This window comes from Metopolophium dirhodum, chromosome 1 (genome assembly GCF_019925205.1).
Source record: "Metopolophium dirhodum isolate CAU chromosome 1, ASM1992520v1, whole genome shotgun sequence".
In the NCBI taxonomy this organism is placed as follows: Eukaryota; Metazoa; Arthropoda; class Insecta; order Hemiptera; family Aphididae; genus Metopolophium; species Metopolophium dirhodum.
This window is the reverse complement of record NC_083560.1, coordinates 146,632,945-146,761,041: the sequence shown is the minus strand read 5'-3', so window position 1 is coordinate 146,761,041 and position 128,097 is coordinate 146,632,945. Positions and strand designations below refer to the sequence as shown.

Genomic DNA, 128,097 nt, shown 5'->3' with positions numbered 1-128,097 from the left:
GTTACTTATAAATAGGGGGGTTCATTAGATAAATAATAATAATACTCAACAAGCTGGTAAGCAAGAACGTCGCATGCAGCGAGCAGAATATTTCATTGTAAGTTAATTAATTATAAAATTTTAATTTTTAAAATATAATCATTTTATTAATTTTTAGCAGAGATGATACCTGACGACAACCTCAATAATGTAAATAGTCATATACCGCCGATCACAATACAACATATTGCAAAATATCCATTTACTCACAGTGAACGTGAAGTTTATGAATATTTTCGGCAGTTGCAATCAGCTTTTGTCGTGAGGGAAGTTCGATATTCATTTGATAATAATATTATCGATATATTTTGCTCATTTGAATGTGCCAATTATATAAATCAGGCGTATTTTGAGTCAAATCTTAGAAATTTAAGTTTCAAAGCGTACCATGTTATGTTCAAGGATATAAATGTGCTACAAATGTATTGCCAAAGACGAAGGTGTTTGGCATGTCGAAAATACACCACTGTCTGTGATAACCGTAATTTATATGCTGAACCCGAAGAGGATTATGTAATTCAAGTGTTTCCAATAATCAATTACACCGACAATCTACTTCAATCAACAGTTCATGCATAAGTGATATTTTATTATATTTTATTTTAATACGGATTTTAATTCATTGTTAAGAATGCCAAAATTTAACCGCATTAAAAAAATTACCCGATCAAACACCACTGGGCAAAATTTAGTAGAAATTGAGAAATTTAAAAATAATCGGTCAAACACTTTTTATTATAAAAACAACGAAAACCTTATTGACTTATTGACATTTTTAAATTCTACTTCTTCTTCATTAAAATCAAAACTAAAAGAATTATGTTCCTCATCCACATATAAATTTAATTTATTTGTAGACTTAGTATATGAAAATTTAATTACGGGGGAAGTTCGGGATGTTGCATTTAAAACAACAAATGTTTTATGTTATTTTACTTCAAATTTTTCTACCCTTTTTAAAAACATGTTCGATAAATTATTAAATGAACAAGAGTCATTTCTGTTGAAGGGTTCTTCTTGGAGGCAAATAAGTTTAGATGGTCTCCAATTAAGAACAAATAAAGTAAATTTACTAGGGGGTTCCTCATTTATAAAATTACCCCCATCAATTTATAGTAAAAAAGCAATAATAAACGTAATGAATTATGACAACAGATGTTTTAAATATGCAATTTTATCAAAATTTAATGAAAAAAAAAATAAAAATAATTTTAGTATAAAATATTTTAATTTTTTGGAAAAAAAAAGTGGGCTTAATTTTAATTGTATTGATTACCCTACACCAATTAATCAAATAAAAAAATTTGAAAAAATTAATAACCTATCCGTTAATGTTTATAGTTGTGATGATAAAAATCAAATTTACCCACTTCACATAAATAATATCGAAAAATCCGATCATTATGATTTGTTTTTTTTCTCAAATGCACCAACAACACATTATTGTTACATAAGTCATTTCTCACGACTGATTAGATCACAAAGAACAAAACACGAAAGTAAAATAATTATTTGCAAGCGATGTTTTACGACTTTTAATGTTAAACCAAATAAAAACAAGCCATGGGGGCAGCATGGTCTTGATGGGCATAAAGTAATCTGTCAAAAACATAAACTTTGTAAGCCTGTAATGCTTGATCCACATGATGACAAATTTATATATTTTAATAAATATAATCGGGCCGACCGAATTCCTATTGTAATTTATGCCGATTTTGAATGCTTTTTAAAACCAGCTAATAATAACATAACGGACAATACTAAAAACACCCATTATCATAAGCCCATGAGTTATGGGCTATATGTTAAAATTGATTACAGCATCGTTCCAAAAAAATTAGTAAAACAATTTCAAATTCCTAAAAATCCAATAATTTATAGAGGCAAAAATGCATCAAAGCATTTTATGTTAACTATAATTGATATTTCTACCAAAATTTATTATCTATATAATACTAATAAATCAATGCATAAATTAACAAAAAAGGAAGAAGGTCAATATATTAATTCGAAAAAATGTGAACTATGTTTGAGATCATTTAATAATGAAACCGTATTTAAAGTTAGAGACCACTCACATCTTACAGGGAAATATTTGAGAGCTTTATGCTTAAATTGTAATTTTTCGGCACAAAACCCCTCATTTGTACCAGTATATTTCCATAATTTATCGTATGACGGTCATTTTATTGTACGCACCTTAGGCTGTAATGATAATGACATACGCATTATTCCAAACTCGGGTGAAAAATATTTGACATTTAGTAAGCAAATTTTTGATAAATTTTATGTGAAATTTGTAGACACTTTTATGTTCATGTCAGAATCACTCTCTAATTTAGCCACTAATTTGGCCGAAGATAAAACAAGATTCCGTGAAATTATTCATCATTTTCCTTTAGAAAACATTGATTTAGTTATAAGGAAAGGCGTATTTCCGTATGAGTATGTAGACTGCAACTCAAAACTTAAAGATACCTCATTACCGCCTAGAATTAAATTTTATAATTCGTTAACAGATGATCATATTTCAAAAAAAGATTACATGCATGCATGCAATGTTTGGGAGAAATTTAATATAAAAACATTAGGTGAGTATAGTGATTTATATTTATTAACGGACATATTGATTCTGGCTGATGTATTTGAAAATTTTAGAGATATTTGTTTGAAAACTTTTAATTTAGACGCCTCTTATTATTTGACAGCACCTGGTTTTGCGTTTGACGCAATGTTAAGTTTTACTGAAGTTAAACTTGAGAGATTAACAGATTATTTGATGTTACTCATGATGGAAAATGGAATAAGAGGGGGGGTATGCCAATCTGTAAGACGCTATGCCAGAGCTAATCTACCAGATGTTAATGGAATTAATTATAACAAAAAAAAACCACACATTTATTTGGCGTATTTTGATTGTGTAAATTTATACGGCAAATCAATGCTTGCAAGTTTACCATACAAAAATTTTGAATGGTATAATGATTTGACATTAGACGTTACTACCATAGATGACGATGCACCTATTGGTTATATACTGGAAGTGGATGTGGATTTATTCGTGATATTCATAGCGATTTACCCTTTTTGCCACACAATAGCTGTCCACCTAATTCTAAGATTACTAAACTGCTAACAACTTTAAATAATAAATCAAATTATGTCGTTCATTATAGATTGTTAAAGCAGGCGATTCACAACGGATTAAAAGTTGTAAAAGTTCATAAAATAATTAAGTTTGATCAATCAAAATGGTTAGCCCCCTATGTCGATAAATGTACTAGTATGAGGGTCTTGGCAAAAAACAAGTTTGAATATGAATTTTGGAAATTACTCGTGAATAGTGTCTATGGGAAATGTATGGAGAATCCGCGTAAAAGATTGGATATAAAGTTGGTATCAGATGATCGAAAAGCTCATAGGCTAATGAGAAAACCTAATTTCATAGATAGAACCATATATAGCAATGAGTTAATGTCTTTACATTTTCAAAAAGAAAAGATTAAATTTGATAAACCAATCTACGTTGGATTTTCTATTTTAGATATATCAAAAACCTATATTTATAATTTCCATTATGACGTAATGAAAAATAAATATGGGAAAAAAATATCCCTATTATACACTGATACCGATTCATTAATATATCGTATTAAAACAAATAATTATTTCAATGATTTAAAATTTGATTTATTGTGTCACTTTGATACTTCTAATTTTCCAATTAGCCACTTTTGTTACAGCGATAAACATAAGAACACCCCAGGGTATTTTAAAGATGAATTGAAGAGTGAAATTATGACACAATTTGTAACGCTAAGACCCAAATTATATGCTTATACAGTAAGTGGTATTGAATATAAAAAGGCAAAAGGTGTAAAAAAGTATGTTAGAGACAAGTATATGACGGTCAATCATTATTTAGATATTTTATCAAAGTTCAGTATACAAAATTCCCAACATTTGGATGCACAAAATGGGGAATCTAGTCAAATTAGTGCATACTGTGATATTAACTCAATACAGGCAACAAAACATAATGTTTATTCTAAAACAACCAGAAAAATAGTATTGAGTGCAAATGATGATAAACGTGTCATATTAAAAGATGGTATTTGCACTCTACCATACGGACATTATAAATTATACTAATTAAATTAATAAAAATATTAAAAATTTAATATTACTAAATATGACATAATATTGTTTATTATTTTGTTTGAAGTTATGGGGGGGGGGGGGGGGGTATTCATTGAACATTTTATAAATTGTAAAAATGAAAAATGTATGTAAAACTATGTATATATTTTAATATTCCAACATTGGTCATTAACTTTTATGTATGATTCATTTCTATTTTTTTATTATTAAATAATAATATACATAATTGTATTGTGATTGACTTTAGTCGAGATTCATTATGTTAAATTGTAAATATTATGATTTATGATACTGTAATTATTATTTAATAATAAATTTTAAAATTGAAATATGGCGGTTCTATGAAGATGATGAAGCAAAATGTATATAATTTTACTTTTTATTTATCCTATTATATTAAATATATAAGACTATTTATGTTTATATACTATACTTATATTGAATTATTTAAAAAATGTAATAATTGGTAAATATTATTATACTTTTGTTAATATCGTTATTCTATATTGTAAATTGAACATTGACCTTGTAAATATTAAATAAAATTAAATAAATAATATATAGAATAATGATACATTTTATACTTTATCATTCAATTTTGAAATTTAGTGTTATAACTTATAAAATTATGTTTTAATTTTTTGTATAACTAAATCATTTAAAACAATATTGTACTTAACCAATTGTGTAACAAGTTTATCATTTTTATATAAACCTGATCGCTTATTACCCTGTGCTAGTAGTATACATCTGTATGTTTACAGTTCATTGACGTGTTATAACATAATGGTTAAGACTGGATACACATATTACTGAGATTACACACATGTTGTAAACCTATTTATTCATTACACAAAATTATTTAGTGTATATACATAAAATTTTTACACTATGGTCAAAATTATTTTTTATCAAACCTTACTTTAAAACTAAAATAATATTTAATAAAAATATTACAAATTAATAAATACATTTTTTTATTGTAATAAATTAATTCTTAATTATATTTACACAAGTTTTCTTACTTCTCTAGTAAAAGGTACATATTCTACAATTCTATCATGAATTAATAAGCAGTAAGCAGTCACACCTGCGAGCAATTCTGAAGCTTCAATTTCCAATTGAACATCTACTGCTGAAGCAGTGACTGAGTCGTTCTGTTTCGAAGTATCGATGACTATAATTGGCGCGTTTGTCAGAAAAGTAGAAGGACTCAATATAGGGTTACGAATACTTTTTTCATAGTAGGATTCTTGAAACGATGTATACATATTATATAATAAGGTGAAATTATTTTTAGTAAAATCTAAATTCAAATTATTGTACGGATAAGCTATCGAGTTCAGAAATACTTTAACGTTTGTTAAATTACAATGGTCAAATATACTACAATCTTTTGTTATCAAATTTTTGCGTCCTTTTTGTAATCCAATTATGATAAATCGGGGTTTTTCTAATTTTGAAGCAGTTTTCAAATTCCATACAACTTTTTTAGTGGTTCCGAGTTCAGGATATTCAAAAGTTTCAAAAGATCTAAAAGGGATAAATAGACTTTTTTCTTTTTCTATAAGTTTCAATAATTTTAACCTTTCTTCAACGTCAACAGTGATATGTGGTACCATCCAGACTATTTTATTTAAAACGACTTTACCTTCAGTAGCAGTTGCACCAGTTTTAACTTGTAAAGCATTTAAATCACTATGACTTCGGGTTAATATTAATTCCAATCTAGAATTCACTAATATTCTTTTATAGTCTTCAAACAAACCTAACCAATATTTCAATGGAATGCAAGCACTAAATTCCCCTTTGTCATTTTCCGATTGCGTTGCGTTTTTAAAATTCCAGCCAGCATTTTCATAGCAATTGTAGTTGTCTGGCGTACCAGATAGGTAACCTTTCAACGAGCTAGTGATTCCAAGAACACGTGTGCTATCTACTTCTATCCCATTGATTTCCAATCGTATTTGTTCGAAGAGGTAAGAGTAACCGTTATTAGATAGTTTCACTTTGGTAGCATCGGTAATTGTTCCTTCAAAAAAAATAAAGCTTTCGTGTAGATATGGATAAACATCTGTTTGCTGGATTGATATACGTATCTCATCATTATTATTAAATGATGTTGTATACGGTGCATATGAATGGTATTCAATTTTCGTAATCTTAGAATCCGTTTCGTACTGTGAAGTTATATCCAAAATATCACTTTCAGGCATTCTGCTTTAATTGGTAACCCAGATTTTGTAAAATTTTTTTATTCTTCACCGTCAATTTTTTTATTTTATTTGATGTTACTGGTTGCACTTTAGTCTTATGACTAGTTGTACTGACCCGAAGTTGTGGGTTTATATTGAATTTTAATCCCATCTCAAGACCCGTAACGTTTAATGTGTAACATAATTGTCAATGTCTCACCAAAATTATCAATCAGATTATGATCTTGATCAACTAACTGAACGGTTATCGTATCAATATTTGTTTTATTCAATTTGTAATATATTAAATTTGATGGTGACTGTACTACTTTCGATCCTGTCGTTTCACTAGGGAAAAACTCATAAATCGAATGACTTTGAAGATGGTTGTTGAATGATCCTTGAGCTATATTGCACATTACTTTTATAGAATTAATTGTGTTTAAATTCACAGCTTTTTCTGATCTATGAGTTTCATATTCTGGCTTATATTCTCGTTTTTCAAAACCCAATACAGGTGCTATGCTATGTAAAATCTCAAAGTGTAGTATTCCATTACATTTTATATTTGCTCTAAAATCGTTAGGATCAACCGAAATGTCAAATGTTAACTGGGTTTTGAATTTTTCATTATAAATATTTATTTGTTCCTTAGCTCGATGCTTAATATCTTTAATTTCATAACATCCCTCTTCCAGTTTAATATAACACCACATACGAGCAGTATCATTATTATTGTGGTCGTCTACTTGTATAGCAAATTTATTATTGTCATTGTTGATATTCGGGAATGAATTAAATGTCTGCAAACATAACAAAGCAATTTCTGAGTCTTCGCAAAGGTTTATAGGTGGAAAATAATTTGCAGATAATATGGTTTTGTCCCCGGTTAAACTTAAAGTAACTGACTCGTACATCCTGCTATCTGAGATATAAATTTAATAATGAGACTCGTGACGTTTTATATGTAGAACAACTGTCAATGACTCATTCAAGTTATCGATCGGATTATTGTTTTGATCAACTAACTGCACAGTTATTGAATTAATGGCTGTTTTGTTTAATCTGTAATATATCAAATTTGGTTTTGACTGAACTACTTTCGAGCCAGTTCTCCCACTAGGGAAAAACTCATATATTGAATGACTTTGAAGTCGGTTGTCGAATGACCCATGAGCAATATTACACATTACTTTTATAGAGTTAATTGTGTTTAAATTAGCAGCTTTTCCCGACCGAAGAGCTTCGTGTATTGGATCATAGGTTTTCTTTGCAAATCCAAAAACAGATGCTATACTGTTTGGAATATTTAACTTTAGTTTTCCATTGCATTTAATGTATGTTCTAAAATCTACGGGATCAATAGATACGTTGATGTTAGCTGTGTTCTGGATTCATTATTGAAGTGAAATAATTCTTTCTTAATTTTGTTGTTAATATCTTCAATTTCATAACATCCTTCTTCCAAAACAAATATAAACGTTTTTAGTTTATGTGCATGATTTAATGAGGGAATTACATCTATCGCCAGGCGGTTAATAGTTGAATTTATGTTTGGAAATAAATTTCGCGTTTTTAAACATAACAAAGCTATTTCCGAATCCTCGTAAACGTTAAGACACGTAAAATAATTTGTGGATAGTAAAGTTGTGTTTCCAGTCAAACTTAATGTAACGGATTCACCCATTGTAAAAATTCAAGGCATAAATGACCACAGTTAAATGTATTGAAATCTTGATAGTTAGAATAGTTGTATACTATTTTGAACTGCCTGAAATAATGTTGTAATTCAATTGGTGGAGGTAAATCACCAAAGCTATCAAAATATATAACTTTGTCCTTAATTTTATAAAACGCTACCCAATGACTTCCGTCGCCTGAAGATATGTCCAAGTTTAATATACCACATTCAATCGCATGAGGTTTTTTAGGTAAGTTATCACGTGAAAAGACACCACGGAAATGATTGATATTCAACTTTCTTACATATTTTATAATATCTTGAGATGAAAGCGGTCTGTCAGGTAGCGTGATCATCAGTCGTTTTTTTTTTTTTTTTTTTTTTCTTAACTTATTATTGTTTGAATTCAAACCACCACCTTTTTTTCTTTTTGAATTTTGAACCGCATTATACACACTGGCACCCCCGGACATTAAACTACCAAGTGCTGACAATCCCGCAAATATAGGTATTAAGGGGATTACGCCTCCTCTCTGTCCTGGTGTTAAAATCAATCTTTTACCACTATTCTTTTTCTTTGAGGATCTTTTTTTCTTCACAGCTAGCATACCATTGTTTTTTCTAACACGTTTCCGTTTACCTTTACAACCCATACCTAATTTTCTTTTAGCTTTCATCACGTTTGTTATTGCGTACGCAACAAATTTCTCTTTTCTAGGTGTATCTTTTGCTTTAAATCTTTCCCAAGCTCGATTTTCTAACACTTTATCAGCTTTATGTCTATCGTCTAAATTTTTACTCGCTGCGTACACAATATCGTGATCACGACAAGCAGCATCCAATGGGTTTATTCCTTTATCACCGTGATCTAATCTCTTTTTTAATTTTGTACCAGAACCACAATACTGATAGCCTGGAACATGGGCTTCAACTGGGAGACTATTTATAAGGAAGTTTGCAAATCCTTTCCCAGTCTTACCTGATTGGCACTTTCGAGATGAACACCTAATCTATAACTGATTATCAATTGAAAAATTCTAGAGTATTTATAAGAAAAAAAAATGGATTTTATCGAACAGAAAGATAAATTAGATGTTATAAATGTGGATGTTCAGATGGTAAAAAAACCATCAAGACACGGTTCATTATTACCTGATACTATACGCGCTATATTAGTCGGTCCCAGTGGATCAGGAAAAACAAATATAATGTATAATCTAATCACACATGCAAACGGGTTAAGATTTGAAAATATTTATTTATACTCTAAAACCTCTAATCAGGAAAAATATGTTTTATTAAAAAAAATAATAGATGATATACAAGGTGCTAATTTTTTCATATTTACAAGCGCTGATAAGGTTATAAAACCGAACTTGACTAAAAAAAATTCTATTATAATTTTTGATGATGTAATATGTGGTCCACAATCTGTAATCAGGGAATACTTCAGCATTGGAAGACATTCAGGTGCTAGCTCTGTATTTTATTTAGCACAAACATATTCTAAAATATCAAAACATTTAGTAAGAGATAACTCAAACTTTTTAATGGTGCTGAAACAAGATGATACAAATTTACGCCATATATTCAACGATCCTTCGTCTGCAGATATGGATTTCTCAAAATTTCGGGAAATTTCACATTTATGTTGGAACCACAGTGATTACGGGTTTCTGGTTATCGATAAAACTCGAGAAATGAATGAAGGAAGATATTGATGTGGTTTTCATACGTTTATTAAAATAAAATAAATTTGTATTGTATTATGTTAACATACGTATCATTAGTTTTCTGATATTATAATTTATAAGCCATTTAATGGGGAACTTTGTAGAAAATTATTGTAAACCTTAATATTATTTTAATAAAATACTTTATAAATATATATATATATATATATATATATATATATCATAGTACGTAGTTATTAGCCCCATAGTGATATCAGTAGTCATACGATACAGTTATATTGTATTTATTATTTACAATAACCTACAATAAAGAAAAAGTTTTGCTGGAAAATTTAATAACATCAAAAAAAAATATTAAACGAAAAATAATGGAAATGAAACGTGGCGTTATAGATTCTGAAAACTATTTCCGTGAGGCATTTAAACCATTGAGTACGCATATAGGAAAAAATAATCAATGTAACTCGCACCCAGCTGATCAAAAAAATACGGAAACCTCGTATATTAGTGACGAAGATGACGGTTTATTAAATTCACCATTTGTAAATTTTTTTAATAATCGACAGACAATACAACGTTATGATAAATCCTATGGTATGTATTATGATAAAGCTAGTGATTTGTACAAAATAGGAGATCACACAGTAACTTTTTGCCATGGTAACTTACAGTTGGTTAATAAATACTATAAATGGACTAAAGGACTATGGCCGTTATTATGCGAGAAGGAACCAAAAAATCACACTATAGAAGATATGGAAACTTATTATGATATTTTGAGAACAACACATGTTCATTTAAAACCAGATGGGAAACCCAAAACCTCAATATACTTTAAATGGATTAATGTTGTAAAACCTCTATACGAACGAATGAAAAATGAGAATTACCAGTTAAACAAAGAAATAGCCAAAATTAATACCCCTAAAACTCCTCGAATTAACTTATTACCATTTAACGAACATATATCTAGGTTGAGCGCTAAACGTAGGAATATTCATAATAATACAACCGTAGGAAATGAGCCGTTTGAATTTCAACCAACAGCTAACAGTTCTATGATTTCAGAACCCGTTGTTGAAAAGATGTTTAGTTTTACTTCGACACCGCAGACTAATAATAAAGGTACTGGTTTATATAAAGATGTAATACCTCAAACCCAGTTAGTTTATTATGACGACCCAAATGAGCTAGTGACTAGATTAAATCTTTTAGCATCATCACAAAGTGTTGGTAATACTGGTGTTAATAATGAAATTATATCTATTTTAGAAGAACTACGTGAGAGAAATATTATAATATAATGGCAACCTTAGATAGTATAGCTAATGGGAGGCGTTCAAAATCCCGACAATGATAATCCCGAATGGTCAAAAACCCGAAACCAAAATCCCGACAGTCTAAAATACCGACAGTTCAAAATACCGACAGTTCAAAATCCCGAATGGTCAAAAACCCGAAACCAAAATCCCGACAGTCTAAAATACCGACAGTTCAAAATACCGACAGTTCAAAATATCGACAAAATAAAATAATTTTATCTTATCTTATAAAAGTTTAATTTAGTACCTATATTATCTAAAACGCTCAATTACTTGTCCCAAGTCTCAGTGAACGATCGAACATTTCAACTGAACAAACGTATTTTTGCGTGTTAATTGTATAGTACCTTTGTTTTAAATATAAGTTAGGAGTTTTTTAATTATGAGTGAAATATGTCAAATTATCCCATCTCAAAAAGGAAATGCCAAAATATGTGTCAAGGGATATTTAATGACAAAAGACAAGAATCGAGAGGACATATATTATTGGTGCTGCGAAAAAAGAAAACTAATGGCCTGCACAGGTAAGTTATTATTTCATTAACCGGAAAGACAAATTAATAAATTGGTTATATGACATAAGCGCCAAAGGTACGAAAATGACATATCATTTGCGCCAAAATAAATATTTTATATAAGTAGTTTTTCAAAATTGATATATCTTATAAAAATGATATTATATGTATACTATATTATATTAATATTAATAAATCATAAATTATGATACATAACATTTTTTTTTTTGGTACACCTCAATGACACATTACCACTGGCCATTTCTCGTAAAAATCTATATTTTTGCTCTTTAAACAAAATACACACAACACCTATATTCGTAACAGTTTTTGTGAATTTATAATGATTTTAGTTAATTTGTTGAAATTTAAAAATATTATTCGTGGGTATTTGACATTATATACGTTAAAGACGTTTATGGGTGTCAACATTCCTTATCGATATTACCGTGCCGTTAAATTGCGATTGTAGTGTAATGTATTGTTTGAGTTTTTAAATGAAATTGTTGAATAATGAACATGATAATATTATGTAAATATGTTTGGTCGGGATTTTAAACCGTCGGTATTATGATTTGTCGGGATTTTAAACAGTCGGTACTGTGACTTGTCGGGATTTTAAACTGTCGGTATTGTGATTTGTCGGGATTTGGTATGTCGGGATTTTACATGTCGGGATTATAATTGTCGGGATTTCGACCCAGACCCATAGCTAATGAACTACATCGACCAGCCAGAAAAATATTTCCTAGACGATGTGTAGTAACACGGTTTATTGATGACCTCTGGCAAGCTGATTTAATGGATATGCAATCACATTCTAGAAAAAATCATGGCTTTAGATATATTCTGGTTGTTATAGACACGTATTCAAAATATATATGGGTTGAGTCACTGAAAAATAAGTCCGGTAAAGATTGTACAAAAGCCATGTCTAATATATTGAAAAAAGCTAATCCAAAATTGTTACAAACAGATAATGGCACAGAATTTTATAATATTAAATTTCAAGATTTAATGAAAAAATATAAAATTAAACATTTCAGTTCATACAGTGTTATCAAGTGTTCGATTTGTGAACGTGTTATACAAACTCTTAAAAATAATATATATAGACATTTCACTGCAACAGGTACATGGAATTGGTATGATAAAATATCAAAAATTATACAAAACTATAATAATACAAAACATAGAACAATCAAATGTACACCTAATGAGGCCCGGATGGACGCACACAAAATTAAATTTAATGCTCATATAAATGATAAAACATTATATAAACCAAAATTTAAAGTTAATGATAAAGTAAGAATATCTAAGTATAAACATGCATTTAGTAAAGGATACACCCCAAATTGGACAACGGAAATATTTACAATTTCAAAAGTCTTACAGACAAACCCAGTAACTTATCAACTAAAAGATGGAACAGGCAGTAAAATCTTAGGTGGTTTTTACGAACAGGAAATTAAGTTAACCGATTATCCAGACACTTTCCTCGTTGAACGTATTATAAAAAAAGTTGGGAATAAAATGTTTGTCAAATGGCTAGGTTTTGATTCGAGCCAAAATTCATGGATAACATCATCAGATATTTTAAAATAAAGATATTTTATATGTTATACTTTTTATAATAAAAAATATAAAAGTTTTTTTACCAAGTCAAATTAATTATTTACATAGGTTATCTCCTGGAATAAAAAAAGATTGTTTATTGTATGCAAAAAAGTTTTATTTATAAAAAACAATAATTTATTACACTAATAGGTCTTGTAATATCATATCAGACATTGTGTTAAAATGAAATTGCAATATTTCATGTAAAAATGATGTGTCATCGTTTTGTAGATGCGAATAATAACTAAAGTCATAGTTTTGAATATATTGGTTTGTAAATTCATTCCTTTGGCAAGTGATAGGAAGACCACGGACATCGTTTTTAATCAGTTCGTAAGCTGTGTCAAATGTAACCTGATAACTTGTCAAACGTTTCTGTTTTTCTACAATATACAAATCGATCAAATTTTGTATTTGCTTGAGACGGGCGAAGTCAATGTTCGTCAGACTAATGCAATTGTCGTTTATATGCAAGGTAATTAAACTATGTTTAACATTAATTGAATATGAAAAGTTATCTGTTATTTTTACACGTCTACATCTGGTATGTAAATTATTCATAATTGAATTGTAATTAGATTCAGACATAAGTGTAAACCATTCTTCCAAACTTAATGTAATGATTTTCTTTGAAAGTTTACACTCCAATAGCAAAATAATAGAAATCCGATTATTAATTAATAACCCGACTGTAATATTTTTCTTGCTAAAAGCACGGATGTCGAAAGTAGACTTACAGACAATTATCGGTGAACTCATAGTTAAATAATTTTGATAACTTTTTTATTAGTTAAAAATATTTTGTACACTATAAGCATAAATATAAAGTGAAATATAACTGCTAGAAGTCATACGTTGAACTGTGAGTTTTTTCCCTTTGTAAACATATTATATACTAAACTCTGGGATAAAAAATACAAAAAATGTAAAAAAAATATATATTATAAGCAAAAAAACATGATTTAACAAATGGTATCGCCCGGATCGGTTTCACAATTACAAGTAACTTCGATTTTACAATAATTACTTAACACTTTTTGTATATACTGATTTCCTTTCATTAATAATACAAATACACATTTTGGTGAATAACGAGTATGTTCTATAAAACAATCGTCAAAAATTTCAAAATTATGTAGAATTATCCCACACCAGTGACATTGAACTGCATCCCCGATGTTTAGATACTGGAAACCACACTGGGCCAATTTATATTTGTTCTGGCCTGTATTTGATGGATATGTTTGAAATGATTTTAACCTTGATGAAAATGCAGAGAATTCTGGATAAGCCGGTGTTGAATTGAATCGTATTTGACTAACCAATGACCGGATGTCATTTGTGCATTTTTGGAAATTCATTTTTTTTAAATAAATAATAACTTGAAAAAAACAATTTAAAGAAATGACGAGAAAATTGGAAACTACAAAACACAACTTAGTAAAACAGTTAGTCGCAAACAACTGAATATAATTAATAATTATAAATAATTTGTTTATCAAATTTTGATAAAAAATACAGTGAAACCAACATAAGTAAAATTTAAGTTTCTCCGGAAAAACACATGGTCTGCTTTAAAGAAAAAGCGATATCTAGCTGTTAATTAATGAATGAAAAAAGTAAAACAGTAAAAAACTGGGATAGTAAGCACCCACAAATCTGATCGTTCAAGGGGGAAAGTCGTGGATAACCGTTTTTAAATCTCCCTGTAACAGTAAAAAACTGGGATAGTAAGCACCCACAAATCTGATCGTTCAAGGGGGAAAGTCGTGGATAACCGTTTTTAAATCTCCCTGTAATTGTAAAAACTGGGATAGAACCTACAAATACTACCTACTTCTGTTGTTCCAAATAAGGTAAATCATTTTATCTAATTTACCATTAGCATTCATTCAAAACAATATTAAATATTAATGATACCATTAATTGATTATAAATAATGTAGATCACCAAGTGGATACAAATTTTTAAGAGAACAAAACATAATACCACTTCCATGTGTGAACACAATAAGAAAACACTTATTGGCAATAAAAATTGGTTGTGGCTTTGACATTAATTTTTTCAAATTATTTAAAAAGAAATTTTCTGTGAAAACAGATTATCAAAAAAAGGGTATACTTGTCTTAGATGAAATTTTTTTAAGATCAAGTATAGCTGTAAATAGTAGAACCCTTACATATTCTGGTCTTGAAGATTTTGGAGATGAAGTGAAAGAAGATTGTAAAGAAGCTGATAAAGCCGATCATGGACTTGTGGTAATGTGGCAGAGCTTAGCAGAAAATTTTACCCAACCAATTGCAGTGTTTGCTTCTAAAGGGCCAGTTAAATGTGATGTACATCTATTTAAATTTTATTTTCTTAATTTCAATATTTTATTTCCAATAGGCATTGATTTGGCAAAGTTAGTCATCAAAGCAATTATGTTACTGGAGGATGCTGGTGGTCAAGTTGTTGGGCTTACAAGCGATGGGGCCAGTACCAATAGATCTATGTGGAAAGAACTAGGGATATGTCCAAGTATTGAAGGATTGAAAAATCATTTTGAAAATCCTTTTGATAATACACGTAAAGTTTTTGTATTTGCCAATGTACCGTATCTATTGAAAACTATACGCAACCGTTTGCACACTAATAAACAGTTAAGAGTAAGTAATTACTAGGGCAGAGGACTTGTAGCTCTAAAAAAGCTCTAAATACGCAAGCACTTATGCACTTAAAAACCTTATAATATGCACTTAAAATATGAACTTAAAAATTTTTTTAGCCTAATTATATAAAAGTATTAATAAAATAAATAGCAATTAAAACAATACATAATTTAAATATATTTTATACCATTGCTAAATAAACAAAATACATTTTTATTAATTTTCTTGATTTTCTACTTCTTCTTCTGACACTAAAAAAAATAATATCCATGGTTTAGTAAAAATAATTTTAGCTAATACATATTTAATTAATGTCAATATTTTTACCTTGAAAATTACATTGAACGATTAAATGTTTTTTTAAATTTTCAAACTGAAAAGATTGTCTGTTATCTGCCAAAAGAACTTTGAACATTGAGAATGACCTTTCAACATCGACAGAGTTAACTGGAGCGTATTTAAAATAGATCAAATCGTTTATGCTTAAATTTTCGGGTAGTTCGTCCTTTGAAGTTTCTTCGCCATTTAAAATGTTTGAAATTCTAATTAAACTTTGATATTCAATATTTTTTTTCAGAATATCATTCATCTTTTCTTTAACAATTTTTCCAATTGGAACAGGGACTTGACTCAATTTTAAATTAACATTTTGCACTGCATCGATTGCATTACTAAGTAAAATATCTTTTGCTTAAAGACTGGTAATTGTATCAGGTAAAAATCCAAAATGTGACTTGATAAATACTAAATTTGCCGCAAGGCTTGCTTCAGAAAAATACTTTTGTGAATTTGCAATAGAACTAGCGTCTTCCTTATCCAAAGAGTCGACAATAGATTTAATAATTGCAAGGTTTTCACAGTAATAAACAGTGGCTCTTATCCACGTCCCCCATCTTGTTAAAATAGGCGCGGGCGGTAGTGGAATATTAGGCGCTTTGTCTTTAAATATTGCAACACGATAAGGTGCCTTAAAAAATACTTTTTTGACATTAGCGATGATTTTATCGACTTTGCAATAATTTGTACGAATTTTTTCAGCAATAAGATGAAGCCCGTGCACAATACAAGTAACGTTATAGTCGGACATCGGCGCAGTCTTAGAACGGCGACAATAACAAGAGTCAAGGCAGGTAACCCATGCGGGTGACGATATCGCACGGCTGATTTATTGAATTGACATATTATATCGATATTTTATATTTTTATTATTCATTCGAACACAGCATTACACCTTACACTTTTAACCATCATTCTTTTTTTCATTTTTGCAAAAAAATTTCATATAGTTATAATAATGCCATAGGATCATCACTCGAATTCATTGATACACACGCAAACATGGTTTTCAAACATTCCCGCCTTTGACAGAATACTGCGAGGGGCTATATTATGTCCGAAAATATTTCAGCCGAAAATATATTATCCGAAAATAAATTTACGAAAATAATTTTAGACCTCGCCTAAGATGGGAGGATTGTGCTGCTAAAGATTGTTGTATATGCATGCACGTGTATGTATGTATGCATGTATGTATGTATGTACTATGTATATATATGTATGTATGTAATACATATATAGGGATAAATGTGTTGACTCGGGGTAAGACGAGTGTGTGACCGATTCGGTTCTCACGATGGTCTACGTGACCGAAAGGGCTGGGTCAGCACATTCTTAGAGGCCTGTACGGACCGTTGCGGCGGGCCTCGCCCGGCGGACGGCACACAGTGGGAGGATTTGACGTTTTACCGCGACAAAAAAAAAAAAAAAATATATCAAAATATAGATAAAAACTACTTACATAACATTTGTGATTATCTACTGGTTTTAAAATAGATCCTTATCTAAAGTTATATAAGTTTATATCAATACTATTAGTAACCAGAGCGACGCCGCGACGGAATAATCATCATTACCTAGCTATTTTCTACATAGTACACACGGTTAATGTTAATGCTTGTTTTCAGTTTTACGAAATCTTAAATTATTAAGTTTATTGAGTTTATTTATTTTATACCATGGAAGCTACTGGACAAGGTATGTAATAGTTAATAATAATTTATTTAACCCTTCAATTAAAAATTAAATATTAAAACTTCAATTACGAAATATCAAAATAAATAATTTATTTTATAATTAAATTGATCTTAAAAAAAATAGCGTAAATTAGCTCTCTAATTTTTATCATATAGTATAAGTAAACTTACTAATAAGTCAATTTTAAAATGTGATCTGCCCAAAGTTGCCCATTTGATGTGTAGTTATTTTTATAGGTATTACATACCGCGATTTATTCAATGCGCTGAGATGTTCACAACGTCCGCGACAGTTAAATCCGTGTTCCGTCGACAGTCGTTCGTTCTTATTCGATTACATTAAAAACAATATTAAATATTCTATTGATGAACAATATGAAGCCGCATTGAATGCAAAAATGTTGGCATATACTACTACATTAAATCGTAAATGGTCAGCGGTCAATCGTACTGCAAGTACATTTATTTCAAAATACGAGGGATGGTTAGATACTAAATTTGATTTGCCAAAAAAAGAAAAAAAGCTGTTGATCTTCGTGGTCGTCCATCAAAGCCATTTTCAGACTTATCTGAAAGAGCTAAAATTCGTAAAGTTAAACCATTAGTGGAGACAATATCACCAGATAGATTACTTCGTGCAACAAGAGTATCACTTTTTAAAAAAGGTAAACATGCAGCAGCTGATTTATTGAAACAGTCAACTGAATACTCTCCAAGTCGTCCTGCAAAAATTAGGAAAACTTTTCGTGAATCCTTAGGAAAAAATAATATTATAGTACCATATACCGTAGATGAAGCGCTGGCTCATATGGTTAACTGTCGTATGACAAAAAATGTGTATCACCAGACTCGATTAGGTTTAAAAGAACATGGGGTAAATGTGTATCCTTCATATGATCGAATACGTGAAGCAAAAAAATTGTGTTATCCTGAGGGTATAGAAATATATGAATTTGGTGTGTCTATACCTCTCCAAAGTTTATTGGACCATACGGTTAGACGAGTCTTCCAAACTTTCGATTTACCTGAGGATTTTAATTTTTTTGAAAAATATGTAAAAGCTGAGTTTATTTTTAAATGGGGGTGTGATGGAAGTTCTGGTCAAACCGAATATCACCAAGCATTTACCCAGAATAAAAATTTAACCCTAAATGATCCACATTCAAATAGTGATGGAGATAACGACACTGATGACAGTGAACAAAATTATGAACAAGATGTAGAATATACCGATGCAAATATGTTTTTATTTTCGCTTGTTCCTTTGCGATTAACTTTTGGTATGACTGATGACACAAATGATATTTTATGGAAAAATTTAACACCATCTTCCACACGTTACTGTAGACCCATCAAATTTTTGTATAAAAAAGAAACAAAATATAATACTTGCAAAGAAGTTGAGGCAATTGAAAATGAAATAAAAGCATTAGTCCCAATTGAAATTGTTTTAAATAATATTTCTGTTCCTGTTCACTGTAAATTAGTTATGACAATGGTAGATGGAAAAGTTATAAATAATTTAACTGATACGTCAAGTCAAAGATGTTTTATTTGTAACTGTGGACCCAAAAATATGAACGATTTAAAAAATATACAACAATTTAAAATTAATGAAGATAATTTGAAATACGGGCTTTCTACATTGCATGCGTGGATCAATTTTTTGAAATGCATTTTAAATATTTCATATAAATTAAATATCCACGAATCAACCAGTCGCATGTCTAAAGAAGAGAAAGGGAAAGTTTTACAACAAAAAAAAAATATTCAACAAACATTTTGGAATGATATGGGGATAAAAGTTGATAAAATAGTACAAGGTCAAGGTACATCTAATACTGGGAATGTGGCAAGGAGATTTTTTAAAAATGCAGAAATGTCGGCAAAAATAACAGGTGTTGATTTACATTTGATTAAAAAATTAGGTGATATATTAATTGCAATATCTAGTGGATATGAAATTCATTTTGAGTCATTCGATGAATATTGTAAAGAAACAGCCGAATTATACATTGAGTTGTATAATTGGTATCGCATGCCTCCCAGTATGCATAAAATTTTGTTACATGGTTCTATTGTTATAAAAAATGCACTTGTACCAATAGGATTATTATCTGAAGAAGCGCAAGAAGCATGTAATAAAAATTATAAAAATTTTAGGGAAAATCAGTTCAGACCCAGTGATATCTTCTAAGCGAAAAATTTTGAAAACACCATTTACAGAATTAGCATCCTCAGTAAAACAATTAATAATTATAGATAATGATGAAGAAACAGAAGATTCAGACATATGTTCTGATTCAGAATAACATTTTTTATAAAATAAATATTGTACCTATTTACCTATTGTGTACAACTAATAGAACTTAGCTATTTTATTAATTTTCTTTTGTAAATATAAACCTATAAATTATAACATATTTAAAACATATTTAAAACTATAATTAAATAAATATAATTTGATTTTATTATGAAATATATTTTTGTCGTGGTAAAACCTCAATTCCTCCCACTGTGCGGCAGTCGGGTAAGGTCGAAAGAGTGAGTAACACCCGTGTTACTGGTCAGAGCATCTTTTATAGTTTATTACAGAGCCTCATATAGTTTTAATCAGAACCTCTCTCAGTGTCAGTATTTATATAGATTCATTACCTAAATTATATATACATTAATTATTTTGTGTTCAATTGAAATATTTAGTATTAATATCAATTTATAAAAGCATTATATACATTATTACAACAAGTGTCTAATTTAATAAATTGGTAATCTTAGTATACGTAATCTACGTGTTACTTATTTAACACCAATACCTACGGTTTAACGTCATTCGACGGTGGATCACACTTCAAGATGTAGGAAGAATAGAACATGGAACACAATGGTGAGAAGGATAGAAGGATATACAGATGGAAGAGAATATACTTGGAAAGCTGGTCTTAAAGGCTGTTACCCATATAACAAAAAAATATATACTCGTATATATTTTTTACAATAATTTTATTGATTATCAAATAAAGATGAGGTTTAATATACACAGTTTTCCAATTTGTATTCTAATAATAATAACATAATAATCTAATGAATATTATCAATTGGATATCTAATAAATATAGATTTAAAGTCATATCTAATAGATGTTTTGAATATCTATAAATCATCTATTGTACATCCATTAGTTGTACCTGTGTTATGTGGGGCCTAATTTATTTTTTTTTTCAACACAAATTAACAAAATAGTTTTTATTAAATGCCGAATATTTGGTATTTTTATACTTTTTTGAAACCTGAAAAGTTAGTAGGTAATTGAAATAAATAAATTTAGTGATTACAATTTTGGCTAATGACTATTCGCCACCAAACAAAGTACTTAAATATATAAACAAATTACAAACTATTGTAAAGCCGACTTTCACTATGCGTGTTTGAGTATTCCACGATAAACGTAGATAGTAGATATTAAATACCTACATGGCTAAATAAGTTAATGGATATATAATTCATTACATTATTCACGACAGTATAAAATACAGAAAAAAATAACTGTGTGGTAAATATAAAAATAATTATTGGCAAAGGTTATTAATTATTATACACACATACTAATATTCTATAAATTGGTTCGTACCTACGTGTGTAGACGTAGATACAGAAATTAAATAAAATGTATCGAAATAGACCAAGATCAATACACCTGTTTTTTGTTGAAAAAGTATAATATGCACACCTACCTATATAATATTGTTTAATATATTCTTAGTTTCATGGACTGTATTAAAAATATAATTCTCATAGTTTTAAACCAATATAATATATAATATTCACTGTGATCCTATGATAAGATCTTAAGATATTATCTAATACCTACTTAAAGAAATAAGTAAGTGTTTAAAAAGCAGTCTTGTAAAGTATTTGAGTAAATGTATTTAAATACTTTTATAGTATTTAGAATACTTTTTAAATACTTTTTGGTTTAAGTATTTGGAAAGTATTTTAAATACTGTCTTGGACGTATTTGTATTTGAAAATTATTATACTATTTTATTTATAAATTATAAAAATATTTTTCTTTCATAATTGTTGAGAACTCCTGTCCACTAGCTCTGTATATCCACATCATTTATATTTCATTAAGAACTGTTTAATTAGGTACCTATTATTAAAGAATTTCTATAATATAACAAGTTTTATTTATTTTCATTTTTCAGTATACAATTTAAAATGGTACAACAAGTTCTAGTAATACCTAGGTGAATGTATCATGACAATTTTAAATTAGTTATTACAAAATTAATTTAGCAAACTGACTAGTGGAAAAGTAAAATAAAAAAAAGTATTTAAATACATTGCAAGTATTTATATTTTGTTCTTAAATACTTTTTCTTAAAAGTATTTGAAATGTATTTTAAATACTTTCTGAATGGATGTATTTGTATCTGTATTTAAATACAATTTTAAAAGTATCTTTTGCAAGACTGTTAAAAAGTAATATTCATATTTCGTGCATTCTCTCTAAATTGTCTGGCAAGGAAAATGTTTTAAACGTAAATTACTTTTACAAATATTTTATTAGTACCAATAGCTTTAGCTTAAACAAATGTCACCTATGTACTTATGTAACTACCTACTTACCTTCCTTATAAACGTATTCAATACATTTGTATAGCTAGGTATCCAAAGTCAATCACTAACACTATAATACCACAGAATAGATGAATAATAATACCATCTTAATAATTAAACTGTAACAAATCATATCATTAATGTGATTTACATTCAGTAATATAAAAGTACAAATCATATATAATATAATTATTAATTACTAAGTACTGTGTATAACATACACACAGAAAGCAAAATTTTAAAGCAATGGAAAGCAATCAATAGCAAATGTAGCTTATACATTTTTTGCAATTTATGGTAATGATTCATTTACTAATGAATAATAGTAATATTAACGGTATTGTATAAATCCTGTAAATAATTATTTACCTATCAGTATTCACTATTCAGTAATAATAGCACCAATTGTTGTTCAATTACATATATGTATGGAATAAAGGCATAAAGCATAAGCTATGAGCATATACATAACAACCTATTGGCTATTTTTTTAATAGATTTTGAATGCAAATATCAAACCAACTATTATTATTAATTGTAATGTTTTTCTTATTTTCTGTCATAATTTGTTCATACCTATACAGACTTATGTATTATGTAGGTATTATATTATTATAATATTATAAATACCTACCCAATATAGCAGGGTGATTAACTTTAAATATATAAATATAATATGATACATTTTAAATAATAAAAAAACATTATATCAAAACAAAATAAAACCTTTATTTAAACAATCAACTTAATCATATATATTTTTCAGTTGTATTTTCCGTTGCGGCCTGTCGATTGCGGAAATTATCTATAAGTTGTTTATTATAAGTTTGATTTTATCCGTGTCCATTATGTAATTTTACTATTGCAATAGTTCCATCTAATAATCTTTTTACCGCTCCTGGACAAAAATGTGACAGTGCCTTATTGCATTTAAAATATCTAAAAACAAAAACAATTGTTATGTTTTTCATACTCAATGTCTATGGTATATATCCAAGTTTGGATAGGTAGTTAATTCTTGAGTAGATTACAATAAATTCAAAGCTCAAATTGTAAAAAAAAAATTATACTTGTAAAAAAATAGTAGGTAGGTATTTACTAATTTGTATACCTTGTTGTACCCCACACCCGCATACCTACACATTTTATTTAATAATAGAAAGATATTTATTAATTTATACTTCACCGTTTTTAAATAGATATGAGTAATCAATATATTATTATTGAATAATATTAGTCATTAAGTTAATGAGAAAATTAATCAACTAAATAAGAAAAAGTTTAAAAAAAATTAACATTTTAACTAGTCTTACAACCAGATCCTGTGCATTATGCTATACTTAGAGCGCGGATTAATATGCATTTGCATATATGTTCTGGTTGATTGTATGATATGCTACGTAAGTACGATTTAAAAAATGAAATTTTTTTACTGCATATTTGGGCATTTACCCATTTTTTCTTTTTTAAGAACTTATTTAGCCTTATTTAACTTATTTAAAGTTATAAAACATGCAGCCCATGCAGGTAAGTTAGAATGTCATCTTAGGCGTAAGCCTTTTAACAACTTAGATAAAGCTTTATGGTTTATATTATATCTGAGTATCTGACACTCCATAAACATAAAAACTGATGTAGAGAAGATAGTTTATTAGAAATATTATTGACTGGAGTGAGTGGGCTATGATGTTCTATTTCAGAAACGCACTATAATGCTCACAATAAATATTTATACTATAGTCCGCAACATGAAAAGTGGCCCCTAAAATCAAATAATATTTATTATCAATTCAAAATTAATAATAATAAGTTAGATACCTACGTACTAACTAAAGACACACAATATTCAACGCCAATACAAACATTACCACTGTTCAATATACAGGTAATAAGTATTACCGACGATCGTCGTTATCTGTACATTGAATGTAGATAGTATTTATTATGCCATCCCAGGTGGGGTAATAAAAGGCACGGGTCGCCAGTTCGTACTCGACGACGCATCGGTGACAATGCCGGTCAATTATGCGACGTAAACTAATAATCACTCATTATGAACGTAATTAAAATAGTGTTTATTATCAATAAATTATTATCAATCATTTATACAGTCCACTAGTTTTGTTTATATTTATTCAATTACAAACTGAGCCGAAACATTGGTCCTAACGAACCGGATCAAATCGTGCGCGTCAATATTGGTACACCCATTGAATAGCTAATTCGATTTACAAGTCCATGGTGAAGATTAAGAGGTGAAATTGTACAATTCAAGGATCAAGACAGCTGACAGGTGAGTGAGTCTATAGCACTTTGGCAACTATTAAAATTAAAATGGCTTATTTCCATAATTTATATTATCCTGTCCTTGCGTTAAATTAAACATTGTTGGGGAATATATTTAAGTCCATAATATCCACAATATCATATCAGTAAATTCGTTAGACGGCGGGTAAAGGTCGATCATAATGACTGGTGATAACAACGAATTGGCTGCATTCGTTCTACGTCGTGGTCAGGTAAAAGCACAGCTCACTCGTTTTCAGACGTTTCTGAATGATCCAAAGTCCAACGTTTCAACACAATTAAGATTAAGGGCCGAGAAAATTCGTGAAGCATGGAGCGAATTCGTCGCAATTCAAAGTAATATCGAAATATTAGACGATAGTAATGACCAATTACAATATAGGTCTGCATTCGAAGATCTATATTTCGATATAATGTCAGAAGTCGACGAAAGATTATCGGGAAGCAACGCGCCTGCGCTAAGTCGACAACAAATACAGGGTGATCAAAGTGTAGTCACAAATAATCATAGTTTCCCATTAATAAAACTTAAACCGTTAGAGATTCCTACATTTACGGGAAAATTCGATGATTGGGTTACGTTTCAAGACATATTTTGCGCATTGGTACATACAAATAAATCGATAACAGATATTCAAAAATTTTGTCATTTAAGAAATGCACTAGAAGGCGAAGCTAGTTCATTAATTAAAAATTTAGAAACGTCGTCATCGAATTATGAAATTGCATGGAAAATAGTCACTACGAGATACAATAATACTCGCATGTTGATTCAAACACACACGAAGCGCATTTTCGAACTATAGCATGATCTACCTTAATATTTATGCTCACGTAACATTGATCAGGAATACCTTCAATACTATAGTTATTATTGTATTCATTCGATATGTTAACGGTATTTTTATCAAGGTGGGTAGTATTTAATACAGGTATCATTATATTGGTTTCATTATGAGCTCTGGTCAGTGGCGGTTTTTTTTTTTTTTTGGGGGGGGGGGCTTAAAATTTCTATTTCTTAAAATAAATAATTAACAAACACAAGATAATAATGTATACTTAAAGAAAAATAATGTATCAACTGTACATTTCATAAAGCAAGTATACAAATTAGTGATGAAATGTGCATTTTATTTTGGTAAACCTATTCTAAATCAGAGACATCTATATTATTGATAACAATTGTCAAGTTGGTACATGCACCAACACGGTACCAACATGGTGACGCGGTCCCGCGTAATAGCTGTTTGAATTCAAATAGCCTTTTACGCGGAAAGCCGCGCAACGCTTCTCAAACAAACCGCCAATCGACGACGGACGACGCCGGCGCGCGTCACCCGCGCTGTGAACCGTCGGCCGGCCAGGGGGTGAACCGGATTGTAAAGTCACTAGTTTTTCGACGACCGATACGAGAGGTTCAACCCGCGGCCCGTGATCGTTGCACCACCCATCACCGTTATTCTCTTTGTTTTTTTTTTTACTGAGTTTACGTAGAACTGTGTTCTCTGTTGCCTGTTGTTTTTTTTTGAGTTCTCTTGCATATTTTACGCGACAAAATAAACAACACCCGTCGTTTCGTCATTTACTTTTTTTGTTTTTTTTTTTTGTTCACGTGGTCAAGAGACCCCGAACCACCTCATCCTCGCGACTCCTCACAGGACCGCGACAACTGGCTCCCCGTACAGGAATCACCGGTAAGTGAAAACTTATTAACTTACCCCTTACTACCACCATCATATACCCTTCCCGTTGCGCGACTTGGAAAAAAGTCCCCGACGCGATCCGACAAAAACGTGGTTAGCTGGCGAAAACGGAAAAACCGGCGTTACGTAATATATTACATAAGGACGTAACGACCAGCCGCGCCGCCCGATTTACGGACGCACCGTCTACACCGCGCGCGACGCTCCAAAGTCCATACACACACGACGTAGGTAGGTAGGAACGCAAGAGCGCGAGAGGGCCACACCACCACCGCCCAGCACCACCACCGATAACGTCAACACGCGATTACCTGGGACAGAAATACCACATAATCGGACTGCCGCCGCTGCCGTCTTCCTTAATCGCAGTAGTGGGCCGGATAACGCACACACGCGCATCCGTGACAACACTCTGCGAAAACCGGTTACTGTGATCGCCCGGCAAGCGCAATAACAAAACAATAACAACCCACTGACCTACATTCCGTACGCAAATAAACACCGATAAACGGTCAACACAGCTGATCGAAGGAACGCGACGACCGTTCCACCGACAACAGCCACATTTTATATTTTCCCGTAAACAACACCGGAAAAACAACCGGACGTCATGCCGGGAAAATAATATATTAATGAGTTGACCGCCGCGGAGTTGCGCTACGAATGCAGGCAGCGCGAGTTGTCGGATACGGGCGCGAAAGATGATCTCGAAATCCGGTTGATACAACACTTCACGGACCTGAACCTACAGGCCAACGAAGTCCGGTTTCCGCCTATGGAACCCGCCGGACATACCGGAAACAACCTGCCAACAGGTCAGATGCTTGACGCCGGACAAAGGGAAAACCAACCGGTAGAATCATCACCCGCCCAGCCACCGAACATCACCACCAATAACCCACCCACACCCACACACCAACAGGCTATGGACATGATTCAAGCGAGTCGTTCCATAATTAAGGAGGTACGGCAAGCGGCGGAAAACTCGGCGCATGGGCACAGTCTGGAATCGCGACTGACCATGCTCGAGGACTGCATGGCCCGCTTTGGCGACGACCAACGCCTCATTGCAGAGACAATGCGACGCCTGGAAATGGGTATGGCACGCCAAGCACCGGAACACCAACCGGAAGGGACAGCACCGACCCGCCCCCACCACACAGTATCATCGGACCACACGGAATACGGTACGAGGTACTCCGCGGCACGCGAACCGCCGTCCGCGGGTAACCAACACGCCGGCCGTTCGGTACGGTTCGATGACACGCCAAATTTATACCATGCCCCCTCCACCGCACACACCTATACAATCGACGCTGATACCATACGACGACGTATGTGCAGCGAAACATTCGCTGCCGGAGTTCCTCGGAACAACGCCTGAGGACCCGGTACGATTTATACACAAAGCGGAATCGATATTGTACCAAACGCGTATAGATAGGTCGGCCTGGACTAATATTGTCACGCAGCAGCTGAAGGGTGCAGCCAGTACATGGGGGAACACCATCAGACTACTGGACCTCACCTAGGATGAATTCCGCAACGAATTTTTAGAAAAATTCGACAACGTGGAAATACAATCACGACTGCGGGCCGAGATAGTATCCGTCCGACAAACACAAACGCAATCGCTTACGGAGTTCGTGACACAAAAAAAACCAACTCGCGCGCCGCGTCAATACCGGGCTATCTGAAACACAGCTAGTCGGTACGATAGCCGGTGTAGTAAACCGACAGTATTACTAATATTCTAAGTACATTCTCACGATAGGACAACAACAACAAGAAGGTTAACTACATCAACGATTCCAAGAACCACGTACAATGTACGTACCTAGAGTTTGACCGCGCACTTAAAAAGCATTTTTACACAATAGTGCTAAAACAACCTATGAAAATAATCCGTGAGTGCCGGTGCAATTCAAACGGATTATGAATATCTGCAAAACTTAATTAACTTTGTACCAATAAGTGTCAAGCATTCACTCGGGTTGTTTGTGCAATAACAACGTCCATCTCCGGTTCCTTTCAAATATCCACCTCCTGGACTCTACCGTGTACATTTGTATCCGTATAGTTTTTATATAAATATAAGATAGAATCTATAGTAAAATTAGATTTAGTACAGAGTCTGCGCTACGCACACGCTGAGTCTCGGGCAGATGCTTTTCGCTCTGTCCTCAAATTTATATACGAAATTAATTACTTTTTAAATAAAATTACTTATAACTAACTTGTGTAACTTGTCGCTCTACAACCTTCTCTCCTACATTCACCATCAACGTCGACGAACTCAAAAATATAAGCGAGCAGTGAGGGATCACTACACGTCTTTTGGTGTCAGGTGTGGGGTCACCTGAAGGAAGAATTCTAGTATCCAACCTAGAATCGAGTACATCAGCGGACCTCGAGTTCAACCACGTTGCTGACAATAGGAGGACCGAGCCAAGACATCAACTACATTCAACATTTTGCAACTGCAATCAACAGTTCAACTACATTCGACATTTGCGACTGCAATCAACAGTTCAACTACATTCAACATTTTCGACTGCAATCAACAGTTCAACTGCATTCAACATTTCACCTTCACTCAACTAGCCAAGCAGAGCATCAGCGACGAGTCAGCAGAACCGTCAGCACGCAACCAATTAGGACCGGACAAAAGAGCAATGAATTTCGCACTGTAAGTTGTTATTTAAGCAATTATATAGTATATGTCTGAGAGTCCAAATAGGTGTTGGTCAGTAGTTAGATATAACCCGCAAACTTTACACACGACAATTATGAGCGTAACATTAGGAATTGACTCTGCCTTGCGCGGCATACCTAACTTTAGCGGGGGCACTGAGGCAGATTTAGCCTCATACATAATCGAATGTGACTATGTAATGAACAATATTCACGAAAATCTTAAAACGGTAGTTTTTAACAATATAGTAGCTAAATTAAAGGGGACCGCTTTCCAGTCTGCCCGATACCGAAATTTTGCGGACTGGGCCGAACTTAAAGCCCACCTTCGAGCTGTTTTTGGAACACCGCATTCCATTAGTTATTTACAATCGCAAATGAGCAATATTAAACAACGTTCCGACGAAGACATACGTAGCTTCGCCGGGCGTACGGAAAAATGTTTTCATGAATTAGTAGGAGCACTAACTGTAGGACTAGAGCCAGCATCAGCCACAGCAGTAGCTGCATCTTATAAAACGGGAGCGCTTACCGCATTTGTTAACGGGACGCGACCCGAAATCAGAGCATTATTAAAAGCACGCGACGTATCCTCTTTCGAAAAAGCCGTTTCTATAGCAACCGAAGAAGAACAGGATTTACAACACATTAATCGCCGTTTTAACACTAACAAAAATTACGGGAAAAATAACGCGAATAAAAAGAATATTAAATGCAATAAATGCAGTAAGATGGGCCACTATGCAAACGAGTGCCGTAGTAATACAGGTACTTCATACAGCACGAATTTTAGAAATCCCATTAACAGTCGCGACGATAAAACCAGTATAGTAAAACATGAGTATCAAGGGCAGGTCAGGTTCTGCGCGTACTGTAAGAAAACAAATCATAATATAAAAGATTGTAGGAAACGTATTTACAACGAAAGTAAAAAAACCACTAGTAAGGAAACCGAAAGTCCTAGCACTAGCCGTACCGTAAACGAAATCAACCAAAATCATGAAAGAGTTGTAGCCAATTTCGAAGAAGAACATATAATGTGTGGATCAGATAATTTCCAACCTCATAATATTAAATTATTAGTCGAATCCGGCGCGGAGATGAATCTCATTAAAATAACCGCGCTAGAAGGACAAGTTGTCATAAACGAATCCAAGAAACGTACGATAAAAGGCATTAACGAAATTCCAATATTTACCGTAGGCACTATGGTAACCACTATGCAAATTAACAACGTCGATGTGCTCATCAAATTCGACGTCGTTTTTGGCGATTTTCCAATAAACGAGTCGGGCATCATCGGTCGTAACTTTTTAAAACAAAACAAGGTTATCATGGACTATAGCCAAAATCTATTAACAATACCAGAAGAAACTGGTTTTAAAGAAATTATATTACCGCCGCGTAGCAATTGTGTACTTCTCATAAAAAACGACGAAAACATAGGTCACGAGAATATAACTATAAAAAAACAAGACGTGAACGAAAACGTAATAATCGCGAACAGTATCAGTCCGGTTAACAAAAATAACATTGTTAGTAATATAATAAATATTTCAGAAGAACCTTTCGTGATAGACGAGCTTACCACACAACATATCGAGTGGGAGCCATATAATGAAACAGTATTGACAGCATCTTTTATAGATGACAAACAAACCGATCGTATAACACAAATCAAACGCGAAATTAAAACCGACGATTTGAATAAAGAAGAACGGGAAAATATTTTAGCACTCTGTTGTAATTACGCGGACCTGTTTTATTTACCGGGTGACTATCTTAGCGCCACGGAAATCGTGACTCACACAATAAACACACCGCGTTGCACAAAACCCATTAACATACGCCCGTATCGTTTACCTTGGGCATACCAAGAAGAAATCGAAAAACAAATTAAAGAAATGAAACATAACAATATTATACGTGATTCTAAATCACCTTTCAATTTTCCACTCGTGGTAGTGAAAAAGAAAAATTTAGATCCGACAGGGAAACCCAAACTGCGAGTGTGCGTAGATTTCAGAAAACTTAACGAAGTAACCGAGAATGAAGCTTATGGCCTCCCAAACTTACTAGAGATATTAGAATCCCTAGGATCATCCAAATACTTCAGTACTTTGGATTTGGCGGCAGGTTATCATCAGCTGCATATAGACCCGGCCGATACACATAAAACAGCTTTTTCTACAAAATCCGGTCACTACGAATTTTTACGCATGCCTTTCGGACTGAGCTCAGCTCCAGCCACTTTTACGCGCGCAATGAAATCTGTACTCATGGGACTTGAAGAAATGTGCACTGCATACCTAGATGACATTGTGGTACACGGATCTAGTCTCATGGACCACCAGAAAAAATTAGAACAAGTATTCAATAGGCTGCGCGTACACAAACTTAAATTACAACCTAACAAATGTTCTTTCTTACGGAAAGAAGTATTGTATTTAGGGCACGTAATAAACGAAACCGGAGTTTCCCCGGACCCGAACAAATTGAAATGCATTCGGGAATATCCTAAACCGAAAAATGCAAAGGATATTAAGTCATTTTTAGGACTATTAAATTACTATAGACGTTTCGTCGATAATTTTGCAAAAATAGCAAAGCCATTAACTTATTTACTTAAAAAAGACGTACCATTCGTTTGGACCGATAATTGCGAACATAGTTTTGAAGAACTCAAAAAAGCTTTAATGAACCCACCGTTACTAGTCTATCCCGACTGGGAAGCGGGAAAATTCAATTTAATGACAGACGCAAGTCAGTATGCAATAGGAGCCGTTTTATCTCAGGGGGAAGTCCCTAAAGACCAACCTATCGCGTACTCCAGTAGAACATTAAATAAAGCGGAGTGTAACTATAGCGTTATTCAGAAGGAATTATTAGCCATCGTCTGGGCCGTGAAATATTTCAGACCATATTTATACGGTCGTCATTTCAACATTATAACCGACCATCGACCTTTAACATATTTATTCGGCATTAAAGACGCGTCATCGCAGTTAATGCGCTGGCGATTACAACTGGCCGATTACGATTATGACATTACGTACCGGGCCGGCCCCGAGCACTCGAACGCCGACTGTTTATCACGAATTCGAATGATACAAACCGGTCCGGCCAATGCAATTAACGGGTTCAATGAATTCAAAGCCGCGGAAAGCAAACCCATCTTCAATTCAAAAATTATCGAAATCGACAATGATATAATCAAGGCCGTAGAGACAGAGAACGTTATAATACTAGTTTCGGAAGACAAAGTCATAACTAACCCGGCAGTGCGTGAAGTAATAAAAAACATTGACGTAGGTCAAATACAGTTTTCCGATGAAAACAAGTTTTATACTATCCAAAGAGACCCGAATTTATTAATAATTTATGGTTTTAAGCCTACGTATACAACACCACTCGAAGCCGAGGTCATTTACCAAGCCATAAACAATTTAAAAACCTTTTGCATAACAAATAAAATTAACTCGTTTTCTACAAATAAATTAGACGGGCATACCTCACTCACCAGTTACTTACGCATTCGAACAATGTTTCGGCATATTTTTAAAGCAACCGACATTGTAGTAAAAATTTACACGGGTCAGCAATTAACCGAAGACGAAAAGAAATTAATAATTTACGAGCACCATAACTCACCGTTAGGGGGACATGCAGGTGTATCGCGCACAGTAAAAAGATTAAAACTTTATTATAATTGGCGCCACATGAAAAAAGACGTCAAACATTATATTAAACATTGCGAATTATGTCAGAAAAACAAATTGTAGGATACATTAAGTCATACAATTATATTCATTTTATTTTGGAGACGGGTTATTATTACAGTATAATTATTATTACTATTATTATTATTATAATATACTACGGTATTTAAGATTTTATTATCAAATCATTTTATAAGGGTTACGGGATTTTATTAATTATAATACTATTTTATTATCATTCTATTTATTTTACACTCGTAATCATATTACTATTATTAGTAGTTTCCTGAACAGTAGAACGGGTATATTGAATACTATTAAGTTAAACTTTTATTATAAAACTATATTTAACTAATAAGCTGAAACGATTTTCAGACTTATGCTTCTGATAATACCATTCACGTCGGGGACTTTTCGATACACCGACGAACCACTAACACGACACTCTGGCCTATACTACGAGAACCGGGGACATTTGAAACTTATTACGTCTCAATGGGATCTTATTGCATACATTAATCTTACTAAATATAACGAAGAATTCGAATACATAAACGAAGTAATAGATAAAACGAACGAATTGTGTGTTGCATACATGCACGACCCAGTTACCAATAACTTTAATTGTAACAACTTACTTAAAACAGCCACCGCTATAGTTGACAATTTACACAATAAAAAGACACAAGTCTTAGATTCTATTGGTCACATAATTACTAAACGTAATGCTTTAACTAAACTCGTTACAAAAGCAGCTAAATTAATATACGGAATATGCAATTTAGAATGCATACAAAAATTTAATTTTAATATAGCAAAAAGCCAAAGCACTTCGCAATCTAAACTAATAAAAGAACAAATTAAAGTAGTACAACTACAGAATAATATAGTGTCACACAACATTATATCTTCGGTACCTTTAACATTAATGGTGAACGAAACGACAAACAGTACAAGGGAACAACAAATAAAAAACTATTTGACAAAACATTTTATACACGTTAATTTATTAATTACAAAACAGATAGAAGAAACAAACACACTATTAGAGGTAATACAACAAGCTAAAATGGGAATTATTCATCCAAGTTTAATATCTCCAAAAGAGTTATTAGAACACGTTAAAGACGTTAAAGTATCATTACCTGGGGGCACCGATTTACCAACTGATTTAGACATACAAAATATTTACGAATTGATAAAGCTCTCAGACATTACTATATACTATGCAAATGACAACTTAGTGTTTATAATTTCTTTACCTTTAATTTATCAAAATGATTTTAGTTTGTATAATTTAATACCTGTGCCAGTGTGCACCGGAAACGATTGTTTTTATATAAAACCTAGTAATAAGTATCTAGCTATAAGTAAAACGAAAGAACACTATGCTCTTTATGACGAATTGTATTACACACATTGTAAACACGCTAGAGACTTCCTTTTGTGTCCTGAGGGTAATCCTTTACATCCACGTGCTAGTAGACCAGCATGCGAAGTACAATTACTCCAAGATCCTATAAAAGTTCCAACAAACTGCGAAATCATGCACGTACAAATGGGTACATCCATCTTTCACAAAAAACGATTCAAAAACGAGTGGATCTACGTCACTAACTACGATTTAGTATTCATCACCTGCGACGAAGATAAAGAATCCAACAGCCATACACTAAAAGGTGTAGGTATCTTAAGTTTAAACGAAACTTGTAAAGCGTACGCCGCTAGAGACGTACTCATACCAGGAAAAGTCGATTACAAATCTGAATATATGGATTTCAACCCGAAATCAGTTTTAGAACACATAAAGGATATGCCGTTCACCGACAACAACAACTTAATGGAAGATTACCATGTTAAAACAAATAACATGGAGGACCTACATAAAGTGTCAGGGTCAAACAAACAATTGGAAAAACAACGGAAAGTCGACAACAAAATTGAAGAGCTAAAGGACACGCAAGAACGCAACGATTATATATTATATGTAATAACAAGTAGTATTTTTATGACGGTAATCATATTAATAATAAATATGGTTAAAGAAAAACCAGTAACAAATCACACGGAAGTAGCACAGTCACAGGAAGAAACAGAAGAACTGGACGCAAACCCCATGATGTCATCAAGAGGAATCGACATGGTCGAGTTTCCACTCACACCAAGAAACAGCCCTACCGGCTACCCAACACTTCGGACATTCTTGAATTAGCGGAAGTCAGGGACTTCCATCTTCGAGGGGAGGAATGTAGTAAACCGACAGTATTACTAATATTCTAAGTACATTCTCACGATAGGACAACAACAACAAGAAGGTTAACTACATCAACGATTCCAAGAACCACGTACAATGTACGTACCTAGAGTTTGACCGCGCACTTAAAAAGCATTTTTACACAATAGTGCTAAAACAACCTATGAAAATAATCCGTGAGTGCCGGTGCAATTCAAACGGATTATGAATATCTGCAAAACTTAATTAACTTTGTACCAATAAGTGTCAAGCATTCACTCGGGTTGTTTGTGCAATAACAACGTCCATCTCCGGTTCCTTTCAAATATCCACCTCCTGGACTCTACCGTGTACATTTGTATCCGTATAGTTTTTATATAAATATAAGATAGAATCTATAGTAAAATTAGATTTAGTACAGAGTCTGCGCTACGCACACGCTGAGTCTCGGGCAGATGCTTTTCGCTCTGTCCTCAAATTTATATACGAAATTAATTACTTTTTAAATAAAATTACTTATAACTAACTTGTGTAACTTGTCGCTCTACAACCTTCTCTCCTACATTCACCATCAACGTCGACGAACTCAAAAATATAAGCAAGCAGTGAGGGATCACTACACCGGTCTAACGCGCAACGAATACCGCACACATATCCGATTGCAGAGACCAGCGACTTTCGGAGATCTCCGCCGGGTCGCTGGAATCCTGGAATACACACCAGACGAAACGCCCACACAACAACAGCAGAAACCGGCGTACAAAACATATTCCCAAACCCGCCCGCCCCAACCGAAGCCGCAACCGCGTAGACGGGACGGTACTGCAGGTAAACCGCAACCGCCCAACCCGTGCAGGTACTGTGGAGGTCCTCGCTGGAACAGTGACTGCCCCGGGAACACGCCGCGGTCGGGAAACGGGAAATGAGTCGACGGACAATTGTCCACGCCGCCGCCTCAAACACACACACGCATACAACCACGCCACCACACACAACACTCGGCAATACAGATGGGGATATAACTATCAAACGCGCATCGATAAACTCGGCGTCATCAGATATGTCACCGATCAAAAACATTAAAATTCCGTTAAGTAGCAGGTCATCATCACCACACACAACGACCCCTACTACGGAATTAACACGTACTCATACGGTACACACCCATAGCACAGAGGTAACCGAAACGGATGCTCTGGTAATGGCGGTGCAAACCGCTCCCCATAGTACCGATAACGTGGTTAAGAACCAGTTACCCAGCTATACATCACAACCACCGTCGAATAACGCTAAACGTGTATGCCCCGACAAAATTCCGACCCCCGCGGTCGAACTCGAATTTAGGTCAGGCCCCGTAACAGCTCTACTCGACTCACAAGCACAAAAGTCGTATGTAAGCCCGAACGTAGCACATAAATATGGCACACCCCCACACGGACAACCAACTCAGGTACGAATGGCGGACGGACATACCACAATGACAAGCGGTACCTCCACATTCGTAGCCAGAATCGGAGACCTCACGGTCACCTTCAACGCAGCCATTCTGGAAAATTTGTACTGCGACATGCTCCTAGGTCACGATGGAGAACAGGTCTCTCAATACTATTATGTTCAATAATTAAAGTTGCCTTTTAGACAGAACTCCATGAATATCTTAAAACATCAAAAAATAATAACCCTAGCTTGCAATTTAACTAAGAAACGTATTAAAAAAATTCCTAAGAAAAATAAATAAGAAAATCTTTTTTAAACCAAACTAAAAAAAATGCTTTTACTTCTTTCGTGCGTTTTTTTTCATTTCAATTCACATATTATTATGTTAATTAAGAATTGTACAAAACATTTTAGAGCTTACAGAGAAAAATAAAAAAATTGGGCTACACAAGTTATGTGAAAAACAATATGCATGCAAAAATGTGCATAAAAATGACAGCAGCTTTAGCACTATTACCACATTATGAAATAGAGAGAGGGTATCAGGAAATAAAAAATTATGCACAAGCAAATGTAGTTCAGTTGCCAAGATTCTTTACGTACTTTTCAAGGTAAAATATAAAACTAATTAGAAAATAATATATTGTTCTAATATAAAATATTGAAATTCAATCAGCTTTTGGGTAATAAGAAAGGGGCCAGAATGTTTTTCGGTATATGGTCAACCCCGCCGAACAAACAATAATATCGAGAGCTTCCATTCATCCTTGAAACAAACGTTTCAAGTGATGCATCCTAATTTATGGAAAATGCTAGGTGAGTCATTAAAAATTATTTTTGTTAACAAGGTAAACAATTTCATATTATTTTCAAAACTATTCTGAATTAATGAAAACTAGTGTTTCCAAATATCTAACCAAACATAAAAAAAACTGTTTTCTTTTCAATATTTAAAAAAATTAAAGTATTTATTAAAATTGTATTTAATCTTCTAAATGTTTTCATTTATATTTTAAAGTTCTAAACATTCAAAAATAGTTACCTAATGTAATGTGATGCCAATAAATTTACTTCATGAATTACATAATATTCATTTATTATACTACCTACTATAAATTTAAAAATTATTATTTGAACATTTTAATTCTTCTTTCATAGACATTTTTGAATCTATTAAATATAAACTATCATAAAACAAGGTATCCATTAAAGTTAATACATACATATATTATAAATAGAATATTAAAAATTTAAAAACTAAATAATTTCACGAATATTAAATACGGCCCCTATGGCTAAAGTTTTTATTTAAAGATGTTATCTTATAAATTAGTTGAAAATAACGTTTTGGTCCTAGAACACCTAAACAATATAATGTTGAAACAACCTATTGTTGTAAGTCAATTGGCTAGAGGGTTACAGACAACAAGAGGTGTAGCGAGCTGTGACTTAATATCATATTACCCAATATATAACACTTATTTAGGCAGTGTAAAAGTATAATATATAATCATATATTATAATAGTACGCGCCGCGTAACATTAATAGTAATAGTAATAGCGTCCACGCTGCGTGTGTAGTAGTACAGCGAATATCGAGCGCGTGACCCTGAACGGCGTGCGTCAATATATATATGCTTACGTATATAAATAACTCGTATAAAATGACCGTATAGATCTGTGTGGATTTGTGGAATAACACAAACACCACAAATGCGCAACAACACATATATGTTCATCCGGCCGTGTGCAAGCGTGTGACAATCCCACGGTAGGCCTAACCGCAAGTTGACTATGTATGGTCATCCAGAATAAGTAGGGACAGGGACAGACCCATCGAGGAGAGCTGATGGACAAGCGTTCATCAGACGAACAACCGACGAGCTTTGGAACAGTCATCAGTAAACTAATGTCACATCTCGCTAGCTTCATTTATTAATTTTGGACTTATAGTAATTTTGTTATAATCAGTCACAGTTGAATAAGTTAAATAAATCAACATATTATACTAAACACTCGAGATTTACATTTATTCCATCATCCTTCAATCCTATTGACTGGGGAACGTTACAGAGGCATCAAAACAAAATACATAATGAATTCTGTGAGAATTAAAAATTCCACTGTACAATTGGCCACTGGTGCAATTACAGTTAGAGAATTTTTAATACAGTGCTCTCACAGTACAGACAACTGCATCGAAAGAGAGCTAGACTGGAGAGATGAAACTCAAAGTATATAAGACCATTTTATAAATCTTAGGGCAGCAATTTTAAACATTAATGATGAAAAATAACAACAAAAACTGAACAACTGTATACCAAATCACCTTGCATAGCAGATGTTTTTGTTTTTTTACATGAAGGGAAAATGTTTTACTTATAAGTTATAACTCTTATTACATAACACCTATTATTTTGCATAGTTTATTAATATCATATAGGTACTTACTACTCTTCTTATCAATAACAATTTATTAATTTGTATACAAATTAATGAATAAATCATTATAATATTGCTAGGTTCTGATGAAGAACAGGAACTAGTGAATATTCCTGATGTTCCGTTACCAGCTGCTGAGGTCAATCTCCCTCCCATAGGTGATATTCATGCTGCTGAGGTTTATATACCAGTCGGTATTCAAGAAATAGCCGAGATTCCTAATTCTGGAGATGCTATAGTGGAACTGCCACAAATTGTTGCAGAACCAGATGTCAACATTGTAGAAGGTAATACCTATGGAATAAAAGTAATTTTTTATCCAATTATATCATAGGTACCATTGTCTTTTGATATTATAATAGTAGGTAAACATTATCATAAAATGATTAAAATTATACTAATTTATTACATACCTTGGTACCTTAACAATTTATTCTTGAATTGAAATCCCATGTTCTATATTATTATACTGTATTATTTCTAGATGAAAACGGAGCAGATTTTGTTATACCAGAGGATCCTGGAGATGCTATAGTGGAACTACCCCATGTCGTTGAAGAATCAGATGTCCACATTGTAGAAGGTAATACCTATGGAATAAAAGTAATTTTTTATCCAATTATATCATAGGTACCATTGTCTTTTGATATTTTAATAGTATTATATTATCATAAAATTATAAATAATTTATTACATACCTAGGTACTTTAACAATTTGTTCTTGAATTAAAATCCAATGTTCTATATTATTATACATTTCTAGATGAAAACGAAGCAGATTTTGTAATACCTGAGGATGCCGAAATGGCTTTTTGGCAAAAATTATGATTGAAGATGAGATAGAAGTTCCGTTTGTACCAGTACCACAAAATCTTTTGGAACTTTACCCACAAGGACAAGATGAAGATAATATTTGTATGGTGTGCAGAGTGGCCCCCAGGACACATGCACTTGTTCCTTGTGGGCATAGGGTTCTTTGCGTTGATTGTTTGTCACAGCTGCAAACACAAAAATGCCCAGTGTGTAACAATGAGTATATCATTGGTATACGCATTTGGTAACAGAAATATATACCTAAGTAGTTAAAATGTAGTATTAACTTTAAATCGTGATAATCTAATAATCTATAGATTCTATACTAAAACATAGACCTAAAAAAAAATGTTTATTTTCCAGAGAAACAGCAATTATGAAAGTTCCTTAATTGATTAAATTGTTTTTAATTATTATTTATTTGTGTAAGGTCAACACAAAAATCCAATTACTCATGCCTTGAGAAAACCAAAGTTCTATTAGTGAACTGTGGTTAATTTAAGCAATATTTACATAAAGATACAATAGAAACCAGCTACTTTATATACGTGTATCATTTTTTATTCAAGTTTGAATTATGATTAAAAAATATGAAAGTCGATGCTGTTTTACGGGTAGGTATTTTAATTTATCACCTGGTATCTACTTCCCAAAAATAAAACCATATATTATTATACTATATTATGCTATGTATATATATATTATATACCTAACTTACTCTACATGATGTTGCAATGTTCTAATGTACTGTACCCGTTTAATTAGGAGTATATATTTTTTTCTAATATTAATGATTGATAACTGAATGTATGATTAACTATGATGGTAATTATAATGTACTATTAGTTATAATATTTAATATTATTTATATAGGTAGGTATCTAACTACTATTAATCATTAAAAATAATACTGAATTTTACATTTCTGCTCTTATGCTAGGTAATTGATTATTGTTGGTACTACTGAAAACAATCTTGTAATAATACACACCTAATAGGTAGTAAATTGTCAAATGTAGCCATATAGGTTGGTTTAAGTAGTTGGTTTAAGATATTATCTTTAAATGTCTTGCTAGATAGATACTTGTCAAATATTTACAATTAGTTTGTTTGTCGATCTGTCATATATTTACATCTTACATAAATACATAATATTGTTTTAATGCACAGAATCCTAAATACTAATAAATGTACATATATTATACATTATATATAGGTCATATTATATATACAAACGTGATACTAAATCAGAAGTATAGAAATACTATCCATAGTAGTATAGTATAAGTATAGTTTTATGTGAACGATAAACAGCATATTATTAAAGGAAGATGGTTCCATTTCCATTACATTCTATTGTGGTGTCAAAGCCAATTTCCAAATAATATATAATTTGGCTACAATAGGTGTTTCAGGTATCATTTTCAATTAAATCAACTCTTTTAAACAACCTATGGAAGAATAACAATTTAAACATTTTCTTAGTACAAAATAAAATTCATTTTGACATATGTTATGTTAATAAGAACTTTATTAGTAAATATTATAATTAAAGACCGGATTTTCTATAAAATTCATGTAGCTATATTCAACATCATATATATATGCAGGCAACGAGTGTCCATAAATCATTACTTGATTGATTAAATATCAACATTTTATACTGCATATTTTTGCATATTCTTACAAAAAAGCATAAATATACACTTAACAATTTCCATTTACCAAGTGTTTAGAACAAAAAAAAGTATTAAAATATGTATGTTTTAGTATCAAATATTGATATGTTTCAAAGAATTAAATTTGTTGTCAGTATCTACTTACTAAAATGTTATTTACTTGGTTTGCAATCTATTATTAAATAATGATTAAAAATTAACCCCGAACCAAGTCTCTGGAACCACCCCTGGATGAATGTTGAATTTTAATGAATTATGTTACTCATACTAAATACAACGTGCCAGAAATCTTAAATATCTACCTATTTAATTATAAATTAATTATACGTACCTCAATAAATAATTTGTAAGTGCTGTGCTTCTGTAACATTCTACTTCGATTCATAATCATAAATATTACATAGGTTATAGCCGTTATAGGTAACACAAATAATTTAAACCGTTCATATGATTCCGAAATATTCAAGAATCAAACCAGTTTTTATTCTTGGTTATAGTTTATAATATTAATTATTAAGTGGTTTGGAAATAACGTTTAATATTTTCTAAATATACTTAGAACGTAAACTTTTAAAAGCACAAATATCGATAAACGTAATAAGAAAAAAAACTGGCAGTTTTAACACCAGGCAAAATTTACCTGAATGAATGCTAGAAGTTGAAATGCATAAAACTGCCAAGTGACCAGCGCGGCGAGGGCACCGGTTGTGGTATGGCCTGATTCCGATTGCCGTAGCCCGTGTTCCCGTATCCATATCGGTCATCGGACATGGGTACATAATTTTATTTGTATTAATAAACTGGTAGATACCTAATTATTTTTATTTTACTGCTGCATTTATTAATACTGGGAAAAATAACAAAAGGTAGGTACTAACTACTAGGTAATTGTTATTCCTATATTATTTTCTCAATCGACGATAAATAAGATAATACATCAATAAAGTTGTAGGTAATAGCTAAACCGGTTTCTAACAGTAAACATATAGGTAATCAAATTCAATATTTCAATCTAAAAATATATTTGATTAGGTAGGTGGAAGTCCGCACTCAGGCACTCTACAGGCGATTCAAAAGTAACAAGCAACAACCCGCATATTCAGTATATTGATGTAATAAGAAATAATGCAATATCACTATTAATTATTATTATATACTCCATTCAGAATAACCTTGCCCACTCGATCGACGAAAACTCGTCCGGTTTGCGCATGTCTGTTGCCACGGTGAGCGCTGATGTTTGGTGTGCTGCCGCCGCCGACACGCCGCAGGTGTATACGTAGTGAACAATAATATCACACATGTTCACGATTCTACGGTGCCACTGCCACAAGTGTTTCACGCGTTCAATTCGTAGCACGTCAAAAAACCGCGCACCCTCCATTATTGTTTATTTGCTATTATATTATTTTATTTGCTTTATCTTTATTGTGAATTCAACATGGCAAGCAGTTCTAGCGAAGAAGATGCTCAATATGTCCCATCACCAATTAAAAAACATAAAATGGGAAAAGTGAGTATCAATATAATATAAGAAAGTCATCATAACTTTTTTTAAATGTTAAAAGTATTTAAATAAAACAGTATTTGATTCTCAATTTTAAATACTTCCTCCAATACGGCATTTTTATTAAGACTTATATTTTTTAAATATTTATATTTCAGGCTATAAGTGAGGAACTAAGAAAACGAATTGTAAATATGTATAAAACCATCATCATGAACGAACCTAGCATCTCCGTGAGACAAATTCGTAAGCAGATATCGGAAACATTGGGTGTTGGTGAACGTTCAATCCAAACAATAATTACAACGTACAAGGAGACAAACACTGTGGCTGCTCCAAAACAGACACGTAAGAAAAAATCTTTTCGGGATGTTTTTGATGAATTTTCAAAAAACGCAGTACGCAGACATGTGCATACTATTTGGTTTCGTCGTGAAATTCCGACAGTCGATAAAATCCATCAAGCCGTATCCGCCGACGACAGTTTGCCTTAAATATCGCGTACCAATTTATTTCATCTTTTGAAAGATTTAGATTTCCGGTACAGTAAACGCAGTAGGAACAGTGCTATGACGGAAAAAAATGAAATTGTTGTGTGGCGTAGAATGTATTTAGAGAACATTCAAAAATATCGGGAAGAAGGTCGACATATTTATTTCCTCGACGAAACGTGGGTGAATGCTGGAGATTGTACATCGAAAACGTGGGTTGACACAACAGTACGATCTCACCGGGACGCATTCCTAAAAGGACTATCCACAGGTGCTGTCAACCCCTCGGGCAAGGGAAAACGGCTCATTGTACTCCATATAGGTTCAGAAGATGGCTTTCTACCTGGTGGTTTATTGTGTTTTGAGTCAAAAAAAAACACAAGTGATTACCATGACGAAATGAATGGGAACACATTTCGTGAGTGGATGGAGGGCATTCTACCTCTACTACAACCGAACTCCGTAATTGTTATGGACAATGCGTCCTACCATTCCGTTAAACTTGACCGAGCCCCATCATCCAATGCCAAAAAGGCGGATATTATCAAGTGGTTGGAAGATAAAGGAGAAGTAATAAAGCATTCGATGGTCATCCCTGAACTCCTACATATTGTCAAACGTTTGAAGCCAATACACAATAAGTATGTTATTGACGAACTTGTAAAAGCAAAAAATCATACAGTTTTACGACTCCCGCCATACCACTGTGAGTTGAACCCCATCGAACTGGCTTGGTCATCAGTAAAAAACCACGTTCGGATGAATAACACCACTTATAAGCTTCCAGACGTAAAAAATTTATTGATAGAGGGCATAAAACGAGTCGACGCAGAAATGTGGAAAAATTTTATAAGCCATACCAAAAAGGAAGAAAAAAAATTTTATGAAGTTGACAAAGTTATTGACGAGGTCTTGTCCGCCGAGATATCAGATGATTTGACGATGACTATCACGGGAGACACTTCATCTGAAACGGATTCAGATAGTGAATAATTCTTTTGTAAATATGACTAATTTTTGTATATAACTGTTTAAATTTGTGTGTAATTTTTGTAAATATGACTAATTTTTGTATATAACTGTTTAAATTTGTGTGTAATTTTTGTAAATATGACTAATTTTTGTATATAACTGTTTAAATTTGTGTGTAATTTTTGTAAATATGACTTTAATTTTTGAAAATAACTGTTGAAACATAATAATTTTTTTTTAGAAATATGAGGAATTTTCGTAAATATGAAATTGTACTTATTTTTTAGTTTTAATTTCTTACTAAATTACATATATTGATTCCTTTTTGGTTTTAATAATGAGTGTATACAACCGTAGGTATTGTGTTTGGTGCAGAACAATAAGGTAAAAGTACAAAAAAACAGTAAAAAATGGTAAAGAATAAAGAATTGATTATATCATTATTGGTAATAATTATTTCGATCGTGTTATTATGATTCCCTGTATGCACGGCGGCGGCTGTCGGTGACGACGGGTCACGGCAGCAGTCGACAACTAACGACCAATCACAGCGCTCCTGACTTTCGCCGGGGGGTCTGACGGCTGCCGGCGGCTCAGTCGCGTGCGCAAAAGTGGGCAAGGTTATTCTGAATGGAGTATAGACCACTATGAACTATGAAGCCATTTGTAATATAATACGTAGTCGTAGATATATTATACGTATCAACTAATTTATAGTTATTACCTAGTTCATATTCTTGTAATACAAAACATAAATGTGTTTTTAGTATTTCTGTCGTATAATATGATTTTTAACTGTCCGCAGCGGCATGTTTTTCCTAAAAGCACTCGAAGATTGTCAATAATCCGATGAGACGAATTTGCAGTGTATTAATTTTATGAATAGACAGCTGATAATCGTTTATGAAGTTATGGTGGATTGCCGGCATTTCGTTTAATTTTAAAATTAATATTTTGGGTATAAATTCATATTTTAGATATATTTTACATTCTAAGCGGAGCGATATATTGATTTTACAATGATGTGTGTTTTATTTTTATTTTTAGTGTGTGTACTGGTAAGTAGTGAAAATTGGAAATAATGCTTCAATTTTCAACTGCAGTATCTTGTTTGAATTCAGTGGCGTATTTAGGAATTTGTCATGGGGAGGGTCCAGATGATTTTCAAAAACAGAGTTGCGACGGTCGATTTAAAATGTTTGAGTTTTTAATTATTAAATAATAATATATTATTATATAAACAAATTTTAAAAAAAGCGGTCAGTGGATGTCGCTCTGCTGTACTGTAGGTTAGGTACTATATTGTTATTATTTATTATAGCCTGGCCTGTAAGTTTAAATTAATATTGAAATTTTTTTTTTTATTCGTGTATATGGTGCAGGGTTGCTACTAATTTTTTTCTTAAAAAAAGTGAGAATATTCTAGTAAAAAGTGAGTATTATTTTCGTATTATAGGTGAGTTTTTTAAACAAAAATACAACAGTTTAAAATATTTTCAGTTGTTTTACTTTTTTAGTTTATTATTTACAAGTTATATTTAATAATACATATAAAACAAAAACTTAAATAAAATGTAGGTAACCAACAAATATAACAACTGTATAAACAGATTTAAAATGTATAACAATTAAGATAGTATAATAACATATGATTAAAACAAGTTTGGTTACCCAAATAATCCTTTAGTTTAAAACTTAAAATTATGGTAATTTTATAAACCAATATTAAAATAATAGATATCACTTTTTTGTTAATCAATAAATAACTAAATTATATATAATAGGAAACTCAGTCGTTTTTATCAGTCTTTTTAATAAAATTATTAATCAAGCAGTTTTTTCTTTTTTCAATTTTCTTATATATGAGACCTGCTTCTGATTCATTTTCACGCTCTTCGTTTCTTAGTTTTGTTGCTGCTTCTATCATACTTTGGGCTATTTTTGCTTCAACAGCATCACTTTTGTTTAGTGCTTTTTTTAATCTTTCATTAGCATCATTTAATAATTGATCAGCTGCTTTCTTTTGATTGATTTGAATATTTACTGTAGACTCAAGCTGTCCTTCTAGTGCTTGTATACTTTTTTTTGTCTTTTCTACCTCTGCCAAATCTCTTTGTATTTGAATTTCTTCATTTATCCTTTGTTGTCGTAGCTCATTTGCTTCTTGTTCCAGTTTCTTTTGGTCATCTAAATAAGTCATATAACTCTGTCTAGCAATCTGTGCAGCAACCATCAATTTTTTTGAAATGGGCACCAAGTCTGGACGATTTTGATAAAATTGTAAGCCTGACTTAATGTTTAGACGAGCATTTAACATTCGACAAGACATGGCTGTTTTATCATCTGTAATTACATTACCTGAAACTGAAAATTGACGTTCAACATCAGCACTGCCATGTGATAATGTTAGGCTAGCAGTTACAACCTTACAAATATTTGGATATTTAACATCACCAAAACTATCCTGAATTTGTATAATTTGATTCCAGTAGTGATCTATGCGCATTTCTGCACCTAATCCATTGTTGAAAATTTTAGTTTGTAATTGAGATTCACATCTAAGCAATCTCCACTCATCTGCTAAAACTCCTGGGTCAACTTCAAAAGGTAGATATGTAGAAATCTTAACTACTTCTGAGCAACTTCTTTCAACTTGTAATTCAGTTGGCTTTAAACAACGAAAATATTTTATTTTGGTAGCATGCAGAAAAGAAGTTTTATTTAATATATGTTTTCCTGCCAGTATGTAATGAGATTTAACCGATTTTACAAATTTTAATTTGGATCTTTCTGGTACCAATGATAAAATTCTCGATACTTCAATAGGAAGTTCAATTGAATCTAATGGTTTTAAGTTTTCATTGTCAAATAAAGAAGTACTATTGTTCCAGGTCTTCAATACTTCCGCCTTACAAACTTTCCCAGCAATTACTATGATGAGATTACGCAATTCAGAGTGTAATACATGAATAAGAGGCTCTTGGCGTTGAAATGTTAAAGTAAATTTTTGAAATATTTTAGCACTATTGATTATAAAAATTATTTCAGCTTTTACGGTTGGTTCATCTAAAACCTTATGAATTCTTATGTATTTAGGTGTCTTCATAAGTTCACTTCTATGCTGTGGTATACATTTTTTGAAATAATATATAATTCCATCCCACTGTTCAACGAGTCTCTCAGCTGCTGGTCCTAAAGTAAGCCAACGTGATTGACAATGTTTCATAAAACGATGTTTTGGTAAATTTAGTTTTATTTGCACGTCTGTGAAGTCTTCTAAACGTTTTGGCCAATCTTTAAATAAACAATATACACTTATTACCAAATCAGATACATCAGATCCAATGTGTTCCATGCCTTTCACAAAAGCATTGTGTACAGTATGTATATTGCAAGAGCCAATTTCGACTAGTCCTTTTCCACGAAGTGACTTAATATTACTATTTATTATTCTTGATACCTTTTTATTTACATTCGGGCCATCAGATCCTAACATAAGCAGCTTTTCCTTTGGCAGATCTGCATTATCCAACGCCATCATTAAGTACTCAATAATTTTTTCTGCAGTAGCGGAAGTTATGAAAAAAGTTTCCAAATGGCTAACAATTATTTCATTTTTATTTTTACTCCAATAACGTATAGCCACTTGAAGTTCTTTTTCCCCTTCTGCATTTGTAGTCTCATCGTACAATATTGTATAGTATGAACTATGAATATCCTCTACAACAATAGATTTGAAATATGGTCCCAAAGCATCAGATATTAAGTATGACATCTTAGATCGCCCAAGACTGAACTGAGCAGGAAAAGAGTCTGGGAACATACACTTAAATATGTCACTTAAACCATCACATGAAGTAGTAGACATGTTACAAATCACACTTTTTATTGTCCAAATGATTTCAGCTTTTATTGCTTGCTCATTTTTACAATAAGTTTTAATGCCCAATGTATGTAATGACGTTTTAGTGTTTTTCGCAATGACACCATTTTCAATAGTATTAGTGTTCGTTTTTTTTTTCTAAAGTACCATACAAATGCAGTTGCTTATCACCCAATTTATCAATACATAGGCTTTTATGTTTTTTTGTACTTGCGTGCTGAGTCAGAGACTGAAATCCCTTGTTGTCACAGTTGATTGTGGAAGAACAAACAATACACAACACGTTTGTAGTGTTTCCACACATCCTTGCCCATTCACCAATTTTGAAACCACCAACATCAATTTTTTCAAACCATAATTTATTAACAGAGCATTTCTTTGATACACTCATCTTCAAAATGAGGAAACATCGAAGTTAGGTTTTTTGAAAATGAGGTTCCAACTCGGCGAACGGGCGAAAACGAATTGAAAATTTTATATTTGTATTTAAAACATTATAATATGATATGGTAATGTTTAATTAAATTTAATTGATAACAAATGGCGAAAATGCGGTTTTTCGTTTACGGTCACGGTATATTGTGATAATGGGTATTTATAATTGATAGTATACCTAATGATAAAATAAAGCACGTAAATTTCATATTTACATGTAATTATTAGTCGCATAATGGCGGCGCAGCATACCTGTATAGTGTATATATAGTGCCCTAGATAAAGAGGTTATAATCACAGCTTATTTTGTAATATTATTATAGTCATCATGGTGGGTAAGATATTATTTATATCACACATGGCCATATTTTTTTTATTTTGAAAAATAGTCTTAAAACGTAAATTATTATAAAAATTTCGAATATTTAATTTATACAGCTTTAAAAAAGTGAGAAAAGTGAGGAATCTATGAAATAAGTGCGAAAAAGTGAGCATACTCAAGTAAAGTGAGAATAGTGAGAAATAGTGAGTGCGTAGCAACCATGATGGTGATACACGAAGCGTTAATTAATTGAAAATGTTGATAACTGCGAAGCTTCGAAATTTTTTTACAAAATCCTTCGTACATATCGTATGATAAAATTTGTTTTTCTTAATCATGTAAAAACACAACATTTAACATGTACGAGACACGAGTCAATGGGGGTGGTCCGGACTCCATGGACCCCCCACCCCGTAAATACGCCACTGTGTTCGATGGGAAAGTGAATCTATTTGGCGGATTGGGGTGATCAACATTAATTATATTTTCGGTAATTTTCAAAAGCAACGGGAAAAACAAAAAAAAAAAATTAAGGAAAACAGTAATTTTACGTAAAATCGGTTTTCGACAAAATTGATTTTGGTTTTTGGTGTAATTCTATAACAAATGACTGTAGATACTTGAACTTTACATAATATGTTTATTTTATAAATTCCGATACCTTCATGACAACATTTTCTTCTTCAGCTTTTTTTTTATACCTGTCAATACAATTTTATTTGTAGGGTCAAAAAGCGTGAAAATATAATACAAGGTCCTGATATATTGTTACAATAATAGCAGTTGAAGAATATTAAAAATAGATACCTATGCGAAATTTATTTTTATAAGCATTTAAAGTTCGAATTTTGACAAAGTTTATCAAAATCTCGAAAATAATCAATTATTGTAATCAAAAAAGGCACTGGTCTAGTTGACTTCCGCCAGGAAGGCAATTCCCCCGCCACTCAAGTTTACTTGACGGCCACCACTTACATTTTGTATTTTCGATAACCAATAATTTATATAAAAATGTACGATTAATAATACATTATACATTTATTAAAAATTATACATTTATGATTATACAGAACAATTCAAGCGATCAAAATAAAAATGTATAACAAATATGGTACTAATAAATAAAAATAAAAAATAATAATAAAAATTATGCAGGTGGCCAAAACTCTGCTATGTCCAGAATAATTCATATATGAATAAATATTTAATATAATAAAATATAAAAATAATAATAATAAATATGAATATAATAAAAGACCTTTTTCTGTTCGACATGATCTTAAATGACATCGCCACCGACCCCTTTGTGTATCCAAAACCATTTCGTGTTCACTGTCACAAGTCCTAGTCTTATGGATAATATTTTGGTTTTGCAAAAAAATTATTGCTGTCACTATAAATTTTTCGGAAATAAATTTTATTTTTGTTCAGATGACGACAACCTAATAACTGAGGTAGGTACTTCATAATATTGTATACAGCACCCGCTGTTATACCTATCTTATATAATTATTCATTTTATTACACGGATTTGATTTTACCAAATATAATTCTTAAAATATCTAATTAAAGAATTTCACACAAATACCTAACGTATATGATTTCGTACCTTTTTTATCTGCACTCAGATGATGCATCGTATATCAGTATATTATTATACATTTTATAACATCAAAAATACGAGTGGCGGGGGAATTGCCTTCCCGGCAGGGGTCAACTAGACCAGTAGCTTAAAAAATTATAAAACAAAGATTTTCATAAATAGTTCATACTGTAACCAAAAAATCCAAAAAATATATGAACACAGTAATTTTATACAAACATTTTAAATTCAAATTTGTACAAAATGACATACCTACTAAAACCAATCATCTTCATTCCTGAATGCATGATTCGCAGCATTATTAGGTATTTAGGTATTTCTTAGTATGTTTTTATCTACTCTCTTAATATTCTTTCTTAATATTACAGACGTTCTCAAAATCTCAACCATTCCGAATGTGAATGCGACCAAAGATATCAACCCAATGTTTAATGTCCTTTTTAAGCATGACATTAATAATACAAATTATTATAATTAGGTACACGAATTTACGAAAAAATGTTTAAACATAAATAAACAAAAATAACAATAGGTATTACAGTAGTCACTCGATAATTTGAAATTCAGGGGACCGAGTTAAAAATTCGATTTATCGAGTGTTTGAATAATCCGCGATCACTTGTCGGCTATCGACAAACACGTCTTGTACTTTACGGGACCCATATTGCGACTGATTACGTTTTATTCGATTTCAGCAACGGATTACCCATTGCAGAGGTTTATTTTGGTAAAATAATACGATTAAATTTTAGATTAGGTAGGTAAGGTACGATAACATTTATAAATTACGATAATATTTAACTACCGTCGTAATTAGTTTCATTACGAGTACGTCAAATAGATTGAACATAATCTTTATATGTACATACCTACTTATGAACTTACATATAATCGCGTTTAAGTAAATTCAAATTATAGAGGTTCGTGAACAAAAATTAGAATTGTAAAGTGTGTCCCACCGACAGACATTTTGATTTATCGAGGAGACCGGAATACAAGTATTTTCTTCTAATTATAGAGGTTTTCTCAGGGGACTCGGCGTTTAGTTCGAATTATGGAGTTTTTCGATTTATCGAGGTTCAAATTATCGAGTGACTACTGTACATAGTCAAAGACTCAAAAGCCAAATTTACATTATTTTTGTGATAAGACACTAGTCTGTAAAATTGGGTTGCTACCAATTTTACCAATTACCACTTTTCCCATTGCACATTTTTTCCATGGAAAAAATGTACTTTGGGAAAAGTAAACATTACATTTACTACCAAAAACCATTTTATCCAGTAACGTTTTTACCAGTTTTACCATTGTACTCAATTGCCAAAAGAACGTTTTTCCATGACTCAATATTTTCTATGTTTTCTAATTCCCAAAAACCACTATTTCCAAAGTTATCTACCACTTTTTCCACATTTTAATTTTTCCAACAACAACTTTTTCTATTTTTCTGTTTTTACCAATATTGGAAAAAATTAACAATGGTCATAGTGGTTTTTAGAAAAAATGTGCATTGGAAATAGTGGAATATCATCATATGGAATTTTATGGTACTAATTTTCTGGTACTATTTTCCATAGATAATATAAGAATCTTTTATTATCTATGCTATTTTCTATAAATTATTTTATATCCCTCCAATTCACAATTCCTCATGGAAATCAAAAGTTCTATACCGTCAAATACGATAATTAGTGTATAACACGATGTAGATTATATTATATTATAATAATATTATAATACTATTGACGTGGTATTATACATCGTGGTGTTTAGGTAGTGAAATGTAAATGTTAATCTTCAACTATTCTACTATTCAGTATTCTGTGATACAATAAACATCAAAGTATGACACAACGCTGCTGGTCTACGAAAATTCAGCAGAAATTCATGTACAGCATCTAGGGAGCCTATAAGTAATATTCCTAAAGCAAATTTTCGTTCGCTAGTTTCAATAGGAATAGGGTGCTGTCATTTTTGATTTTAGAGTGAATTGACCTATTTGAGTTATGAACATTTTTAAACATTAATAATTTACATACTGACAACTCACTTAAAAATTAAAACATTGTAAAAAACCAACGAGAGGACACAGATAATGTTGTTACCTAAAAGTTTGATAATAGGTCAATTCACTCTAAAATCAAAAATGACAGCACACTATTCCTATTGAAACTAGTGAACGAAAATTTGCTATGTCGTACGTGTGTAAGACGGAAAAAACACACGCGGGTGTGACGTCCTCTTAACGCATTTCCCATCGTTTTTATCTCTCAAAGATTAACATGCCCTGTATACATAAATTGGCAAGTATAGACGTAAAGTGATCAGTTCATAGAATATTATATTTTGGAATTTGTATAAGTAGGAACTTTTAATAATTAGTAGGTACACAATATAAAATGTTAACTATCCTAATATTTGCTAATGACCTACTGGATAGGTACTATATATTTTCTATACAAAACGAAGATATTATAGTACGTTAATCGTTTACACGTGACATAATAGCAATTTCTTAGTATAATTTTAGTTTAAAGATAAATCGCATAATGATCCATTGTCGTCTAGCTAGGGTCCGGCACGTGCCATGTGTAATTTGAAACTAATTTTGAAGTCAAAAACATTACGTTTGAAAATGTCATTGTTTGTTGTGTCTATAAAATATAATAATATAAGCACTCTAAAAATTTCATATACCCGCGAATAATATTTTTGAATTACAACAAAATAACTAAAATCGTTATTCTTGGTTTTAATATGTAATTTCGTCCAAATTTGAACTCAACATTTCAGTAAAAATTAACTGTGTATTTATAATATATTTTCTTAGATTTTTTGGTTAGTAAAGTTTGGTAGTACGGTATTAATTATTTTTATTTATGAGAATCCTTGTATTAAATGTTCAATCCTTAGCTATAAAAATTAACATTTTATAATTTTTCAACTACAATGAATTTGAAAATTTTCGATATTTTGATAAATGTGGTCAAAATTTGAACTTAAAATACTTATAAAAAAAATCGTCCCCATGTATCGTTAATACTTGTCAACTGCTATTATAACAACTTAAATAACCTTGTATTAAATATTAAAGTTTTTTGACCCAACGAATACAATTTTGTTGAAATGTATAGAATAAAAAACTAAAAAATTGAAAATTTCCAATGTTTTTAAATACTCAAAAACATTCACGGGTCGGTGCCCCCCCCCCCACACAAAGTCTGTAAGGCCCTCTCCTTTTTTATTTTTGTAGGATCGGAGCCCTTCACCACCATTGATGTTAATAACGTATTTACTATTTATGTTAGCCCCCCTTTAAATTGTAATGGATTTCCGCTTAAGCTCAAAACGAGTAAAAATATTTAGAACATTTTATAATGTATAAAAAATGATAAAATAAACATTTGATGCAAATTTTGATACTTGAAAGATCAAAATATTCAAGAACATCGTTGTGTGAGAGTTTGTTAAATTACGGGTGATTATCCAACGTCCAACTTCAAATGCTCGTAAAAAATTAATTTGACTCTCCGATAAACTTTTTTTTTTGTCAAATATAGTAAAACTTAAGGGGGGTCTTGAATAACATTTTTAAAACTCAGATATAAATAGAAACATTTTTATGAATTTCTAACTCAGAATATTAAACTTATATTTTTTGAATTTTTTCATAACAACTTTTAAATGGAAGAATTTAATTTAATATTTGTTAGCTATCAATTTGTGATGCGTACCTACACGTCAAACACACTGTAACGAGACAGAACACCTAATAGTCAACATTCGTTAAATACCCGTTATAACACAGCGCGCATAGTGAATAAACCACGAAATAATTGCATTGAACGCCGTGCGCCGCAGCGTAGCCGTCGTCCAATAATGATACTACATCTGATCGCGCACCGGAGTCAACGCTAAAAAGACGCGACAGATGGCGTCGATCCACATGGCTTTCCGTCAAGCACATTAAAACGCTAACTATACTTAATTCGAGGTATAATTAGCGAAACTAAGTGTCAATAATATAAAAAGGATTAGTACATAAGCCATCAATCACGTAATAACCGTCGCTACCCGTGAAAAACCGACAAAAATACATAAAACACGTAACGAAAACCCGGCATCATTATTCACGGCGGCCACCGAGATAGTCGGTAAATACGCCCCGTGAATAACGGTGTTCGCCTTCTCTCGCTGCTCCCTTTACATTCTACTTCGGCCTAGGACATGGGAATACCAGGTCTATCTAGACGAAGTAGAATCCTCTCCGCGCTTTAATTCTCCCGTTAAATATCTGTACTGGCCTAGGACATGGTGAACACCAGGTCAATCTAGACAGTACAGATATCGCCGCCGCTATTACACCGCTGCCGCGATTCTGCTTGCCGTTAAATTTTGTATTGGCCTAGGACATGGTTCAATCCAGGTCAATCTAGACAATACAAAATACATCTTGCTGCGCCGTGATAAAAATCCCGAATTGCAGTTCATTATTATTTCAGCATATGTGTCGGCCTAGGACATGGTTCAATCCAGGTCAATCTAGACGGCATATATATATAACTTGTCCCCAAAAAGTGTATAGCCAATATAATTTATGTTAATAGTGAGCGAAGAGCCCTATTCATAATTATCGTGCACCAAATACACACTCCCCCTAATAATATTGAAATGCATCGTGTCGCGAACTTATCATAACGTTACCCGACCGATCGCCCGTATACCTACGTTATTTAATTATCGAGAGCGCCGAGCCAAAGCCGCCGCCCGATAATCGAAATAACTTATGATAAAATAAAACCCGTACTTATACGTATACGCCGTCGTCGCCGCGGACACATACACACGCACTATCGTCGTCGCGCACGGAAATATATCGTAAACACAGCTGCCGTCTATCCATGCACGACAGTGTGTCCCGGTGTGCAATTGAGTGACTTAAACTACTAAGTGATATTCTGTTTAGATCTCAAATTTGACTTCCCCGGTTTATGTCTATTAGCTATCCCGTGGATATTACTAAAATCCCATCTCAAAAAAGACTTCCCTGCGTAGGCTTATTAAAATTTAAATTGTAATGTAAAAGTATGAATCTCTATGTGAAGTTGTATAAAGGTCTCAAAATTGACTACACATTTAAATTATATTTATCATCGCACGGAGTTCACTAAAATCGTATTACAATAAGGACTTCCGTGCGTTGTGAAATTTGTAATTCCTATGTGAAGTAAAAAAATTAAATAACTATGCGAAGTTTTATTAATGTCTCAAAATCAACTCCAAATTTTAATTTCTATCCGTCATCACATGGATTTCAATTTGTGTTGATCAATCTGTGATTACTATAATTATACTATGTAAAGTAAAAATGTAATCCCTATATGTATATATTTTTAGAGGTCTCGAAATAAAAAAATTCTATTCTTCATAGTAATAAATATAAATTATATTTGCTTATATGCATGAATATAGTTGCATAAATAATAACCACGGATATATAAATATATTATTGGTATACCTAAATAGTATATAATAATAAATATAATACATCGTAACGTAAGCGTAGACCATGGGCGACGAGCGTTATCGGCTATCGGTTTTCGTAAAATTAGTAAATCTATATAGCTGACTATAATATATAGATTAAATAAAATAATAACGCATAATGTATACTCTAAAAATAATATAATATAATATAATGTATAATATGTACGCGTAGTATGACTGCCCAGGGTTTTATCCTGATGGTTTTTATCGTTCAGATTGTGTCTATTGAGAATTCATTATAATATATTATAAAGTATTTATAAATATTGTTATCGATGTGATGCACTGTATTTTTAGAAATTAAAAGACGGCCAATCGGTATTGGATGTCCGTGACTCCGTGTTGTTTACCACTTGTAACGAGACAAAATTGGTATTGCATGCGCCATCTGGTGGACGATGCTAGTATCCATGGAGTAGGTACCATTATTGCACAAGGTACGTCTTTTTTAACACTTTACGCATAAATACCTAAACTACCAGCCACGTAAAGTATTGTAGGCAGTGTTATTGACGTATACCATGCTACTCGTAACACGACAATAACAATCATATTGTAAAACACGCGAAACGACAAACTTATGCTAATCGCACATGCGCCGCACAGAGTGCGCGACGGTGTGCGCGCTCTGCGACGGGAACATTTACGGCAACTTTACTCATCGGAGAAGCTTTTAATCGCTTTGCCATTACCAGGAATGGATAAAGAATACAAAACAACATCTTTTCCACCTAGCCGCCCATTACAAAATCATGCGCATCATACAAGAAGATCACCAAACATGGTCGATGCAAATCAAGGTATTAATCAACACGTGATTGCAACAAACTACAAATATATAGGCCTGATTCAGGGCCACGAACGAATTCACGCACCCAGTCCAATCAATAGCACTGTTGCTATCGTCTCTCTTTCATGCGATACCGTTCTCGCTTAATATAATTCCGACTACCGCCGCCTGTACCCCTCTCCCTACCTGGACGGTGCGAGTAGTAATACGTCTTTGTGCGTATTGGCAAGCTACTCACGCCTACAGTGCCGGAGAGGGTTTACCGCCATACCCTCTACGCCGGATCGGTAGTAATACGCTATCAAACGTATTGACCAGCTACCTGTCCGTCTTAGCAACGGTTATTGAAACGTGATAACACGCCGAATCATATGATCACTGACACGCACTGTTATCACGCCGATTATTGATAACATTTATTTTGTACCGCCGCCGTTAACAGTTGTTGCTGCCGATTATCCGCGCCGCTGTGGTATTCACCGTGCGACGTTTGTTTGTCGCTGCCGATTCTATCGCCGACATTTTATACCGCCGCTAATTATAATATTATACGCGCCGGTATTTTGTTCACCGTGCGACGTTTGTTTGTTGCTGCCGATTACCCACGCCGCTGTGGTATTCACCGTGCGACGTTTGTTTGTCGCTGCCGATTCTATCGCCGACATTTTATACCGCCGCTAATTATAATATTATACGCGCCGGTATTTTGTTCACCGTGCGACGTTTGTTTGTTGCTGCCGATCACACCGTTGTTATTCATTGGGTCAGAGCGTGCAGGGTGCCTGCCGCCGCCAACATTTTCGATCGCAGCCGTTTGTTGAATATAGTACGCCGAATTACCACCAAGGATTACACCCACTATCAAAGAGCCGAGGATTATTGTTATCAATCGCGGAGACAGTCAATTCCCGTCGGTTACGTGAGTCAATCCGATTATAACATATGTAGCTCGAAGAGCCAATATCATATAAAAGAAAATATTGTATTGAATACCATTATATAACTCATACCTAATATTGCTGTGGCTTGAATAAGCATAATAATATCATATAAAAGAAAATATTGTATGCGAACACTACAAATATTATAAATACATGTAATAATAAAAACACCTTATATATTTCAAAAAAGCAAATCTTGGTGTTTTTTTGTCGTTACACACTTCGCCATCAGTTGACAATTCGAGTTTTGACGGTTATCCGTTATCGTCATCTACCTATTTTGTATACTTTCTTTATAATCGTGTAATGTCTATCCTCAGTGTTTAATATTTAAATACCTGCTGTTTTCTGTTTGCTCTGTGACTCGTGTACCTACCTACTGGCTACAGCAGATGTACAACTGTGCAAGTTATACCAAGCATTAGGTACCAGAAAATATATTTTAGTATATTGTACCAATATCGTATTGGTATACCTACCTAACTTGCAACGACTACACACTAAAAATTACGATGGCTACAAAACAGGTAATTATATTTTTCAATTAATATAATAATAGTTTTAATTATAAATCTACTTATATCTACACATGTTTGAGTTATTTTTTTATTACCTATATTATATTTAAACTCTATATACATATCCCTTCATCCAACACATTATTAACTGTATGTATGTGTATATTTGAAGGCAGGTGTAAAAACAATTATTACCAATAATTACAATTTGGTACCTACCAAATATATTTATCATGATGAAATTGAGCATTATAACAGGACCAATCAATAGGCAATAATTAATATACATGTGTAATAAATACTAATTATTAATTTAATAGGTAATAGAATGACTAATGAGATACATTTAAATACCTATATAGTCCTATAAATTATTTAATTTGTTTCTATAGTCATGGACTATAGGTTTATTTGAGGAGGAAAACAAGTAGGGGAGACTGGCTTAATATGACATACCATTTTATAATTTAAAAAAATTTAATGAAATAATGTTAGTTAACACATGAAACATGAGCAGCATATTTGTATTTATATTATACACATAATTCTGAAGTCTAATTGTACATTTAATACAAACAAATTATTTTAATTCACTTTTTTTTAAATGTACCTACTATGTCATTTTACCCGGAGTGTCGGATAAAATGACATACGCAATTTATATAAGCAACCATTGTATACTTGTCAATAGAAATAAATTATAAAATTGTTGGAATGTAGGTAATAGTTAAATTTTTTTTTATTATTATAAACAACAAGACTGTAGTTATATATAAAATTCTAAAAAACATTATAAAAACAAATAAAATAATAGGTATTTACTATTTGGTAATAGAACATTAGTCTTCCTCACACTAATTCTATAAAAACATAATAAAAACAAAAAAATACTGTTGGTTAATACAACATAAGTCTTTCTCAGACTAATTCTATTAAAAACATAATAAAAACAAATAAAATATTAGGTATTTGGTAATAGAACATTAGTCTTCCTCAGACTAATTCTATTAAAAACATAATAAAAACAAATAAAATATTGTATGGCAGTAGAACATTAGTCTTCCTCAGACTAGTTCCATAAAAACATAATAAAAACAAGTAAAATACTGTTTGGTAATAACATTAAACTTCCTCAGACTAACTTTAGAACTTCAGTCTTAGTTAATTTTTAAAATTCAGTCTTCTTGACATAACTCACATTCAAAATATTTTACTCCAAAACCAATACCTGCACAGGCTGTGTGCGCCCAATTTTTATAGAAATTACAACGTATCCATGTCTCATTAGATTTGGAATGTTTGTATAAATCATTACAATAAAGACAAGCAACTTCTTCTTCATCATCATCATCATCACTTTCACTTTGAACACCGTCACCCTTTTCAGTTGGGAGATCTAAAAATAATTTGCGGTTTACTGGTCTTTTTGATTTTCTAATTACTTTTTCTTCTTGTTTCTTTTTTGTATTCTTAATAGGTGGATTCTTGATAACTGCATGAGTGTTTTTAGATTTGATTTTCATAGACTTTTTTAGTTCTTTAGCTTTTTTCTCATTTTGTTTTTCTTTTAATTGTTTTATGAGTGGGCTTTTTGTAAGCACTTGAGTTCCTGTAGATCTATTTTTATTTGATTTTCTGGGGCCAGTAAAGGAACAACTAGGCAAAGGTGAAATTTTTTGTATTATTTGAGAAATATTTTCAGTATTTAGGTTTGTTTCTGTGTTTAAACAACTAGGCATCGGTGAAAGTAATGATGATGAAGTCTGGAAATTTGTATCTATGTCTGCAACAGTCACATTATTTATATTATCTTCAGTATCTTCAGTACTTGGAAAAATTACTTCATTTTGTTCCTCAGAAAGTATATTTGTATCATTGGTAGGTTCTTCAAAATTCAAATTATTTGTTGTCAAGCTTGGAGCAAATAAATGGTCTGGAAAGATATCTGGGTTGTAAGGATTTAAACCACATGCTTGAAATGATGACAAAATATTCTTCATTGTAACTGTTTTTACATAAGCACGACCAAAAATGTTAGATATTTGATAGAGTCCAACTGTTCTGCCTGTATTAGCCTTTAACCAAATTTCTATTTCTTGGTTAAAATATACATCAAGAGGACCAAAAATACCAACATCCAAAGGTTGAAGTTGGTGTGTGCAATGAGGAGGTAGACAAAGTAAAACAACACCTGACTTTTTGGCAAGTTCAAGCGCTTCTACTGTTTTGTGACTTGAATGGCCACCTAGAAGTAATAACACTTTTTCTTCAATACTAGGTTTAACATTCCTTATAAAATGGTTCATCCATTCAATAAATAATTCCCCAGTCATATAACCGGTGTCCTGATACATTTTCAAAGTACCAGGAGGTGCTCCATCGTACAAATTAGCGTTAAATGTTTTTCTGGGGAAAATGAGAGCAGGGGGTACACATTGCCCAGCTGAACCTATACAACAAACCACTGTAACATGCTGTCCACGTTCAGCACTTGTTAATACACCTACTTGTTTTTTGCCCTTTTGAGCAAATATCTTTGATGGCTTTTGTACCGTTGTCAATGCAGATTCATCCATATTATAAATTTTGTCAACTGATATGTTTTCACTGCGCATAGTGTCAAAAAAAAGATTAAAAAATGTGTGTACCTGTGGCTTGTTAAAAGCTTGTGCTCTGGCAGCTGATGTTGGTTCAGGAGAACGTAATGATAGCTCTGGATTTCTTTTACGAAACCCAGCTAACCAGTCCCATCCTGCTTCTCTCTTTTCTTTATTAAAGTTATGTGTAATATGAGCTTCTTCGGCAAAATCATAAGCCAATTTCTTTACTTCTTTGACAGTCATTCCAAAAAATCTAGACTCCAAGTTTAAGATGTGGTCAACCAGTTTTTTTTCTACCATAGATGACAAACAACTTGGTCGACCAAGATGTTTCACTATTCCTTTTGCTATTTTATTTGTATTATGAAAACGACGACGAAGTGTAGCTTGAGGTACATTGAATTGTTTGGAAGCTTTAAGCCATCCCATTTCTTTATTTTGTACAGCGGATATAGCTTTCTTCATACTTTCTTCCGACCATGTTTGTCGTTCAGATTTTCTTGCATAGTGGGACACCATTCTCAACTACAGTGAATAAATTAAAAAAACAATTAATTATTATGATAATACCTATAAGCATAATAATCTATAATACCTATAATAAAATTAAAATATAAATAATATGTAAAAATGCACCATGGGTAAAATGACATACTGCTATGTCATTTTGCCTGATATCATACAAGTTTTTTTCAAAGTTTTTATGGGAAAAGTATTATAATAAGCTTATTTATAAAACAATTGTCGTATAGCTTACCTTTTTATGTTCAACTTCTAGCAAAAAAAATTGAAGGAACATAAAAATTTGTATTTTTGAATGAATTTTTAAAAATGATTAAAAAAAAAGTTGATAAGACACAAAACACATTTTTGTTAATAAATTCTCTGATAAGGTCAAAACTTGTGGTCACTGTATACAATCATATGTAGGTGATTATAAGACACTTATTTAAAGCGTCTTTGGTTCCTAATTATCAATAATTCTGATCAAAACATCAATGTGTCATATTACCCTAATATGTCATATTAAGCCAGTCTCCCCTACTCTGTACTTCCATCAAATTGGTTGATCCGGGTTGGTGAAAATGTATTTTGTCAATGGCCAAAAAAAAAGGATAACCGATTCAATGATTAAAATGGCAGAAAAGCCAACAAAAGAATGGACACTGTTTCCGGTAAAAGTTATTGAAGAATATCGTAAGTAATTTTAAGTACCTATCCACAACCTACCTATATAATATAATTCTATTTTTTAAATATATTGTAATATATTATAATCATAGACACACAGGGCTGTGATTTTTTAGGGGCCAAAGGGACTTATACCTGAATCATATTACCCATATATTTGTCATAAATAGGTACCTAAATTACCAAATTCAATTTTAGATAATAATATTTTTGACAAAAATTTAAAAAAAAAAATTAATAATTCACTATGTGCACTATGTAGTTTAATATTGTGTATATATAGCAAGGCTTCAAAATGTTATTTATAACGTTATATTTTTGAACAAAATTTCAATAAATAAAATTAATGCGTGTTGTTTATATTGTTGACTCTAGGGCCACTACTTGGTTTTAATATAATGGCAGCTAATCTCTCTTAAAATTATATTGGCAAGTTATTATAGCTATCAAGTTCTTTATATTGATTATAAATATAAAGAATACAATTATAATTTAGAAAATAAAAATTGTTTTTGTAGTATAATGCTTACTGTTAATAAATTAAAGATAGTAAAATAAATAAATTGATCTTGTTATTACTGTTGGCGACAAATGTTTTTTAATTTTATACTATGTCTAAATATTGTAAGGGCCGAGGCACTGTGTGCCCTGGATTGGTCACACTGCGCCTCGCGCCCAAACCGGCACGGTCGACCGCGACGGCGGCACGTCCCGGCAGTAGTAGGTAAAATATTCGTAGCGACCGCCGACCGGTGACACCGTTTTTTTGTCCCGCGTCCCCGGCGACCGTAACCGCATATAATAAATACCGTCGTATTAAACGTCTATATCTTCTTTTTTTAATTAATCAGATCCTGACCCGAGTCAAATATTTCAGAAGTGGAATATTTGCTAACATTACTTAATTAATGTTTTTGTCATTTCATTTTTAAAATGTATTACCGGGTGTAGCACAGAGAAACCTGACTTAACAGACACCTGTATATAACGGACATCTAGTGTCTATAACAGACAATTATTTAGGTCGTGACTGTCTATTATATACAGGTTTCACTGGACTTATAAATTATAATATAAAATTAATAGCACAGAATAGATGAAAATATTTTCTGGGCTATTTACAGTATGTACTTTGCTTTAGGATAGAGTATATACCTATTATAATTTGATAATTTACTTTTAATATATTTATTTAGGATTATTACTTTTTTTAATTTGTTAAATTTTTAGGAATTTTTAATCTGCAAATTGAATTTAATTAATACTGAGTATTTACTGTATTCTAGTTACTTATGAACAAGCTATCACAAGAGAAAAAAAATATTTTTACAAGCATCAGAGTCTGATAGAAGCTTAGGACGTGGAAAAAGGAAACGAAAAATGAAATTTAAAAAGAATGACAATTTAAATGATGACTTTGATGAAAGTGGTAAATTGAAAACTAAATTCCCTATATTTCTGTGCAGTGTTAGATATTTAATAATAATTAAGGTGATATGTTTTTTTATAAATTATTTTTAAAATATGGGTACCTTATAGCTTATTAATGAATAACAATTTTTTTCTTAGTCCTAACATAATTATTATTATTTAGAAAAATCAATAGGAGTCAATATTTTTATATTAGATAGTACCTATTATACGTTATAAATATTAATTATATTATATGTTATATAGATAGTAGTGCAGTACAAACACCGATAAAAATTTTAACTAACAAAGAAAATATGAAAGGTATATGTGTACCCTTCATGCAGAACGAGAATACATTATCAAACAATATTATTTCTGGTAGATATGAATATTATCACGTTTTTTTTTTTGTAACTAATTATTTTTATTTTTAAAATTTGAAATTGTACATTTATAAGATGCAATTGAAGTACTGAATTCTATTCCATCAAATATGAATATTCAATCATTTCAACTTCAGTTGGCTGAATGTGTCAGCAGACATCCATGTTTATATGACTTGAAAAATCCCTACTACAAAGATCAACAGATTAGAGATAATGTTTGGAAGTTAATAGCAGATACCTTTAAGAAAAGTGGTAAGTCATACCTAAATAATATATTAATGAAATATCAAAATTAATTGACAATTTATTGCGTACCCGTCAGTGTATAGTGATATAATTTAGTTTGTATCTAGAAAATTTATATTATTGACATCTGCATAATTATCTAGATTAAAATGTAATATTCTATCTTGATAATATTATCATGTAAACTTAATGTATACTTAGTAAGTCATCTGATATTTAGTTATTTTTGTGTCTGAACTCAATACTGATATAATATGTATTTAATATTTAGATATATTTTATATTGTTCATAGGCACCATGCATTGCCATATTGGGTAATGTTGGCAATATATTATTATAATGCATATTATGTCTATGGGTATTATAATAGATAGTGTGTATAGTAATAACTAATAACAAATATCTATAATCATAGAAAATAATAATTTCGAATATTTTGTTTTCTTAATAGAATATTCTAGAATATTCTAGAATAGAATCTTTAGAATACATATAATATACATAATATATAATATACGATAAGGAATCAGCGTTCGACGAGTGATTATTGTTTTTATTGCAACTTTTTATTGATATACCCACATTTTGCTTATTAAATAAAATGCTTGGAAAAATATTTTATCCATTATTGTACATGATTTATTTCGTATATATAAATAGTTTGTATTATGACGATAAGATAATATCTTAGTCCGTGCGTCGTGCTTTTAAGTACATATTAACCAATAATAATGTACAGACAGTCCAGCTATCCAGTTAAATAACCTAAAATAGTTTTATTTTGTACTTATTCAGTTTTGCTACGCGTCCGTCATATTTTGTCGTACTCACTACTCGACCCTATATAGTAATAATTCATAACTTGAAAATATTTCACTAATATCAAAATAATAATAGATATTTAAGTTTTAAACTGAAAGATAAAAACAAAATTAAATTATACATAAAATCGAAAAAAAATAAAAAAAATATTTAAAATCGAAATCATTTTATAATTAAATCGATATTCTGCTTCAATAAAAAAATCATAAAACGACTAAATCAATATTTTATTTTTAAATTGAAATCAGTAAAAACTAATATCGATAAGCAAACTTGAAATTAAAATCGAAAATGTTTATTTCGATTTCGAGCCCTGAAAAAAAACAATTTACAACCTTCAATTAAAATAAATGTTAGCACAAGTATTTATTAATTTATAATTATTATTACAATACAATACAATACAAGAACTAAGTTGAATAATAGTCATTTAGGTATCTTAACATTATATTTATATACCAACTACGTGACTAAGTGTAACTTAAATAATATGACGTAACTATAATACTATACTAATAATAATAACTAATACGTTTATTAATAATATAAGTACTAATAATAATATGTAATTAATATTTATAAACTATAATATAACAAGCTATTATGAAACTGGAATATCTAATTATTCTAATCTATTAATCGATTGGTGATTTTGCCACGGAACAGCTCCTTGTGGACTGTTCAAAAATTTATTAAATTCGTCCCTCACGAAAAAACCCTCAAAGTTAGCATATCCTTCTGTTCTTGCCAGTGACATCATATTTTCAGATGGTTGAGGTGTTTTATCATCGAAGTTATAATAATAGTAATTGGTATTCTCCAAGTAACGATCACGAAGTAAATTATGAAGGCAACATCCAGTCAACACTAAGTTATCAACCGTTTCTGTCTTTAGAGATATTGGCGTATAGAATACTCTGAAAATTTGACTTAGGAGCCCGAAACTATTCTCCGTAGTTCTTCTTGCCCGGGAAAGTCTGTAGTTGAATATGGTCTATTGATAATCTTTTCTTGCCTCAATCCTAGAATAAGGACGCATCATATGTCGGTCTAGGCGAAACGCCTCATCGCCAATATGTACAAACGGTAAAGATACATTTGAATCCGGCAGTTTTTCCGGGGAAGGAAAATATTCACCCGTTGAAATAATTTGAGAGATACTAGATTTATTAAAAATTCCACTGTCCCCTTCTTTGCCATAGGACCCAATGTCCACAAATATAAATTTACAATTAGCGTCCACAATCGCAAGAAGAACAATGGAAAAAAATCCTTGTAATTAAAAAATAAGCTACCGCTTTTTTTTGGAGAAAATATGCGGATGTGTTTGCCGTCTATGGCACCAACACAGTTTGGAAAATTCCATTTATGCCAAAAGTCATGAGCAATACGTACTAAATCTTCTTTTAATGGAGGCTTTAATAAGACTGGCGTTAGATGAGAACTTAAACTCTTTAAGACTAATTGTATTATACGTGTAATATAACTTTGAGAAATTCTGAATGAAAAAGACAATGACCTGAGCGATTCTCCCGTTGCCATATATCTATAAAAAAAAAGGCGTATCATGTTAATAGAATTTTTTTTAATTTAATTGACCGGGTTCGTGGTATTTCTGCCACATAACCTCGTATTAAAAATACTATTTAAAATAAATAATTATCCACTGTTTAAAATAAAATATTTATTTTGAGTTGGTTAAGCTGACGTACGTTACTTCAGCCCCCACATATTAATTTTCGAGAATTTTCTTTCGCCAATATTTAGTACGTTATTTGTTTGAATTTGTATATTAGTATATTTTAATGAATATTTAAATTATTATAATTTCAGTTGATGATAGTAAAAAGAGATGGAAGAATATGAAAGATACGTATAATAGAAATAAAAAGAATAGGAAACTAGGGACATGATCATCGACCAAAAATAAACAAACAAAATGGGCCTTGGCAGATACATTATCGTTTTTGGACGTATGTTCATACGAACGAACGTGAGTAATACATTATTATTTATTACTAATAATATATTTATTTAATTTATCATAATTAGGGCTCGGAGCTTAATGCACCTATATATTATTTGCTTATAATAGTGCAAATATGCACTTATTTTTTTTCACAATTTTCATAAATACAAATACTTAGAAATATTTTTATATTTTATGATTTGTACTTAATATTTTATAATTTATTATTTATTGTCAAATTTTCAAAATGTATTACTTTAAAAGCGCAACTAATTCCAAGCCTAATAATATGTATATTATTAATAAATAATATATAATAGTAATTAACACATAACTAACTATGTTTATTTTATGTTGAAGGGGACTGACTAATTTTAATCATACGAATGAAATGAATGATAGTGAAGAAGAGGATACTTTAGTAAATGTTGACGATAATAATTCAAATGATGTAAATTATGTACATGATTTTTCACACATATCTGCAACAGAAACCATTACAGAGGAAACTGAACTTGAAAATACTTTCACAACAGAAAAAAGAAAATTACTAAAAGAAAAGAGGCCTACTAAAAAAATTAAACAAAATGAAGAATTAGTGTCATTGTTCAATAGAAATAATGACGAAAGGCAACAAATTTTAAACGCTTTAAATAAAGTTGAGGAAGATGAGGACCCCATTGCTTTATTTTTTAAAACAATTGCTTCAACCGTAAAATCGTTTCCTCAACATTTAAAAATAAAGGCCAAAAAAGAGGTGTTCAACATAATAACGGATTTGGAAATAGAAAATAACAGTAGTACATCGACATCAAACAAAAGTATTCAGTCAGCAAGCAGCTTATTTTCATCTCCAAATCCTAGCATACAGTCATCGTCACACTCAGGATTCTCAACGTATAATCGTCCAAGTCAATATATTTTTCCAGAGACTGGTGGTCGTCAATCTGAAAATTGGACTCAACCGTTTGGTGAACAAAATTATGAACACTTCAATATGACGATAGCCAATATGAGTAAATTAAATATGAAAAAATCTTTTTATTCATTATTTTAAGTATTTATTTTTATTTTATGGTTTGTTACACAGTTTCAATTATTTTTATTGTTTCTACTAAAGGATAAATTTTTTGTTTTTTTTTTCATATATTCACAACAATGATATTCGGGGGTTCGAAAAAGTGCTATTAATTATTAATTGTTATTTTTTTTATACGGCATTGTTAATTTTTTATTGAACGAGAAGTTGAATTTCATTTATTATTAATAAAAATGTTTTTATACACAATATTTAAAAATTAATATTACATAGGTACCTACTATAAATGATAAGTTATATTATAACATATTATGTAACATTACCTCAGCGTGACTGCTAGTTTTTCAGCAGCAGTTATTGGTTTTTTAACTTTGATACTTGGGTTAGTTGTTATGTCTTCCTCGACTAGATTCAATATGTAATTAAATTGATCCCAGCTTAACCTAAAAAATTCCCGGAATTTAGTTTCGTCTCGCCATAAATGTTTTTCTATCAGGACACTGAAAAATCCTTCAGCTTCCCTGGTTAAGTATATTTCATGCACTTCATTTTTTTTATTTGATAGTACGTGTTTTATGATGGCTTGTTCTTCTTCTACTTCTTGTAAAAGAAGTAGTTTTACGATTAATTTTTGTTAAGGACATAGTAAAACTAAAGGTAATAACTAAACTGGTATTATTTGAAAACACTCAATAATATATAAATACACTGTATAACCGTTCCAAACAAAGGACTTGATACAACTGCGTGGCACCCACGTGGCTACGTGTCTAATTCTAGTCCTATATAGTGTTAGCCGCGCGACTCCTGACGCGAACATAGGAATCAATATTGGATCGCGCGGCCAAAATTCAAATCACGCCGCGTTGGCCACGCGGCTCTAGACGCGTGCATAGGAATCGCACCTTGAAAGTGCCAATAAGTCTCAAAACCTTTAAAGCAATAATATTAACCAAATCAACAATAAAATAATTATTTCTTTTAATTTCTAAATAATTGAAGGGTGGGCGGGAATAACGTGCTATCTAGCAATTCGTAAATTGTTCAGTAACAACTAAAAACAAAAATGTATTATAATGTTTATTATACCGTTTCTAAGTTTGTACACGATGTTTGTTTGTTATATTTGTCATTATTTAACCTTATTACTATATGTAGCTGGAACGATGGTTATAATTCTAACCGGTATATAATATAACTGGTATAATATGATACTATATATAAAATATAGGTAGGTACTTACATTTATGAAACAACTGATGACTGAGACTAATGAGTGTTGAAAACAAGCTAGAGTAAATATACTGAAATAGTGAAATATCAAATGAGTAAAATGACAGTATTAGGGGTATTAGGTATAATGAAAAATAATATCGACAGCGGTCCGTGGTAAAAACCAAAAATAAATTATACTCGCTACACGCTAGTCGCTAAACAGTTAATACAATACAACAAGATGCAGACGACCGACGCGACTCGACGCGGCACGGACGAACAGTTCACAACGCGCGACAATAATAATTTTGTCTCGTGCGTCAAGGAGGTACCGATGATCGGAGATAACATAATCGAAATAACCATGTTCATAGATCATAGATAATAGATATTTTATATTTTACCATTGATTTCTTTAGCCATGTACTAATATGTATCTGCACTCTGCAGTGGCGTACAGCGTTGAGCGTACTGGTGCGTAATATATTATATTATAATGTACTTATCCATAAATTAAATTAAATCCTATCCTATTATAAATGCGAAAATCTGTTACTTTGTTACTCTTTCACGTAAAAACTAATGAATGGATTTTAATGAAACTTTACAATAATATAGCTTATACATCAGAATAAGCTGACATAGGCTACAAATCACACCCCTAGGTCATACCAGGGTATGTGCTCAAACGGGGATTTAGATACCTATTTAAGGTGGACATTTTTGTTTATAAATGGTTGCCATGGGTTTTAAAGTTATTATAATAATAAATATTATTGGTTGCTGTGAAAAAAAAAAAACAATTAATCAATCACGGATTTTGTTTTCTATCTACACTAATGTACAAACAGCACGGGGTCCCCGATCTACCGCTGGTAGATAGCCTACCTGATAATGTACCTACCTACTGCTGCGATTGAGAATTTTTATTCCGGGCAACGGAAAAGATAAGATAAATTTTGAACACCATACTACACTGAATAACGAATTGAACGAAGTTTGAGTCATATATAGAGTTGATACATTTAACGGGTAATTAAGTGCACGGGATCAGCTAGTAAAATATATAATAATATAATAAAGATGATACAAATACTAACCAAACCGAACCAACCTACAATAACTATTGTAACAATTGTTACCTAGGTACATCATTACTTATATTTTATAAACATAATAATATATGTACAATAGTCAACATACACATAGTATATATAATAATATGTACCTAGGTATCTATTATTTACAATAATATACTGTTTATATACCTACTGGCTACTATTAATATATTATATTATATTTATATTACTATATATAAATATAGGTACTGTATATATTATTAATACAGCGATTACCGTTACGCGCACCTGAACTCTGAGACAATCCTACATTTTGGTATACTTTGCTCGTTAAGCGTCGATTACACTGAGCGAATTTATTCCCTAATCGCTGGCGAATTAACTAGCTTCGACTAAAGTCAAGGGTGGATACAAGGGGGGGGCAATAGGGGCAATTCCCCCCCCCCCCGTTCACATAAAAAAAGTATTAAATATTCGATTTTGTAATTGTGACTAAAATTTTGTTCGTGTAAGTTATTGAGAGAGGGTCGTAATTGTATTTACCATGAAAATTTAATTATTTTTCCATTGAAAATTGTCAATTATTATTTTATTTTAATATAGTGATCACGGCATCCGAGGCGCAACATTTTATGTACAAACAGTTATTTATGGGGTTTGAGCCGGTTTGACACAATACACATACAAATTTATATAATATTACTTGCTATATTATTCTACGATTTTTCAATAACATCAGTCAACAAGTTGATCTATTTTTAAATTATTATGCCGTACTACAATGGTTTTACCGCCTCGTTGCTTGCCGTTAGTGCGTCCGGCGTCGTCGACCGCCGTAACGTTCATAAGTCATAATAAAATAATTTTGTTTTTATATGTATTACTATATATAACCAATAACCATATTACGATAATAATCTGTATTAATACTATAATAATACCATAAAAATATATTGACACAGTCGAGTATGAGATAGCGCATTCGTGTCCGTACGAGCGTACACTCCACATACGACGTTCCAGTAGAATTTGTACACTACACCAAAGAAACATATTACTGTAACGAACCAACTACTTCAGCTCAAATAATGGAAGTGTTTTGAAATAAATTAACAAGTTGACTTTATGAGTTATGTAGATTTATTTGTAATTTAAACGTAAATATTCTAAGTCCAAAATAATTAACTAATAACTTGGTAAACGAGATGTGACTTAATAATTGACTAGGTGGTTTCTCTGCTGGTGCTCGTCTGATGGACACTTGTCCATCGACGTACCTCGTCGGTTATTCCTAATAGCTCCCTCCTATGGCATTTTTAGTATAAAAACGGTATATCTCTGCGTACTCCTGAGGTCACCTTTAGACGTCATTCGTATAATTATGTTATTTTAGGAGTATATATTTTGTACAAAGTCATGATCTTTTACGCTTATTATAATATTCGTCTTTCCTAGAATATGGATAATGCGTGCATATGCTTATCACGTGTTGTGCGGTACCGTTGATGTTATTACTATTAGGCTTTCCGGGATTACTGATATTACTACTATTAGTTTTATCGATGTATGCCGCCCGGGGTTACGTGCTCCCTGCAGCATTTATGTCTATTATTGAATATATCATTATTATTATTATATACGTAGTCACAGCTCGTTACACCTCATCGCCCTTTCAAAGGTTTTTGTAGGGCTACAATTTGTAGAACTACAAAAATCTTTAAATGTGTACATGAAAGAAAGTTTACATAAAACAATGGACAACATACATAATTACATAGTTCATAAGTTTACAATAATATTATATATAAATTATTAATTATTGTCATAACGATAATTTACATAATTTCTTTTCATGACATAATGGTTTTTCATTTTACATAAATTTCTTTTTTTTTTTTTACATATTACATTTTCATTACATAACAATATTTTGTTTTTCATAACATAACAGTATTCTTGTTTTCATAACATCACAATTTTCAATTACATAACAATATATATTTTTCATCTTATATAATATAACTGTTTCATTTATATAATATAGTAATGTTCATTTTTCATAGTATAATAATTTTAATATAAAAATTTCTTTAATACATTTTTTTTTTAAATTTAATACAATAATATATGATTAGTAAATTGTTTATGATTAGATTCTCATTAATTACAATAATGTTTGTTAATCATAATATTTCACAAATGATATAATATTTAAAATCTCCTATAGCATTATAGACCAATATAATCATGGGCGTCACTAGAGTCCAAATTCTAGGGTAGCAAAGTTTATTTTTAGAAAGTGAAAAAATAATTTTTTATAGGTTTAATCGTTATTTTGTACAATAAAAATGCATATGTATATTTAAAATTTTGATTGAACTATATTATTTTTTTTAACTGTTACATTAATTAAAAACAAATTATATACATTAGAAAACATTAGATACAAACATATATTAAATGTATCAGTACTCAAATATTTATTTTAAATTAATTCGACGTTTGTTGTCAGCACAAAATTTGTCGATAACTGCATCTTTATTTACTTCTTTATCTTTATGTATATACAATAAACCTAAGTCACTTAATCTTGTTTGGCCCATGGTTGTTCTTAAGTAATTTTTTAATCTTCTTAAGCACGAAAAGCTTCTTTCGCACGATGCACTGTTCATTGGTATAGTCAAAAATAATTTAAATACATCTACTAATATAGGGAAATCACTCCCAACTTCAACTTTTTTTATATATGCTAATTTATTTTCAAAGTTAACTTCTTTTTTCAAACTGATAAACATTCTATTGAAAATAATTATTTCAGACTTCAATTCATTTACATCAAATCTATATACTGCACTAACTTCCTGAATATCAGATAAATCAGGATTCTCATTAACTAAAATGTTGTTTATTGAGTTTAAAATCTTTAAATCATTTTCATTAAACTTGTCTTTTATTGCTTGTGTGATTGTGTCAAGAATTAAATAATACATTTCTATTCTATAAAAATCCTTGACATCTGTAAACTCTGGATGAATTGAACCACCACCAATTTTTTTAACTGGTAAACTTCTTTTGCGAGGCATCTTAGGTGATAGGAAATCATAACTATTGACTATCTCTTGCGTGACCTTCCAAATTTCATTAAATGCATTTTCAGAGCGATACTCATTTAATTCATCAATAATTTTCTGTGACATAATATTGACTGTGGCATAATTTATCGATGGAGATTGTAAATACTTTGAAAGTATATTAGTTTGTTCCATTATTTTATTTAAAGTGTACAAACAAAATACAAACTGAAATGTCTGAATATTATTCAATAAACTACTAGCATCTGATCCATGTAAAGAGTCATTTTCTGAAATTGTTTCTAATGTTTTTAGTATAACTGGCAATGTTTTAATAACTGCTTTTATTGATTCTATGCGGCAATTCCACCGTGTGTCACTTAAGGATTTTAATTTATTTTTTCCATTAGAAGATGTTTCTAACATTATTTGAACAAAAATACTGTATCGTTTTGATGAAGCACCTATAAATGAATACAATGATTGAAGAGTACCAAATGTGTTTCTCACATGAGGTATTACTTTAGAAAGATCTACAAGACATAGGTTAAGAATATGAGCGTAACAATGAACGTATACAGCTAGTTTATTTTCATCACGAATTCTTGCCTGGACCCCACTGTAAGAGCCACGCATTGATGCAGCGCCATCATAACATTGGCCTCTTATGTTGTTAATACTCAAACCATTTGATAAGATTACTTCTTTTATTAAAGTAGTTAATGACTCTCCATCTGTTGATGCTGTTCGATAAAATCCTAAAAATACTTCATGAGGTTCCAATGTTTTCGAAACATATCTTACACATACTGACACTTGTTCGTGTCTAGCAAGATCTTGCGTTTCATCTACAATTATGCTAAAAATAATGGCTTGTTGAATATCATTAATAATAGAGTCCTTGATATTTTTTCCCATATAATTGAGAAACATATTGGTGTAAGGAACACTAACATAACGAAAAGTTTTCTCTTTTTCAATAAAGAAACGATTTATAATGGTATTATCTTTAGCTCTCAAGTTTAATAATTCTAAATAATTGCCCTTATTTAATGATGATTCATCCTCACGATGACCTCTAATACCAATCCCTTGTCTTCCACAAAATAGTAGACTGTCAAGAAGATTTGATAAGTACATTCTATTTTCTGCTAGTTTGGCTGGTATGGTCCCGTATTCAAACTTAATAATTTATATGCAATATTAACACCTTTGGCAGGATCACGATCATATAAATTTGTATCCAATACCACAGAGGTATCACTTTGCTCTAAAAAATAAATTTAAAAACTTATTTTAATTTAATATTAGCAAAATTAATAAATAAATAAATAACAAATCATTTTAAGTTAAAGAAATAGGCGCCAAATGTGTTATTCAACAAAACTGATCAATTTTTTATAATCTTAATACAAATAAATAACTAAAATACTACATAATATATACATGCATTGAATGTTTATATATTTAACTACATTATATATAAAGCATTAACTACTAGTTTAGTAAAGCAGTTAGGTAATGCATGAAGTTACACAATTGATTAAGTAATACAGTTTACACATATTTATAGAAAAACGCCACTGTCCACTGGTATTTGTACTTTATTAATAATTTACTTAACACTGAGTAGTGGGTACTTACCCGTTACATTATTATTCATACCTCAATAACTATTTGCACATAAATGTCTAACTAGCAAGTTATGTCCACAAAAAAAAAAACCTGGATAGGTAAGTATATCCAACGACCAACAACAATGACACAAACGACAAACAAGTTATAATATAACAAGTTTCTGCAATTGTACCAGTAGATTCTATAGCTGTTATTGTAACTGAAGTTGAGGAACTTGCATGTAATAGATCATCAGGACAGGATTGTTCAATGAATGTTTCTGATTGTACATCTAACAAAATAAACAAATTAAACATAAACAATTTAATATTAGTACATAATACATTTTAGTATAATTAGTTATAACACAGAACAGTATAAAGTATTTTAGCAACTTACCATTGCTGACGATTGTATCATTTGTTTCATCTTTGCCAGGAGATGTCGATTTTTTAGTGAAATATTGGTGTAATGTTTTTTTTGTTTTTGTTATTTTACCCATACTGTTCTAAACAGAACAATAGCGTTTTTCAAAAATTAAAAAATAGATAATAATCTTTAAGCTTTTGAAATTTTAAGCACGAGTCCAAAATTCACAATTTACACTGTAAGTCTGTAACAATAATACAGAAACAACAAACGAGACAGCTCAAGCATAACGCTCGGGTAATCATATGAGATAGAATATAGATTATTGATAACAAGACGTATTGTATGAAAACCGCTCTTTTGATCTAGCATATATGACACACGGGTCACGGACAATAGCCAATCAGAAAATATCATGATAACTGGCTAACCTTTTCGTTTTAGAACTTGATATGACGTATATTATATACACCACGGTTAAAGAGGGACATTTCATATTGTTCCGCAAAACACTTGTTCCAATGGACTTTTGTTCCACAAAATACTTGTTCCAAACGTGGAACAAGGGTTTTGTGGAACAAATGTCCATTGGAACAAATGTTTTGTGGAACAAAAGTCCATCGGAACAAATATTTTGTGGAACAAAATCTCTCGGAACAACAGTCTAGTTACTAGTTTGGTGGAGGATCACTACCTTTTGTTCCACAAAACTTATGTTCCACGATATATTTGTTCCACATTAACTAAGGTCCACATTTTACCTTTTGTTCCACAAAATATTTGTTCCGAAGGACTTTTGTTCCGCAAAACATTTGTTCCTATGGACTTTTTTTCCATAAACCATTTATACTAATACACTTTGTCCCACGAATATTTGTTCCAAACGTGGAACAAGTGTTCTGTGGAATATATATTCATGGAACAAAAGTAAGTCCATCGGAACAAAAGTAGATGGAAACAGATATTTTATGGAACAAAAGTCCAATGGAACAAATGTTTTGCGGAACATAGTTTATTTGGGACAAACTACGTCTTGCTCAATGCCCAACCACCTCATATCATAATATAATTATATAATAATCTGGTATCACACTATCACAATATATACCACAATATTGTATTCATGTCTCATAAGTCATAAGTCATAATTTCTATTTTCTAACATTTTTTTTAAATGTAATGTCTGACATATATTAATATATTTGGACTTTGTATAATAATATACATAATTATTTAAAACTGTAAATAAAAAATTATAATTTTCCTAGTGTCAACTGCACAACTCAAATACTTAATGTATCAATGTGCCAACTGACATATACATATTGTACGCTTAGGGGGGTGGGACACCCCCTAGAACCCACCTTTGGGACAGCCCTGACCTACCCAGACATACAGTATACACAATGATAATTTCAATATATTTAGGCTAATCATTTTTAGCGTGGTTATATTAAGCGTCGTCACTTTAAATTAATAAGTAATAGATAGGTACCGTTAAAATAATATCGTACATTCGTACTTACTTAACATGATTTTACATATTATCAATAGTAGTATGTAAGTACATTACATTTGTATATTCACAGTTCGTTAGTTTTTTTCTCCGCCGTAATTACACCATGTCCAAGGGGGACGTTCGCCTCTGAGTACATCGATTTTACCGTATACACACCACGGGGAGATTACACAGTCGTTGTCCACCTATTTCCGCCTCGCACACAAATATTTACCGCATACACATTATTTTTTTTTTTTTTTTTTATCCTTTGAAACTCGATTCATCAAACCTTACTAGTTTACTATAAAACTGAAATAATTATTCCAAGTAAATAACACAAATTATTTCAGTTCTATAGTAAGGTTTGGTGAATCGAGTTTACATATAGGATGAAAAAAAAATGATTGATGTGTATATGGTAAATATTACTGTGTGAGGTGACAATAGGTGGACGACGACTGTGTAATCTCCCCGTGATGTGTACTACGGTCAAATCTATGTAGGTACCTACTCAGTGGCGAACATTCCCGCTTGGACATGTCGACATGGTGTAAAATTACCGCGGTTCGTGGTGAAAAAACGAACGAACTATAAGCAGTGTTGAAAAAATACTTTTTAAAAGTATTTAAGTAATTACTCAAATACTCTTATTATAAAGTATTTAAAATACCATCCAAATACTATAAATAGTAAAGTATTTGAAATAATCTTCAAATACGAAAAAAAAATTCTTTTTACTTTTTAGTGCTGAAATAATATGTAATAATCAAAAATTTATTAATTGCATTTTAAAAACATGATTTTTTCAATAATCGAAATTCTGATCAGTCATGTTAGTTGCACCACAACAATGAACTTTTCTCTACAAATCTAAACTATAATAATGTGTATTTGGATATCTCATACCGCCGTCGACGATAAACGATAATGATAATTATTGATAAAAATTATTTTGGTAAATTGGTAGTAGTACCTACTAATAATTACCAAGTAATAATATTTTCGTATAGGAAATAATTATAAAGTATAAACTATAAAGTATAATAGCCGATAAGCAGAAGATTTTTACATATTATATATTTTGTTATTAACTTAAGGGGCCTCGCTACTATCATTATTTAAGGGGCAACATTTAGGCAATTTCTAATCTAGTCATTGCCGACCGGGATCTATGTGTTAGTTGTAAATGATTTATGATTATTAGTGTTACTTAGTGAAATTACATGCGGGTATCCTCACTCGTACGCGCATGGAATGTCAATCACTCGATAATCATATCAATTTCACTACACGAATTTTACAAAAACATACATTTGTTTCAACAAAATTAAAGTTAGTTAACATTGGCTGATTTTGATTCTGAAAAATATTTAAATTCAGCAGAAAAATGTCTGTAGATAGTACGAAACATTTTCCGTTTTTATTAGTAATTTTAATTTTAACGATGATTCGAAAAAGTTGATATTTTTAAGTTTTCAATTACAATTCACAATAATATAAAATTTAGTTTTAATTTATTTTTAAGTGCTTCGTAAGATCTATAGACAATTTTCTGGTGAATTCAATTTTTTTTTCAGAATCAAAATCGGACAATGTTAACTAACTTTAATTTTGTTAATACTTTAGGTCTTTTCAGCTAAAATTGAAGGCAGTAGCGAGGCCCCTTCCCTCGAGGGGACGTCTCACCCGGATGTGTTGTCACCGTCTTACACACGTACGACATACCAAATTTTCGTTTGCTTGTTTCAATAGGGTATTGTCAGTTTTGATATTAGAGTGAATCGACCTACTATCAAACTTTTAGGTAACAACATTATCTGTGTTCTCTCGTTAGTTTTTTACGATATTTTAATTTTTAAGTGATTTATGAACATTTTAGAATATGAATACTTTACATACCCATAACTCACTTAAAAATTAAAATGTAATAAAACGGTTGTTTAGATAATAATCTTACCTTTAGATTTTATAAGAGGTCAATTTTATTTACTCAAATTTTTAAATTAACGGAGCTACATTTGTTTTGCTGAGCGTAAAATTTGCTATGTTATGTACTTGTAAGACGGAGTCAACACATGCGGATATCACGTCCTCTTAAAAGTGAATAGTCTTATAAGTTATAATATACCTAATATTGTAGCGTATGTACTAAACAAATGAAGACATGGGAGCAACAACAAGAAGACATCTCCAATTAATAAATTGTTTGTATACGTTATATGTAGCAAACACTTACACCTATTATAGCCTACAGTGGCTAGTAACCAATTATCAGAATAAAATTTGTATGATTTCAAAACCAAAAAATAAAACTCGGAATCGGAGATGCGACTATGCGAGAGATGTCTAATTATTTATAAATTATAATATATATTATGTATTATACAGTATGTATATATATTATGGAATTATTCGCGTAATAAATTAAATATTTTTAGTGTAAAAACAAGTCATCTCCATATTTTATAATATGATATCTCTGTATTTAACATTCAGATTTTTCTGGTTATTGCACCAAACGACGCAATTTGTTTTCTTAATAATTTATTAATGACAATTTAATGTGCAATAAAAAACTAATTTTTACCAAAATATGGAGATGTCCTATTGTTGCCATAGGCGCAACTAGGGTTAAAATTCTGGGGGGGCTTACAAAACTATTTATTTAAAATAACCCATAGGGGGATTATATCTAAATTAATAAGGGATATTTTGGAGGGGCTAAACATAAGTCGGGGTGGGGGGGGGCTAGTTGACCTAATAAATTTGTTGCTCTGAGTTCTTCAAATTATATATATCCAATATATTATTGTTATCAAGTAGTAAAATGGTTAGGTGAGGTACTGGTAATGATAATAGGTAAAAAGACATTAACATATTATGTTTACATTTTTTTGGAATATAATTGCCTTTGTGCGGAAAGCATTCCATTTTTTTTATAGGCATATGGATTGCTTTAACCAATGGCTCACATCAAAAAGTACTGTGTCTATGTAGATGTGTACTGTAGTGGACAGTGTATTACTATTTAATATTTACTGGTTTATCTTAATCATTAATATAATATTAATGAAAAGAGTTATTTAGGTATAAACTTTATTATTATAATTAATAAGATGTGTTAAAAAACGTTTCAAGTATTGATTATTGTAGATTTAAAACTTATAACTTTTAAGATCGTAGAATTTTTGTAAAAGGTAGTAGTATGTATTTTTTTGTTCACAGCCAGCTCTTCCACGGTACCTAACTAAAATGTTTCAAGCGGGAATGTCTCCCTTAGAGCACTCCGATTTACCGCGTGATACAATACGGTGATTACACACTCATTGTCCACCAAATTTCCGCTTACATAAAAATATTTACCGTGTACACACCAAATTAATTTTACCTTATATAGTTATTATAAAACTGAAATAATTATTTCAAGAAAAGCACACAAAATAATTGAATAAACTTTTATAATTGTTATAATTCATTTTTCATCTCAATCATCTAAATTAATAATTTATAAGCTTTTAAAAATGCTATAAATAATGGACATAAGGCATTCTAAATGAGTTTACTAAATATTGATCCATTTTGAAAATTGTTGACTAAATGTGCATTTTTGAATGGCTTTTGGTCATAGCTATATTGTTAAAAGTTACCCGACTTCGTAATTTTTTTCTACTTATATAATATACAAATGACTTGTCCCGACGCCTCTAAGGCTAAACAAGAATGGGAAACGTAGTTGTTGCCGTCCGTTTGCGGATGAGATGACTGATTAATCATTCTCACATGACAAACATAGGATAAATATACTCGGGTAAATGTATAGTTTATCGCAAGGAAATTTGAGAAAGGTGAATATTTTCAGAAGTACTTTTCTAGAACCCAGTTATTTCCAGTTCCAAAATACAAACCAAAACTGAATATAATTAATATCATGATAAGAAAATTCCTTTTATCAATCGATGATAGTGAATTTTTTAGTGAACCATTTATACAATATTGTTCCGGGACATTTCATATTGTTCCGCAAAACACTTGTTCCAATGGACTTTTGTTCCGCAAAACATTTGTTCCAATGAACATTTGTTCCACAAAACTCTTGTTCCACGTTTGGAACAAGTATTTTGTGGAACAAAAGTCCATCGGAACAAGTGTTTTGCGGAACAATATAAAATGTCCCTTGGTATAAATGGCTTATGGAAAAAAAGTCCATAGGAACATATGTTTTACGGAACAAAAGTCCTTCGGAACAAATATTTTGTGGAACAAAAGGTACAATTTGGACCTTAATTAATTTGGAACAAATGTATCGTGGAACAAAGGTTTTGTGGAACAAAAGGTAGTGATCCCGGTTAAAGATATACTTTATATATCAGCTATATACTATATTATCTTTAACCGTGGTACACGCTATCACTGAGATAGATAAGTATATTCTTATCTATCTCAGTGCACGCTATTTAATCGTCCGTATTGGACTTATCACAAAATATTATTATTTTGAACATAATCACAATAATATATAGTATTATAGTCTATTTTTGTACCCACTTGAAAAAAACATCGATTATACTGTTAAAATCTAAGATTTTATTTGGGGTAGCAAAACGATACCCTTGCTACCCCAAAAAAATGTCTGGGGTAGCAAAGATACCCCTCGATACCCCTTAGTGACGCCTATGAATATAATAATAAGTGTGTTAACTATAACAACAATAAGTAATTTCCATTTTTATGTCACATGGTTACCGTTTTACTAAAGGTCGAGTAACCATGCTTCAATCAAACTTCAATTGTACTTATTGTAAATTTAATAATATTTAACTTGTTATACTTGTTCAAATCGATAATTTCAATTATTTATTATTGACGGCAATTTAGTACCTGCATTTAATTTACTTGTACTTGCCATTTCTTTACATAGCATAATTTTGTTTTCAATTATCTCGTTATCTTCATACGACTTACATTGTATTACTGGTCCTTGTAACTCGTATGAATGTGGGTTATCTTTGTTTATTGTTTCATACATTTGTTGTGTATAAAATTTACTTTTACTAATAGGTTCACTTATTTGTATTGCCCTACTAGTACGGGGTTTCTTCAACACATTAGTGTAACGATACATTATATATATTACTAGTATTAAAATTAATATAAATAAAATCAATCCTAACAAAACATAAGACATATAATATTTAGTGTCTTCTACATTTCCATTCTGCCTATCCGTTTCCTTATCTATCATTGATTGGATGTCACTCAAAGAATGGGCTAACTCATGTACATTATCTAATTTTAGTACATCATGTTTCTGTGTGTATTTTGGTATTGTTATGGCTTCGAGTTGTGGAATTCTTAATGTCAAGCTTCCTATTCCTAATTTGGGTATGAAATTTACATAATATTTTGACTTAACCTCTCTGGTGGGATTTAAAACTATATCGTTGGCGTAAGCTCTACACTCCTGCTTTAAATTGATAACCCTTGATTTTGTAATTTTACTATGTATGGTTCTTGTTCGCCCTGACACGTTATAGTTAATGTGTCACTAGTAGTGGTATAAATCCATGTATTGGCATACTTTAGTTTATGATAAATATTTTTGGTAATTACTATAATTCCTGCTTCGCAGTTACTGGGTAGCTCATCCGGATTTTTGAATAATGAAACTTCACAAGGTTGCATAATTGATTCATGTTGTATGGGTTGAAATTCTGGACATATATTGAAAATTTCAGTCTCTTTACAACTTAGTAATTGGGTTTCAGTGAAAGTTGTAAACTGTTTTCTATTTCTGGTTATTCCTACATATTGGAACTCTGGTTTTAAAATTATACTATGATGGAAGTCAAATTTGTGTGGAATAGGTATTATTTTGAATAATGTTAGCTCTAGTTCGATTACTAAAGGTATTTTAATTAGGAAAACGATTTGGTTTCTACTATAATATACGGCCATTTTAGTTATCTTACTTAATTCATAAATTTCATTTGGTTTTGACCCCATGGGTAAATTTAGATTAACGGGTAAATTCAATTTGATTTGGGTTAATTGTCTAGCCAGTTCTCTAGGAGTTACTAAACTCGGGTGTAAGATCCCTGTTCTAGCAGCTGTTATTATGGCACTTATAGTCGTAGTTTCATAAGAAAATTGTGTGATTAGTGCAGTAAAAATGTTATGTATCCTATTACTAAGTATCATTGTTTCCATAGTATATGTATGATTAACTGCTGCCTTTAAATTCTTATAAACTTCACCTTGTTTTTCTACTAATTCCTCATGTAGTTTATTCATTTCAGTGGTCGTGTTCCCTATTCCTTGTACTGCTGCTTTTACAACAGTGGTCTGACTTTTTAAAATGTGTAACATATTTTCATTACTATTTTAAATTTTTTCAATATTATTATTAGTTTCTTTGGTGCAATCATCGTCGCATACTCCAAATAGTGTTTTCATAGCACTACCTATAATGTTTATGAGCCCTCTCCTATCTCTGTCAACTGCAGACATTTTGTTGTCAGTACCTACATATCTACCAATGGATTCATACATTTGTTCTCGTTGTGTCGCTATTTCTTTAAACACAGTTTTTACTACATGTGCGAGTCTAGTGCATACTTCGTATTCAGACATTATATCCTTACAATGGTGGGACATATTAGTAATTTCATTTGATAATTGATCATAACGTGTATCGTAATTAATTAAAGGTACATAAGTTACAAGTTCCCAATGTGCTCCTACAATTCTTAATTCGCCCTGATTTTCGAAAAATATAGCTGTCTCATTTTTAAATTCTTCATTAATGTACGGTAGTTGCCCTTGAATGATAGGGATGCATAACAACCTATATAAGAAAATAATTCAAATTCATCATAACAATATATTGTTATGAACTTTCTATAATTAACTTCTATTTAACTTTCTATAATGTTAAATGTTTGTTTTTAATCTCCGTTTTCATGTTACATGATTATAGTCTTACTAAAGGTCATGTAACCATGTTTCATGTCAACTTCAATGTATCAAACCAATAATAATAAATCGTAATATCTATTGCTAATATATATTTATGTTCTAATAATTGTTGATATACTTAATTCAATAACTCTATCTTAATTAGCTACATGTACCTCTGGTGAGTACGAATTTTACTATACTTATAATTATTCTCATACCTATACTTATGTTTTCCCTTTCTATACTTAATATTATAATTCCCCAGTCCATTCTCCATTTCTGTGTCACATGGCTACATTTTTACTAAAGGTCGTGTACCATGATTCACATTAACTTCGAAGCACTGGAATTTGTAGAATATTTTTAATTATAATTGGGTATCTGCGAGGTCTACATCATCATAAGATTTATATGAAGTAAGATTCATTGTATTTAAATAATTTAATCGATTTCTTTCTACCAATTTGTAATAGCGTGCTATCATAATTACTGATATAATTATTGTTATTATTATTATTCCCATTATAAAACTTAACACATGTATATATTTTGATTCTGACCCGTTTTTGTTAGCTGGTTCCTTGCATATTGTAGTAGACCTTATTGATTCACTGGATTCGGTTACATCCCTTAGATTATTGGTTTGGGTGAGTTCTTCTCTAGTTGTGGTAGTTACGCGTGATTCACTGTCAGTCGTGACAAGATTGGATTCGGTTGTTGTTGTACTCAATTGTTCCGTGGTAATTTCTTCATCTTGTAACTGGGTGACTGTAGTAGACGTAGTGATAATTGCATTTGATTTCAATTGTTCCGGTGGTTGTTTCATTGTTTGTTCAGCAGTGTTCAACTGGGTGGTTGTTTCTAAAATGTCGGGTAGCGATCGTTTCTTGGTCTCCTTTTCTAAATTTTCCGTATTTACTGAATAGTTATTGATTTGATATTCTGGGTTTCTGGTAGTTTCTAAAAATAGTGTTTGTTTAATTACTATCCTTTCTCCTGTCAACCCGAATTGTATTACAGCTGTTCCTTCGTTTTCTTCTCCTTCTGCTCCCAGTAAGTGCATTGAACAATGTTTGCCTATGTACACGGATAGATATATCTCATTTTGCTGATATAGTTTGTCATCGTCAATTACTCCATTGCATTTTATACGTATGTATTGTAAATTACAATTTTGTTTATATATGTCTGGTAACCTTATCACTTTGTTCTGAATACCAGTTATGCTTTGTACCACAAGGTCTCCTAGTGGTGTCTTTTCATTAAGCAATATTCTATTATCCTTTGTCCCATCATCTGTAACCCCTGCTTGTCCATGAATCGCCAGTATACCGAATAATCTATAATATAATTAACTGGTTATTCTTTGTATTCCAGTAGGTCTTCTGGTTCTGGTATAAACTCCATGGAATCTAACAATATTTCACAAAAACATTCACCTAACCATTCCCTATTGTCGGTCATATCATGTTAGAATCGTGCAATAACAGATTCCTCTGTTTTACCTAAGGTAATTGGGTAATTAGAATTCAATAAATGAAACAATATGTGTCTATAGTAATAATATATATATATATTTAATAGTTTATCAGCAATTCAATTTCCCCTACGCCTTTCCTCAGCCATTTTTATGGGTTTACCCTTTACTTTCTTCATACACCATACTCCGTAGTCGGTCCATGCTTGACGGTCGATTTTTGGATTGTTTTCGTAAAAGTTTCTGGCCACTCGTTTCGATAGTGCCCACCCGGTTTTTAATTCTTCTACACTTTCGTGGCCTGTAATGGTCGGTGGCCCGAGTTCCCTATAAATAATGGTCGCCGTACCTATTGGTATTCCCCTTTCGGCCACTTGTCTGTTGACACAACAACGTTCTTAATAATATACATATATTTTTTTTTTTTTTACTTTAATTATTTCTTATTCTAATTTCTTTTGTATAATTCTAATAATTCCTTAACTTGGATTTTCGTGATACTTTTTTACATCATTTTTGTGTAACCTTTCTTCTTCCTCTTTGAATAATAATGTTTTCAGTATCTAATATTTCTAAAATTTCAAAAGGTCCCTTCCATAAAGGTGTTAGTTTGTTCCGTTGAGTATTATCTCGTAACAATATAGGATCCTTTACATGTAATTCTACACTATGCGCATTACTATCATAATTAGCTTTCGATTTAATTTTCTTTTTAATTAACCTTTCCCTGGCGATTTTATGAGATTCCTGCATTCTTTGCTTCAAATCATATAAATAATCATCATAATTGTACCTAGGTTCTGGATTACTTTTCAAATTTACTGGAATATTTAGTTCTTTTCCATACAACAATGTATACGGTTAATAGTTTGTAGACGGATGTTCTGTCGAATTGTAAACGAATAACGCATAAGGTAATAATTGATCCCAGGTGTTTAAATCTTTGTCTACGTAATGTCTAAGATATTCAGCTAAGGTTCGGTGCGATCTTTCCAATCCCCCATTGGATTGCGGGTAGTATGGACTAGTGTTTATCTTATTAATTTTTAGTAATCTGCATACTTCGGTAAATGTTTTACTTAGAAAATCTGTCCCTTGATCAGTAAGTATGGTCTCTGGTATTCCATGAATACAAACAAAATGTACGACAAAAGCCTCAGCGACAGTATTGGCTGTGTGATTTGGTAATGGTACTCCCAAAGAGAATTTAGTTAAATCATCCTGCATTGTTAGAATATAAGTATTTCCATAAGCAGTAGTTACTAATGGTCCTACTATATCTAAGAATATTTTTTCGAATGGCTTTGAACTTGTAGTGGTTATGACCATGGGTTGCTTAACTTTCCTATTGGTGACCTTGTTCTTTTGGCAGGACTCACATTTCTTAATGTAATCCTTAACATCAGATTTGAGTCCTGGCCAATTAACGGTTTTGCCTATTCCTGCATGTCCTCCAAGTATTGAGTCATGAAATTGTTTGAATATGGTTAACTTTTCTACCTCTGTATATTCCATTTTTGAACAAATTAGGATTTCTATTCCAGTGTTTCTGAATATATATCTAATCATAGCTCTGACTTTGTCCCATTCTAAACCATCCTTTCGGCCTAACTGTTTCATTATAAGCTTATTTAAGGAATGTTTCTCACTAAAATGTTTTAAATTTAATAGAGTAGTATATAAGTTTTCGTACGTAGTGATCTGTCTAGCCTTACTTTTAGTTATTAGAAATATTATATACCTATCTTAGTGTTTAACTTTTGTTACTTCGCCTACTTGTTTATTAGATTTCAAAATAACGGTGTCTCCGAATTTCTGCTTTATTTCGTAGTTAATTCCTGTCCTAAAGTTATAATACTTTTCTATCTCAGTAACTATGTGATATTTGGGAGGTGATTCTAACAATTCTCCATGTACTTCCTTAACGTTTCCATTGGTTATCAATGTGGTTTCGAATTTTACGATAAATTGGTTATAGCTCTCCTGCTTTATGTCCTGTATACTATACATTCGTGACAAGGCATCTACATTAGCATTCTGAATTCCGGGTTTGTATTTAATGACATATTCGTATTGTTCTAACTGTATTCGCCATCTAGCCAATTTTGATAAAGGGTCTTTTAAATTAAATAACCAGGCTAATGGTCTGTGATCGCTTAAGATAGTAAATTTTCTTCCATAAAGGTAAGGTCGAAATTGCTTAATTCCATAAACGATAGCTAAACATTCTAATTCTGTTGTGGAGTAATTAAATTCACTTGGACTTAAAGTCCTTGAGGCATATGCTATGGGCAAATCCTTTCCTATTTCTCCCTGCGATAATATTGCACCTAACGCCTTTCCACTAGCATCGGTTGTTAAGATAAATTCTTTCGTGAAATCTGGGTATTGTAATACGGGTTCAGTACATAAAGCGTGTTTTAATTTTCCAAAAGCCCTATCACAGTCTACACTGCAAATAAACGGTACGTCTTTCTTTAATAGTGTAGTAAGCAAGCTACTACTCAATAGTAAAACAAATCCCACGGGTACATAATCATACTATACTATAATTTAGATACTGTAATTCGGCATATATCGGATAATAGAAACGGAAATAAGGGTTCCTTCTGTTTATTAAATAATATTACATTTTAATGTCTTGTTTGAGAAACGGATATTAGGAACTCATTGAACCATATAATTGCTCTGTATACCACAATGTTCAATATATAAAAATATGAAACAGTAGAATGATTATTTTGATTACAACACTGTACGCAACGATAGTCATAATAAAAAATATTAAAATTAAATTAAAAATGATTATATCAAATCGAATACACAGAATTATACTGGAAGTCATAAAATGCGTGGGCCGGAACGATGGTCACACACATCACATCCGTGAGTCGAGATACAGTAGCTATAGGCAAGGGGTACGGGGAACTTCATATATAAGGGAGCCCGAATCGGCCTGTTTTCAGACGTGTACTACCACCCATTAGTGCAAGCACCTTCACGCCACTCTGTACGAGCATATTTTGGACTTAGAAAAATTATCAACAATATAATAAAATTCACAATAAATCAACAACTGTCTTTTATTTATCAACAACCACGACTACAACATCAAACAAACTGTCTGCGACCCGCAACGATAATATCTCGGCAGCCACTTATCTGCTATTAGTACTACGATAGTAGGTACCAAGCTGTCGAGAACATTACACTGGCGCAGTCGAAAAAGGAGGTTCAAGGAGTTTCAAGACGAGGCGAGCAGTCAAAGCGGCGGATTTAAAATTCCAAAGGCGAGTCTAGCAGTCAAGGCGGCTACATTCAACTTCGGAGATCCAGTACCGACGCAGCGGCTACACCACGTCAAGCAGCTTCACGGAGGTAACAGTTGAGGTCTGATCAACCAAGGCGACTCCGGAATCAACGAACAAATTCAAGACGGGCCAGCAGTCAATCAAGAAAATGAACACAGCAGTGGCAACAACGTTGTTGTGAGTATATTAATTAAGTGAAGATAGATAATTAAAATTAAAATTGTATAGCTTGAAGTGCACGTCTCACGTTGATACATATATATCAGCGTTTATTTTATACTTGGTGGTGGTGTAAAATATTAGCGAAAAATATTCGAATAAAATTAAATGAAAAAAAATAGGAAACAAGCTTGGGAAGAACTATATACGTATTTTATGATAGACAGCTGTAGACTGATCTAGGATTTTTATGGTAAATAGACGGCAAGGACCGATCTAAGATTTTTTATGATAGACAGCTGTAGACTGATCTAGGATTTTTATAGACGGCAAGGACCGATCTGAGATTTTTTATGGTAGGCAGCAGGGACTGACCTAAGTATTTTGTGATATTTTGTGATAGACAGCGGGGACTGATCTAATGAATTAAAGTAGACGGCGATAGGCTGATCTAGGAAATTGATGCACGCGCGTAGCATTTTTGAATTATATATGAGAATAATTGATTAAAGTGAAATATTGAATTTTGAATTGAAATATAATTGTTGAAAGAATTTAAGTGATATATATTGAAAAAAAAGAGATTTTGAATTAAAAGGCAGTAGATGACCTTGTTAAAGTAATTGACGTCAAATTTTGAAAAGTTTTGAAAGAAAAAAAAAGAGATTAATTATAAGGGCCCTAGGATAAGAAATAGTATAACATTACTAAGAATAAGTTGATAGAATAATTATTAGAAATCAAAAAAAATTGTTAATGTTTAGAAGATTAAATGGTAAAGCGCGTAAATTAGGAAATTAAATCATTTAGGAAAAATTAGTAATAATACTTTTATAGTCTATAGTCTATAAAAATAGGGGATAGGAAGTCGAATATTATTAGAGGGATTTACGGAGTAGCTAACCGGGGAATTTTTCGTTATAATATTCGAGCGTAGTACGAACGCGTACGCATAAAAAAAACATCGCGGAACAGGGCGTGGGAAACGGGTGAAGGGATACCGTATCGAAATTTAACACGCGTAACATAGGCGGTCGAACGTTTTACGTGTTATTAGATAGGTACTCATCCATGTCCAACGTACGTCGTGCGTTTACGTAATTAGTTTTTATTATTTGTGCATGATATTTATTTTATAAGTAATACATTTTTACGTATTATTAATTTTGGTGACGGTAGTTACGTATTATTAGTTTATAAATCAATAATAGTATATACATGTAGAGTAAATACTTTTGGTAATTACTCACGCGGATAGGATATTAATAAATTTAGTAGATATAATTTATAAGTACCTAATAGATATAATTTATTAAAAAATTATATATATGTAATGTTTAGATAAATATATGTCAGAATCCGATAGTTCAGATATTGATACTAGTTCTGCGGACGGTTCAATAAAAGTTGAAAATTATAAATCTAGGAAAGAATTAAAAGAGGCAGTTTTAAAAGACGCTGTAAAGAAAGAATTTTTAGAACAAACTAGGAAACACATAGTTAAAACTGTTAAGAAAAAGTTAGTAAGAACACATAGTTTAACAGAACAGATAGGTACCGCGCCACAAAAACAAACCGTAGGTCATTTAGGTACTAGGTCAGACTCAAGCGTAATTCACGTGCAGTTAGAGTCAGTGGTTAAGAAAAAAATGAGTAAAATGGATTTAGATAAAGCAATTGCTATGATACCTATTTGCACGGGCAAAAAGGACGTAGCCGAATTTATAAATATTTGTGAAATCGCAATTAAAGAAACAACGGAAGCAGATACACCGATATTATTAAAAATAATTACTTCTAAGTTAACGGGAAATGCATTAGAAGTAACAAAATATCGAAATTTAGAAACATGGGGAGCAATAAAAACAATATTAGAAGGGGCATTCGAACAAAAAGTATCGGAGAGGGCCCTATCAATAGCTTTAAACACGGCACGTATGGCCGAGGGAGAAAGTGTGGCAAAATTCGCTAGTATAATCGAAGAGTTATATTATAAACTCTGCGCGGCAAGTACGATAGGTCTAGCTCAGGCCGAGGCAGATATAGTGAAAAAACAAACTAAGAAACAGGCAATGATCATATTTATGACAGGGTTACCTCATCACCTATATACAGTATTGAAAAGTCGAAATCCTAGTACATTGGAACAATGTTTCAAAACGGCGATCGATGAGATGCTCGAATATGAGTCAAAAGTAGAAATGGATAAATTGCAGAGACAAATCGGTAATGGAAAACAGGCAGACGTCAATAACGAGGAAAAACGACAAAATGGTGGTAATACAAATAACGCAGTTAATCGCGGAGGAAACGGTAATTCAAATCAAAGCAATAGAAATAATTTCAACGGGTATAACAACCGATATGTTAATCACAACAACCGCAATAACTATGGGAATAATAATCAGAGCGGATATGGCTCACACATGGTTAATCGCGGCGGTCAACGAGGCGGAAACGGCTATGGACGGAATTTCAATGGCAATAATGTACAACCAAATAATATTAACCGAGGCACCGGATGCTACACTTGTGGTAGATCTAATCACATAGCACGAGATTGCTGGAGCAAACGACCTAATGTGCAACAAAATACGTACAACAATAATCGTGTAAACGGCACGCGCCATGCGAACAACAGCAATAATGTTCGTAGGGACAATAACAATACTCAGGGCGTACTTTGCAGTTACTGCAATAAGATAGGTCATGAAATTTCAACCTGTTATACAAAACAGAAAAACGAAAGAAGCACGTCGGGAAACGCCAACGGACCATCACCAGTGGGAGTCAGATTGGTCCAAGAAATAGTTCAAGACCCACACACAGGATTTTCCACATCACAGCAAAATTAATAGACAACCACATTACTTTAGAATCACCCAGTTTTAATAAGAATCAAATTAAATTATTAGTCGATACTGGGGCGGATCTAAATATAATCAAAATTAATGCATTAAAAGGAAACACTGAAATTAACGAAAACGAAAAAATTTATTTGAAAGGCATCAATGAAAAAATAGTTTCTACAATAGGAAAAACAGAAATAGAATTAATAATTAATAATGAAGCATTCGAAACACAATTTTATGTTGTAAACAATATTTTTCCGATTCTGGCAGACGGAATTATTGGTAAAAAATTTCTAATAGATAATCATGCAGTAATAGACGTTGCTAATAACACGCTAACAATAAATAATAAAAAAACCGGAAGCGATAGTGACATCTGTTTTACATTAAAACCGCGCTCAGAGACAATAGTACAAATCGATATACCCGATACAGAAATGAATAATAAAAATATTTTAATTAATAAACAAGAATTAATACCGGGCGTATATTGCGCGAATATTTACAATACAGTCAAAAACAACAAAACTACAATAAGCATATTAAATATATCAGAAATGACGCAGGAAATAAATGTAGGTCAAGTGCGTAATATTTCATACGACACGGATGTTTTGACAGATAGCGTACGGTGTATAAACACAATTGACACTGAACGCTCGCGTCGGGTCAGGGCGTTGATACGTACTGATCATCTTCAAGTTCACGAATATAATTCGATAATAAAAATATGTGAACATTACGCGGACATTTTCTATTTAGAAGGGGATAATCTTACGTGTACTACGGCAGCAGAACACGTAATAAAGGTTCCTAAGGATTTGAAACCGATTTATAAAAAACCATATCGTTTACCGTTTTCACAACAACCGGAGATAGAAAAACAAATAGGTCAAATGATGAAAGATGAAATCATAGAAAGATCAATGAGTCCGTTTAACGCACCATTAATATTAGTCAAAAAGAAGGAGGATGCCTCGGGAAAACAAAAATTCAGAATAGTTATCGATTTTAGAGCACTTAATGAAGTAACTTTAAATGAATTTCACCCATTACCAAATATAACGGAAATATTAGACCAATTAGGACAATGTCAACTGTTCAGTTTGATAGACTTGAAATCGGGGTATTTTCAGGTACCTTTGGCTAAAGAATCAAAAGAACTTACGGCATTTTCAACGGGACAAGGGCATTATCAATTTAAACGATTAGTTATGGGTCCAAGTTCAGCTCCGGCGACATTTCAAAAAATGATGACAAACGTGTTATCAGGGTTAATAGGAATGAAGTGTTTAGTATACCTGGATGACATAATAGTGTATGCTAAAAATTTACAAGACCACAATGAAAAATTAATAAACGTATTCGAGAGATTACGTATACACAATCTAAAAATAGAACCGGAAAAATGTAGTTTTTTACAACGGGAGTGTTTATTTTTAGGTCATGTAATTAGTGACGAAGGAATCAAACCGGACCAAGCGAAAGTTAAATCTGTAAAAGATTTTCCGGTTCCTAAAAACGTTAAACAAATAAAAAGTTTTTTAGGACTTTGTGGGTATTATAGAAAATTCATAGAAAACTATAGTGCTATTGCTAATCCAATAGTGAAATTATTAAGAAAAGACGTAAAGTTCAATTGGGACGAAGACTGTCAAAAAGCTTTCGATAAATTAAAAGAAATATTATGTTCAGAACCAATTCTACAATATCCGGATTTTACAAAACAATTTATACTAACGACAGACGCTAGCGGAAGGGCGCTAGGTGCAATATTATCTCAAGGTAAAATAGGATCGGATTTACCAATAGCTTACAGTTCTAGAACTTTAAACAGGGCGGAATGTAATTATTCGGCAACGGAACTAGAATGTTTGGCGATTATATTCGGCGTAAAAACATTTCGACCGTATTTATATGGTAGAAAATTTACAATTCTTACGGACCATAGGCCTTTGTCATGGCTATTTAATTTGAAAGACCCATTATCCCGATTGGCAAGGTGGAGACTACAATTGGAGGAGTACGAATATGAGATAGTATACAAAATGGGCAAGTTAAACACCAATGTCGACGCGTTATCGCGTATGTATAATGTTACGGAAATTACGGACGAAAGTTATGATAATTTTATGCAAAAATTCGAAACAACAGTAATATCTAATAAAGACGTTAAAGAAGTACACGGCGAACTAATAAATAGTCCGTCGGAGTACCACATAGTATCTGAAATCGAAAAATATTATAATTTTCGATCAGGTATTAATTACGAATTAAAAATGAGATTTGGTAGAGACAAGCAATTAAAATCTCATAAAGATTTAGGCGACGTCGTAAAATTCAAAAGCGGAGATAGGTACATAATATTTTTAATAACGAAAACGAAAAAGAAACAATTAGCCACGTACCAAAATTTACACGTTGCTTTACTAAATCTTAAGTATTTTTGCGAAAAACATAAATTAACCAAATTAGCAATGAACCAATTAGGACGACAAGACGGACTAGATTGGGCAAAAGTTAGATCAATGATAAGATACATTTTTCGTAATACAAACATAGAGATAATAATTTGTACCAAATTAGAGTTTAGCGGGGAAGAAAAATTAGTAATTTTCAAACAATTACATAATTCAGTATTGGGTGGACACCTAGGGATCAACAAAACCGTGAAGAAAATAAAGAAACAATTTAACTGGCCGAATTTGAAGCAGGACGTAAAAGAATATATAAAGAATTGTACAGCATGTCAGATGAATAAAAATACTAACAAACATATTCAATATCCAATGGTAATTACTACCACTAGTACGAAACCATTTGAAAAAGTATTTTTAGACATTGTGGGACCGTTGGTTACAACCGGGTTAGGTAACAATTATATACTCACGATGCAATGCGACTAACAAAGTTCAGCCTAGGGGTAGCAATACCTTGTCACACCGCTAACGTGGTGGCAAAAGCGTTCGTAATAAATTTTGTCTGTATACATGGAATACCGGATGAAATTTTAAGCGACCAGGGCACCGAATTTATGTCAAATTGTTTCAAAGACGTATGTAGATTGTTAAAAATAAATAAGATTAAGACTTCTGGCTATCACCCGGCTAGCAACGGCGCGTTGGAACGTTCCCATAAGACGATGGCAGAGTATTTAAGACACTATGTAAGTAAAAGTTTAGACAATTGGGATGAGCTTTTACCTTACGCAATGTTTGTATACAATTCTACGGAACATACGTCCACAAGGTACCAACCATACGCGTTATTATATGGCAAGAATATTAACATACCAGTTAAACTGAAACCAAACCCGGAACCTAGGTACAATTATGACGATTACGTATACGATCTTAAACAAAAGTTCCAGGAAGCTCATCAAATTACACGGAACAGATTAATAAAGAATAAAGAAGTAAATAAACGATATTATGATAGGAAAACAAATACGGAAGAATTAAAAATCAATGATATGGTTTTACTTAAAGATCATACTCAGAAAAATAAGTTAAGTCCACTTTGGAAGGGACCATACGAAGTACTGGACGTATTAGATTCAGAAAATGTAGTTATATCGCGAAATCGCAAGAAAGTGACAGTACACAAAAACGATGTGAAACTATATTACAAAGACAATAATGTGAATAACGAAGAAGTCGAATAAACACATAACAAAATTTTAATTATAAATAATTAAGTAATAATAGGATAGGATAAAATGTAGTCATACAACATAGTAAAATATATACATAATATATAGTATAGAAATAGCATAGGATACGGAATATTTATAGTACACAAATTAGGTATACATTAAACGATAAGTCGGCGTGGGATGTGCTCACGATAGCATTTTAATATGAAGAATAAAATATATGGATATTATAGGTGGATTTCATTAATAACGATAGCAATTGGAACAGTAAAAAGCCAGGAAAATGCAAATTCCGGCAAGGGGTCAGAAATCAAGATCTATTATAAAAACGAAGAAAATTATAGAAGAAATCTGGTAGGAATAGACTACTATCAATCTGACACAATAATCATGCCACAATTTCAATACAATGAATGTAATATGGAATCGTTACAAATTATATGTAGCACGCCAGATCACGGGAGTGTGCCTCAACCATATCCTTTTGAAAATGAGTACCTCATGGAAAAATCATGTGTGGTACAATTAAAAAATAAAAATGGAACATATTATGAACAATTCAAAATGGAATCACACTATTTTGTAAATTTTATTAGGATAAGAGATATGGAAAATGTAGACAAAAACAGTGTAATGCAAATAAACATAACAACCACCACAACTGGGTCAATCGAGTTCAACGCCACGGAAGTAAACAATGATTATAAGAGCGTAACTAGCACAGTAGGTCACACTACACGGGCAGCAAGAGCCGGACGTACAATATCGAATGACGAATTAAATAATATTACGGACGAAACATCAATGCAACACTGGAGGACCACAGAAAGTGAAAATATAAATTACGAAACAACGAAGGACAGTTATTATATGGATAATAATGCGAAAGCAGTTGTGTGCATTCCAGAAGAACGTGTAATTAATTACCTATATATATTATGCGGAATACAAAACAATATTGAGCAACGTTACAGTCACACTCTAATTATTATTTAATTTTAATATTATGAATATTCCACATTTCAAAGTATCTATGGTAGTGGAAACATTACAGTATATAAGGCTAGCGTATTAACAGCAATATTACAGTCAACATTCAGCAACTAGAACTTCTTCATCATCAATAACAATTCAGCTTCAAGATGTCTTACAGAACTTCGATCATCGATTCCGGATCAGAGGTTAGTAATTGAATCACTTTAATAACTAAAGCAAATTGGAGGTCAGTCGTAAAACTACTCAACGCTATGGTTATAATAAATTCGTGGTTGATTATAACTTTATTTTAAACATAATATTAAAATTAAATAATAATTAGAGTGTGACTGTAACGTTGCTCAATATTGTTTTAGAGATCGGCTGTAAGCCACTCATACATTTATAGTTATTCACCTTAGTTTATGTTTTATAGAACGAATTTGAGTCCCTGGACACAAAAAAGCCTTCTACTTCAAAGCAGGTCAAAACATCGTTAAAAAGAGGGGCTGAAAAAACAGTAGACAAAAAAAACAAAAAAAAACAGATGAAAACAGTAAGATAAATAATAATTTATCATATTAATACTTTATCTAATATTCTAAGGTTATGAATTATGGCATGAATTTATTTATTTGTTTTTTTTTTTAGAGTTCATCATACAGAGAAATTCTCGAAGAGAAATTGCGGGCGGAAGAATTTGATGAAGAGATTTTTAATTCTGTCACTTTTCGTCAGGGAGATGGTTTGGCTACCATCAAAAGCCAATTTAATCCAGACGAAAAGCCGACGGATTATTGGACGATAACACATTACAAGTGTGCGAATATACACAACGTCCCAACAAAGGAAAGGTAAAGACTAGACTTTGGTTTATTTTTTAATTAAAAAACTATTGCTAAATGAAAAAAATCATTAGTTTTTATTCACTGCCAAACTGATTGAATAATTAATTTATGTTGCAGGTGGCGACACTCTGAGGCATCTGTCAAGGTGACGACATCGGACAAGTCAAAAGATCAGACTCTCAATACAAGTTTAAACGAGACCATGCAGGTTATATTTGATGTAATTTTGAAAGACCCGGAACGTCGTACAATAAGAAATAAATTAGCCGCATGAAAAAAAAAAAAATGTAGTATAAAAATATTTTTATTTATTTAATAAAAAAAACAATACATAAATATAAATGAATTTGTATTATATCATACTATTAAGTCCTGTAAAATCATGTCAGACATTACATTAAAATGAAATTGTAAAATCTCATACAAAAATGAAGTGTCATCGTTTTGTAGATGAGAATAATAACTAAAATCATAGTTCTGTATATACTGGTTTGTGAATTCGTTTCTCTGGCAACTGATGGGCAAACCACGGACATCGTTTTTAATCAGTTCGTAAGCTGCATCGAATGTTGTTTGAAAACTCGGTAGACGTTTCTGTTTTTCTGCGATATAAAGGTCGACACAATGTTGAAGTTGTTTTAGTCTGCAGAAATCTATATGCGAGAGTGTAATATAATCATCATTTATACGCAAAGTTATTGAACTCTGCTTCACATTAATTGAATATGTAAAGTTCTCAGTAATTTTTACACGTCTACACCTGGTATGTAAGTTGTTAGTAATTGAAATGTAATTAGATTCAGACATGAGCGTACACCATTGCTCTAAATTTAATGTAATAATTTTTTTCGTTAACTTACACTCTAATAACACAATAATTGAAATTTGTTTGCTGATTAATAGTCCAACCGTAACACTCTTCTTACCAAATGGACGTATGTCAAATACCGATTTTGACACTATTACCGGTAGACCCATAACAAATTAAAGTTCTTTTCTTTTTAATAATTAAAAAACCTTTAAACTATAAACGTAATTATTTTTTTTAAAAATTTGATGTAATATAACCGATGAGGGATATACTTTGAACTGAAAGCGTTTTTACTTTGCAAGCGTATTATATACTAAACTTGATAGATAAAAAAAAAAAAATGCAAAAAATGTGAACGTATAGCATAGTCGGCTACTGCATGTAGTAGAGGGGAGAATTACATATACTTACCTGTTACCTGAAAACATTTAAATTATTGCTACACGCGCTAACCCACTAGGCTATACGTTCACGAGATATTAAATCAAATATTAACACATATAAGTTGTTTTAAAAAATCAACATTTATTTTCATTTACTATAACATAATATAATAAAAAAACATGATTAACAAACGGTATCGTATGACCCAGTTTCACAATTACAAATATGTTCGGTTTTACAATATTTACTTAATATGTTTTGAACATATTGATTACCTTTCATTAATAACACATATAAACACCTTGGGCTGAATCTGCAATGTTCAATCCATGGATCGTCCAGCCTTTCCCAGTTATGAAGAATAAGTCCGCAACAAAAGCATTCTACAACATCATCCACTCCTGAATATTTTAAGCCACATTCAGACAATGTATATTTATTTTGAAAAGTATTTTTTGGGAATAATTTGAATGTTTTAAATCTTGATGAAAACGAAGAAAATTCTGGATGAACTGCAGCCGGATTATTTCGTATACGATAAACTAATGATTGAAAATCATTTGAACATTTTTGAAAGTTCATTTTTGAAAAAAATTTATAAATTGTAAAACAATTTAATGAAATTTTAAGAAAATAAAGTAAAATGAGACACAACTTGAGTAAACGGCGGATCATTGACGACTGAATATAAAAAACGATTAGCTTATAACTCAAAAGTATATAAATTAAAAAAAAATATAGACATTCATTAATTAGATAAATTACAGTGAAACCAACCTAAATGAAAAAAAAATGTGAATATATAGTAATATTTAGTAATTATAATTTCAGTTTTATAATAAGGCTTGTGTTCTGTATTTTAAATAATTATTCCATTTTAGTAATAAGGTTTGTTGAGAAAAAAACCATTTAGCATGTACACTGTAAATATTTGGACAAAACTGACTTTGAGTGTGCAAACTCTTCATAATTTTTACACGGTAAAATTATTGTGTCCAAGGGGGACATCCTCCCTTGAACGGTGTGAAATTACCGTGTAAAAAGTGTACAAATTCTTCATAATTTTTACACGGTAAAATTATTGTGTCCAAGGGGGACATCCTCCCTTGAACGGTGTGAAATTACCGTGGTGACACAAAAAGTAGACTGTGAACATACAAATGTATACTACTAATATGCCACCATGTTTTACGAAACATATACAGATAGCCAACAGCCAATTGGCTAAACCTTTCTCAGAGGACGAAATAAGAAGAATGGAACAAAGCATCGCAACATATCTTTACGACATGTCAAGAAGTAGAATCAGAAATAGATATTGTCGGGAATTAATCGAACACCTGGAGTATATACCGGAACCAGAATTAATATTGGAACATGTATAATTAATGTATGAAAAAAAAAGAATTATAGTAGGATAAGTATACATGGTAACGGATTCCTAGTAAATTAGTACATGCCGGCACGACACAAGCTTCATTTTTAGAAAATTACGTAGATAGAAATTATTTTCAATATGGAAGTAGAAATAGTAAACACAATAGTAGTTAGATTAACATTAAATAGTGAAAAAAAAATAATAAAAAAAAAAAAAAACTTGTAGGGAAGAGGAGATAACAGCACTGGTGATCATTGATTCAGATGGGACTAAACTACTAGTGCAACTCAGTAACAGTGCAAATGAAGAACCGGAATTCGAAATGATTTTGAGCGTTCAGGCGGGAGGTCGCCTGGTGGTAATAGTATTAAAAAAAAATGATATGTACGTGGGTGAAATGGAGATATACCGATATGCGGGGGAGGAGCCTATGAGACAGACTACACATAATCTTAGGACGTTAATTGACAATTACTACGGGAATAGGAATAACATCCCTCCTGGCAGGTTTCCGGAAGCGGAAATCGTAGAATTATGTCAAACGTTATGGGATTGGTTCCGGAACCCACACGCGTGTAACGTATCAACAATACCATTTTGTTACCACCTGAACATCAATCGAATGACCAACCGAGGCGGAGCTAAACCAATAGGCGTAGCGAGCATAATATATAACCGCACGGAACCACCTGTAACCACGGGCAACGAAGATGAACAACAATTAAATGACAATATAGCACTGGCAAGAAGGGTCATCAATGAATTTTGGGAATTGAATAAGGGAATAAACAAGGCAACATGGGCACAGTATTTGAATATTAATAATTATAGGTTGTATAGACTAAAAAATAGCGACAATATTGAAAATAATGTTAGTAATAACAATATATTAAGCATTAATAGTAGTATTAGTAGGGAAATGGCTAACAATAGGACACGGGAGCCTGTCATTAGAAATATTAATATGACTGAAGCAGCTGGACTGTGGTGGTCGGATAGTGATAGTGATAATGATAGTTTAGGAAATATAACACCGAATAATACAATTAGTAATATGGACGAGTTAGGCGGATTTAGCGATAGCGACAGTAATATTGACATTTATAGGAATATAAATAGTAGTGATTATGAAAACAATGTTACGAATTTACTTAATGTTAGTAATGTAGCTATAGAAAGTATTTTTAATGAAGTAGAAGATAGGTACATAGTTAGGAATAATAATGATAGTCAGTAATGAAAAAAATTTAAAAAAAAAAAATATAAAAAAAAGAATGGGATGGAGCTAATTAATTTTGACGGTTGGCGGTATAGGAACGGTGGGAGTTGCCACCATATTCTGAACGAACAAGCAACCACCGGAACTCACTGGCAACAGGTTATAAATTAATTAGTTCAATTTCAAACGCGATAAGTACGCGTATTTTGTCCGGGCCGATGAGATGATGCGAAAATAATAAATATATTAGAGTTATTTCAACAAGATAAAACAAGTTTGAAGCTAATGTGTATATATATATTGTTTTAGGTTATCTCTGATTATGGCAGGACATGGTCAAATTCCATATAGGGTGGAAGAATTTAGAAATCAAACACTGATGTATTATGAAAATTACGGTACAGTTCGGTTGACAGGAGCGACCTGGCAACTGATCACGTATTTACCATTAAAAAATTATGACCTTAGGCATGACAAATTACAATTGGAAATAAGTATAATAACTAATCTTTGTAAAAACAGCGCAACAACACTTGAAATGTGTTCTAGGCTAGACAATAAAGTAATGTTTCAAGAAATTTCCTTACAACGAGAAAAAATGTACGAGGTAGGTACACCGAACAATCGGAAACAACCACGTACACAAGTAGGAAAAGGCGGGGTCTAATAAATTTCGTAGGTTCGGCCATGAAAACATTATTCGGGGTATGTGATGAAGAATGTGCAAAAGAATCGGTAGAGGAAATAGGTAAAATAGAACGAACTAACGAACGCATGTTACACATACTTAAAGACCAAACTACGGTAGTTAAATCTACTGTAAAGAGATTAGTACCACATCGGATGAAATAAATAAATTATACAATGAATTAGTTAATAAAAAAGATATAATAAACGAAGTAATTAACAAAACAAACACGTTAGAAGCATTAGTTTTATCAAATAAAATACATGGTATATTCACAGCACTGTTATCGCAATATTCAATGGAAACGCAATCGATAGGTGCTATTATAACTGCGGCTAGGACAGGGGTAATACACCCAAGCTTAATGACACCACGAGAAATGGCAGATCATTTAACGCAAATTAAGTTAACTTTACCTATTAATTTAAATTTGCCTATGGGCACAAATCCGAATGAAATCTACGAATTAAGTAAAATTACAAAAATGGCAGTGTTCTATAAGGATAGTCAAATAGTATTCGTAATAAAACTTCCGCTGGTTACCGAATTGGAGCTCACGTTGTTCAGAATACTTCCAATACCACAGCCGGTCGAAACAATGATAAACGGAATAAAGAATAAAAATCATAGTATTGTTTTAAAACCGGAATTCCAATATGTAGCGATTACAAAGAATAGGGAACAATATACCACGTTCACAGAAACTCAGCTTTTACATTGTACGGAAACAGAAATATTCACAATATGTCCAGAGTTTTCACCAGTCGTTCACTCGAACAACAAAAATCCATGTGAGATAGCCTTATTCAAAAATCCGGATGTCTTGCCAGAAACATGCGAGACGGGAGTCCTAGTATTATCGAAAGACATATTTTATAAATTAAAACATGCAAACACCTGGATATACACAACAAGGGGTGAAACATTGACTATTGCGTGTAGGGAAAACTCGGAACCATATATTACAAAAATACGGAAGCAGGGATTAATTTGGTTAAGCTCAAAATGCAGAGCGTACGGAAACGATATCATTTTAAATCCGACACAAGAAATAAAATCAAAACACTATGTTAACTTTATACCCGAAGTAGGACAGGGAAAAATATCATTTAAAGTATCCGATAGAATAAAGAGTATGAACCTACCTAAGATAATGGTTAACCAAGATTCACATAAACTCGAAAAAATACACGAAATAGCACAATCGTTAGATAAGGTACAACAACAAATCGACAGTGAAATATTAACACAATCAGGACAGTTAGAAGCAAGCGATACGCGTAACTATTTATTTTATTTAACATTGGGCTTGATAGTATTCTCGGTCATGTTAATCATTTTTATATACATAACGTATAAATGTAGGCTTACTTCGTTGCGACGTCCGCAATATGAAATGGTACGATTAGGTAGAAGTAAACTCTGTACGGATGATATCAAAGTTGAACGAAAGTTTAATAAGGTAGACGAGCAAAATACACTCGGAGGGGAGGATGTACCATCTCAAATAAAATAACCTAAGAAATAATATTTTAATAGAATATATATGATTAGGTTAGGTTAGGTTGTTATATGATTAGAATATATATGTAGAAAGTATTAGAAACTTTATAGAAAATAATTACACAGGTAGTTAGAAATAGTAAATTAGAATAAAACACATTAATTGTAAGTTAATAATGACATTAAATATATTATCGACTTTGAATTAGAAGGGAAGTCAAGTTCGTTGTCATGGATTTCGAATTTACCAATATGAGGAGAACAGACATTGTACTAATATCAGGAGCAATCTCAAACAGCCTAAACAAATGTAAAATTCGTAAGCTCGAGGGGAAACCGCTTCTCCTGCCACTCCACGAACAGATGAGAGTTATGACTGTTCGTGAAACACAGTTGGCAGAGAAATCGATAAGGCGGATTTTTCACAACAAAAAGGAAGTGGAGACGACCTGTTTAGCGCAACTTAACAAAAGTCTGAATTCGAAATTAAATAACCTAACACCAGAATTCATAAAAAATTATATTTTGCGTGGAGATAAGATAAATGTAGTGGTATTGTTTGGGGGATCATACGATAGGAATATTTTAAGTAGACTAGGGTTAGGACACATAGAAGTTCTAAATATCAGATGCTATGATTTGAATTTCGATGGGGACTTCTACATGATATTAGAAAAATTGAGGGGAAAAATAACTGAAAGAATTTTCGAATTTAATGTAGGTAGAATCCAGAAAAGGGGTAGGCTATTGAATTTAACGGAAGCGCATAGCGGCGTATGTACACAAAAACATAAAATAACATACGCTCACGACCCAAAGACTGATGTGAGATTTACAAAATGCATATTTAATAGAATGGTTAAGGAATATGGGTACCAAAATTTGGTGAAACAATTCCAACCTATATAGACAATACCACGCACCTAGCACCACGTTGTAAAAATATAATTTTTTTGCGAATTTATAAATTTTATTATAGCAAATAACAAAGTAGCTTAATTAACACACTAAAGTAAATATATAAAGAAAAAAAAAAAAAAAAAAAGTAACGCTAGATATTAATAACTAACTAACAGAATACCACAAATAGTAATTTTAATTGCATTAATTTCAGAAAAACAAAAGAGAAAGAAATAACATTAGGAATCGGGTGGTAAATAATAGGGGCATATTTTGTCTATTTTATTGGAGACTGACAAATGGTGCACTATTATGCACCGAACGGTTTGACCACTTAAGGGAAAATGTTGGAATTTGATCGTTTGGTGATTGGTTGGGAAAATCGTGTGAATAGCAGATTTTTTGACGGGATCACCAAGGGACCAAATGGCCATAATAAATCACAATAAGAAATTACAAAATCTTATTAGTTTCGCCAGTGTCGTGGGATGATGCTTTGATTTGCAGCACACTCTAGCGACACGGGTTCAATTAGCAAGATGAGATCATTACGAAAATAGAATAGAATAGAATCGATTTAATACTAGTCTTGATCATGTAATAAAACTTGAATACAATAGTTTATTGTTGGTCTGGACCTGTAGTAAAAAGATACAATCTAATTACAGTATAGGGATAGTAATATTAACTAGGCATAAAATATAATGATATAGTGATTAATGGAAAATATATATATGGAAGCAAACGTAAACGTAGAATGAAAAAAAAAAAAAGAAAGTTAGGAACATATTAGCATATATTGGCGTAATTAACATGGTGATGGAATAAGAAATATATTAATCTAACTTATTTAAAACATAATTAACCTGGTAATGGAAATAAAATATAGTAAACACCACTATTTTATCATATATATATATATATATTGCACGAAAAAAAAAATATATTGTAATAGATTTTAAGAATTCATGTTATATTAAAATATTATTACACATATTATATTAACACTAAGATAAGATTATTGATGTAAACAAAAACACAAAAAAATAATATATTGTTAATCACATAAGATACTAACCTAGATAATAAGCAAAATATATACTGTAATATTGTGAATCATAATCTGTATTCTGTCAATAATAATTAATATGGTGAAATGTACCATATAATTATAATGATGTATTTAATGTAAAACATAAAATGTAAACATGTAATAATTGAATGTAATGTAATAATTGATATATGTAAAATTTGTAATCATAGGAAAGTGCTTGAACTTATGGAGGAAGTTTGAGTTAATTTTTCTCATTTTAGACGAGAAAAATCAACTTTTAAAGGGGGAGATGTAGTAAGCAAGCTACTACTCAATAGTAAAACAAATCCCACGGGTACATAATCATACTATACTATAATTTAGATACTGTAATTCGGCATATATCGGATAATAGAAACGGAAATAAGGGTTCCTTCTGTTTATTAAATAATATTACATTTTAATGTCTTGTTTGAGAAACGGATATTAGGAACTCATTGAACCATATAATTGCTCTGTATACCACAATGTTCAATATATAAAAATATGAAACAGTAGAATGATTATTTTGATTACAACACTGTACGCAACGATAGTCATTATAAAAAATATTAAAATTAAATTAAAAATGATTATATCAAATCGAATACACAGAATTATACTGGAAGTCATAAAATGCGTGGGCCGGAACGATGGTCACACACATCACATCCGTGAGTCGAGATACAGTAGCTATAGGCAAGGGGTACGGGGAACTTCATATATAAGGGAGCCCGAATCGGCCTGTTTTCAGACGTGTACTACCACCCATTAGTGCAAGCACCTTCACGCCACTCTGTACGAGCATATTTTGGACTTAGAAAAATTATCAACAATATAATAAAATTCACAATAAATCAACAACTGTCTTTTATTTATCAACAACCACGACTACAACATCAAACAAACTGTCTGCGACCCGCAACGATAATATCTCGGCAGCCACTTATCTGCTATTAGTACTACGATAGTAGGTACCAAGCTGTCGAGAACATTACAATAGGTTTGTAATAGGCCTAGCTATTGACCTATAATTCTCAATAAACTTCCGATAGTATCCAGATAATCCTAGAAAAGATTTAATTTGTTTTACATTCTTTGGTTCAGGGAAATCAAGAACAGCTTGAATTTTCTTTGGATCTGGTCTTATTCCAGTTTCAGATATAACATGTCCTAAATATATACATTCTCGTTTGACAAATTCACATTTATCTGGCTGAATCTTTAAATTATGCGTTCGTAATCGCTCGAATACATCTATTAACTTATTATTGTGGTCTATCAAATTTTTTCCATAGATAATTATGTCATCAAGATATACTAGACACTTAATTCCAATGATTCCAGATAATACGTTATCCATAAGTCTCTGGAATGTCGAGGGACTAGTTTTCATCCCCATCGCCATTCGTCTAAAGTGGTAGTGTGCATTGTTAGCAGAAAAAGCTGTAAGTTCTCGTGAAGATTCAGATAACGGAATTTGGTAAAAACCTGAAGCAAGGTCAATCACGCTGAACAATTGGCTTTGTCCCAAATGATCGAGTATTTCCGCAATGTTAGGTAAGGGATGAAATTCGTTTAAAGTTACTTGATTTAAAGCTCTAAAGTCTATTACGATACGGAACTTTTCCTTACCACTTGCATCTATCTTTTTCTTAACTAGCAAGAGCGGAGCGTTCCAAGGTGAACTGGAAGGTTCTATAATTCCATCCTGTTCCATTTTATCTAACTGTTGTTTAATTTCAGCTTGTTGTGAATGTGGCAATCTATAGGGTCTTTGATAAATAGGTTGTTGGTTAACATTTAAATTAATAACATGCTCGGCTGCATTTGTAAAAGTGAGTCGATCGCCTTCTAAATGGAATATTTCGGAATATTGTTCGCATATTTCAAAGATGGATTGTTTCTCATCAATGCTCATATGGTCACTTCGTATTAAATTAAATATCCTATTTACACGATTATCGTTGTTAATTTCAGTATGTATATCATAACTTGTCGCGGTATCATATAATATTCGATTCATAACACTTTCATTTATTTCCTTGGTTACTTCAGAAACATTTAGTATACTAACTATAACATTACCTGATTTTACTGTTCCTACCACATTGGCACAGTAAACATCCTTAATTAATTCCTGTTTATATACTATAATATTCTTATTCTCCATAGCCGGATCGGCAATTGGTACGGAGACCACTGTTTCCGTCCGTGGATTCAACTCAAAACATAAATCATCCTTAATTACATTATTGACTATTTTATTATTTATTATTAACGAATTATTAGCTACATCAATTACTGCCTTATTTTTCATTAAAAATTGTTGTCCTAAAATACCATCCTTAGGTATAGGAAACGAATTACGTACTACTTGAAATTCTGTTTCTATATTAACATTATTAAATCTTAAAGTTATCTTAATTTGTCCTATTGTTGACACTATATTATCATCAATTCCCTTTAAATATATTTTTCTGTTTTCTTGTACTAACGTGTCACCTGTCAAAGCACTAAATTTTATTAAGTTAACATCGCTTCCAGTATCTATGAGTAATTCTATAAATTCTTTTCTTATATTGACAGACTGACAAGTGTCGTGATTGTTGTTTAAGACTGATACGATGTGTAAACATCGTCGAAATCTTCCTCGACTGTGGCTATTAAATTTATCGGGCGAGCGCCACTCATGTCTCCCGATCTTTGCGAGTTTCCCGAATCATTATTATACCTATCATTATTTTGTTTCCTGAAACACTTAGAGATGTCATGTCCAGATTTTTTACAATACGTGCATATAATGTTCACCGGAGCGTTGTAATTAGTAGGCTGTCGCGTGAAATTGTTGTTAGTTGGACGCGAATTACTATTGTTATTAGTATGACGATTTTGAACACAGTCTCGAGCGAAATGGTTTCCTCCGCATTGGTAACATTGTATAGTGGCCATTGCGTGGTTATTATTCTGATAATTACGTGTATAATTATTATTGCGATTAAAGTTATTATTACCTCGAGGCTGATATTGATTACTACTATTAACATTATTCCTATTACCGTGATTTATATCAGGTCTATTAAAATTCGTATTTCGAGTATATTGTGATCGATTAAAATTTGGATTTGGATTAAAATTTCCTTTCGGATTGTAATTTTGTCTAGATAAATTATAATTAGGTCTATTATTATTCGGAGCATTGTAATTATTTTTTTTCCCGTTAGAATTTCTGGTATTCGCGGTAGAGTTGTTTACTTGTCTACCTGAACTATTGCCTCCATAATATTGATATGCATCGGTCTCAGACTTAATCTCGGTCTCTTCGTCCTTAGCAACCTGGATTGCTAACTCCAAAGTGGGTGGTTTTTGGGATTTTACGATGGTCTTTAAGCTAGGTATTAACCCTTTAATAAAAATTAACTTTAATTTAAATAGTTACTCTTAATTTTTTTTTTTGCATTAATTCAGATTAATCAGCCAATACGACATCTATTCAAAAATAGTAACTCTTATTAACTGTACTAATTGAATTAATTATATTTTTTTTATTTTTTTTTTTTTTTTAATTTAACCTACTCTTTTCAACACGTAAGGACTTATTTCGGCCTTGTAAAATAAAATTCAAAATATAGACTCACTGTCTTCAAATAATTCACAAATATCAGGACTTACTGCACGGCCTATAAAATTCAATAATATCGACTTCAATTGTCGTAATAATTCAAAAACACGTAAGGACTTACAACCAGGGACTAAAATTGTGTGTAGTACGACACACTTTGTGTAGTACGAAATGCCAAGTGTGTAATACGAAATTAAAAAGTGTGTAATGCTTTTTTTACAGTTTTCTTCATTAATTGAAAAATTATTGTTGGGAAATTGATAGATAAGAATTTAATGTATACCATCTATGTATTATTTTGATTATATGTTTATTTCCTCATATTATCAGCTATGGCTATTGCTATATTTAGAATTATTGTTATATTATAAAACCATTGATTAAGACATATTATACAGTACCTACAGTTTTATGTATAGTGTAATATACTTCTAATCTATGATAAGATTAAATATTAATATCAATCAATCAACTACGATCTATGATTCCAGGTTTTATTTTAGTTATTATTTAATCTACTTTATTCAATGTTGGTTTGAAAATTTAACTATTTAAGTATTAATTTTTTTAATATTAATAATGCATAAGTGGCTGATAAAAAAAGAGAAAACAATCGACCCTGCTATATCTACCGTTACAGCTCAAAATGAGCATACTAATAATGATATGCCTGAAGAGCCTGGTGTTAATGTTTGTTTTGAAAAAGTTACTCAAACTAAAGGTAAGAAATTAATATACTATGAAAGTCATTTATTGCAAATTGTATTTAAGGATTATATTAATAATAATATCAATTTAAATAGTTGATATTTTCATTACTTAATTTTTTTAAATAATTTATTATTAATTCAGTATTAGTAGGTAATGTATCTTGAATTTGATTAGATGCGTTATATTGTTTAGATGATGTTAATTTAAAAATTATAAGTAATAATGAAAACAATGGTGATGAAAATGGAGCTTCTTATGTGGCAAATAAATTAAATTCTGTAAACGACACTAATGATGATATGCCTGAAGAGCCTGATGTTGAGAGTAATATGATAAATAATGCTTGTTTTGAAAAAGTTCCTCATACCAAAGGTAAGAAATTAATATATTATGAAAGTCATTTATTGCAAATTGTATTTAAGGATTATAATAACAATAATATCAATTTAAATAGTTGATATTTTTATTACTTAATTTTTTTAAATAATTTATTTACCACTTGTTGGAGGTTGGGACTTGGGAAGATACTATTATTAACACTACAGATGTGTCATATACTTCCAACGATGGTAAAGATACAACAACATATATGCTTAAAGGGTTCCAGCTCTTTGACTATGTTTCAAATTCTAGAAGAAAAATTAGCCATCAATTTGTAACAGATAATAGGTGTTTTTCTGCTATTCGTAATGATATTATTGAACATATTACAAATTATATGCTCAGAAGACTAGACACAAGCAACTGGTCTAAATTAAAACCATTGCAGTTTATAAAGATGTCAGTATCAGATGTGGAACTAAAAGAATGTCATTCATTAATATGTCCAGATTTTACTTTAGTTGATTTTGTGACTTCATATAAAGAAGCTTCTGGACATTCTCAGATTAAAGATAAGCTCATTTCAACTAGCCTTCTCAAGATATTGATAAATTGTGCTAGTTGGGAATCATTAACTGTTTCAATAGTATGTACCATAAGAAAATTACAAAATAATATATAAGATTAGTCAATATAAGACTGTATATTAAGATTAATATATTGTAGTAAGAATTTACTTAATTTTTATTTTTAGTTTAATAATTTGGGTTATTGTAATTTTTAGGCCCGTGTTCTTTCAATGAAACCTCACAGTGCAGATGTTGAGCGCTTAATCAGTTATTATAATATTATTAAAACTGCAGACCGGTCACAATTATCTCCAGACACAATAAAAGATAGTCTCTATATTAAATTAAATATGCCAACATTGAGTGAATTCAACCCTCATAATGCAGTACTAGAATGGCTAAAGACAAAAAAAAGGCATAATAAGGTACCTATATAATAATATCACTGATGAAATAAAATATAAGTAAAAAAATCAAAAAATATCAATTTTATTTATTACAATTTTCAGGTTCATACTTATGCAACCAAACAAGAATGGTTTGGGGGAGTTTTTCCAGAGGCATCAGGAAAATCTACTATTTCAACGGTTGATGAAACTATAATCAACTCAAAACTCATACACTTTTAAATTTATAAATGATGTGGTGTAATCTGTATTTTGTATTTCTGTACATAAATAAAAATAGTATTGACTACCCTATGTTGGATTTATCATCTATGTGTATGGATTAGATACACTTTTGGGGGGTGTGGGGGGCGGAGGTGTGGGGGGCCCCCACGGTAGCTTGAAGTTTAATATAAAGTGTGTAGTACGAAAAAATATATATTTTAGCCTCTGCTTACAACACGGCCTATATAAAATCAACAAAATAACTCGACATCAACTGTCGTAAAATTCAAATAACACAGAAGGACTTACAACACAGCCTATATAAAATCAACAAAATAACTCGACATCAATTGTCGTAAAAATCAAATAACACAAAAGGACTTACAACACGGCCTATATAAAATCAACAAAATAACTCGACATCAACTGTCGTAAAATTCAAATAACACAGAAGGACTTACAACACGGCCTATATAAAATCAATAAAATCTCAACACAGACAACAATTGTCTAAATAAATTCACAAAATACAAGGACTTACTTCACGGCCTTTAAATAAAATTTCCAAATACAGCCATCAATTGTCTTAATAAAATTTACAAAATATAAGGACTTACTTCTCGGCCTTTAAATAAAATTTCCAAATACAGACACCAATTGTCTCAATAAAATCACAAATATAAGGACTTACTTCTCGGCCTTTAAATAAAATTTCCAAATACAGACACCAATTGTCTCAATAAAATCACAATATATAAGGACTTACTTCACGGCCTTTAAATAAAACTTCCAAATAAATTCTCAATATATTCCCCAATATATTCAACAATAATACTTAACCCCCTTTTATTAAAATAAAATTTAATAATAATTCCTAAATTATTATAATGACTAGCACGAATTATTTCAATTAATTAACTCTAAAATTGGAAATTGTTACCTAATAAACTTCTTAAATAAATTCAACTATTTATTCATAATCATTAATTAATTAATATAGTAATATAAAAATAAAAATGTTTCTCAAAATAATTATTCTCTGAAATAATTAATAAAATAAAACAATTCTTTTCTTTATTTGTTCACTAAATAATTAATTTGAATTTCCGTTGTAAGTAGTATAAATATGTATGTTCAGCAGCACCTCCCCCTTGAATTTTACATGTAAAAGCATAGGCACCTCTGTATAGGCAATTCGAAGTACACGCACCTCCCAAACTTGTATTAATTACTCGACATAGGCAACCCGCAACACACATACACTCGTCACATACCACCCGATCCGACACGTGACCGACATATATTTTACCCCTTCCCCTTCAAATACATTACCTCCCCTTAAAAAAAAAATGTATAATATTCAGATGTACATTTGTATCGACTATATCGAACACTTATCCGACATATATTTTACCCCTTCCCCTTCAAATACATTACCCCCCCTTAAAAAAAATATGTATAATATTCAGATGTACATTTGTATTGACTATATCGAACACTTGTCTAACATATATTTTACCCCTTCCCCTTCAAATACATTACCTCCCCTTAAAAAAAAAATGTATAATATTCTGATGTACATTTGTATCGACTATATCGAACACTTGTCTAACATATATTTTACCCCTTCCCCTTCAAATACAACACCTCCCCTTAAAAAAAAATATGTATAATATTCAGATGTACATTTGTATCGACTATATCGAACACTTATCCGACATATATTTTACCCCTTCCCCTTCAAATACATTACCTCCCCTTAAAAAAAATATGTATAAAATATTCTGATGTACCTACATTTGTATCATACATACACATACATACACACAACACACATACATACCTATACATACACACACATACATACATACACACACACACACATATATTCATTTACATACGTACATACATACATATTTAAAAATATTATACAATTTTCAGATTATAATCCCATTCGAATAAACACCCCGCTAAAGCACACGTTATACATCGGAATGTATCACACACACATTCAAATATATTATAATATAGTTTACATATATACATATACTTACATATTATATCCAAACAATTATACACACATCATTATCACAAACCCCTGAACACATTATACAATTTACATAACATAAACTTACATATCAATAAAACACATCATTAGCATACGATACATAGGTATATTAATACATATAAATATGATATAACCATACACATACAAACTATAATATACTATTAAACACCATACAGTACTCATCAGTTTTCATTCTGAACTTATATAATAATATACACAAACACACATACACATACATACATACATACATACATACATACATACATACATACATACATACATACATACATACATACATACGAACATACATTATGCTCATAATATAATATAAGGTACCTACAACATCACACATACCTATATACAAATATTAACCATAATATTATATACTTATTACTTATACATATCAATAAAACGCATAGGTATATTTATACATATAAATATGATATAACCATACACATACAGTAATACATAAACACCATACAGTACTTATCAGTTTTCATTCTGAACTTATATAATAATATTTACAACACACACACAAGCTCAACATATATATTATATACCTTATCATACATACACGCATGCATGCATAGATACATACTTTCATATCACATCACACACACACACACACACACACGATCCCAGTATACCATATAGTATACAAACAAGCCGCCCAGTCCTTCGTTATACATGGGAATAAATCTCAAACACACACACACACACACACAGACATAAACTTGTAAAAATATTTATTTTCAAAATATACACGTCGGAATATAGGTACATTCGCTTGCATTCACACATTCCTCTCCCCGACAACATACAGAAATATTAATTATAATATATATATATGTCAATCGTTTAATCGTTTACAGATTATGATGAGTTTCATTCACACATTTCTCTAGCACAACACACATACACTATTAAACCCATAGGATAGTTCATACATATTTAGATACTTACATAGTCACATATTATATACATATATACACACATTCATCAGGTATCACAAACACCCAAACATATTATAAAATTAAAGTATATGCAGTATTCATATATATTTAGTTTATGTACATATATTCACACATACAACATCACAAACACACACACAACCAAACATATTATACAGCTTAGGTGCATATCAATATATTAAGACACAAAAGTCATACTTACAAAAAACATAGTCGCAATTACGTAGATGCATTTAAACATTCCAATCCATCCACCCTAGAAAGTATTTTCACCCCCGCCATCCCTCGTCAATTACTGCTACAAAATTGTAATTCCTATTAAAATACATAGATCCAACTATTTTATACAGCTCAAAGGATTACTCGACAACATACACAAAATTATATATTTTTGACACACAATATTATTATTATGAATTTGTGTAACTAGTAGGTATACTGACTAAGGAGAATAGAGGATATCGACTCTGAGGGTCTTAGACGTCGTCTTTGAGTACGTAGTTTGGTCACTAAATGCAAAAATTATACTATCCTATTTCGACTTCACCGTTTATATACCTACTACATTTATTTTAATGTTTGAAATAATACAACATTTAATCTAATATATTTGAATTAAACACAAATATGCTTATACTTACTTTTCATTTTAATATTTTAATTTTTGTGTAAAATAAAAACAACCATGATATTTAAAAACAAGTTGTAACAATTATAAATATAATAATATAACATAATTATATGTTTCATAACACTTATGTATATAATACGAACTCTACCTTACGTACGATTAACTGCTGATCGATACATTAATATTAAAACACACACACATAATTGCAAGGGCTATGACCAACACACACCATGGATTAGTAAAGCAGTTCACTATACACCTCATATCTCAATACACACTACGACTATGTATGACTACGATACAGTCACATATTATAATAGAACATAGCTTAGGTATATTATATTTGCGAGTATTATTATTATTTGTCAGTGCTTAGTAGACAATAAACCATAATTATAACTGAAATGGAATCCTAGTAATTTAAATATATTATTTAAGATTCTGATATCTACATATCTGCCCCTAACCTATGGTATTTATATCTATAGGATCCTACGATTCTCCCTGAATATTATATTATATTTAACTGCTCGTCTCCCCGATCATGATACAAAGTTTTTTTTATTTATTGGTAATAATGCTACATAAGGTTACACCACAGCCATCTCAATCAACATTCGCCAAACACCCCGCACCAGCACCTACGCAATGTGAGACGTAGATTATTCTAATATTTATAGGAAATTAAATAATTTATATGAAACAAAAAGACACGATATATAAAAAGTATTTTCAATTATTAAAATAATATTAAGGTTTACAATAAATATTTACAAGGTTCTTACTTATCCATTAAATGGATTATAAAATTGTATCATTATCTGAGTAACATATATTTCTCGGTATTTCAACATCTTCTAGGTAATAATATATAAAAACTTATATGATGCCTCATCCATATTATATATCCAACGGTATATTAATTTTCATATCTCCTTTATACTTTCGAACCAACGGATACATTATGTATCAAACAACGTCTTGATCAATTGCTATGTAATACATCTGAGAAAAACAACATTCATCAAGACTAGTCATGCATCTACATGTTTGTATGCTAATAAAACCTTAACTATTGTTAATCAACAATTGATATATTTTAAGAACGAATGAGAAAAACATACATGTAAAAACCATATCACTTGTGTAATATTTATTTTTTACATTATGTATCACACCTACCATATTATTATTACACATATAACCCTCTTGATCACTAATCCTTAATCATTACCTATCACTTATTCTTGATCCCTTGATCCCTTGATCCTCTGATCTCGTGTTCTATATTTTTCATACCTGTGCATAAGAAAACACATATACGAACGCGCATACAACAACTTACATATTATCAATAACCTGACCGACATATATATATATATTAATTCATGCATGTACACGGGAAAAACACACACCATTACCAGTTACAGTCACCACCAACGAAACCCTCCCGACTCGAGCAAAACATATTTTTTCACGCTTACATATGAGAAAACGCATGTGTGCTTGCACATCAACAACTTACATATCACTCAAGTGACCGATGCGTATATTTTATCAGCACATACGTACAACAGTCATATCACTTGTATAATATTTTTATTTTACCGTGTGCATACACACAGGCATATAACACCACCGCCATATATTATTGTATAAGTTATAATATCGGAAAATTAAGAACTATTAACAATATCTCTCATTTCAGCAGATACTTTATGCGGTTTATGACCTAAATTTAGAAATATACAATAATTAACGTCACATCTGTAGTACCTATCATACCAACATCTTTATCAATTTAACAATTAAAAATGTTCATATTATTAGTAATTTTCCATACAGGCTCATGCTACAATGTGCATACATGTGGGAACATTCTTGTTATTGTATCTTTATATACACAATACTATCAGGCTAACCTATCCTGAATAATATTGCAGATACTTATATTTTTAATCAATTATACATACATTGAAATATTGTATGAAATTACATTAGACTAAAATCATAGCTTATATATACATACATGGATTATAGGTATATACGAGAATAAATAAATCTCTTTAAATGTTATTATTGTTATTATTATTCGTCAAGTGTAGTGAGAATTATAATATATATATATTAATAAGTAAAAAAAAAATAATACTAAAAACTATTATCGACCCATCACTTAGTTCTATAGTTACCTACATGAATACGCGATACCTAGTATGATATTATGAAAACCCACATTAAATCATATATACATATTCGATATTACAAACGCCTAAACATATTTTATAGTTAACATAACTATATATACATATAAACATTCATATATATATATATATATATAGGTACACATCAATAAGTCATCTACATAATATAGGCATACACATATATTACTTACATAGTATGCACACACTTGTATACCTATATCCTTACATATTTGATATTCTTATATATTTAAACAGTATTCATACATACATACATACATACATACATACATACATACATACATAGACTCGATCATTTCAAATAATAATTCACATAAAATATTTTCGGTATATAATTTATTCAATACCTGGATTCTTTAACATATATTAATTATTATATATTTACATTAGATAGGTACATGAAATATATCACAACGTCGCCGTGGATACTGATGTAACGATATCCAATATACAACAATTAAATGCAATATAGTACCTGATCATATATTATAATTTACTCATTTTTTCGTTAAATACGTAGGTAGAATTTATGCAGAAACCTAAAAATATACTCAACAATGTGAATACACATTAAAATGTACTGATTTTGATAAAAAAAAAAAAAAAAAAAAACATTGCCGTCTGTGTGTAAATACAGAAATCTTGCTAAAATAAGTAAAAATATCAAAATTTCAATAAAGCATATTAAGGAAACATCACAATATTTTAGTAAAAAATGGGCAAAAATATCATAATTTCATAAAATAATATGTAATATTATAAAAAATATCATACCCATGTCTAGTTTATTACCATCAAAGGCATATATACAGTTTAGTTATTAAATGTATCTAAATGCATGACCATCACTATAACGAGTCATTATTACAAGTCTCAACATCCGAAACATATCGTTGCACTATAATATAATAGTTAATACATACATACATGCACACACATACACACGTACATACATTTGCATACATATTTACTTAAGCAGCATTCGTGCATACATATAGACGCGATTGATTATTTCAAATAATAATTTATATAAAATACTTTCGATATATACCTATTTTATTTAATACCTGAATTCTTAAACATATATTAATTATTATATATTTACAGTAGATACATGAAATATATCACAACGTCGCTGTGCATACTAATACTACAATTAAATGTAATATAATACCTACAAAATCATATTTAAATTCCATGGTATTCGATAATGAGAAAGATAATATTATATTATAGTTATTTTCATCACATATTAGCAAAAACAAAATAAAATGTACCTACGTCAAGCTGTGATAATCTTTCACTTATGATATCATATAGTAAACCATATATATTTCAATTATTTTTAACGCATATCTTACACAGATGGCCTAGCAAAATAATAGGAGTTTATTATTATTTATACAGTTATATCTATACTATACATGGATGCTTATCACTGATACTTTTCATGTATTAGGTATTCGATATGCTTACTTTGTAAAATAATCATGAAATCGCTTGTATATTACCTTCACAAGCTTGGAAATATATATATATATTTTTTTTCTAGTGAAAATTGATAAAAATACCTTAATTTCTCCCAAATTATTATATTAGGTATATTAATGTCGATAAAATCTTATACAAATATAATTTCTATGTCAAGGACATGTCTAAAATATCGAAAATCTTAATAATTACATATAACTATAGTCTACAAATCATTCCATCAATCATGTCGCATTAGATATATTTCAAGTTTTATGACTCATACATTATAGGTACTCATACTATATTATGTTAAAACATGTAAACATTTCATAAATTCAATAAAAATGTGTTCAATTATCATATTCTCACTGTAAAAATAGGTATATATAACTAATACATTACCTGTAAAAATCGGTATTTTCATAGATACTTTTGCTAAAAGTTATTATTTTTATTTAAACATCATAAAAACTGTATTCATAGAGCCTCACTCGTCAGCTATATAATATAATATACCTATACTCTCATTACAATCTTCACTGATTTTCATCACTATACCTGTCTCGAAATACACAAATCTATAACACGTCGGTCAAGACCACTATATTTTTATGATTTTCCATCAATGTAACATAGAAATCATATATTTGTCTCCAATTATCGCTAAATACATGAGGGTATTTATGCTGAAACCATACCCGTTCACCTATTTACTTCACAAATAATGTAAAACACACGTATATTACCATCACAAGTTAGGATATATCTTGCCATATATTAAACGCAAGTATATTGCATTAAAACATGGAAAAGCCGATATTCAATCTTTTGTATCACAAACACTTCAGCCAATAATCGAACCTCTGAACAAATTACAGACTTCCAAAGTCGATAATGATATGGTTTCCAACGCATCCGACAACCGGTTTACAAACTTTCGTAAATTAGAAGACCAAGAAAAAGATAAAGTATATGGCCCAAAAAAATATTCTAATGGCATTATCAAATTAGGTACAGAAGTAATACAATTTAAAAACGGTGCAATAGTTGTGAGAGAAAACTCTTATCCACTGACACAGGGGCTTAGCGAGTTATTGTGTTCCAGATATCCAATGCAATACTCCGCTAATGACTTAAATACGTATAAAGAAATACTGATTCATACTTCAGCACATTTAACACAGGACGTGACAAAAATTAGGAAGGGTGGTACAAAGTATGAGCAAATTATTAGCAAGCTATTCACCTCGGGTTCGGGTGTGAAATTACAAGCGCATAATTTAGTATATTGGAATGATCCAAACGAGTGGGTTGATAGGTTACGACTTCTTTTAGCCTCACAAGCTGCCGGTAATACAGGGCTTTCCAACGAAATACTTTCAATTTACGAAGAATTGTATGAAACGGGTTTAATAAAACGAATTCCAAATGTCTAAACGCGATATAGCAAACGAACTACACAAACCAGCAAGAAAAAATTATACAAGGCGAAGAGTTAATGTGTATGGTAAAAAAGAATCTATGGCAGGCAGACTTGGTGGAAATGATACCTTATTCTAAAAAGAATAAAGGCTATAAATATTTTCTAACTATCATAGATTGTTACACGAAATACTCTTTCGCTATACCTTTAAAGTCGAAAACGGCTAAAGAAGTTTCAAATGCAATGTCAAAAATACTACTCAAGCGCTCGCCAAAACTATTACAGGTCGATAACGGTAAAGAATTTTACAATGCGACATTCGATGCGTTGATGAAGAAACACAATATACATAAATATTCTACGTATAGTACAACGAAGGCCTGTATCGTTGAACGCCTTAACAGATCAATTAAAGAAAAAATGTATAGGGAGTTCACTGCACGAGGAACACATGAATGGGTTTCTATTTTACAATCTATGATTAATGAATATAATAATTCAAAACACAGAACAATATCTATGACACCCAGACAGGCTGATAACAATCCTTCTTCAGTAAAATTAAAGCAACGTCCGATTCTTAATGGAAAAATTAAATTTAACATTGGTGATAACGTTCGTATCAGTATATATAAAGGGGTATTTACAAAAGGTTATCTACCGAGCTGGTCCACAGAAATATTTAAAATAACCAAAATAAACAAGACATCCCCCACTACTTATCAACTACAAGATTATACAGGAAACCCGATTTTAGGTTGTTTCTACTCTGAAGAAATTCAAAAGACCAATCTCCCAAACGATTATTTAGTCGAGAAAATTATCCGTAGGAAGGGAAAACAGATGTTCGTAAAATGGCTAGGGTTTGATAATACGCACAATAGTTGGATAAATACGAGTGACATTAGAAAATAGCATCAGTCGAGCTCTAGGTATGAACGTGTTCGGATGTTCACAGGCTGGTGAAACGAGAAAATTTGTAACAAATCTCAAACAAACCATCAAATCATATTGTATAAGACTAGATAAATTTGGAAATTTACTCGAGGAAAATCATAAGTCTATTCAAACACAAGAAGAACAAGTTGAAACACTTCAATTAACGTGTGATGATATACAAGAGCACCTTATAAAAATCAAAGCATTGTTACAAAATATCAAAGAAAATACAGACAAGTTGAAACAAATTCCTGAAGTACTGTCATCCAAATAATAATTATGTCTACTGCCATCATTGATTTCCATTGCATTCTCGGGAGGGATAATAAATACATGATAAAAGAAATGTCTATAGTAGATGTAGAAACATGGGCCACTCAACATTGGATTTTTAAAAATTCAAAATCAATACAGGATAACAAGAGTCGGAAAACTAACAAGTGGTTGGAGCGTAATTATCACAAACTATCTTTGGAATATGGGGATGTTGAGTATGAAGAACTAGGTAGAGTACTGAATTCGCTAAAGCTCAGTTTCATATACGTTAAAGGCGATCAGAAAAAACAACTTCTTTTAGAGTATATTCCTCACATCGGGATCATCAATATTGACGACATGGGGTGCCCTCCACTATACCAAATATGTGATGAAGAAACTTTACCATGCTGTATTTTTCATATGGATTTCAATCCTAAACAATGTTCATTTTATAAAGTATTTAGCCTAAGAAAATGGTTTGTAAATAATTTGTAAAAATAAATATCATATTTATTTATTTTATTATATCAATGAGTTATTTCTTTATACTATCCTATCCTATCCTATCCTATCCTAACTAGAATCAATTCGATAATAATAATACATATAATATCCACATAATATCTACAGAGATATTTTACAAAATAAAAAAAAAAAAAATAATAATAATATCTACAGTGATATTTTACAATATAAAAACAAATCATCTATAATAAATAAAATAAAAAACTATCTGTCTAGCTCGGCTTCCGGAAGTTGTATTAATTCGGCTTCTGCTTGCTCTAATGTTCTGGTGTCCCTATACAATTCAGAAATATTTAAAGTACAATAAATTAAAATATACAATTATTTCTAACTCACTCTATAGAGTAGTGACCGTGAGCCAAGGTATGTATTTGATCCTCAAGTATAACCCTCTTGTCATCGAAACTATTATAAGTTAATTTGGTTGATTTAATAGTCTTCAATCGATGATTGAACGACCGGATAGAGACATTCTCCGTCATCACATCCAAAGTTGTATCACCAAACAGACAGCGATAATGATCGTTGAAATTCATATGGTTTCTGACTACATGCCCGCGGATTCCTTTCGCCCTGATCTTCTCCTTGCCATTGATCTTATATGAATAAGACTTTGCTCTGAGCCCACAAAAATGCGTCATAACCTCTGAATTTGTTTCATCGGAAAACAAACCAGGAATTTTCTTTCGCTCAGCAATGTAACATGGATGATCTTGTGGTAAGTCTGATGTATCCATTCGATCGAGTAAATTGGAATTATTCTCCAGGTCTTTGTAAAAATCATCGGTTTGAATATAGTATACCAGTGAATCTAAAATTACAATATAAATTAATATATGAAAATTAGTATAGTTTGAAAACATTTACCTGTATCAGTATACATGAGCTCAATTTTATCCCTATAATGAGCCTGCATAACGTTATAATTATAATCATACATGACGGTCTTGGAAATTTCCAACACTGCAAAACCTGGTGAAAATTAAAAAAAATATTAAAATATGTTTGATAATAGTAAATTAGTTATATATATATTTACCTATATATATTGGCTTGTTAAACATGATAATTTTGTTTTCTAATGAGACAGCGTTGAGGGTTTCGTCATACGTAGTACAGTGTTTGAATGTAGTAAGATTTATAAGTTTTTCCAAACGTTTTTCACTACAAGCAAGCTCCATTTTAAAACGTTTCCTTAAAGATTCCATGGTTTTCCCAAAAACGGCATTGTTTAAGAGTTTGAAGAAATCCTTTTCAAAGTCGTTCCTCGCTTTTTTCCGCATCTCAGTGTTTAATTCTATGTATTTTTTAAGCCAGTCCGACTGATTAAACTGCACAACTCTGTGAACCTACAATAAAACAAAATATGCAATAAATAAAATAAATAAAATAAATATGCTACTTTTTCCACAACGAGTCCGTTGGCTATAGCCTGCTGCAGGTTCCGATAATGAATCACATAGTTTTTCTTTGATTCTAAAGTCGCCATAAGTTTTTTAACTTTTGAACCAGGTGGAATACTATTTTTCGGTAGGAATGGCAGATCATTATGCTTGTCGTGAAGTTCTTTTGGATATGATATATCGACCTTATACATCCGCCCGATTGGTGATCTATCGTTTAAATCATTTAACCCCTCTAGTTTCGGCTCAACCCACTTAAATCCTCCGTATGGCATGAATTGTGACATTGCGTAACCGTACAAGTTGTTACCTGCAATTTAAGTAATATAATAAATATAATAAATTTAATATTAAATATAACATTATACTCACAATCCTGATAAACAAGCCATGATTTTGGTTGTGTTGGATCATAATCTGGTGTCTTTTCATTATTCGCCTTTGCATATCTCATGCTCGCCTGGGTCAAGCCGCCACGAATTCCTATAATAAAAACAGATATTTTATCACATTATTTTTTATTTTTTTAATAAATAACCTGACCTCACCTTTCTCGAACATTAACAAAATATCATAATCCGAAATCAGTTCAAGTTGTTGACCCGTGTATTTCAGCATACAGTCAAAACTAAATCCCGGTGCTGTGTAGTAAAATGATGGGTCCAGATGGTAAGTTCTTATTCAGAGATCTCGGAAATTTTCAAACACATCAGTCAGCAGCAGCACGTCGATTTTTAAATAAAGATCAGAGTATTCCCCGAGTGTTTGACAGTTGAAATGATTCCAAACTGTATTTGCATGCTCAAAATCCTCATGTTTTATATGTGATTCGTCCAATGTACTGTAAAAATATTTTTTCGCCGGTAAACTGGTTTCTTCAAGCTTATCCCATTCATCTGTGTAGTCATACGGGTATACCCCCTTACGAGTAACTAGTGGTAAATCTAGTGTAGAAAAATGTTTTGCACTGTCTCTAAACTTTTCAAATCCTGGTGTAATTAAATTTTTTGAAAGTGTTGATAAACTGGAGGCCATAAATCTTAGTGTGTTGATAAATCTTAATGTGAAGAAGTTGCTAATGTATTTTGAAAACGTAATAAACTTTTCTTCGCTGTTTGGTATTACCGAGATAGAGTTTGTATCATACCCGAGACGAGTGACAATAAAATGTGCATCATAATTTGATAAATTATGAAAAAATACTGGTACGAAGTTAGGGGTTTGAAGTTTAAGATTACACGTATTGCATAATGATTGTCTAAATTTCCCTGATAAATGACAATGATCAGCCACTTTATGATTTTCATGAGAAAATTTGGTTTTGCATAAATTACAAGTATTACATGTTTCATGTGTTCTCCGCTGTTCAATAGTGAAAATTATAGGGGTGTTTGTTTTGAGTAGTTTTTCAATTTTTTGACCTATATTCACAATACTATCTATAAAATGTCTCGCCACGTCTTTATTATTTTCATTTCCACGGTAAATTACAGGTGATGTCGGAATTCCGAATTTTTCAAGCAGTTCCACTGGTATTTCTTCATTTGCTTTAACCATAAACCCATAGCTCATGGGCTCGTGTTCTTGAAAAGCTGTTGTTTTTTCTCCAATTTTCTCATCACTTTTCTTTAGAATTGCTTCGAAATCCGCGTAAATTACTATAGGATGACGTTGCGTTTTATCCCATGCAGTAAACTCGAGTATTGATCCGGGTTCAGGTAACTGAGGTAGTATGGGCTTGTGTTCCCCACATATTAATTTATGTTGTTCAAGTCCTGCAACTCCGTTTAATTTATATTTGTATTGTTGTTTATCGAATGATGTAAAGCACCGTTTGCAGAAAATTAACTGCCCATTATGTTTGGTTTTTTGAGCGCTAATGAGTCTTGAAAAATTAGAGATGTAACTATAGTGAGTGTTATCGTCCTGGTCTGAAATTAGTAAAAGATCAAAGTGATCGGGTTTTTCTTCATGTACTACTTTTAGTACTACTTTCTTTAAATACTTTATATTCCGGAAATTTCGGTGGTTGAAATTGTTTATCAATACCGTAAACATTGACAGAGACGTTTGGATTATTTTTTTCAAAAATTTTAACCTGATGTAGTGGTGTTGGAAATGATAGATTTGTAAAATTATATTTTTCTTGGTGTTTAAAATAATTATCACCAACACGATGTTTATTATTTCCTGTGACATGTTTTGCTAGGATCGCCCATTTGAAGCATTGTGAGTCGAAGTTCTGCGGATTAATCACAGCTTTTTTATTTTCTATTGCGCCTGGTAGTTGTATGTATGATGAGCCGCCTATAGGTTTATATTTATATACACCTAACATTAAACCGTCTATACATTGTAATGTGAAACCACTACCCTTGCTTGTATACTCGTCTTGCTCTTTCATTAATTTAGCGAATGCCTCTTCGACAATTTCCTGTACTCCGGTATCACAGAAAATCGACTTAGCCGATGTTTTAAAAGCACGGTTTTCCGATGAATATTCCACATTCGGTATATTATATGTCGCCTCAAGCTTTAAATTAAACTTGATCGGATTTTTACTCGCAATTGATTTTAGTAAATCGACTAGTTCGGATTTAATCGAGTCAAGAAAGTAGATATAGTTTTGAATATTGTTGGTATTTTTCACGTAATACCAGGTAATTGTCTGATTTGATGATGTAGAGATTTGTGTAAATCCTGAAGACTTTACGAGATTTAAACGTAATTTTTTTAGCCTTACAGCCGACGTTGTATTTGCACTGGAGACACGTTTGCCGTTAACGAGCGTAGTGTATGAATCTTTTATTTTAAAAAAAAACTAATTAGCTTATAGCACGCTTATAAAAAAAAAAATGCTAACCTTGAAAATCATAAAGTCCGAGATTCTCAACGGTGTCTAGAACTTCCAAGCATTCAGCGTCATTCACGTTACTCCAAAATTCGTCCATCGTGTTATCTCGTTCTGGTGATAAGCGATCATTTTGTCCGAAAAGATCGATATCGTCTAGAACCTTCCAGCATTCATTCGCGTTACTCGTAAATTCGTCCCTCGCGTTATCTCGAATGGGTGATAAGCGGACGTTTTGTTTATCTCGTACAGTTGATAGGCAATCTTTACGAACGGATGATGGACCAGGCTGTAAGTCTGGTACAAAAACGTGTGGCGCGATTTGTAGTATACCTGATAAAACATTTTAAATATAATAATAAATATTTAAAGTGGATACAAAAATACATACCATGAGCATTTTTCAAATGTTTATTGAGACTGGTCTTATAACTGAACGTAATACCACACCTAATACACGGGATACGCTCGGCGTTGTGATTTTTTTCGTGTCTAGTTAGATTACGTTTCATCGTGAATTCCGAAGGACATTGTCGACATTTAAACATTTCGAGATGTGTTTTTCGGTGAGCGATCAAATTTGGCTTGTATACGAATTTCAAAAAACATTGCTCGCATTTAAACATTTTAAAATAAATTAACAAGAAAAATTAAAACGTTATATTATGATAATTACGTGTGTAGTATTGACACAGAGCGATCGAGAGAGATATAGGTTAATATGGTACGACAAAATATCATCAACTATGGGGAGTAATGAATAGCGGCTATTCATTCATTCAAAAAATCCCTACCTAAGACCTGCCGCCGCCGCTGCCACCACCGATCTCAGTTATACAATGAATAATACAGGGTCGTCGGTTTGTTGTATATATCGGGTGTGTTAATATCCGTATGGTAAAGTGTTCAAGCCGCCTGTTTTAAAAATACTATAAAATCGAGTTTAAACGTATAATGAAAGATTGTATAGTTACCTTTTCTAGATGCGGTATACAAATTGCATGCAAGGAATAATATATTTAGGAACTAGACATAAAAAAAAAAACCATAATTAGGTTCAATTCGGATAGCCATTATTCCAGTTTTCGAAGCGACTTGACCCGAATGTAAACTCCCTTAAATTTAATAAACTGTTAAAACTTAAATTACCTAATTCTACATCTAAATTATATGCTAAATTATTATTATTATTATCACTATTAATATGTGCACGACTATTTACATTATTTACAGCTAAATCTAAATATTCTAAATTATTAATAATACTATCTAAGTTAGGTCTACATTTTAATTCTAAAATTTTGTACAGTAAAAGCCCCCAATAATTTGTTCCCACAGTCGTCTCTCTTAATTCTAAATGTTTTATATTGTAATCCCTACATCGTCTAATTTTTAATAATACACCCGCCCAATATTGTCTTATTATACCTTGTGGCCATATCACACTTCCGTATAACAGATTATTGTTCCAGATCCGGTGACCACGGTCGCATTGTAATTCATATGTTTGTTGAAATATTTTACGGAAAAAATATTCAAAGTCACAAATAGAATATCTAACTAATTCATACTTAATAAAATCTAAATTCGAGCTCAAATCTAAATTAAATTTACCCCAAACAAAGTTACGCCACTCGGGTCTCCGCGACATGTGGTACATGGTATGGAATTTTTTTTTTTTTTCCTTGCATGCAAAACAATTTTCATTAAAATGTCGGTGATTGTTTAATGACACCTCACAGTGAGGTGTCATTAAACTTTCTAGAGAGGTACGGAAATACCTCTCAATTACTTCTAAGACTATAAAAAAAATAAAAAATAAAATTCTTAAAAATATTAATAATATTAAAAAATAATGATACTTACTCGAATCAGCGTCCATAGTGTTAAGTGTCGTGTAGGTTCTCGTATTGAACAGTCGACGAGAAGCTCTGGATACGACTAATTCGAGTTCGAAAGATATGTTTTTGATGAGAAAAAGTAATAATAATAATACAATAAGAGATTCCTTATGTTAACACCTTCATTTATCAAACATAGATACGTACCTAGTAATAGTTCATGAACTGTTGAGATCACACATTTTTTTAAAATTATTACTATATATATTAATGCGGAGGAAGATCTTAAACCTCTAGCCAACAAACTAGTGGTGTGTAGTATCAGTTGTATGGTATAGCACATTTTCCTATCAGGTGTGTAGGATGTGTTTGGATAC

General features: G+C 31.5%; 7 protein-coding genes and 2 pseudogenes across 7 annotated transcripts; 6 read left to right on the top strand and 3 right to left on the bottom strand.

Moving 5' to 3' along the window:
* Positions 1-36,394: 36,394 nt before the first annotated feature.
* Positions 36,395-39,900, top strand: LOC132933237 (uncharacterized). Its single transcript, XM_060999549.1, has 8 exons — positions 36,395-36,643; positions 37,051-37,241; positions 37,307-37,446; positions 37,988-38,062; positions 38,706-38,864; positions 39,153-39,359; positions 39,557-39,655; positions 39,836-39,900. Exons 1-8 carry the CDS (start codon positions 36,395-36,397, stop codon positions 39,898-39,900), a joined length of 1,185 nt encoding a protein of 394 aa, XP_060855532.1.
* A 3,105-nt stretch (positions 39,901-43,005) lies between these two features.
* Positions 43,006-43,596, top strand: LOC132937325 (uncharacterized; annotated as a pseudogene).
* A 44-nt stretch (positions 43,597-43,640) lies between these two features.
* On the top strand, positions 43,641-44,555 carry LOC132933236 (uncharacterized). Its single transcript, XM_060999548.1, has one exon. It carries the CDS (start codon positions 43,641-43,643, stop codon positions 44,553-44,555), a length of 915 nt encoding a protein of 304 aa, XP_060855531.1.
* A 15,193-nt stretch (positions 44,556-59,748) lies between these two features.
* LOC132933235 (uncharacterized) lies at positions 59,749-61,692 on the bottom strand. Its single transcript, XM_060999547.1, has one exon. The coding sequence runs from the start codon at positions 61,690-61,692 to the stop codon at positions 59,749-59,751; it is 1,944 nt and encodes a 647-aa protein (XP_060855530.1).
* A 617-nt stretch (positions 61,693-62,309) lies between these two features.
* LOC132933234 (transcription factor Adf-1-like) lies at positions 62,310-68,221 on the top strand (annotated as a pseudogene).
* Positions 68,222-73,014: 4,793 nt separating this feature from the next.
* LOC132933233 (zinc finger MYM-type protein 1-like) lies at positions 73,015-74,745 on the bottom strand. The gene is made up of 2 exons (XM_060999545.1): positions 73,866-74,745; positions 73,015-73,739 (listed from the first exon to the last, which is right to left on the bottom strand). The coding sequence occupies exons 1-2, from the start codon at positions 74,743-74,745 to the stop codon at positions 73,015-73,017; spliced, it is 1,605 nt and encodes a 534-aa protein (XP_060855528.1).
* A 21,861-nt stretch (positions 74,746-96,606) lies between these two features.
* Positions 96,607-97,625, top strand: LOC132936895 (uncharacterized). Its single transcript, XM_061003698.1, has 4 exons — positions 96,607-96,684; positions 96,915-97,034; positions 97,130-97,332; positions 97,444-97,625. Exons 1-4 carry the CDS (start codon positions 96,646-96,648, stop codon positions 97,598-97,600), a joined length of 519 nt encoding a protein of 172 aa, XP_060859681.1. The 5' UTR covers positions 96,607-96,645; the 3' UTR covers positions 97,601-97,625.
* Positions 97,626-103,444: 5,819 nt separating this feature from the next.
* LOC132933231 (uncharacterized) lies at positions 103,445-104,218 on the top strand. Its single transcript, XM_060999544.1, has one exon. The coding sequence runs from the start codon at positions 103,541-103,543 to the stop codon at positions 104,216-104,218; it is 678 nt and encodes a 225-aa protein (XP_060855527.1). The 5' UTR covers positions 103,445-103,540.
* Positions 104,219-121,829: 17,611 nt separating this feature from the next.
* LOC132933230 (uncharacterized) lies at positions 121,830-123,702 on the bottom strand. Its single transcript, XM_060999543.1, has 7 exons — positions 123,577-123,702; positions 123,401-123,511; positions 123,028-123,338; positions 122,743-122,974; positions 122,493-122,597; positions 121,962-122,436; positions 121,830-121,899 (listed from the first exon to the last, which is right to left on the bottom strand). Exons 1-7 carry the CDS (start codon positions 123,644-123,646, stop codon positions 121,830-121,832), a joined length of 1,374 nt encoding a protein of 457 aa, XP_060855526.1. The 5' UTR covers positions 123,647-123,702.
* Positions 123,703-128,097: the final 4,395 nt, after the last annotated feature.

Bases quoted from the DNA above. Each gene is read 5' to 3' on its own strand.
- LOC132933237 (XM_060999549.1), top strand. From the start codon at position 36,395: ATGGCGGTGCAAACCGCTCCCCATAGTACCGATAACGTGGTTAAGAAC. The intron at 38,063-38,705 runs GTGTAGCGAGCT...AACGTTACAGAG, and splicing joins AGGGTTACAGACAACAAGAG to GCATCAAAACAAAATACATA. The intron at 39,360-39,556 runs GTAATACCTATG...TATTATTTCTAG, and splicing joins AGATGTCAACATTGTAGAAG to ATGAAAACGGAGCAGATTTT.
- LOC132933236 (XM_060999548.1), top strand. From the start codon at position 43,641: ATGACGGAAAAAAATGAAATTGTTGTGTGGCGTAGAATGTATTTAGAG.
- LOC132933235 (XM_060999547.1), bottom strand. From the start codon at position 61,692: ATGGTGTCCCACTATGCAAGAAAATCTGAACGACAAACATGGTCGGAA.
- LOC132933233 (XM_060999545.1), bottom strand. From the start codon at position 74,745: ATGTACTTATCAAATCTTCTTGACAGTCTACTATTTTGTGGAAGACAA. The intron at 73,740-73,865 runs GTAGTTTATTGA...ATTATGCCACAG, and splicing joins TTTACATGGATCAGATGCTA to TCAATATTATGTCACAGAAA.
- LOC132936895 (XM_061003698.1), top strand. From the start codon at position 96,646: ATGTCTTACAGAACTTCGATCATCGATTCCGGATCAGAG. The intron at 96,685-96,914 runs GTTAGTAATTGA...TATGTTTTATAG, and splicing joins TCATCGATTCCGGATCAGAG to AACGAATTTGAGTCCCTGGA. The intron at 97,333-97,443 runs GTAAAGACTAGA...TTTATGTTGCAG, and splicing joins AACGTCCCAACAAAGGAAAG to GTGGCGACACTCTGAGGCAT.
- LOC132933231 (XM_060999544.1), top strand. From the start codon at position 103,541: ATGGATTTCGAATTTACCAATATGAGGAGAACAGACATTGTACTAATA.
- LOC132933230 (XM_060999543.1), bottom strand. From the start codon at position 123,646: ATGCTGAAATACACGGGTCAACAACTTGAACTGATTTCGGATTATGAT. The intron at 123,512-123,576 runs GTGAGGTCAGGT...TTTTTATTATAG, and splicing joins TTTGTTAATGTTCGAGAAAG to GAATTCGTGGCGGCTTGACC. The intron at 123,339-123,400 runs GTGAGTATAATG...CTTAAATTGCAG, and splicing joins ATGGCTTGTTTATCAGGATT to GTAACAACTTGTACGGTTAC.